The following is a 144,179-nucleotide window of genomic DNA, read 5'->3' as shown; positions in this document are numbered from 1 at the left end:
GATGATAATGGATATTAGAGGTGAGACTGTGTGTGTGTGCATGCATGTGTGTGTAAGATTAGTTGATTCATTGCAGCCAGCAGCCAACTGTACGGGGCTCCCTATCCATATAAATTATGTCAATAAAGTGACACTTCTGTTTAAAGTTGTGGAATGAGGACGAGTGACAGCTGATTTAGTCCTCTCAGGATGATGGCCTAATGATTACTGTTCGGTTGTTATGTCAACATTATCACCGGCTGCCATTATGGCTATCACTCAACGCAGCTTTCTGGGGGAAATTCAGCCAAAGACGAAAAAAAAAGGCCTTCACTGTTTCAAAAAAGAGGCTATAGACGTCATGACCTTCTGGATATACCATAACCTTTATCTTTATCATTATATATGCATGGATTATATATATATGTCATATGTCAAACACGTAAAACCGTCTGTGGAGAAGTCGTCTTTCTTTGCTACTCCTTTGTTGTTGCTTGGTATTCTCCTCGACGCCTGAAAACGCAGCGATCTGAGGAGCGGCGGGTCTGAAACATTTTGTGTAATTGTGCGTGTACAAGTCCCTCCGGCCCAACCCTGCAACCCTGTCCCAAAACTGACAAGTGGAATCTATTTCTGTGAGATTCTCAATTGGAGATAAGTCTCCTTTAGTGGCCGCAAAGTGCTGCTGAAGAAATGGCTTGTTTAATTGTGCATACAGGTCCCCGTCACTGTGCCACCCCACTCCGGCACTGCACTATCCCTGTCCCTAAAGGTGACAGCAGAAAGTATCTCTATCTGTTTTTACTCTCTGAATGGAAGATAAGTTTCCCCTGTTGGCTGCCTTTGAGTTGTTGCTGCTGCTGCTGCTGCTGCTGCTGCTGCTGCTGCTGCTGCTGCTGCTGCTGCTGCTGCTGCTGCTGCTGCTGCTGCTGCTGCGGGTGGGCTCATCCGCGCTCCTTTAGGGCTTCATTTAACTAACTTACAGTCTAAGCTGTGCAAATCCATCCAGCTGGAGGTGAATGGCAGTGCAAGCAGCTGTCAGCTGCAAACTGCCCTCCATCCTGCTGAATCCCCAAGCAGCAGTGCTGAGAGAGGGAGGGAGGGAGGGAGGGAGGGAGGATTGTCACTGAAAGGCATCTTCTTCTCTCTTCTCACGTGGTGTAAGCAGCAAAAGATACAGAGGTGAGGGGAGGAGAGGTAAGAATCTGAAGGTCTGAACACTCGAATCAGCTGGCAGACAGTTTACATGACATCACATACACCCAACAACTTGCAAACGTCCAACTTTTTAAGTTTAATTACTCACATAGTCTTATAACCAGACCTGGTGTTCAATATAAACAGCCATAACTTAGGATAAGACACAAACTAGGCATCTTTCAAGGTTCCCTCGCTACCGGATACACCATCTCAAGGCTTATTAACTATACAGTACATATCAGACCTGGCACGGCGCTCTCCATGAAGCTGCGATGATGCCTCACTGTTCAGATGTCAGACATCGTCTCACTTTTCCTCGGTATCTGAGCTGTTTACAATAAAAAATCTTTCAACTTGACTCATCACTGACTCCATAACAACATTAACGTGAACTGATGACTTTAAAAATGACAGAAACTAGAAAATATTCACATTTAAGAAGCTGAAAAATGTCAGAAACTAGAAAATATTCACATTTAAGAAGCTGAAAAAAGACAGAAACTAGAAAATATTCACATTTAAGAAGTTGAAAAAAAAGAAACTAGAAAATATTCACATTTAAGAAGCTGAAAAATGACAGAAACTAGAAAATATTCACATTTAAGAAGGTGAAAAATCACAGAAACTAGAAAATATTCCCATTCAAGAAGCTGAAAAATGACAGAAACTAGAAAATATTCACATTTAAGAAGCTGAAACAATCAGAAATCTTGTTTTAACTTATCTTAAAAGCCTCAAACCGATGAATCGATTATTAATAATCGAGTAATTGCGTAACTGTGCCATAACTACAACAGAACTACATACTGTAAGTACCAAGCAGCACATTAGAATAACAACATTTGACTGTACAAAGCACATGAAATCCACCCAAGCATGTTGTTGCTGTCCGCATCATGTCAGTGTGTACATGCAGCAGAGACGTTCCATGCTCATGAGTATCAACTGGTATATTTATAGGCTATATTTTCCACGGCATGCACAGATGTAAACAAAAGCTGAACTGAGAGTACAGCTACAGAACAGCCCGGTATTTCTTGTTAATCTCCTCGGAGAAAACAGCTGGTTTTCCCAAAGCATCGGATACGTCGAGAAAGTACTTCTCCGACAACATCGCTGCAGGGAGCAGCGGTGGTTCAAGACGGGATCTCGTGCAACGACAGTGTCCACTCGGGATGTTACGCCGGGCTTTGTCATCTATTTTCCTCTAAATTAAGATTAAGATTAAGATTTAACATTTGATAACATTAGGTCAGAATTAAACACATTTTCCCATAGACCTTCATTCAAAGTCTCTTCCTTGTGTACGAGAACTGCAACTTCCATCCAACTACTTGCCTCTATGGCCTTGTCCCTCATTAAACTTTCAACTGAAGTACAAGGAAGACAAATGAAGTCAAACATCAGGCTGAATAATGAACACAAATCCAGATTAACACTAAATATTCCACATTGTAATTCAGATTTACAGTCTCTTGTCCGTGCCAGGGATCGAAAGATTTCAAAGTGCATCACTACCGACCTCGGAGCTCACTGTGGGCACAAAAAACGCAATCCCATCACGTTTTCCTCTTTATTTGAATATCATCATTTAAACATAAATCACCACAGGAGAAATTAATATTCCCGCGTCCTTGATCTTTCTGTCAGAGCAGAGCTCGTCAAAAATGTGTTTGTCATTAACCCGTTATAAGCTCAAACATCATTCATCTACTGGACAGTGCAATACTTTTCCTCCTTCTCTGAATCGAGGCACCAGCGAGGGCGTCAGTCGTTATTATTCAGAAGAATATTATTCATCATTTTAAATCTTTAAAGCTTTTACAGATGAATATACATGAGGACGCCGCTGAACCGCAGCCAAATTGTGCCGGTCCTAACACACAGATGCGATAGATTGCAAAAAAAAAAATGTCAACAACTAATTAACTCGTACTTCACTCTGATTTAATTCTCTGATTCCACATGAGCTCTGCACATTTTAAAAGTCCTGAAAAGTCACAAAGTATCTGCTCATTTGTGAAAAATACAATGAAAAATGATGTTAAAAAAGGATCCTTTGGTTTCCAATAATGATTCTGGAAGGTCCTCTCCCTCTCTAGGGGTCGCCACAGCAGATTATACACATATTCCATTTGGCCAGCCCTCCACCTGGCAGGGAATTGAACCAGCAAACCAAGTTCTCTTTCCGCTCATCTATGGGCTGCCCAAAAGAAATATTTTAAGGTCAATTTTGTCCAAATTTTCCCTTAAATTAAGGGCAAAATTTAACATATATAAGAAAATAAATGAATGTTTAGAGAATAAAACATGGAAAAAATACAAGTGATGACAGAAACAGTCAATATCCTTCAAATATTTTACAACGTTGTGCATCTTTTCCTCCTGAGAGAATCCAACAGGCTCCATTACTGCAATCAGAGAAGTGGTGTGTATTAACCTGCTCTCAGGAGCCTAGTGAGTGAAATATGGATGTACTGTACATTCAATATTTAACATAAGCACATCAAAGCGTTGGCGCTTGGAAAAGGGAAGGACATACGAGGCAATTTCATCAAAAAAAAAAAAAAAGCCGTTTTTAGGGCTTCATATCGGGACATTTTTCTTGAAGGAACGCTTAAATAACAACAGCTGAGTCAAGCTCCAAGAACTGTCGCTGCAACAAACGCAAATATAATGAGGCGAGTGTGATTTCCGTGAGATATTTCATGTCGTCTTTGTACATTTTTAGTTTTCTGCTTCTAACTACGGGGCAGCAGAGGCTAAAACAAAGCTCATTTCCCCCTCTCCTCTCTGTCTTTGTCTTTCTCTTATCCTCAGCAGTTATATATCATTTTTTATATAAAATTCTATGATGAAAAGTAACAGAGAGTGCTTAGAGGCAACAATAGCGTGTACACGCACTTTTACGCTGCGTCTGTTGCACTCATAAAAGAATCCATGCCTCCTGACTTTAAAGCGGCAAAGCGGTTACTGGTGGCTAATTATTTTTATTCCTGTTACTAGAAATACGTTTTGTGGTATTTCTAATATTTTAAAAAAATAAACAGAATCTGAAAAGAGTCGAGGACAACCGATGCAGCAGCTGATGTTTTGACGTGTCGCTGCAGAAAAAGCACAGGTGTGACTAACGACATTAGGGACGATTTAGTTCAATTAAGCTTTGTCAGTGAACCAGGATGGCATTACTAACATTATTAGCTGCACCTGTGTTGAAAGTCAAAGTGTCCTCTGTGTGAAGAAAGAGAGAGAGAGAGAGAAAAGACAAAAAAAAAGAGGTCTAAAGCAAATTAAGAAATGTTCCCTTGTAAAATACTATGATGTGCATTTGAATAAAATGTCAGGGCCGGGAGTTAATGGACTTTTACATTTAAAAGTGTTGTTAGAATAATTCATGAACACGCCGCAGAGAACTGGACTTTATACCAGGTACCAATTGATTATAACAAAAGGAGGAATCTCCTGCTCACCCTCACTTTTCTCCCCCAAGTGCTCCTGGAAACTATGGTGGTCTACAAGTGCATGGAGTTTAAATGCATGCAAATGTCTGTGGGTGAAACCTGTATTTGAATTACATGGGAGCCAATGGGACATGGCACGTCCCCACTGACGTGTGTGCAGACGCTGTAAGCCAGCAGATTTTACGAGCGTCAATGAATGCATCACAGCCGAGCAGAAATATGGCTGCGAGTCACAGAGGAGAAGAGAGAGCGAGAGAGCGCAGGTGATGAGCTGCAACTAACGATTATTTTCATAATCGATTAATCTGTCGATTATTTTCTCCATTCATCAAGTTTCACTTTTAAGGATTTTATATGGATATAAAGAAATGAAGAAAATATTCCGATTTAAGAAGCGGAAATAATCGGAAATCTTGTTTTAATCATGAAAATAGCTTCAAACCGATGAATCGATGATCAAAATGGTCAACGATTCATTTAGTAATCGATTAATACCACTATTTTAATTATTATTATTTTATTAGTCTTCAAAGTAAAGAGTATAATTTGCATGAACGAGATAAACAGGCTGACAGAAACACGTCTGACTACATTTTGTCGTGTATTTATTTATCTCAGTCTTAGTTTGACGTCAGCTCTTAGAGACCCCCCCCCCCCCCACAAAGATCTAGATTATAATTCGAACCCTGGGTGAAAATACGCAGTATAAAGACGGACTTGGTGCTCTGTGATCACAGAGTGTCACACACACATGCACTGAGCTCTGTTCGTCCACCGGTGTGCGTAACATCTAATCCCATTAGCTCTGCAAACTTTGTTTACACTGAAACAAGATTATTTGCAGCTACACTATCTGTCCACAACGGAGTCGCCCGTGGCAGGCACCCCACGCTGTTTTGCGCCCAGCATATGGAATTAGCGCGACAGCCACGGAGAGCGCCACATATAGAAAAAACGATCAACCCCACGCTGCCACTGCATTACCACGCCAAAGATCAACTTAATCTCGTGTTTTAACAGCGGCGGAGACGCTGCATCCTCAAAGCTTATTCTGACAGGACACCTAATCCCACGAAAAAGTGAATTTCCTCCCAAAATAAAAAAGCGTGCTGCTCCACAGGGGGGCGGGGGCAAAACTGCGTGGCATGTCTTTGTCTGCCTCTTTACTTTGCATGTCTTTTATTCAGTGAAATATATGGACTTCTTCCCCCTGAATTTACATTTAGATTCCCACATCACAGGAGCCCCAAATCCGAGTCATGTCCGCCGCCTTTGTGCGAGCTCGCGGTGCCGTGGACGGCGGATAATCAAATCAAAGCCGGGTAATGATACAGCATTTTTTTCCCATTGTTCTGTAAGTCTTTGTCATTTTTTTCCCCCCCTCCAAGTATTTTTCCGTATAGTGCTTAACTTTCCTCAGCTCCAAAACTCCCGTTCTTCATATTCTTCTACCTATATTTCTATTTCTGCCTCAATAGCCGTTCATTACATGTCAACCACCACATGTAATTCCCTCTTTTCTGCCTCCTATTTTTCCCTGAAATGTTTTCAAACTTCCATTGTGCTTCTTTTCCATCCACATTCCATTTCTATTCAAACAGTAAAGCTTTCTGCCTTCTCATTACATCATCCCCCTCTCTATTTTTCAATGGTTTCTGCCGCCTTCATCACTTCCTCTCCATCTCTGCATTCACCTTACACCAAAAACGTGTCCTTTCCCTCCTGTGATTTCTTCTCCCTTTTTCTTTGGAAAGGCGGTCGTTTATCACGGCTGCGGCGCTTAACCACGTGGGCCAAAAGTATTGATGCAGCCATAAATCTGAAGCGCGTGGGGGGTACGACTCAGTCCGAGCGGGAGAGGGTCAGGAAACATTCAGCGCCGTGTATTTTGTGATGAGACTACAGATGGCAAACAGAGTTTGGCTAAAGTCCAGAGCTAATTAGGGAGGTGATTTTTTTTTTTTTACTGAAGCATAAGCAGAAAATCCGACCCGCGTCTGCTGCTCAGCATTAATGGTATATAAAAGCAAAGTGTTCCAAACTTAAATAGAATGTAATGTTTCAGTTCTTTATGTTTATTTGTGTTGGCTGAACCTTAAAATGACACCATAAAACATAGCAGTGTGCTGGCAAAGCAGTGTCACGACCAGGATCTTCCTTAGTGTCTGAAATCATGTCAGCCATTTACTTTCTTCCAATGTCCACTTATTTATCTTGTCTCTCAGTCATCAACACCTGAGTAAAAGTGACAGGTGATCTCAATTAACCCAGCATGACCCTGGGTCAGTGTCAGCATCAGGCAAAATATAAGAAATTAAATACAACCCCCCCTAGTGGTTGAGGGGGAAACTCACAAATAAAAAAATAAGACATGGCTCCTACAACAACTAACTGTGTATGTACGCACATAACACCCATTATCTACACTGTGTATCATCATCAAGGTCATCACCTGCACATCAAACAAACATCTCCTTTTTATTCCACCCTGTGTTGTGTTTTATTTGCATTTTTAGTTTATTTTAAAGTTAAAAACAGGGTTTTATCCTCTCGACCATAGCCTTTTCCTATTTTATTCCAGCCTGCGCTGTATTTTAATAGTTTTATTTGCATCTTTAATAGATTTTAAAGTTAAAAACAGGTTTTTAACCTCTCGACCCAAGCCTTTTCCTATTTTATTCCAGCCTGCGTTGTATTTTAACATTTTGTATTTTGCCTCTTTTGTTTTATTTCAAAGTTAAAACAGGGTTTTTGACTTTTTGTTATTCTAGTGCTTGGAATAAATATGATAAATAAGTGTATAAATAAGTTGCTCTGTGTTTAAAAAAAAGAAAGTCATTTTTTGTTAAAAATTGATTTAAAGAAATATGTACCATTCAAGAATCAGAATTGATCGAAATATCAAAACGTTTTAATCTAGAGGTCACCACAGGGTCAACATGTGTTAACCTGCATGTGTTTGAACAGTGGGAGGAGAAAAAACCTCTCAGACAAAAAAACCCACAGTTTTCCACAGTTCGCAGCGACTGTGGTCAAACGTGTAAAGACAACTGTGAACATCAGGGTCAGAGTCGAGATCATCATTCATCACATGACCCAGTGACACACACACACATCCATTCTGCTGATGTGTCCTTGAGTGTAACTTCGGAGTCCCTGCGACCTCTGACCTGCGCTGAGGTTGAACACAGACTGAGAACTCAATTGTAAACTACAGTGGAGTGAATAAGTTGAAACAGGGAATCTGTAATAGTTCCTCTTCAATCCCTCATATAAATGTGTGAAAGTGTTATAAAAGTTATTTACTGTGAATGTTGAACTTCAGCAGTGACTGGAGCACAAACAGAGGAATGTTCTTGTGCTTCTCAACTTCATATTTGGAACAGAGACCAACACCTGTTATTGAAATGGTCTTCAGGCTAAATGATCAAAGTATTGATTAGCCTAAAAACATCCTCACTGCTGCTCGTCGTACGAGAGAAATTAATAAAATAGATTTCCTGGAATGAAATTATTCATAAAACATGAACTTTTAATCCAAAACTCTCTCTGAATCTGTGTAAGAAAAGGAGGCAGCAACACACACACAAATATGGTTACACTACAAGAGGAATAAATGTTCTATGAAAATAATCTATGACAACTGCTCTTCACAGATGTACAGCTTCACTGTCTGATCTCCCAGAGCAGGGACATCATTATTTCAGGGGGTTTAGGACAAATGTCCTTATCTTAAAGGCCTCAAATAAAGAGTATTTACAATTTAAAGTGATCCATTTTAGATGCAAATACATAATACATAAATATATAAATAAATGTTGCGTCATTACAGTCTTGATGATAACGACTACTTCTCATTTGCAAACACTGACACAAATGACTACTGCAAATACTACTGCCTCTAATAATGGGATTATTTATATGTGCAAACTTATTTCAACTATTTTCAAACACTCTACAAAGTGCAGTCAGTTTCACTGTATCTTCTTTTCTTTTTTACAATATTTGGCACCACATCCTTAACTCTGCTTGTGAACACGCTTTTTCAATCCTTAGTAAGGGAACTGTAGAATACTCTACACCAGGGGTGTCAAATGTATGGCCCGTGGGCCAAAATCGGCCCACCAGTGGGTCAAATCCGGCCCCCAGGATGAATTTGTGAAAATTGCACATGATTAGAATCTAATTATAATGTGAAATACGACATTTTTCATGTTTTGTGCCTTTGTAGATCCACTGTGATCTGTAAGTTGTAATGTGGTAAATGTATGTATAATATTGTTGAAATTGTACTAAGTTCAGGTTGTTCATATATTTTGTAAAAAAAAAAACTTCATTAAATGTAAAACAAAGAGAAAAACTTGGAGTTGTCTTGTTTATAGCTTATTATGTCTGACACCACTGCTCTAGACCTTGTTGCTGCTTTCTCTCTCTCTACTACACGTCCCCTTACTGATGTGCCTCAGTTAATAACCCCATCCCGAGTAATAAAGCAAAAGTGAAAGCGCTCACTTTTAACCTCGGGAACAGCTGAATACGCACCACTGAATTTAAAATAATTGTATTAGAGCAGAGACGAGTATCTGGAGTGAGCGCTGATTATCATGAAACCATGCACACGGACTCACACCAACCTTTCCATGTGTTTTTGTGAGTCATACAAAAAAAAAGAGAGAAATGCACTTATTTGGTTGATGAAGAGTCAGCAAGTGTAATAAACTGGAGCAAGATTGTTGTGTTTGCAACGTGTATGTATGCACAATACAGAATTCCTGTTCTTACAAACACAGGCACATCAAATCTGAAGGGCTGTGTGTGTGTGTGTGTGTGTGTTTTAACACCTGCGAGCTATTGTTGTTGGTGTTCTTACCAGCCTTGGCCGTCGCACACAGCTGAGCAGTGAGGGGGCCGATGAGTTTGCAGAGGAAGCCATCCAATCATTATTGTCAGCTGGAAGTAGAAGAAGCAGAGCTTTCATGATTGTCTGTCCACACTAGGATTGTGTGAGTGACTGGAATCTTAAGAGAAAAAGGGAAAAGGATAGTTTTTACAGGCGATGGTCAACATATAACACATGCTGTTATTCACACACAATGAAAACCATCCAAAATGGTAATATTTACATTTGTAAAAAGGAAAAAAAAACGATAAAGTCGTAAATATACGAGAATAAAGTCTTAATATATGAGACAAAGTCGTAAATTTAAGAGAATAAATTCTTCATTTACAAGAATAAAGTTGTACATTTACAAGATTAAAGTAATAAATTTATGAGAATAAAGATTTAATTTTTAAGAAAAAAGTCGTAATTTTACGAGAATAAAGTCTTAATTTACAAGAATATAGTCGTACATTTACAAGAATATAGTCATAAATTTAAGAGATTAAAGTCGAACATTTGCAAGAATAAAGTTTTAAATTTACAAGAATAAAGTCATAAATTTACAAGAATAAAGTCTAAATTTACTAGAATAAAGTCTTACTTTACGAGAATAAAGTCTTAATTTACGAGAATAAAGTCCTTTATGACTTTAATCTCATAAATTAAGACTTTATTCTCGAGGTCTGTGAAAAAAATGTTTTCTCAATGTGGCCCTAATACTCCGTCGTACTATTTGGGTACACAATTTTCACAAGAATAAAGTCTAAATTTACTAGAATAAAGTCTTACTTTACGAAAATAAAGTCTTAATTTACGAGAATAAAGTCTTAATTTACGAGAATAAAGTCCTTTATGACTTTAATCTCGTAAATTAAGACTTTATTCTTGAGGTCTGTGAAAAAATTTTTTTCTCAATGTGGCCCTAATACTCCGTCATACTATTTGGGTACACAATTTTCACAATTTTTTTCAAATTTAAAGCTGCAATGCACACATTTTTGTTGCTGCTGGTTGAACAGGAAGAATCGAACATTACATCTGTGCTGCATCCTTCATGTGGAAACTGGCTTCACATCAAACTGCAGAGGATTTTTGAGCAGCACAAACTTGTCCATGTCCACTTGTTTGCAGCCATGTTGCTTTAATAACTTCCTGTGTGCAGATCTAAACAAGATACTGTACACTCTATTATTTTAATTTAAAGATTTTTGTCCAGAAAGCGGTGACAAACAACTGTGAATAAACTAAAGCAGAGTCGGAGTAAAGGTTGATGATTATTTTCACATTAAAGTAATCATATGATCTACTGTTTACTGTATTGATTCAAGGCGTGTTCAGGCAATTAAAGCAGTGCAGTTAAGATCAGGGAGGGGGAAATTGCGGTCATGTTATACAGGGGAAGCACGGCTGTGGCTCAGGAGGAGGGAGAGAGCATTGTACATTCAATGTTTCGATCTCCGGTTCCTCCTCTTGTCCACAGGTCAGGTCCCAGGAGAGAAGTTGCTCCCGGGGCCACATGTTATATGGCTTTATTAAAACTTTATACTTCACTTTATTTAAAATAAAAAAATACCACCACGACCACCACATGAAACTGACTTATAATGAGCATCCGGCTGCTGTCATAACAGCCGTCACCAGCTGAATAATGGATGGGAACAAGTAGGGAGAATTACTTAACAGCTTGTCAATTCAATTAGCCAACTGTTTTAATGTCTTAATCACAGTCACATCTCTATCCCCACCCCCCTCCTCATTTACCCTCCCTACAGCTCTCCCCACCTGCCTCTACACCCAGTTTCTCCCGTTTGATGAAGATGACAGGAGCAAGAGGGAGGGAGGAGAAGAAGGGGGAAACACAAAGCAGTGCCCAAGAGAAGTGGCAGGAAAAAGAAGAAAAAGGGACAACGGAAGATGGAAGAAGAAGAAGATGACGAAGGGAAGTCCACAGAGAGGGAGGAAGAAGAGAAACGAGGCCGAGGAGAAAGACGGGATAATAATAAAGGAAAAATGAACACAAGAGAGAGAATTGGAAACAAGACTGGGATAGAGAGATGGAGTACGGGCAACTAATGAGCGAAGATGATGAACATGCAACACGATGTGAGAGAATAGTGTGACAAAGGGACAACCTAGACCATAGAGTTGAGGGAGGGAAGAGACTTGAGGTCCTTCACAAAAGAAGAGAGAGAGGTTTCTATAAATAAAAGAGTGAAGATGGATGATAAAAAGATAAGAAATTAACAAAAGAAGCAAATACAATGGTTGGATAATGATACATAGAAAGAATGGATGGGAAAAAAAACGAATGACAGAAAGGTGTGTGAATGGGAGCAGCTGTCGGAAACGGCAGACAGCAGCGAGATGATGACAGAAAGACGACTGTCAACACCGGGCGAGTTGGATCTGCCTGGATGAGCCACTGAAGGGACACGTCTCTGTCTGTCTCTGTCTGTCTCTGTCTCTCTCTGTCTCTCTCTCTCTCTCTGCCTCCAGACACCAAAAAACACAGAGTACTCGCAGCGATGTGTCACGAGCACATGTATGATGCATGTTCTCACTGTCACGGTAAACCTCGCTCTACAGGACATTTGTCCAAACGCTGATTTCATTCCCGGTGCGTTTGACCAAACACGGTCATGCTGTGGTATGAGGCTGACGGTGAATGTTTGCAACTTGTGTCAAAATGACACAAAATGACCTCACATTGTTTATTAAATATGTTTAAAGAGTCATAAAAAGCAGGTTGCAGGTAAATATATAAGAAACAGCTTCATATGAGATGCGTCTACAGGTTATCGTTAAGATAATGAAAACAGAGCAGAGGCAGGTGATAGAGACCCGGTCCTGTACCGAAACCAGAGAGCAGGGTCTTCTCTTCAAACCATTACTGTCGCAAAGGAGCTGCAGATCTTTAACAATTAACTTGGCGACAGCGCTGTGACATAAGCCGCCTGCCAGCCGAGTGTGTCCAGACTTTTAAGCACTTTTATTTCTGCCGTGATGAGTGGAGAGTAAATAATGCATTAAACGTAACTGCCTGACACCAGCAGCTTTGTCATCATTAGGGGTTGGAAAATTCAACTCATTCATTCATCCATTCATTCATTCTTCTTCATTCATCCTTCACATGAGGGTCGCTGGTGCCAATCGCGGCCCGTGTATGGGGTGAGAGGTGGGGTACACCAGTCACCTGACCACTGAGAGACAACCACATTCACACATATGTCCCAGTTGGCAAATCCCCAAATCTGCATGTGTGTGCAGGTGACTGTGGGAGGAAACTGGAGAAAACCCACAAACACACACACACACACACAGACACACGCAAACTCCATGCAGAAAGGACAAGTTCAAATAAACATAAATATGACTAGTAGCACTATTTGTTCAGGCACTAGCCAAACTAGGTCACTTCACATTAAAACTGGACCCAATTTATTACTGTTTTTCAATAACCAGTCAGCTTTTTGTTTTTTTTGCTTTTCCATCAGTGATAGTACCAAACTGAAGAATACGGAGCTGCAGATCAGTTAAAAAGACTTAAAAACAACGAAAACATGTGTTAATCTCCAACATTTAGCAAAGACAGCGAGCCGCATCGCAACCCCTGCTGCTGAGTTCAGCTCTGTGAACAAATCTTCACAATTAACTGACTCTAATGATTCAGTTACACCGACAATAACTGACTTCACAAGTGCCTAGTTTGGTCCCACGTTGGGGAGGTACTATAGTAAAGGAAAACCATACCAAACTGTGTAGAGTCGAGCCGTGCCGTGCCGTGCCGTGCCGTGCCGGGACAGTAGAGTGTAAAAGCACCATTATTTTCTCCACGTTGTTCATCTCTTATACTGTGCTTGTACGTTATCTTAGTGAAACTATTTTTTCCAGATCAACAAAGGGATGAAAATGTCCTAAACTAATTATAATTATGAAAGCGTTACATTAATAGTACATTTTCCCAGTATTCACACACATACACATACACATACACATACACAGTGTAGAGTCACAGCTACAGCCTCTCACACAACTTTCTCTGCCCCAGCAGGGTTTGACAGCAGCAGACTGGAACATGGGAACATGCAGTTGCCTGGTGTTTCAAATACCACAGAGAGCTCACAGCACACACACACACACACACACAAACTCGTGCACACTTCATCTTCATCACGTACTGCCATAGCTTCTATATTTTCCCTCCCCCTCTCTCTCTTCCTCTCTCTCTCTAGCTCCAGCCATTTCTCATCCTCATGTTTCTCCACAGTTGCATCTTTGTACCCATTTGACAGTCGCTCCCAACTTCTCCCCTTTCCTTTTCCTCTCTTCTTCCATCCCTCTCTCTTCCAACTCTTGTTCTTCTCACGTTTATAATTTATCTGTCATCTTGCGTTTTACCCTACATCACTATACAGTACGTATGTAGATGCAGCCTAAGACTCTATCTGCCAGTATTGGTGCTAGCCAATATTACAGTTTTTGCCAATATTACACCCAATACTCATCAATTATTTACATTTCACTTGTCCTATTTTATCATGAGCTAGGATGTACTTACGTATTAATATTTCTATACGCTTCAATCTTGCAGTTGCTACCTCAAAGACCCAGAAGTTGACCAGAAACCAGAGTTTCTTCAAAAGTTTGTCCTCAACGTTCCTGTAGGTCAGTTTCCTGCACAGCCACAAACAAACTGACAAATGTGCTGCCATAATCACCATTAAAACATAACCAGTTATCCTAATGAGGCCATTAATTAAGGCGGAATCATTAGCAAATATGCGATAGCAGCGTGTATACCTTCACTTTTAACAACACCAGGGGGGGATGTTGAACATTGGGGCCAGTTATTGGTTGGGAGTTGGATACTCACTTTTACTGAGGTGACCTTCAGGGAGGCTCCACTTTGCTTGGCTCTGCACCAGCGAGAGTGGATTTACCTGCGCTTCACTGAGCGAGCCTGAATGTTGGACTGGGCTCAGCTTTCAAGTTTTGTTCTGTGGAGAATTTTACCCACTGATAATCTTTCTCTCCAGCTTTTTAACAGAATTGTCCCTGTCCTGTTTATTTGGGTTTGTGTAGGAGCGTCTCTACAAACTTTGCACAGCTGGATCGGTGGAGTTCATCCTAATTCCTTCGTTCAGATCCTTCCAGGCTCTGGCAGATTACACAGGAAGTGTCGGCAAACCGTCCGACACTCCATCATTGTCTCTTCACGTTTAAAAGCGAACTACAGCTCCTTTCATTAGATGCATTCAGCTGTTTATACCAGTTCAGAGTCAGAGTATAACAAATGAATCATTAAAACTGAATCGTTTTGATTTGTGGACAAAAACAAGACTTTTGAGAACGTCATCATTTCCAGGTTTGACAAACACTGATCAACATTTTATGACATTTTATGGACCAAACGACCAAAACACTTTTTAGGGCATCAGTGTGCAACAGTGTCCTGCTCTTTTCCTCCTCCCCAGCAGCTCCATCGTCAACATCCTTCGTCCAATATGATCACTGTCCCCGCTCTTCATGTACTAACATGTGCCAATAGGGGTGATTATCTAATATGAATTGGTAATCAGTTAAATTGAGTTCAAACTCCTCTTAAAAGACTTCTTTTGTTCACAACTCTGACAAACTTGCAATGCATCACAAAATGAGAGTTTTATTTTAATATCATATAACTGGAAAAGCTTGCTCACAGAATAGACACAGACAAACTGTGTCAATATTATTTTTAATTATCCATTTTCATCTCCTTTTGGCCATTAATAATTTTGCTTAAAATTGCTTAAAACATGTATTAGGCTTCTATTTTTTTCTAACTAACCAAAGTAAATACAGTGAAAGGTGAAATTATACCAGGATTTTATGGAGGATTATTATCAGAGTGAATTGTTCCACAATAAATGCACCTTCCCTGAATTGTCTTGCAGCCTATACACGTATTGATGCGTATCAAAACATCATCTAAGGAAAATAAGCACACAACCACTAACGATGAACTTTGACACTTTCTCAAAACACTATTTCAGCTACATTTCCCTTATATTTCAGCCACTAAGCAAGATCAAATTTGATTTCCCCTGGCGTTAAAATGCTGATCATATTTACAAAAAAAACAATATAAAACAAACCCACTCGCCACATGTGAGCTCCAGCTCCCCAACGCAGGAACACATGGCTGTTCTAATAAGCAATAAAACATTAATACCTTGATGTCACAGCCACTGTCTGAATGCTTTTATGCACTGCCATCGAGCTGCCTGCCTCTAATATAGCCGTCATCATGAATCTAATGACTGGCTCGGTTCCTGCACGTCCAAACGCCCCCCCCCCCCCCCCTCCCACTGTTGATTTTTTTTCCCCTCATTAGCATCTGTTGGTCACCAATTGCGAGGCACGCTGGCACTGAGATGTGATGACACCGCCGCAGCTGCAGTATTAAAGTGGAGAGAGACCCGAGGTAGTGAAACTCTCCGGGGCTTTACTGCGCTCTCAATATGACACCGACTTCTGTGGAGTGGATTTTTTTTTTTTTAAAGATTTCCCAGCGACCACAGCTGGCACCGTGGAGCTTTGCCAACAGTTTAATACATGGCCTGGTGTTATTCATCATTTCCTGTACAAACACAGACATTTAAACTATAGGGACCGAGGTGCAGCACCACAAACTCCAGTATCTACCCGTACAGATATTAGTCGCATACAGTCATTTTAGACCATTTATGAACGTATGAGTCATGTCAAAGACATAATTCTCCAACTGTGTAACAAATATTTTTTCTCCCAAAAAGAAATAAACAGCCTAAACATGACTCGACTAAATTTTTTATTTTATATTTTTGCAGTCTGTGCAAATTGAAGCACGAGATGTATAGGATTGTATCAGATTTGACATTTTTAACTGTCCGATATCTGATCCAGATCCTAATATTCTTGTCTAAAGGGGCTTGAAAACTTTTAAAGATTAGATTTAAGCCGTTGTCAAATGAGTTCACACAATGCTGATTCTAAATCTATCAGCGACACACAACTACTCTCTGTTTTTTTTTTAGATCTCATGTCTCCCGGTTACATTGCTGCACACAATAATGGCACTTTTCCACTACACACTCCCGACACGGCATGACTCGACGCGGTTTAGTTGGTTTTCCATTATTAAAGTACTTCCTCAACGTGGGCGGAGTCCGGCTGCCGTGACTTTGTTCCTTTTTACATGCGAAACAAACACACAAACTAGTAACCAGTGACTTGTAAAGCAGTTGTTTTCAGTGTAACTAAATCATTAGAATCAGTTCATTAAAAAGATTTGTTCAGTACTTCCTCAGGACTGAAAATACACCAGACTGCTCTGGTAAATATTGACATTTTAGACATTTCTTTTGCTAAATGTTGGAGATTAACGCACGTTTTCAGGATTTTTAAGTCTTTTTTAAGTGACCTACCGTTCGGCATTGTTCGGCTTGATTCTTGTGTCCGACATCACACGCACGCCTCTTCCTGTGACGACACTCTATGACCAATCAGTGGCCGGCAGTCTCGTCACGCTGTCATGCATAGTATCGCCTCAGCTCCCTTGGAAACTCGCCTGAGCAGGTACTAAATAAAGGAAAAAGAGTGCGGTGTCATGCACGAGTCGAGTCGAGCCGTGCTGGGACCGTGTAGTGGAAAAGCGGCAAGTTAAGCAAGATGGCTGCAAGCAGGTTGGAGTATATGACAGAAAACACAAAGAAACTCTGAAAACAATGTATCATGAGTGAATTCTACAGCTCAGAAATGTGATTATTCCGCATTTTAATAAGATAAACTCCCGCCCCTGCGCTGCCACTGTATACACACAAGCACCGTCCCTCTCTGAGTCTGACAGTATCGCTTGACAGAGCCCATTTTTCACTTTGGTCTTTAATTAGCCGCTGATTTAATGCACCACCCCGTGAGCACGCCGAGTGACATAAATCAAACATATTAACGGCGCCGCATGACCAACATGTGTGTGTATGCTGGGCCGCGTGGTTCAAGTGCTAATAAACCACAAGGTTGCCAGGTCTGTGTGACAAAACCTGCACTAAACTAAAACATAAATGTTTAGTGTGCCGGCATTAAAAGCGTTTTATTAAACTAGAATAAAACAAATAAGACACACTGCAGCTTTAATTTTGCTACTTTTGTTTCATACACTTCCTCTGAATTTGTCTATAAAAGTGTCTGATGTTTACTAATTGCATCATGTTATACAATTATGAGTACAACTGACTCTAGATAATCTGCTGTATCATCCTGCAGCAGACATTCCGCCCCTGAACAATCCCACTGTTCCACCCCGTGCTCTCTTCTTCTTCTTCTTCTTTCTTTTTTTTAAAGTCGTCTCTTTGCCGTTTATCCATCTCATGAGCATTCCCTTGACATTTTAGAGCATCTGCAGTGCTGGAGGGATAAAAGGTAAAGAGGAGAGCTGTGGGCAATGAGATTATTGGAAATCTACAGTTACTTTGCTGGCAGCAATTGGCAAGTGAGTTGCTGTAATACATTAAGTTTTACTCATAGATTTTACTCTATTGGTAATAATGCATTTTTGAATCATGACAAATAACAGTTTTTGAGTCAAGTTTCTTTTTTTAGCCTATGATTAAGTAAGATTAACACAGCCACAGTGAAGTGCTGAATGAATTGTTGGGTTTTTCCACTAAAAGGAGTCATTATCGTCTCATTACCTCTGGCAAAGCTTCTTCTCTTTTGCATTTTGATTTTAAAAGATAGAGGTTCACGGCAAAGAGTACGACGGAGTTTTAGGGCCAAACTGAAGAGGAAAAAATATTTCATCTTTCGAGTGTAAAGTCATGATATTATGAGAATAAAGTCGTAATGTTAAAAAAGTCATCACATAACGAGACAAAAAGTCATAATTTTAGGAGAATAAAGTCATAATGTTAAAAAAGTAATCACATAACGAGAATAAATTCATATTTTACTCAGGTAGGTTTTTGTTTTTATTACATCCCAGAGTTGAGATTGTTTTTTCAATTAAAAAGTGCAAATATGGGATGTTTAATTTGAAACTTCTCTAAATCTACAGAGTAAAAATGTCTGATTTGCAGTATATTAGTAGTCATAGATGTCCTGAACACAACATTGTCAGTCTTGTCCAGAATGTAAGAAAAATTGTGGGGGGGTTTACATCTCAAAGTTGAGATTTGTTTATCGATTAAAAACTGCAAATACGGGATTTTTAACTTGAAATTCATCTAAAACTGTACAGTAAAAATGTCTAATATCCAGAACACTAGTAGATATCAATGTGCTCAACACAACCTTTTTATTTTAATTCAGAACTTTTTAGAGAACTCTTTCTACAGTTGCTCAAAGTCCATTTATGAGGTCTCTAAAACATAGCGGTGAGGGTCTTTTATCCAATTCAAAAGAGACACTGTGCTCTCAGAGTTTTACTTTGAATGTTTGACGTTAATGTCCTCACGCGTTTTTACCGTAAAACCTTTGTAAGGAGGGCGCTAAAATTCAGCGTCAGGTATAACCCGTAGCCTATATTGTGAATAATGTGTGTTTACAATACACGAGATTAACGTTAGTAGATAATAAACCGTCACAAAGCTGCTGTGTTGTATATAAACTGTATAAACATCATACACAGGCTCCTCCAGCTGATTAACATATAACTCATTGTTGCGCACGGTGTCTCGCGCGCACGCGCACACACACACAAACACACACACAGAGACACTAAAATAATGTTACTAAGCAACGCAGTGATTTGAACTCACCTGCGAGTGTAGTTCACAGTGAAACTTCAGGTTAAACTTCGGGTTTTTCTCTGTGTCTGTGCGCAACAAACTTTCCACACAGGTTCAGCAGTTACAGCTTCAAACCCAACCGGAAGGTGGCGCACACACGTGCCTGACTCACTGACACGGGCGTAACTCCCGGCTGACGGGGACGGGGGTGTTGCGTGACCACCCCTTCAATAAAATTGTCTTCCCCCCCCCCCCCCCCCCCAACAAAAAACATTTATGGAGACAACTGGGGCGACATTGTAAACTTAAATTAATCATTTTAAATACTATAGTAAAGTATCTTGAAGCAAATTTGAGGTTTGTTTTACGATCAAATATAGGACTTTTAATTTGAAATTTCTCTTATACTGCAGAGTAAACATATGTGATTTACAGTATATTAATAGTTAGCGATGTCCCAAACACCCCCTATAGGGGTCGCCATTAAAAATCAATCAATCAATCAAATATTTCAGCTGATACTGTACATAACTCATACATAAACCATTTTAAAGCAGGATGGAGGAAGAAAAAGCAAACTTGAATGAGTGAATAGATCACTATGGCCACACAACTCTGTTTTATTTATGATAATACACTGTGTCTATAATTACAAGCGTTCTATTTTAATAAAACGCTTTTAATGCCGGCACACTAAACATTTATGTTTTTGTTTAGTGCTGGTTTTGTCACACAGACCTGGCAACCTTGTGGGGCTTTTATACATTCGCTCTTTAACCACCAGACCCAGCACACACACACACACGTGCGCATGTTGGTCACGCGGCGTCGTTAATATGTTTGATTTATGTCACTCGGCGTGCTCGCCGGGCGGTGCATTAAATCAATGGCTAATTAAAAGGTAGATGCTTATCCCAGGGTAACAATAAAGCAAGAGAAAATTACACAAAACATTTATTTAATTGTCACGAACAATAAAAACCGAGTCCTTCATCGAAATGAATCCAACTTCAACTTGAATGCAGCCTTTAATTGGATTAGTTGTGACTGATCTGAGAGGTTGAAAGTCCAAGAACACATGTTTGGAGTCCCATGAGGTCATTTCACCTGTTTCTACAGCAACATGCGCTTTGATACTCTGAGTATCTGAGCTGTTTTTGTGAAAATGACTCTTTCATCCGCTAATTAGATCAGATCTCCTGCAGAGCAGGCAACAATAGCTCCTGAACAGAAATGATCTCAGTGTAGACGGTCAAAACAAATAAAATGTCTTTATCTAATCGTGACTTATTACTCGGTTAAAAGAAACAGCTCAGAAAACCTGAGGCTTATTTGGATGAATAAACGTTAAAACTACTGCGTCTGAGTATCCTCTGGTGGAATCCGTCTTCCAGCTCCAATCCTCCGTGAAACAAAGGCGAGAAATAAAGCCAGAGCAGGAGACAGGGCTTCATTATACAGCACACACAGAGGAAGAGCCAATTGGCCACACTTTAGTTTCTCCAATAGAGCTGCCTAACCACTGCTTTGGGTGATTATAGATTTATCTATCTTTGCTTCCTCTTCACCTCTTCACACATCACAGACTCTTGCTAAATGTTTCCCTTTGGGGACGCGGCGAGGGAAGGTTGATAAATGGCGCTCATGTACGAGGGAGGCTTTTAACTGATCAGTGTAAATATCAGGCCACTGAGAGTCACTGGAGCATTCTCCTCTCATTATGTTTACGTCAATAATATTGTTTATTAGGTTCATTTCTTTTTTTTAACGTATGTATGTATGTACAGTCGTCTAAAGTGAAATGAATCTCGTCTTCAGCTGAGATGCGGTAAAAGGCCGAATCGATGACGGTAATAATAATAAAAGCTGCCACCGAGAACGGAAGCAATGCGCATAAATACTGCAATTAAACACGGCGGTAAAGGCTTCATTTTTGATTACATCAGTGGAACAAATAACAATAGAAGTAACATTCAAAACAAAACAACAACAAATACAGCTTTTAAATGTGTAGGAGCCAGTATTGAGTTAATTTACTTTAGACTTTGTTAGTTAAAAACCGTTGGCCTTAAGCCTTTGGGTAAATATTCTTATAAAGGAAAAGAATGTGGCTTTGTGGACCATTGATGTTTATTAAAAACTTCTTTTTTTTATCAGATTAAGGGGACAGACAGATAGGTAGATATGTACTGGAAAATATCTAGTCTCCCGAGGGGCATTTTGGGTTATTTACGGTTTCCGAAAGTGTGATTTCTAAGCTTTCCAACAACGTGGAAATCTGAAAATATTTGAAGAAGATGTGACCATTTGAATGTAAGCACTCCTCAAAGTGGTTTAGGGAGAATTTTCTCAAAGATTTACACCTTCTGGGGATATCATCACATTTACATAGCCCCACCCCCTCCTTGTCTAAGCTGTCAGTGACATCTGATACCTGTTAGCCCACAGGACAGAAACTATTGTAGTAGCTTGAACAATGGTATCAATAGCAGGTCTAGGGTTCTATGAATAGAGGTCCCAGGGGGTTCCCAGAGAAAAATAAAATGAAATAATACTCAGGTCAAGCCTGTGCCTACAGCTAACGACTTTGGGTGGCTTTGGAATTACACCTTGTTGAGATTTTGAAGAATAAATGATGGTTTATACACGGGATCTTTTTTTCAGAGAGCATGTGCTTATATAAACCACTCGGGCTTGTTGTGGTTCAAATAAGGAGAGACGACCGAACAAAGATAGCCATTAAATATTTGAAATCTCTCATGCAGTAATTAGAGGTAATCACTTTCATTCACACTCCAAAGCACTTATTAAATGAAGGCCGCTGTCGAGATTGCGTAATATTGAAAACCTTATTTTTTGAATTCAAACTCGTCATTTTTCTCTTTCGCCGTTTAATTGCTGTAGAAAGATTGGACCCTCCTCCTCCTCCTCCTCCTCCTCTATACCTTCCTCTCATCTCCCCCCCCCCTGCTCCATGCTTGTGCTTGTGTGACAGGCCTCTCATATTTCTCCCTGCTATATGGCTTCTGTCAGGTGATGAAATGGATTCCTTGACCAGAGCAGGGCCGGGCTGTTGTTTTAGTGTTTGGGTTTTAGCAGAGCGATAAAGCATCACTGGCTAACCCCGGCTGACAGGGAGCTATATCTAACAGGGCCTGTCCCTCTTGTGCCAAATCGGTTGCTCCATTTCAATTAAAGATTTTTCCAGGAGTATAAAAAACAGAGAGAGAGACAGAGAGAGAGAGAGAGAGAGAGAGAGAGAGAGGGCAGCGATATCACAAATCCTTTTAATGCATGAGTGCACAAACACAAGCAGCTGCACAGAGCTGCTGAAGAGAAGCAATAATGAGTTACATTTACTCACTGTTACTGTAACTCACTCGGTTTTTGTGTACTTGTACTTTTTAAAGTAAGTTTTAAAATTTGTAATTTTACTTTTGCTTGAGTATGTTTTTTTTTGGTGAATGATGAGGACAGGTGAATGATGAATGAATGATGAGAACAGGTGAATAATGATGAAGACAGGTGAATGAATGACGACAGGTGAGAATGAAGAGGACAGGTGAATGATGAGGACAGATGAATGAGTGATGAGGACAGGTGAATGATGATGAGGCCAGGTGAATGAATGATGAGGACAGGTGAATGATGATGAGGCCAGGTGTATGAATGATGAGGCCAGGTGAATGAGTGATGAGGACAGGTGAATGATGATGAGGCCAGGTGAATGAATGATGAGGACAGGTGAATGATGATGAGGCCAGGTGAATGATGATGAGGACAGGTGAATGATGAATGAATGTTGAGAACAGGTGAATGATGATGAGGACAGGTGAATGAATGACAACAGGTGAGAATGAAGAGGACAGGTGAATGATGATGAGGCCAGGTGAATGAATGATGAGGACAGGTGAATGATGACAGGTGAATTGGCGTTAAATAATGTCCCTGAGTGAGTGAGAAAGTTAAAGCGTGTGTGACCTTTGACCCACTTTGACTGATACAATGTGTGTTTACATATTTTATTTTGTTAGCACTTTCATTTGTAAAAGTTTGCCTTTAATTAAAAACAATTCATGTGAGATTTGTGTTCCCTTGTCCTTTTTGCGCGGCACTTTTTTTTTTACTTTATCTTACATTTTTAGACCAGTACTTTTACTTGTACTTAAGTAAAATAGTATCAAATAGTGGCACTTTTACTTGAGTAGAATATTTCAGCACTCTAAAACAAGATGCATGTGCAGTTGTCTGTTTGTCTGTTTAAATAAAGCTTTGGTTATTGACCAGACCGTCAGTGGTCATTAAATATGAGACTGACTTCAGTCCAAACATTAAATTCAACATAGCTTCTCGACTCTTTCAGATTTAGTATTAATGTTCCTCACTTTACTCTTTTACGATAACACGTTTTACACTTTTTACTTTTATGCTCACACCATAAATCACCCTTCACCACGTTTGGAAGAAAGAAGAAAAAGGTTTCACTTCTCTGACACGTTTGAACACTTTTCACTTTCCAAGGTGCACGAGAACAATTGTGGCAACTGAGCTTATATTTTTGTGCACAGTTTTTTTTAAAGGAGAGGAAAAAAATTGTCTATTTTAAGCTTTTCTTCTCTTTCTCCCTCTCTTCCCCGCGTCTCTTCTCTTCTCTCTGCCTCGCTTAACCTTTTTTTTTTCTCCCCCTCTTCTCATCCACAAAAGCTTTATCCTCTGTACCTTCTGCTCTATTGTGCAGTGACGGCGCCCTCATCAAAGTGAAGCAAAGGGCAAGAAAGGGGTTCAGCATCCAGTACAAAGAGCCGATGCAGCAACATTGAGAGTGTGTGTGTGTGTGTGTGTGTGTGTGTCTCCCTTTATTGTTCTTGTGCAGTTATTCTACAGAGCAAGTAAAGGAAAAAACATTCAGTTGAATTAATAAATAAGAACAAATAAACAGAGAAATGCACTACAGAGGGAAAAATATTCTTCTTTTCTCGTCGTATACGACGTGTAGATGTTAAAATAATCCAGAACATGGACGTTATGTGTCATGTGTCAGTGTAAGCGATGATATTTTAGGATATATGGAAGGAGAGAGAGACGTTTGTGATGACGTGAAGTGAAAAAGAGTCAAGAAGTAACTAAATGATGGGGCAGTTTTTCACAATGGATTTGACTATTTTGTGTTATAAAGGTGAAAAAAGGAAAATGTTTTTTTTTTTGGGGTTATCATTTGCCTAACAAAATAAACATAACATTGATAATATTGCCACTAATTTTCTTTCTGATCCGATACCAGGTAAAATTCAAGCTGGTATCGACGATACCGATACTTTGTATAAAAATCTAATATTTTAAATATAATAGCAAAACGACAAAATCGCAGCCGTGACACAAATCGTGGCGGAAGAAGAAGTAGTTCCTACCAACTCGGTATCTTTTAGACTAGATTCCGATTTCCACTGTGTTCCTGTTAATGATCAACTTCCATATTTTAATATGAGAATCGATCCCGGAACATAAATGTCTGGGATCAGAGGTATCGATTTTCACACCACTGCTGATGAACTCACGTCACGTGTCGCACACAAGGTCCCAGTCTTTGTAATAGAACGTGAGGTTCAATGACCAAAAAAAAAAACCTCACAAGACAAAAGAGACAAATCCTTTGTCCGGTGCATTTAAAATCTCATTTGTATCTTTGATTGGTGCAATCTATACGATGATGCAAGTAAACCACTCCTTTGTAGAAAGACACACAAACTGTATTGGCAGCCGCTTTCTCAAGAGAGAGAGAGAGAGAGAGGGAAAGGGTTAGATATGGGTCTATAGTTGGAAAACACACCTGAGCATCTCGGGCTTCTTAAGAGGTTTAATTAGAGCCACTTCCATTGACTGTGCTCCATCGCCTGTTTGTAAAGACAGATTGATCACATTCTAGTAAAGAAGTGTAACAGTTCCCTCAGTTTGGACGTGGTCTAAAAGACGGAGAAATCGTTATTGCTGAAGATCGATGGACGGAGGAAAGACAGATGTGAGGTTCATTCTGTGTTTGCAGATAAATCCGTGGCGTTTGAGAGCGGGAGGTGATGAATAAATGATGCCGTTAGAATCTCATGAAATCGTTTTCCTAATGAGAGCTGTAGTACGTACAGTACACGGTATCACACAGTCTTTTAGTGTTGCCGAGTCCCCAGAATTGGTGAGATCCATCTGTTCACTCGTTCATTTGTAACAACAAACAAACCAAACAGACACTGAGGAGCTGAGAGACTCAAACACAGGTGAGACAAACAAGACACAGGTGGACACACATTAGGGCGGGGCTGACAATCCACAGACAAGACAGGACAGGAAGCAAAACTAGGACAGGAAAATACACTTCAAAATAAAACAGGAAGAAACGGAAACCAAAAAGAAACAGAACTAAAAAACTAAAGAACAAGAAACCAAACATTTGTCGAGACAAATTAGATGTTTTCTGATCTGATTTTGGTGGGAAATGTAATCAGTTTATCTTCTTACAACTCAATCTGTTTCATTCTAGACTGAATAAATACAGATGCAGGTGTGGAGTGAAGATGGTCATGAATTAAAGATTCTCACCCCGACCTTCTGCTCATGTTACCTGACTTTATTCTTCATACTTACTACATTTTTTGGGGGAATTTTGGAAGGTTACACACCCTGTGAAACTTTTTCAGAATCAATAAAAGATCTTTTAAGTGTCTCAGCAAATGTTGAGCAGGAAGTTATCTCTCTGAAATAGCTGATATTGGCCGGACACAGTCTATTTTTGTTCCTTTATTTCAGGAGATCGCCTCGTCAAAAAAAAAATAGAAGTATATGAAAATGAGTCATGCAGGAAACCACAACGAGCCAGGTTCTTTACAAGAGGCACTCTAATTAAAACTTTGTTCTGACTAAGTTCACGTGCTCACATTACTCGAGCAGCACTGTCCCTGCTCTGCCACTGAACCGTCTTAGAAATACATTTTATCGTCCTCAGCGACGACTCGCTGTCAGAAAACTTGGATCGGTGGAATAAAAAAAAAGCCTCCTGGCAGAAATCTCTCCCATAGTCGGAGGATAAATGTACGAGAATGTTTCCTCCAAAGCCAAGAGATTCTGTGGAGAGTGAGCCAAATAATGCAAAGGAGACATTATGTTACCTGACACTGTGATACCAGATATTCTTCTTCTTATTCTTCTTTTTGTTGTTGTTGTTGTTCTCCTTCTCCTTCTTCTTATTCTTCTTTTTGTTGTTGTTGTTCTCCTTCTTCTTCTTCTTCTTTAACAGCAGCTTGCATCCATCATGTTCCACTACTGCCATCTTCTGAAGTTAGAAAACGCAACCCAGTCCAATACTCAGATACTAAATATTTGTATTGGCAATCTGATGACACCTGAGCAAAAGGTGTACTAAATTTCTACTGAATTTGTGAAATTTGAATTTGAAAAAATAAATAAATAATAATAATTAAAATAATAATAACAATAATAATAATAATAAATTAAATAGTAATAATAATCACATTCAGCAGCTGGGATTGGCACCAGCGCCCCCCGCAACCCTTGTGTGGAGGATAAAGAGGTAGAGGATGGATGGATGGAATTAGACTTACCTTTATCTCTCGCTCCATCTTGATCTAATGTCACTGTAACAGTGTGTGTGAGGAAGAGGAGGAGGAGGAGGAGGATGACGAGGGAGCAAATGATCTTACTGGGATTAAATCTGCATCCTGTGAAAAGTCCAGCAACAGCTGACTTGATAATAGTGTTTTACTTTGAGAGCTCAGTATTTTCTCAGGTGGTTTCCAGGGTAAAAAGTATGAGAGCAACTGGTTTATAGAATTCAAGAATAGAGTATTTTCCTGCTTATGGGCATTGAGTTTGAAACCCAACATAATACAAAGCCTGTTTCTGCAAAATTATCATTCGTTTTTTTACCTTTTGTATCGTGAACACTGTCAAAGCACATTGATTTTGATATATATATATATATACATATATATGTATATATATATACATATATATGTATATATACATATACATATATGTATCAAAATACAGTATGTATATATATATATGTTTGCACGGCGAGATTAAGCATTATTTTTGGATATAAATGCAGTGACTTTTTTCCACCTTCCTGCAGTAACCGTTTTAAACACTAAAGGTCGCTGTTACACCTACTTTTATATCACCTTGAACCACCTTTTTAGCTGTGTTGCTTAATGATTGTTCACACTATAGTTAGTTGTGGTTTGTGGAAACACACCAGAGGCAGGGCGACGACATCAAAGTAAACTATAGCTGCAGAGACGTATGAAGAGGAATGTACGGCGAGAAAGAAAGAGCTGAGACGTGCAATTTGAAGGACAGAGTTAAAAAGAAGAAAAAAAAGAAAAAAGGGATGGTGATGATGGAGGAGAGGCAAAACAGCCAGAGGGAGATTGATGAAGAATGTGGAAAAACAGAGGAGAAATGAGACAGAAACTAAATGCTCCAACACCAAAACCATCTGAGAGGAGAAAGAGTTTTGGGATCCAGGTTTGATGGATAGAATAATTCTCTCTATACAAATGACAGCCGTTCAGAATGCAAGGAGGAGGAAAATAGCACGAAAGTATATAGTGAGAGGATAAACATAATGAAGGGAAACCTTGAGACATCAGTGCTTTTAAGTGCAGGTCTGAGTTTGTTGCTGCAAGCGACACATGCACTTAAAATGTCGGCTTTGAAGACCAGGATATTTAAAACGTGTTTTTGCAGCTCTCTGGTTTCAGTGTCTTGTCTCATTTGTCAAGTCCGACCCTTTAGAGGAGCCATTAGCTGGAGCCTTGTGTGTGATAATCATGTCTGCATTCAACCACCAGGGAGCGCTAGGGTTAAATAAACTCTAAATAAGCAGCCACTGACTTTACCTGGACTTTAACATTAAAGAAGGGAAATCACAGGTTGATTCGTGTTAATATTGTGGCTACAAATAGATCCAGATATGGGCTTTGAGAAATAATGGGTGCGTTCACACTTGAACTTTTGCTTTTTGGATGTTAATACTTGACAAAAATCACCAATATTACACACGAGTGACATGAAAATGCAGTCCTTATGTTTTATTTTGAAGGGTCATCCCAGTCCCCAGTCATCCCAGGACGTCAGAATTTATAATTCTCTATTTTGCTTCTACCAGTATGTAGGTAAAGTTATTTCAGAGCCATTTTAAGAGTTTAAAGCAGTTACATTTCGGATACTATGGATTTCTCATGTTGTCCTACGTCTACTTTAGGTACAAAAAGCACCGGATTAAGCCAACAAAGATTAAATAAGAAAATAGTTTTAACACACGACAATGATGGACTTACACTATATTTCTCCCTAAATAAAAACACAAGGAGAAGAAAAGGTAAAGGATGCCAGCTGCCATTAAAACAGTAGGAAAAACAACACAGTGCTCATCCGCTACAGTGTTCACAGCACATGTAATGTAATGTAACCTTTACGACTGTAACCATGGTTGCGGTATATATATCGTTTTGTATTGATATCAATTCACGATGCCCTTTTTCAGTCGCACATAATTACACATTAAGTTTATCTTAAGTCTTCTTATAGGCTATTAAATGTGCAGTGCAGATTATGTAGCACATTTTAAACATCTAATATCTTCACTAGTAAACTGATATATATGTATGTGTATACATATTTATATTTATATATGTATATATATACTGTATATACAATATATACATATATATGTATATATGTATGTATGTATGTATACATACATACATATATATATTAATTATGTCAGTGTATGAACAGAATTCCGGGTTACACAACCAACAGTGCTGTTTGGTAATTATGAAGGAAGTTACTTGACTGTTACTGCCATTACCATGACAACCAAAGTCGTGTACTTTGTAATGACATTGATATATATATAATGTCTGTTTTCTCACTTATTGAGCACAGGAAACATACGACCTGAGATTACTATGATAATTTTACATTTTTCTTAGTTCGTAAAAAATCTATACAATGAAGAAAAAAAAGGCCAAATGACGAACAAATAAATAAAATTTGAATGAAAACTACAACCTCTGCCTCTCAAACACTGTTCATAGACGTGTTGCTGAGTATTACACTGTATTTGCACTTCATCCATGACAAAGTGTTTGTCATTATCTTGCCTCTGTCTGTCCACTGTGTGCACCACAACTCTTTTAATTGGCACCTGTGCGGAACCTAAACTGCTCTTTTCTGCGCTCATTTCTCTCTCTGTGACACGTCCCTGAGCCTCTTCCCCTTCTCAGACCATAACGATGATGATTCCCCCCCCCCCCATATTTCCTTCTGAGCCAAGCAGAAGATAAAGCACAACAACAAGCGCGCCTAAGTTTTGTCAACACACACAAAAAAGGAACACAAAACTCCCAGACTGTGGATATAATGTAGTGTTCCTGAGAGACTCTGGGGCCGTGAAGCTCACAGACAGGAAATTCATAAAGGAAGCCCCGGAAGAGGAAACCTGGGCAAGTTAATGAAGAAGAAAGCAACACTCTTGTATTTCTATTCAGGAGATCCATCAGCTCAAAGCTTAAATGAATCCCAGTGCAACCGGGAGACACAGAACTCCTTTACTTTCTTTTCAGTAAACAACAGCACTCTTCAGTCACCTGTTAGACCAGGTGTCACTTTGACACGGGAGCAAAACTCTCCTGAGAGTGACGTAGTATCGAGGGCAACAATGCACTTTAGCCCTCTGAGTGTTTGATACTTGGAAACTGCCTCTTTTATTCATGCACTGAGCAAAGACAGAGTGTTATAACATCCCATAATCTGTCTCATTCTGTCCATAAAAACAAAAACAAATCCTGAACACATGATGTAACAGCTTCTGTATTTAGCTGAAGGCGACTGGACTTGGTGTGCGTTTCACCTCTGACTAAGTCGTCGTCATTTCGCCTCTGAGGCTGAAACCTGTCGAGAGAGTTGAACAATGCGGATGGTTCACGCCTCTGATCCAGTTTCAGGTCATGCAGGAGTTGCACTTTTGGTGAATTATATCATAACCAACTGAGAAAACTCATCTATTTTGAGTCATCTAGCATTTTAGCTTTGTAAAAATACATTTAAACACTCAGTTAAGGGGTCACAAGCACAGAATTTAAACACCAGAGCTGTAATTACAGAGACTGCAATGAAATGTCTTAAATGTCATAAGAACCCCGTCCTTTAACGACGTCACTGGCTCCCCATCCGTTTCCTCACTGAATTCAAAATCCTTCTTTTAATATTCAAAGCTCCTCCATATCTCACTGACGTGCTCCACACTTACACACCTTCCTCCTCTCAACACCACCACCTTCCCATCTGTCCATCAACTCTGGAAAACACTCCCACATCACATCCGAACAATAACGTCACTGTCTACAAATCCTCACCGTAAATCTTACTCAGATTATTACGCAGGTTTAATCTTCTTATTTCATGTGTAAAGCGATCTTGAGTGTGAGAAAGGTGCTTATAAATAAAATGTGTCATTATCATTATTAGACATACACAGTGTGCGATTGGGATAAATATTCAATCAAATCAAAATGAGGTCATGATCCAGATTTTGTTTGACTATCTCACATTTATTTATATAATAATAATAATAATAATAATAATAATAATAATAATGATGTCCAGTATTTAGTGGATAAGTTTAATAAAAACACACACAAACAGCTGACAGTAATCCTTCTTTTAAGTGACCACAGTGCAGTAATGATGGCAGATCAGTTAAGTGTCAAGGACATCATGATGTGAGATGGTGGAAAATCTGAAAGTCAATACCCAGAATCGACATTAAAGCTTAAAAGCAGAGGATAAAAACATGCAAGAGAAAAAGCAAAAAAAAATTATGAGATTAGGATTTTAGGACCAGCCTGTTTAATGTGTAAAAAATAAAACACCTCCACGTCTCCCGTTGCTCGATGTATTGATGTCTATTTGTAAAAATACCTGCTGAATGAGGGTTATAAGGCCAATCTAATCCAGCCAGATGCTGAAAATAGAGAGTGAATCACAGGGAAGGCCATGCAGTCGATATCTGTCAGAAGTGACCTTGATTACAACCTTTGTCAAAAGCAATGTGATTTGTCAAAAGTGCACCCCTGCTGTGCAAATGTTCCCTTAAACTCTGCACAACAGTGCTAATGTGTCAGCCGGGCTTGCTCTGATTGCACCGTAAAAACCTGCTGCTTTTAAAGTGTGTTTAGTTCAGTTGTTTGATTCATTTTTATTATTATTTTTTCCTTCCTTACTGATGTGTGTTAGTGAAAAACACACAAGACATTTCTGCAATAATTAATTAAGGAAGGCAGAGGCTGTGGTTGTTTTGTTTGTGGCCATGAATCTGAAATGATGTGGAACCAGGGAAAATATTCGGTATTTAATTTAGTCGTTCAATGAGAGAGACATGGCGAGACTGTAATAATTAATTATCATACTATATAAGAATAATAATTAATTCAAGCTTATGTTAATGAAACATAATTCAGTTTTCTGGATGGATGGATAGACAGATAGACGGATAGATAGACAGATAGAGACAGATAGATAAATAGATAGATCTCGTTCTTAGATAGAACTTTTTACACTTTACACTTTTCCATCTGTTTTGTCCATCTCAACCATACCATAATCTCTCCAGAAAATCTATCTCAGTTGTCTGTACATTAACAATTCAGACTAAAAGAGGCAAATCTGAGTGATTAAAACTGTTTGGATTCCTCTTTATGAAGCAGTGGCAATTAAAAAATATTATATTTAGCCATGTGCTGCTTTTCCTTACTGTTCCTGTTACTCGATATGTGATAAAAACATTAAACTTGTTAGAGGACACAGCAGGAATGTGATTTCTGAAACGCACAGGTTTCACTTATTTGTGTGAGTATGCTGCCTCCTTGTGGCGAACTCGCTTATTTCATCTTTTAGGAGTTGAGTGGAACTTCCCTTTTGTACAGCAAGTCATTTCATCTCAGTAACAATATATTGTAATCATTAAACCACTCGAGCGGCAGCGTTTGCTCTTCATTGTTCTTGCTAAATATGTCTCGGATTTAAACACTGATAAAAGCTGCTTCTAATGCTCTGTGATTAGCTTTCAACAACAGTGAATCAGCTCAGTCACAGAGGGAACAGCACAATCAAAAGGAAATCAAAGTGAATATTTAGCGAGCAAAAGGTAAGATGGACATTTGCAAATGATGAGACGCGATAAAACGGCGTTCTTCGTACCCAATTTGTGCTTTATTGACAAAAAAGGAGATTGTACAGTTTCTAGTGTTGATTACAAGATCCATCACCTTGACACGGGACTCCTCCCACCCTTATTATACTCAGAACAGCACAGTGCAAATCATCGCATTAATCTATCCGTTTATTGTACACCTCGTTCTCAAAACAAGGCGATCAGGAGAACTTAACTGAAAGCATGAGATAACATCAGGCGAGTTTGGTGCAACAGAAGCCACACAGACAAACAGTTCACTGTCTTTGTACGATGAGAAAAGGGGGGGGGGAGCAAAGACTGAAAGACTTGTGTGAGCAAAAGGTAAAACAACTCACTTTTTCTTTTTTGCCACAATTAACAGGACACGTGGTCGACAGGGACTTCACCGAAGTCATAAAACAAAGAGGGGCCCAAGGATTTCTGCATAGCAAAATCTGGCCAGTAGACGTAGAAGAGGTACCATAATATAATATATAAGACGAGTTCAGTCTAAACTGAGGAAAGGGGGGAACATCTGCCAAGAAAAGCCTCTCCCATAGATTATTAGTATTATTGTTAGTAGTAGTACGTCGTAGAACCTGAATATACAGCATTTGTCTTCATTGAAAGACAAGTCACCTTCCTCGACCTAACGCTCAGTGAACAGCATCAATGAAAAGGCATTTTATGTCAAATTAAAAAATATAAAAGAAAATTTAAAGGTGACTTTAAAAAAAAAAAAGCATGAAATGTCCAAATATTTTTCTTACTTAAATACGATTTTGGGATGTATATTTATATACACGTACATGCATCTACCTTTTGTTTTTTGCCGCTCCACAACAACAGAATGCATGACCTGACCAATGTTTTGTGTGCAAATTCAGTGTAAGAGAAAGTAAGAGAAAACATTTATTATTTATCGTGTGTGTCTTAATGTGGCATTAAATTATATTAAAACAATATGCAAGAGAGGGTAAAAGGATAATATATATATATATATATATATATATATATATATATATATATATACATACATATACAAGACCCCCTAATGATTCAAAATATAAAATCCCAAGAGAAAATTAATTTACAAAACAAACAAATTGAGTATTTAAGATAAAATATAACAAATAGAGATGACAGATTGAAGAGCAAAGAACCCAAAGACGACACCTTTTCAGCATCAATTCACGACATGAATGCAACTGGTCAGGAAGAAAAAACCAACTGGCTCCGAGAAGGTCTGCTCACTGCTTTTCTGACTGTGGATCAAAAGATGTAGTCGCGGGTGATCTTGAGGGACGGCATGGCTTCGTTGACGTTCTGGTCCAGGCGGTGATACTCGACTGTGTTGCGGGAACACAGGCTGTCCTTCCAGCGCTGATTCTGAACCAGGAGGATGATCTGGAGAGGAGAGAGAGGAAAATGCAGTTAGATCTATCTATCTATCTATCTATCTATCTATCTATCTAGTTCTTTGGCTGTAAAACACAGTTTTATTTGGAGCTAACATTGTATGTGCACATTGTAGAACCTTCCTCTTCAGATTCTACAGGGAAGGAACGTGTGCCTCTTGAATGAAACACCTGCATGCTCTTCACCAGAATACTGACATTAGATAGTAAGGGGAGCTTCGTAGAGAGCAGAAAACTGCTGCCATTATGCCGAGGTTGGCATAATGGCAGCCATTACTGTAACATTTGGATGTTTTTGTTGCTGCATTTATTTGCTGTTCCGCAGTAACTCAGTAAGCACCAGACCTTATCTTTGCAATTTGAAGAAACAAATAATTCAAGAAAATATCAGAGATCGCAATCACTTGTCATCACGACAACTATCAAAACTACTATTAGATAGCTGTACTGTTCTAGTGGAGGAAACGGGACACACATAATCGTTGCCCTCTACGGCCTCAAGTCAACACTCACCCTTCTCTTGTTGTGATAAGTGATGTAGATAATGGCGACCAGGAAGACCAGGATGACTAGATGAATGAAGAAGTGGGAATCTTCCTCCTCGGTGTTGTAGACGTCCGCTCCCTTGTAAATGGGCACCTCCATCTTGCCCGTATTCCGGTTTGTGTTCAGATTCTGAACTTTGAAGTCATTAACTTCACCGTTATACTCGTTGTCAATACTGACGTTGTCGGTAAAGTTGTCCGCGTCGTCGCTCTCCCCATAAGCGCCGTCGTCGTCCTCCTCGTCGTCGTCTTTGACGTCCTCATCTGGATAATCCTGTAAATCAGGGAGTGGTTCAGACTCCAGGTCTGAATCAGTCTTAACTGCCTGTGTCTCTTCTGATAAAGGTGTCGTGTCAGTGGGTTCTGTTGTGGTGGTGGTGGAGGTAATAACTGCGGGAGTAGAAAGTCTAATGTTGTCCTCAACTGCAGGTTTATCTGGTTGAGCGGTATTGTCTTCCTTCTCCGTAACAGTTTTGGGGTCTTGACTGCTGACCATTATTTTCTCTTTCTCTTTCTCTTTCTCTTTCTCTTTCTCTTTCTCTTCATCTTCATCTTTCTCTTTCTCTTCATCTTTCTCTTTATCTTTATCTTCATCTGCAGAGGAAGCGATGACGGAGGGGATCTGATCAGACTCGCCTATGAGTTGCACGTCGTTGTCCTCCACATCTTTAGCCAGTTTTGTTTCAGTAGGACTCACGCTGTTGTTTTCAGGAGCTGCAATTGCAGTTGTTCCAGAGTTCTTGGGGTCTGTTGAATTTGCTGCACTCAGTTTGGGTGGTGAATTATTTGTGTCCTTGTCCTCACCGGTCACATTTTGAGACATACCTGCTCCTTCTGTTGGTGCTGTCGGGAAATGACAAACAAAAAAAACAGAATATTTATTTTCAATCTGCTGTACTTCACTAACTACTGACTAAACGTACTACCAAATTTAAATTCAGGCTCTTTCAACTTATTTCATCTAAAGTAACTGATAACTCACATTATGGTGAGAAAAAATAAGATTATTTATTATTTCAATAAGAAATAATAAGAAAAAAGTTGTCAAAAACTAAACTTTGTTAAGTTTCTTACAACAACAATGTGCAGACTTACATAAATAAGTAGTCAGTAATAACAACCTCACTCTGTGACCACACCAGCACCAATCAATGGCTGGGGAAATGAGCCTAAAAATGCCCTTGGGTGAAACCATTAACCTTCCAGATGCCACAGTAAAAATGCTGGAGTGGACATTTGTACTTAACAGCAGCCTATTTGTGTGTAACCGTGTGAAAACATGCATTCCCTCAAACCGTTGCCCTCCACCCATGACCACAGCCAACAATGACAGCTTTTCTGCTTCACGACACAATATGATGTGCTGTTACACACACTGCCAGGCCACAGTCCAGATCTTCACCCCACTGAAGAATCTCTGGGATGTGCTGGAGTCTTAACACAGATGTCCGACTCTCCCAACATAATTACTGGATCTCAAATAATAAAGTAAATGTTGTGTCATTGCATAAATATATAGAAACAAAGCCATGGCAAGCATGAAGCAAAGTGTGGTGCAACAAGATGTTCAGGTGTTCACTCTTTGGCCCTAAAGTGTATAATATCATGTTAAAAAGGAAGTAAGTTTGAGTTAAATTAAAAACACACGGCTATTGCTACACCATGGATTCTTGGGCGAGTCTGTAAAAGGGAGCTGAATTTATTTGCATGCATGTGGGCCAGCCCTCCTGAATCAATGACACCATTTAACCAACATGTGTCAACATTATTATATCCTGTGGGACGAGGAGGCGTTGCTTAGGATGGGAGGACAACACTGGGGACTTGAAGCACAGAACAAGACGAAACCCACGAGAACAAAGGGACTATTCATACACACGGGCCACAGGCAGCATAAATAATCATGGCTAAATAAGAGAACTCTGTGGCAGCAACAGTCATAAATGTCACGGCATCAAACTACACGCAGGGAATTCTGATGTTTCACACAGCCACTCAGTCACACTATTGATGGAAAATAACGCAACCATAAATCACACATCTCACCAACAAGCTGATGAAAAATCTTCCTACACTCTAAATGTGGCCTCTTTTGGCTCGTGGGTCAGTTTTATTCATGTGATACTTTAAAAAAATGCCAAAAATGATCAGAACTCAATTGTGTGGAATGAAGGTTACATCAGGGCGGTCACCCTATGATATTTACATTTCAAGCAAAATAAATATTTGGCAAGTTTAAAGGCTAATGAAGTTAGTGTCATCCTCCCTCAGTACAAATATTTTTTGTCCTCCATCCTGTTTGTGAGTGCCAAAACACACAAGGATGAAAATCCAGTGGAAAATCCACAGCATTATTATTCTAATTCCATAAACCTAAATTATACCAAACAACATAGTTTGTGTAACTGCCGTTTATTCAACTTTAAATGAACTAATAAATAAGTTCATGTTGTAAACAGATTCTGATAATCTGTCATTTCAGGCCACAACAAAAGATACGGTTAATGAGTTTTCTATCACACACATAAAAGGTATTTAATCCTCTTAGAAACACATATTCTAAAAGACAATACGACATACACAACAATACATCTACAAATCTGGAGTTATCTAATGTCATAGGGCGGCTGAAGTCAACAGGGAATTGTTTATCGCTCGGGGACACGAGATTGCAACATGACAACTGCCCAAACAGGCTGTAGAGTGATATGCATTCAATCAGGTGAAAAGAATACAGAACACAGGTAGGACCTGGATTTAATCACAATTGTTAGAGATCGTTGATTACGATATTTACTCTACTACTTCCGTTTGTGAGTTGCTGGTTTCTTTAATTTTCGTTCAGGAGCAAAAGTCGATCACCAATTATCAAAATCACTTTTTTATGACAAATATATAGGGCCATATCACTCCAACATAAACACACGGGAAGAAAATCAACGCTGCTGACCAAACCTGAACAGATTTCTATGAGCTTAAACTCAATAGACGTGGTCTACATACACCATACACGTCAAAGTCCAAGAGCAATTTTACAACTCTGACTGAGGCAGGGCAATAATTCAATAAAAATAAACACATACATTTCTTCACAATCTATAGAACAAAGGTTCAAGATACATACAACAAAGGACACTTGTTTAAGTTTCCTGTTTATTAAGAAATTTGTTAATTAAACGATCATTCAGCTGGACAGAGTTGAAAGCAAAAGGTGAAGAAATAAACACAGCTCGTCCTAAACTAAACACATTTCAATAAGCTTGACATCAATACACTCTGACTGCACAGTCAAAGTCCAGTGTCATTAAGAGTGATTTTACAGCTTTGACTGAGACCCTATTTCCTCGATGGTTAAACAACTAAGTGGTTTTCTATTAGGAGCAGCGGGGGTTACTGGACTGTCTTGGAGTTAATTAACAGTTGAGATATACGACAGCACATCTTGAACAAGTCAAAGACTGAATCTCAAATCATTGCAGCTCAACTCAGGCGTTGCCTTGGGAACTCACATATTTAGACCTCAGTTACACAGGTTCTTAAATTTAAGAGGGAAAAAATATTCACAGCACTGTGACGAATATGCTGCATGTTAACACATGATAACACACGATGTTTGATGTTTCATGCCTACTATCAACACTTTTAGCAAGATATAAGAATATTTAAGAAATCACACGTATTTACAGTGACCTATTCCACAAAGATAATCTCAAGCACAATCAAAGGTAAAGTTGAAAGAGACGAATATTACTTTACTATAGTCTACAGTCGAACGTTCTCGTGACGAAACAGGAGTCCTGACACTTCCGGGAAATACTTATTTGAACGCAGACCTTATTTCTCTTCCCGGATAATGACTTGGACACTATTTTAGGATGTGTTTCAGAATATCCACACCGTTAGTCATCGCCCTCCTCGTCTGACACCGTGGTGGCATGAAGCACTCGTCAACGAGTCAACTGCTCTGCTCCCAGGCTCTCTTTAGCCACTTGTGCTACCTCGGCTAACTAGCAGGTTCCGTTTGACCGTCAAAAACACCATTATCTCACAAAATGTAAAAGTCTACCACGTACCTGCCACTGAAATGGGAGCTGACAGGCAGCTGCCGGCTAACATGTAGAGGAAAACCAACGCAGAAAGGGCACAAATGTTTCTCCTGCTGCGCTCCATCGTTCTACACGTCGCCATGTTGATGCGCGAGTGAAGTGGGGAGGGGCGTGGTTTAGTGTAGATACACGCCACAAGGACAGCGGGTTGCCAAGTCTGACTGACGACTTCTAAGTATGTAAGTCAAAGTTTTGTTTTAACAGCACGCCGCAACAATGATAATTATGAGAAAGTATTTTATAATTATGGACTATCTCTTAAGTATGACTTATTATTCCACCACTCCGTTGTAAATAAATCATTCTCTAGGTCTTTTCTAATTTGTAAACTGGCAATACGTCTGATTCTGATAAAGAGATACTTTCTCATAATTATAATTCACTATCTCAAAAAAATTAAATACCTTCCCATAATTATGACTTACTAATACAGTATATACTGTATATGTGTAATGTTCAAGTGGCGAAAACAAACACAAAGTAATGCAGAGCATATAAAACAATAAATAATAAAATACACCAATCTGAATAGATCACTGAAAACAAATTAGAAAACGAATTAATTAAAATAAATAAATAACAAGATATTGGGTGAATGTTATGTGAAAGTGGTAAGGCTAGTATAGTAGCCTAACCGTAACTTTTACATTATCAAATCTCACGATTTATGTCCATCGGTCTGTTATTTTACACAACCTGTTGTTTTCCTGCTTGTTCAATTATTAATTTGAAATTAATTATTCATTGAAAAATGTGCCATGTTGTGCCTTTCATTTCTGAAAACCTTTAAAGTGTTGTTTAATCATCTCAATAACTTGGTCGCCACCGTCATGAAGCCGTGGACAAACAATAATAGTAAACCAAGGAATTTACAAGTAAAAGCGCCCAACCTGGCAACACGGAGTGAGAGTGACGGGGTGTGATACAGTTCCGTTATTACGTGTTTGAGGTCTGTCTGAGTCACTCTCTCATGATTAAAAGGTTGTTTTTAAACCCTACAGGTAAATAAGATTCACTTTAAGATGACATCTGCATTGGATTTCCAACCAGACAAAAACAAGGACCCGCCCTGAATTCCCAGTTTACTCTGTCCCGCTGAAGATAAGTATAATCTATGACTGTATGGATGAAGTTAAGACTTGTTTAGACACTTTAACATTAACATTTGTTGTAAAGTTTCATCTAACTTTGTTCTCATTGTGTAACTCAAATATAACATTAACATTTATTTGTGAAACGTGTATCTGGATTCATGAGCAGTTGTCATAAAATAGTACAATTTATGTAATAATAATTTAAGACATTCTTGACCATCATTTTGACACATCCAAACAAATCCCTAAAAACAATGTAACACGTTTAAAGGGTGGTCTAAGGATTGACAAATTACTTTAGTTAAAAGAAGAAGAAACTTTGAATATTGCTTTTTACTATTTTTACTATTAAACTAAACGGCAAATGATAACAAAGACAATCACAGATCATCGAGACATGTGCAAATAAACTCAGAAACTTGTTTAAGATGTTCTTAATTTATTTAAGGGAATGACAATATTGTCAAATACACCGAGCATGTTTCCCAAAACCATTTGAGGAAGACTACCGTTTCTTCTCCACTGTATCCTTTTTGCTCTCCTTCAAAAGAAGCACTTATCCAGAGAGACTTGACGTGAGTGCGTGATCGGTTTCTTTTCGTTTTGCTTGACCACAAATAATTGACAGGCCTGCGTAAGACTTCAAAGTTGAATTATTACTTTGCAAGACTGTCAATAAAATAACATTTTTTTTTCTTACTCTATGTAACAAAAGACATGATTCACACCAAATGCACAGACAAAAAGACACGACAAAAACACAGAATGTACACACGGGAGTGTAGTGACTCTTCAAGCTACTGACAGCGGCTTGTATCAGGGGCAATCGACTCTTCCCTTTGTATAATGTGTTCAAACAAACACTGGAACACTCCAGTGCAATAGTGACTCAAAGTTAATTCACCACTTTACATTTTAGGTGTGGGAGTGCTTACCAGTTCTATGCAACAGCACCATCTGATGGCGTAACTACTCACACTACAACCTTGTCAAGCCACACTTGCACTTTGGGCTGACCTAGTTTTCATCCTCCCTTTAAATCTGCATTGGAAAGCAAAGAGACGCACCAATTAAATAACGGTGTGAGAATGGTGACAAAGTTAAACAATTCCAAGATGAAACTTTCTGTTTTAACCACTGAAGTTTTGTGTTGAGCTGGGGTGTTTATTTTCCAAAATATAGTGTTCCCTTAAAGTGGTCCTGTAAAAGCGGTACATCGTCACAAGGACGATTTAACCTTAAAATAGTTTCAATTCCAGCTGAAGTAACGTCTAGAGGAAACACAGACTTTGTGACGGCTAACTAATCAGTAACGGGACTTCAAATTTTTTTTAGGGGGTGGGGGGGAGAGGTAGGGGAATGCACGTGTGCTGGGAGGACTGTAAGGGCTTTTCGTTTCATCCTCCTATGCCTGGAATTCGAGGCCGAGACCGAGCTTGTGACCACCGGCGTTGATGTTCTTGCCATCGAGGAGAGCAGAGAGCGTCAGCTTGATGCCTGCAGACAGACATATTTGGGTAAATCACGTATAAACAAGGAAATTGTGTCCAATTGTACAGTATATGCTGACAGCATTATTCCAGTCTTCACCGATCTAGGACCCCACTCTAACAATTTACAATTTCCCTTCCAGAATTGTGTTGCAAACTTGTCATCTGGGAAGCTGTCATTCTGAAATGTACCCTTCAATTCTATGATATTGCCATCCATTTTATAAGTGCATACTTGACGCAGATATGAAACTCACAATGAAAAAACACTGGTAAATGACACTGCTCAGAGTAGGACCTGATGTAAACTTTAAAGACCCTGGTTAAATGGTAATTTTGTTCATAATGCTGTTTCAAGAACTTGGCAAATGTTGATTTAAAATTGGAAAATCATTAAGCACATAACTTGTACAATACATTGTAGAGTTTAGACTCACCTGGCTTCAGAGTCTGAGTGTAGCCCAGGCCCACAAGGCTGGAGTTGTTCACCTTGGCCTGTGAAATATAAAGAAAAGCTCATATTAGTAATAGATACTGTATGTGAATATTGCGACATCTGGGTGATTTATTGCTAAAAAAAAAAAAAATGCCAACAAAAACTCAACTCTGATTCATTCTGAGCCCTGAAACCATGATTTAAAAGCAACTCCACTAAAAACCAGTCTCACATCAGAGTGTTCATATTGGCTATGTTACAGACAATAATAATGGATCATATTTATAATAATAATAGTTTTTATAAATGTAATTAAACTAACAAATAAAACATCCTCTTGCACTAACTGGCTCTGCTTCAAAAGGAAATTAAGGACCCCTGTGATTGACAAGAATAAATTAGCCTGGCCCTTTCTGTAACCGGCAGACTTCTCTACCAGAGGCCATTTTGGCTTGAATGAGGCTATTTTTAGTGTAATATGTTCACGTGGACTTGCAGCCATCATTCCAAGTTGGTCAATAAGGCAAGACATGCCAATGACTGCATACACGGATGTTTTTAAAGGGCTTGAGCTCTGATTGGCATCAGTGCGAACCCATAAACCAGGTGACCATTTTCATGTGGTCTATTTTTGCCGCTACAATGCACAAACCTCTTCTGGTCATTAGAAAAGCCGTTAATGTTTGCAGCGATCTTTACTTGTTGGAAAATCATATAAATAAATATCTTTTATTTCATAAATTGGATCCCTTTAAAAGATAGATCAGTCCGTGACGTCACAATTCATGCCCAGGCGATGTGCATGATGCAGGGGTGGAAAAAAAAACAACACTGGCAATGGGATTAGTGTTAATCACATTTCACAGGTTTAAAAATCCCAGGTACTCCTGCTAATTTTAGTGTAAAATAGGCATTCATTTATCGCAGTGACACCTAGAATGTCTCCTTCTTAAAGGGGACATATTACGCAAAATCAACTTTTTAACCATTTTAATACTTATATTTGGGACTCTGGGGGCCCTACCAGTCACCAAAGTGTGGAAAAAGAATACTCCGTCATGTTTTCGTGGTTCCCCTTAGTGTAAGTATAGGCGATAAAACACTCGATGTTGAATTCCCTGCGCTTATGACGTCATAATGCGCATTTCACCGCGAATGTTACCGCCCCACCACTAAGTTTACTTCGAGAGCTCCACCTTAGCTCCACCTTGTCCCTGCGAGAGTGCAGGCGAGGGAGGAAGAGCGGTATTATGTCAACGCGGAGGGACAAGTGTGCTGTTGGTGGCTGCACAGTGGAGCACAGTGTTTTACACAAACTTCCACAGAGGATTTTATATATGAAGCTAATGTGCCGGATAAAGTCAGCAAACGTGTGTTCGTGTGTTCGCACTAGACTTCGGCCAGCGGTCGCCGTATTTAGTCAGGGGACGTATTTCACCGACGTACAAACACACACACGTTGTTAAGAAAAGGTCACATAGATCTCATAACTGACCATTCTGACACGTCCTAATTAAAAATATTTGTTCAGTACGTCCTCCATGACCGGAGCACAGACTCAGTCTGATACAATCACATATACAGCGGCCGCTCGCCACTGGCGATCAGCGGTGCTGCACTCTCTGTGCAGAGGTGCTGCACTCTCTGTGAAAATCAGCTGATCGCCACCGCTGATCGCCAGCGGCGAGCCGCCTAAACGGCCGCTGTATGCGACTGATCGCCAGCTCCGGTGCAGACCGGTGACTATGCTCCGGAGACCTCGCCACCGCGGCACCGCTGATCGCCACCGCGGCACCGCTGATCGCCAGCGGCGAGCCGCCTAAACGGCCGCTGTATGCGGCCGTTTAGGCAGCTCGCCGCTCGCCGCTGGCGATCAGCGGTGCCGCGGTGAAGAGGTCTCCGGAGCATAGTCACCGGTCTGATACAGTAACATACAGCGCCAGCTTATGCAGCTCGCCGCGCGCCGCTGGCGATCAGTGGTGCTGTTCCTAAGTGTTTTTAACTGATTAACAGTTCGGCACTGTTCGGCTCGATCCTTATGTAGAACGTCTCTTCCTGTGACGGCACTCTGGCTGTTTTCTGCGCACGCTGCCATGTTGATATTGTCGGAGAACTAGTGGAGGGAGGGGGAGAATAGAGCTGTAAAGCGCTGTAACGAGGACAAATCAGAAACCCCCTGGAAGAAGTGGGTGTGTGTTTGCCTGTGTCTCATTTGCATGTAAAGGGACCATGCACGAAAACCGAGCGTTCTGAAAGGGGCGGGCTTAGCAGGGTTATTGAACTGCTATGATGCTTCATCCTTATGGTATTTTGACCAAGGCATGTCACTGACATGTTCATTAGGACACCAGGGAACTATTTTAATGGGGGAAATAGGGTATAATATGTCCACTTTAAGTAAGACGAGAAACTGGGTTCACCGACTCCCAGTTTTAGGAGCAGGTTTTAAAATCAAACTACTGTAAACATCAGGATCAAAAACACGACTCACCGAGAAAGCTGCATCAGAGTCAATCTGATACTTGGCAGCAATGCCAAAGCGGGTGTTGCTGTTTCCAGCAGTCCAGGCCAGGTTGACGGCCGTCTCGAGCTGGTCGTTCACCTTCTGGTAGATGGAGCCACCAAACTCAGTACCATCATTTCTGAGGAAAAAGAGCAGATTTCTGTTAAATATTCCCACATGACTATGACTATGACTATGACTAACACCTGGGTGATGCTTTCTTCTCAAAGGGATTAACAAAGGTAGTGTGTTCCCACACTTAAGACACCATCAGATGAGTGCACTAATACTGATCCAACATTACACTACATGTGACCTCACATCAGCACTGCAGATGAAGAGTGAAGCAGACAGGCTCGGTCAAGGACACAGCAGGACACACGACTAACGCTGTGCCATCTCCCTCCCTCTCCCTCCCTCTCTCCCTCTCTCCCTCTCTGGCACTCACTGCCTGGGTATTATCTCACTCTGCTATTTCACTAAGGCCCTTGACTGCTGCCAAACATTCACTCTATCTCGCGTGTAACGTAGGAAATCCCATCACCTGGTTGCAAAAATATATCTGCTCGGCACCAGGGTGAAGGGCTAGAGTAGAGCTTATCAGGGTTTATTGTTGATTAATTAAAATGGGGTCATTTTACACCGCATTTACAAAATAGATCAGTATAATTTAAAAACTCAAGTGTGTGGCAGCGTTACGTTTGTCTTACACATTCGTATGGAGCTGGAACTCATCAGTCTTGTATCCAACTGCAAAGTTGCTCTGGGTGATCCTGTTCCTGCCGGCCTCGAAGGTCATCTGGTAGCCCGCCAGCCAGCCCTCGTAGCCCACCACTGCTGCGCCGTGGATGGCAGTGCCGTTGATGTCGTAGTTGACGTCACAGCCGACATTAACGTGGTCGCACTTGTAGGCGGTCTTGATTTTGCCTCCTTTCTTGCTGTAAAGGTCAATGTCACTGTTAAAACCTTCATTCCATTTAACTCCGCACTGAAATTAACTACATTTTCCAACTGTTATTCAGCTGTTCTTACCCAGTGTTTGGTGAGAAAGAGGAATCAAATGTCAGCTTCAGCCCCTTAGTCAACTGCATGAAAAAAAAACAAAAACATGATATTGGATGACTAAAATCTGACAATGCAAATTAAATGAAATCTTTTTAATAAAAAGATATTTTTCAATTCATGCCATCACTGACCTGGTCTTCAACGGTGATTTCAGTCCCAAGGGTGTTGTCTGTGTTCCACTTCTCTGTAAAGGTCAGTCCATGCTCCGCCCACTTGTACTTGGTCTCCAGAGATCCAGTCACTTTGCTGGTCTCAGTGTTGGCAGAACCTGTGCTGGTGAACTCCTGCAGATCATAGAATAGTGTCATACAGACAGGTACATCATGATATTATTGTTTTTACACAGTGACACAGATTGACGGCTCAAACTCGACTCTTTCTTCTTAACTGATAATAGATAAATAAAAAACACAAGGATAAATGTGTTTTAACTAGAAACAAAGCAGCTTCAGTCAAACAATTTCAATCTACAACATACAGGAGATCAGATAACCTGTCTATTCACTGCCAGCCAAGAGCCTCTTAAGCTATGATAGAGTGGCTGCAGTCTGGGAGGGCAACCTTGATAATCTGCTAAAGACAGATGACAACTTACCAATCCATTCTCAGACTTTGTTTTCAAGTCCAGCTTGATGAGCCCGAAGCCTGCAACAGAGAGTTTTAAATAAATAAAAACCGCTCAAAACGACATCTGGTGGACAATAAAAACATTATCTATCCCATGATATGCATGCTGAAACATGTCTTCATTAAAGTGCAGAAAGATACTCAATCATGAGTCATAATTTGCATCAGTAAAATACGTATTTATTTATTGATACGTTCATTCATACCAGCTTCGCCTTCACTACATCCCTATATTATTTACCCATGATTGCCCAGATTCATCCAAAGCCATTGTAAAACCCATAGTTATGAATTACAGCCACTGCTAAACTCCCTGAGATTAAACCTGTGGGGCATACATAAATCTGGTTGCTGCAAGAACTAGAAATTCACCTTATTATTAAGGACAGTGCAGCATTCAGTAACCTTTGAAGCCACAAAGATTTGTGTATACACAAAACAAACTGAGGACGTGTGAGACTAACTGCAGGTTTTATGCTCCACCTCAACATGTGTTCAGCTAGTGGGAGGATATTATAGACATTTACAGATATTTCTGTAGCTAAACCTAGCACTAAATGGGGCTAAGATTAATAAGAGTATTAACAGTTTACTAAAGTAAACAATTTTTCGCAATTGATTCATCCGTTTTAGTGGATTTAAATAAATAAAAACAAGTTCTGCCATTTCAGCTTCTTAATTGTTAATATCTTTTGGTTTCTTTGCTCCTTTATGACAGTTAAGTCATAAAGTAAAGACTACTCGAAATAAAGCCACTTGTGTACATAGCACATGCTGCATTTTGTTTGAGCAATAACAAGAATGTACAAGTTGGTGTTTTTCCAATCTGATCTCTAAGTATGTGAAAGTGTTTCCAAATGATTTTACTATGAATCCATGACGGACATTTGAACTAGTGGTATTTTACACCTCTCCTGGTGACACAAGCTATTCACTAACTCAGAGTCACCTTTATGAGAGGATGGGCAAAGGTCCGACAATGACAATAGTTCATTTAATGAGATTTACGTGCTTTTCCTTTACTGCTGTAAGAACATATTACTGCCCGCTTGGTGCTTACCGTAACCCTTGGTAAAAACATCCTTGGCAGACTTTCCAAGGTCAACGTAGGTGGGAGGTACAGCCATTATCTGCAAAAAAAAGAGGAAAATTACTATTAAAGCTTTGACAAATAATGAGGCAAAGCAAGGAAGTGTCACAGTTTCACACGATAGCCAGAGCCCTCAGTCTAACAGCAGAGGGAAAGATGACGCACTGTAACACGGGAACCAAATCAGATGGGACGTGTTGAGGCAGAGAGCAGCGCCGTGGAGAGGGGACGGCATAAAGGCAATTGGGTTTTATTGATGGAAACTAGTAAAAGGTACAACTCTAGCGATGTTATTGTCTTTTATAAGCTACACCCAGGAACACTGCGACTCACACCTTTGATTGTGCAAATTACTTTAAATCTGCTTTCCATATGGTTCAGAAGCCACATGTCATTTGAATCTTTTTAATTTATTTTTAATTTATTTATACATGTGATCTCATTGAGACCCAAGGTCTCATTCACAAGAGAGACCTGTTTTGGTTCAAGTTTTTAATGACATAAGAATACAATCAGTGCTCATTCTAGTTTTACTAAGATTTTTGTTTTTTAAAAAAAACAATAGCCAATTTGGAAATTAAAATTATTTACTACATTCAGTTTTGGGAGAGGTCGAATTAAAATCATTTAGGGTCTAAGACGTTGACAACTTTTGTGCCTTTTTGTCCTCCTATATCCGATTGTGCAAGAAGTATATTTCATAATTTAAGCTCAATTTTTCAATGGCACAACTACTATCATGGTACAGTTGTTACGCAGGCTTACTGATAGCTTTCAGGTGCCTATTGACAAAAGATAGGGCAGGAATATGAGCAGTTATCAAGCTGAATAGTAACATTTGGTGTGCAATGCTGTAAAATTTCTTAAATCCCAGTATTGCAGCACACATTTTAGTGCAATTGAATGTGGTTTATTACAACAACAGAACAATGAAGCAATAACTATCCATATAAGTATATTCTATGAAAATAGCTAAGCTCCAGATGCCGAGCTATGGGAAGCTCTTCATCAATGAATATGCACCAATATAACCTGAGCTAAATCAACTTTAGCACAACAAATATGTCCTTTTCTACCTGCAGTAGCTTGCACTTGCCAGGACCCAGCCATCATGGGTATACGGTGGTAACAAGAAGGATCTTGTTATAGACACCATGTGGACAAATGTCATGTTTCTACAGGGCCTCTTAAGACACATAAATAGGCACATACATACTGAGCCACATACAGTCTGCTCATACACCCCCCCATGTGTGGGTAGTTTTGGTTTTCACATAGGAACACAGGCACAAATGTCAGAAGGCCAACAGGGCTTGGGAACAGAGGAACACTGTTCATATGATAGCCTTTTAAGTGTTGTCATTATGGACTAAGGTAAAATTAGAATCATTAACTCGGGCTGCAAGCACAACGGAGCGTGGGACAACCACGATGGCCACCAATAATTTATGTCAGAGTATCCCACACCCAGATGTATTCGCGTTACTGTAATTGAGTAGTTTTTTTGTGTACTTCAAATTACGTAAATGTTTTTGGAAGGACTGCACTTTGCTAAACTATAAATCACATCCACTACAGAGTAAAAAAATTAGAAAAATACACATACTGGAAACTTGGTCAGGGAATGGCGAGGACCTTTGACCCATGTTGACTGATATATTGTGTATACATATTTTATTTTGTCAGCACTTGAATTTGTAAAGCTTTGCCTTATTTTTAAGTAACTAAGAAACTTTTACTCTGTGTACATATCAAAATAGTAGAATATTTCAATACTCTTTCCTCCTCCGCCCACACCCTGGAAGCTTCATTAATATGAAACGATGTATGTTACTGAAGTCTGGCCCCGACAACCACACAACAAATTAAATGTCCCTTTCATTCTGATGCTGGCTTTGAACCTCAGCAGCACTCCCATCCTACAAACACTGAGTGGATGCCATGTGATTAGCTGATATTAGCGTAAAGAAGCAGGTGTAACTTAAAAAAGAAGCAAATAAATGCACTACAAATAAATAGATTTCTCTTAATATGGGCTGTGATACTGAGTTTGAGAGACAGACCCATTTGAAAAGTCAAATAAACGAGTGTACTCATTAGTGGAGAGGTGACTTTAACAAAGAGGTCATGAAGACAGCATCTCCGTGCCCTCGCCTGCTGCTAGCGGATTAGCATTCGCCAGCTATCAAGGTGGACAGCTGGTTAAAGTGAGAAACGCTCTGACATGGCGACAGGCAACGTGACAGGGGTGTAAAACAGGGTGCTGACTAAGCTTCTTAGTTTTTTTAATGGACGAATAACTTATGTTCACGGGCAAATGACCGCAGCGTAAGACCTTAGCCACAAAGCTAACAGCAGCTGGTAAGTGGAGACTCCTGGCCTAGCATCTATGCTATCGATGGATGAGACCGTGCGCGAGACGGAGGAAAGCTCCGCAGGGACCGGTTCGCAGAGACCGAGCAGAGCCGTGCTAATGCCGACTGAGATGTGTTATATTGCGGTACAAAGATCCACTACGTACCTCTGTGCGTGTCCCAGACCGGGTCAAGAAGGAACCAGCTTGTCAAGCTCACAAAGGAGGAGGAGAGAAGGAGAATTGGTGGTGGTGCGGCGTCACGTAGCTACAAGTTACGCAAGCGGCGGCCGCGGCAGCGGCGCGCTGCTGCGTCATCGCCAAAGATACAACATTCAGCCAAACAGCAAGAGTGAGACACGAGTACATCCTTTGTGGATTTTGTTTAGAACTGATTTAAAAATGCAGTGGTTGTGAATGTAAAAGTGCAAACCTGTGAAAATGTAGTTGTGTCCAGATACTCCCTTTACCTGTGTGTGGTGACCAGTGGTGTGCACAGAGGGGGGCATGGTGCCCTAATTGACAAATAAAAGGCACCCTAAAGTGCCCTAGAGTGCGAAAAACATGTGAAATGCACCACTGGCGTCCATTGATGTGTTGCCTATACATTAAAACAAATTGATTGTTTCTAAAGGAGTGCCTTTAGTGGAGAAAATGACACTCCCGCTTTGCAATAACTCTTTGACATTTCTTGTTTCATTGGTATTTTACCTTGACAGCCGCACAGGAACAGCTCAAACCCACAGCAACAGAGGACAAAAGTATTTCGCTACCAGCTGACGAGAGATCAGCGTTCTACATCTTTAGGACCACTCGGAGATGTACAGAGTTTTGATTATGATTTAAGTCAAGATAACTATGTAACAAACAAATTCAAGGACATACCCTTTTTGGGGAACATTTATTGTCCAAATGCAGATTTTGCAGCCACATATACTTGGCTGACAGATTATTAAGCATTATGTTATTATGTTACATCATATATATGCAGAACAGAAGTAGAAGGTGTTGACCTCTGTTACTTTTAAATAGCGTTTCCTCCATCACACACAACATTAAAATGCCAGTGCGACTGACAACAGTGACATTGCGTGAACGGTCATTTTGATGCTCTTACATTTTAAGCAGACCGTCTGGATAAAACTGGCTTGCGGGCCGCATCTGGCCCCAGGGCCTTATGTTGCCCATGTGTGATATACACATGGGCTTACATCGCTGCTAACATGGGTGCCTCAGAAACAAGAAAAGTTACCTCTGAATCAAGAGTTAAAAACATGACAGAAGTTAAAATCTTACATGGTGAGACATGTGAAGAGACAACACTCAAGTTTCTGCAAGTACAGACCAAACCCTAGTTTCAAACCTTCACATTTATAGCATTTAACTAGTAAAACACACTCTGACTTTTTTTTTAAATAGTCACAGGAAAGGAAATGTATCATTGAGATTACGTGTCACATTTTGTACGTATTTTTACAGCAAATTTATTCTTAAAATGTAAATGTTACACATATTATTGTTGCATTAAAAACTTGTAGTTGTCGCCCTTTGCTTCCTTCATTTATTTCAGTGTGGCCCTTATATACATATCAACTTTTATTTAATATATGTTTAAATCTTGTAATAGATTGTAGGATGTACATACATCATGTCGGTTCCCGTCAGACTTTTATATCACCACTCAAACTTATGTTTACCACAATGTCTACTTTAACCGGCAGATCTGGCGTTCACTCACTGTCACTACAGCATTTTGCAGAAACAGAGCGAGTGTGGTTGAGTTCAGGAAAGTTGCCAAAACCTTAAGGTGCTTTCCTTTGCAAGAGGCAAGCTGGCGGCAGAAAAAAAAAAAAAAAAGCTCACAATGATCATACCCAACTACTTTCACTCATAAATAATTCCATTTTCACCAGAATGATAATGACGTGAAATGAAACTCTGCAGGCAGATGTCAAAATGGGTCACTGAAATCCCCCGAAGTTAAAGACTGTGATCAGTAGATCACAAATTATACAAATTATAATCAACTACCAAGGATCCTGTGGCGTATTCACCTTCTTTTTGGGTGAAAAACATTAACAAAGGCTGCAGAAACTGAACTTCTTCTTTTTCATATATATATATATAGATGATACAGTATATATAATTGTATGGGGAAGTATATAATGTGAGAGTGATGAGGCTGATTGTGGTTACAGCCAGCAGGTGTCAGTGTTGTTAACAATCTGAATAAAGTAATGTTGGGTATTTCAGAGACATCAATGACAAGGGAATGTTTCTGGAACATTATGTAAATGTGAAATATTACATTCTGCTCAATCTTATGATTATTTTTATTTGTTTGATCAGCTGGAAAATGATCCTTTACATGTCATCGTTAGATATCAGATTTCATCAGTTTTAGGGCTGTAACTAACTTTTTTTCACTTATTTTCATAATCAGTCAAGTAAGCGTTTGGTTCATAAAATGTCAGGAAATGTAGAAAAATGTTGATCAGTGTTTGTCAAATTCCTGGAAATGATGACGTTCTCAAATGTCTTGTTTTTGTCCACAAACCAAAATTCATCAGTTTGAATGATTTGTTTGTCATATGGAGCAAAGGAACCAGAAAAAATTCACATTTAAGAAGCTGTAAAACCACACCAACCAAAAAAACCTCAATCACAAAACCAGTCGATGAATTTAGTAATCGATTAAGTCATTTCTTAAATTTATGATTTGACTTTAAGCAAATATTCTGCTTAAATAAAACAAAAACAAAAAAAACAGGCTTATTTACTTTCATAATTCTCTATGGGAAAGGATTAACATACTAAAACATTTGGGTTTGCAAGATAAACTTAGCCAGAGAGAGAGAAAAGTCATAGCAAATACATTTCATCACACGCCAGGAGGTCTTCATACAGAATTTTTTTGCATTTCTGTGCAAAATATCGACTCTTTTAAGCTTTTCCGAGCTTTTAAAACCTCGGTGAATGTTACTGGCTCAAACTTTTTTGCTTGTTTCGACTACGGCTGCAGCTTTTGACACGTTTTGATGCATGCACTGTCAAACACTGTGATAAATGTAATGTTTTCAAGATCCAGTGAAGGCATGGGAACGAGTGATTACAACGGTAATTAATGTCACCAGTGCAAACAAAATGGCACACGAATAAAAGGGAGCTGCTTTTGTGTCATGAGAAATGACAGTTCCTCCCTCAACGTCCACAGCTTGTTGTCATTAAACATATTTATTTCCTGATGTGTGTGTTTTTTTTAGATGTTTCCATCAAAGAATCTCAAGTAACATTGAATCAACAGCTAGTAACATGTTTGTCGCCTGTGGGTCACCTTCAGAGGCGGCCAAAGAAATTAATTTCCAGATTATTACAGTCTCTGAGCGCTTTCATCTCCGACGTTTCAAAGCCAGCCGTCGACCAAATGACAATCAAACCCTGCTCCAGTAGACAACAAATAACCACAGAAAAAGTCAATCAAGCCAGGCCAAGCAGCACCAAATTAAATAAAACTAAAATTGCAAACAGATGTCATCATAATTTCCAACATATGGACAAATAAGGCACCATGTCATACTCTTTTAATCCTCTGGTTCACACAGGGTCCAAACTCCTTCCTTCCATTTCGGGTCTAACCCAGCCTTCCATCCATCTCTCTTATGTCAGTGATTTCACTCCATGCTGCTGCTTTTTCCAGCTTAAGAGTGGAAGTCTATACCCAGCGTCCTGTTAATACACGAGTATAAATCACCAAATCACCTTCCTGGTGCTCTTGTGTTCAAACACTAACCTTTTTACCCCCGTTCCCCCCCGTCCCCGAAGGATCAAACCTAACATTGAGCAGGCTTCGGGGGTTTCATGTTGAGGATTTAGTGGTGCAAAGTTTCCACGTCTTCAACTTTGGAGGGAGCTCTGCCATATAATGAAATGCTGCGGGAGATGACAGGTCCAGCACGGATAAATAAAAAGCCCTTCACTCAGTCACTGGGGCGAAATCCAGAAGTATCAACATGAAAACTACTGATGCGGAGCAAATTTGGCTCGTGTGTCCATGGACCGATGTCTTTCATTTGTGAGACGCATGAAATATTGCAACACACGAGATGTGAGTCTTGAGCGTAAATCACATAAAAAAAAAATATATATATGCTCAGATAAATAAAAACAAGAGTCAGTGTTGATCCAGCTTTGTGGCAAAACCTCACACCAATGATGTCATAGCAAACACAAACAATGTGAATCTGTTTTTGCTCTGTTTTGGTTCTCCTCCTCGCGTTGTTGTTGGGAGTCGTATCAATCTGTGTCACGTGAATTCCTCTGGGGGAAAAAACCGCCGGACTGTTAAGTTGTGTAAACATCGCCTGAGTTAATGTTTGGAAAATCAAAAAAGGTGGTCGTTCTGTTTGGTTCTAAAAGTTCAGGAAAGAAGTTTGGTTTTTGTTGTGGTTTTTGTTTGTAATAAAAGCTACTTAGGGAGAAATATTTATTTGTTTGCCTTGACTGGTTTGAAGGATAGGAAAACTGCAGATATACGTCCTTCCTGTGTGAACTTTGGAGGTATGAGAAAATGTCGAGGCCCAACTGTGGTCAGAGTGCTGCAGTATTCTCACTCTCCGCATGTGTGTGTGTGTTTATGTGGCATGCAGCAAATGTACTGATCGCTATCTCTCATTCATGGCGTCCACATGTGTCGTGTGTTAACAGTTTCTCAACATTTTCTCGGTATCCGCCTGGCAGAGATGTGCTGATAGTCACCGCGGCGTTCGCTCGTGCTTCCCCCTGCTACACCTTCCTCTGTGGAAACTGAAGCCATCCTTGCACCATTGCTCAATAACACACCGAGCAGAACGCTACTCACTTAATTGACTCTCTTTGAAAAGTACTAAGAGAGCAGTGTCATCCACTAAAAAATAACATATAATCTTTGTTTCTGTTAATCAGCATGTTTCATCTCATTATCATACCTGAAAATGTACATGAGCACCAGAACTGACAACAAGGTCAGGTGTTTTCTATCTGTTAAAATATGTATCAGTCAAAATGGGTCAAAGGTCACAAATGCCACTCATTCACCTGTCCTCATCACTCACCTTTCCTCATCATTCACCTCTCCTCATCACTCACCTGTCCTCATCATTCACCTCTCCTCATCACTCACCTATCCTCATCATTCACCTGTCCTCATCATTCACCTGTCCTCATCACTCACCTGTCCCCATCATTCATTCACCTGTCCTCATCACTCACCTGTCCTCATCATTCACCTGTCCCCATCATTCATTCACCTGTCCTCATCACTCACCTGTCCCCATCACTCACCTGTCCTCATCATTCACCTGTCCTTATATTCACCTGTCCTCATCATTCACCTGTCTTCATCATTCATCTGTCCTTGTCATTAACCTGTCCTCATCTTGTCCTCATCATTCACCTGTCCTCATCTTGTCCTTATCATTCACCTGTCCTCATTATTCACCTGTCCTGTACAGTACTTCCAAAAAACCATACTAAAGTAAAAGTAAAATGGCAAATTACACAAAAAACCTAAATGTAATTCATTACTTTCCACCTCTGGTATTTACCACTGCTAGTTGCCCTTTGTGATACCATACCACAAAACGGTCATGTGATACAAGCTTGACCAATTAGAGAAGAGAACATTTTTGTAATTACTCCCAAAAGTCCAAACTTCAATGCAATCCCAGACCCCCAGACCCCCCCAAAACTAATCCAGCAGTGTTTCATGGATCTTTCGTTTTCCTGGGATTGAAAACTCCAGAGCAGGAAGGATGACATGTGGATGTCCTCAGGTGGCAACAGTGACAGCACTCTATTGTGCAAGCAGGGCCGGGCGACCACGGCTGGATGTTTGGGACGCGCTGGATAAGAAGCGTTCGTCAGCTCGACATTCAATACTCCACATCAGTCCAAGTCGAGCCTATAGCTGCAAGCCACACTGATCAGGAAAAGTTTATATTGTTATTCACATCTGCCACTGTTAATCACAACTGGAAACCACAAGCTTGGCAGCGAGAGCAGAGAGAGAGAGAGCTGTGGCCCTTCCAGCACATTCACCACAAACTATCACAGTGCCACGCTGAGCCTCCTGCTATAGAAGCACCAAGCATCGATGTGCGTACTGAATATGCGATCATGTAATCAAAAAAATGTCTCCATACACACCCCTCAAGGTGCCTTCGCCGACATCAAAGCAGGTAAAGGAGTGGTGTGGTATCTGTGTGTGTGTGTGTGTGTGTGCCTGCACCTTCTATACTGTACGAAACAGCCCCGAGACGCAGGGGCACAGAGAAGCAGCCGAGCAAATTCAATTTCACGACTACCATGTTGCTTATCTGGCAGGTAGGGCTGTGGTTCACATGTTTGGGTAGGTGTTGCCTGCAAGCTGATCACGGCAAACAGATATGAGAGTGTGTCGACGTGCCAGAGATCTCTCCAACTCAGCTCAATCAATAAAACCCTTCAAAACTCACTCAGTCAAGTGAAGGAAAGTGAGTATTTTTTTAATATTCCCCTCAACTTTTTTGTTTTTTTGAAGACAAAAACCACCGACTTCCTCCAGCATTCACACACACACACACACACACTCTTGTTAATTACTACAGTTTATTTCTCCTCAAATAGAAGCACAATGTTCTCTTTGTGTTTGTTTTCTCTCACTCCAAAGTACGAGATTATAGCAATTTAAGCCACTTTGACTTGGCACAGTGCTCATTTTCATGCGTCCTGAAAACCTTTCAGAGTAGAAATAGATCGTGGAAAACTAATGATTTGACAGATACCTCAGTTGTAATTCAATTTAAGTCTAAATGTGGGTTTTTCTGTGAATTGTCTTTTGTTAAACTTTGTTAAATGACCTGGTTTAACTCTTTGTGAAGTTAATTACTGGAGAAAACTAAAAATCCTTGTAACCTTAACATGCTCTTTTTTTCATCCTGAATTTCACATCAGAAAAAACAATCTTATCATTGTAGCCAGATACTGAAAAAGGCACATGAAAGCTTTATTTATATATATATATATATATAAAGCTGAAACATCTGTCTCTACAGCGGCAGATGTTGCCTGTGAGCTGCAGATTTTTAAGGTGCCGTAATTGGTCAAGCAATTTACGCAAATAAACTAATCACTAACCTCAACCACTTTTAACAAACAAGCCGCTTCCACCGCATCTGTCATTTCAATGCTGAGGGGTTCTTGTCTCTATTATTCCCTGTATATATCTACACTATGTTGTTTATGATATAAGAGGTTTTGTGGGCTTTCTTTTCTTTCTTTTTGAACCAGAAAAGAAAGACTAGATGTATAAGATTGCACTTTAAAATGTGGACATAAAGAGCAGATTCATACACCTTGTCTTTCTTTCAGGTTTCAGTTTGATTTATTGATGGGACTAAGTTAGATTTACTGCATTTTGTGTATTAAGTGTGAAAGAAACTCCGCAATTCTCTTATATACAGTAATAAACAATGCATACATCTCTACAAGACAATCTGCTTTAAATGTTTTCAATCTTAATTGCTGCTTTGATCTGAGCATAAAACCTTGATGCACCTGCATGGGGGGGGGGGGGGAGTTGTTGTGTGTGTTGAAATTGGACTGAATTCACAGAACGAAATCGACCCAGAAAGAGGTGAAAGACTGTTTTTTGTCTCACGCTGGAAAGATAAGACGTTTTCCAGTGGAGGCTTTCAGCTCAAACCTAAGATGTTCCAGTGATTGTGTAATAATTCTGTGTATCTTTAAGAAACATGCTTCTCTCTGTGTGCTTCTCTGAAGCTGAGGGAGATGTGAGGAGATCAGACAGCAACGGTTGTCAGATGCTGTTTGTCGAGATGCTAACGGTTAAAATCTAAATGCCAGGCCCACCTCACGCACACACACATACACAGGGCCCACCTCACACACACACACACACACATACACACACACACAGGGCCCACCTCAAGGTAACACACACAAAGGCAGAAACTGACTTTCATTCTCTTGACTGAGGATGAACTTTGTTTCTCAGAGATTTGATGATGATGATAACATGAATTTTTTTTTTTTTAACAATTACAGTTACAGTTCATTTTCTCAGAGTTCTTATTGTCTAGTGGTTGTCTTCTTGGCTTTAATAATAAGTCCACTTTTCTCTTGTAATTTCAGTTTATGTGTCAATTTCATTCAGTACAAATATCTCATCCACAATGCACAGCCAAAGCCCTTTAGTCGGAGGTTCTGTTCTATACCATAATCTCGCAATTGACTTTTTGCTTGCAGAAAAAGTGAAAATTCTGAGTTCCGAGAAAAAAATCTGAATTATGAGATTAAAGTCAGAATTATGAGTTAAAAAAATCAGAATTATGAGATTAAAGTCAGAATTATGAAAGAAAAAAATCAGAATTATGAGAGAAAAAAACAGAATTATGAGCCAAAAAACTCAGAATTCGAAGATTGAAGTCAGAATTATGAGATTAAAGTCAGAATTAAGAGGGAAAAAAAAGTCAGAATATTGAGATTAAAGTCAGAATACTGAGAGGTTCTATTCTATTCCAAAATCTTGTACTTGCTTTTTTGCTTGCTCTTAGTATTACTTTAAGAAGACACTTCTTTTTGTTTTAGATATCTCTTATCTTCATATTTTTTTCATATCTTATCCCAGTATCCTGTAAAGTTTTGGCAAGACCAATATATATATATATATATATATGCATGTGGTACACATCCATGTGTCCACAAGATGGTTGGTTGGATGCTAACTCCTTCCCAATCTTTGGAGTTATATAAAAAATCACATGTTTCCAATTGAATTCTCTCCAAATCCTGGAGCTAGTGGCATTTTACAAATATAAAACCATTCTTCCTCAGTTATTTATTCCTTTAGTTTCCCAATTTTTTCTTTAATATACAGAGAGGAGAAGTCTTTCTGCATGACATGACATCAAACCTTTATAAAAAAGGTTCGCTGGAATACCTCAACAATTCCGTCAGTTGTATTAGTTTTTATCGCCTTCTCATTTCTATTTGTAGGTACCGATATCGTTCATGTCCATCTCATCCAGATTCCCCCTTTAATTTGCCCATTGCCTTAACCTTTTATCATGAGTATCAGGTAAAATCTCTGGATCGAGGGCAAACCAACTCAAAATCTGTGTGTCTTTCTCCATTTTTAGATAACATAGATTTTAAATTCATTCATTCACTTTTGGTTCCCCCTTTGTTTAAGCCAGAGACTCTGTTTTGGAAAAGTCAGTTTCGGGGCGTAAAAATGTCATCATTCACTCGAGTTAAAGGGGGAATGGATTTGTGTTTTTTTTTTTAAAGATTTAGTCATTGTAATGTGGATGTGGTCGGAAGCGAGCGTATAAATCTATCTTGGTGTGATTTATTTATGCAAAAAAAGCCAATAAGTAACAACAAACCAGTTTATTTTATCATTATAAAAGAATTCTGTGAAGCTGTTGCATGAATGGAGCCCTGATACAGACGGACATCTGTGTAAACACTGGACACTGGTTGTTTTTACAGCGCTCGACGCGCTGTAGCTTGTGGCGAGCGTATCTGGGACTCATGATATGTTGTTGTTTCTATATGTTCTACTGTATACGCTCTGTTCCCGAGCCACAGAGCAGCCAAACTTAATGAAATCATTTAAGAAGGGTCATATTTATCTTTGCTCGCAAACATCTTAACTGCATCCAGAGAAGAAAGCATCATTTAAAACTCATGTCGGTCAAAAGGAATTAAATAAATGATTAAAATAGTTTACTCCTTCTGATGTTTTTTTTTCCTTCCGGCACAAAAGCAAACAAGTTATTGTTTTTTAAATCCACATGTATATCTCAGTGAAATTCTCACTTTAATTGCATGTTGTGCGTGATGTAACTCATGTGCCGTCAAAGTCAACGTCAGTCAGGCGCTGTTAGTCGTGATGTGATACTTTATTATCTCTCAAGTCACTCTCGGTTCCCTGCACGTACGGCGACGCAACCTCAAACCTCACTTACTGTACGTTTACCCCATTCAAATGTCAGTTACAAAACAAAGGTTCCCTCAACAGCAACATAGTCGTACTTCCCGAAAAATCAGTGCCGTATCAGCCCAATCTCACCAGAAGCCACGAATCAAAGAAGAAAAGCGTCAGATTGTTTAATCTGTAAAACAAGAGACGGAGCCGATGTGAAGATTACGTGCGGTGGTGACATATTTTGTCGCCCAATCTCGACAACGCGGCCCTCTAATCTTCCCCCCAATCAGGGAAACCCAGAACAAATTAGGTTGTGCAGCGCTTCCAGTCCACCATCGCCATCAATCATCGTCACCATCGTGACCCCGCGAACATGTACGAGTACACTGTACAACAACAGGGGCCGAGCTGCGGGAATAATGTTTGTTCCCAAGACTGTTCCACACAGGCAGCGGCATGATATACTGTGAGAAGAATCCCCGTTCACTTGTACTTCTCACACACTCTCATTGTATGGTGGAGGGAAACTATAGGTTCCAGAATCGGCCCAGGGTTTTAGGGTTTGGCCCTCATCCTGGTTCATTACAGGGTTTTTGCTGGTGGTTGAACAAGCATTAGGCGAGTCAGCGTGATTGATAACTGTCACTGTGAGAAAAACAAAAGACGGAACTGGATGCCCGACATTTAAAAAATCACTCGGATGACAAATTAAATGAAGGCACAGCAGTTTTCGAGCGGGCAAAATTGCAATTTACTCACGACTTACAACCATTCTCTGCAAAAATGTATGGTTATTATGCTCCTCATGTTATAAATATGCAGTTAGATGTCATAATTCTGCCTCTGTTTGGTCTTTATGAACAGAAACCATGTAAAATGATATGACTGAGGGAGCGCGTGTGTGTGTACGGCGTGCGACAGCACAGCGACGGGCGGTGACAAGAAAATGCGCTAGAATTCACTTCTCTCACCTATTTCGTGAGTGTGTTTCTCTGTGTTTTCAGTCATTCTCACTTGATACATAAAACAAATCACTTCCTGTGTGCAGCATGGGAAACACGACACAAGATCAAAATGTAAAAGGTCGTTTGTTTATATTTAAAACTTGTTTTCATCATTTGTTTTCATGACGACACGGGTAAATAACTTAGCATCGAGTGATAAAAACTGGCATTTAATGGGTTAAATTGGTCAAAAGTAATTGAATGTTTGGTCGTTTTGAGCATGGCCGAAGCCGTTGAAGTTGATTTATGCAGAAAGAAATATTAATCTGTCATGTTTTTGTCACAGTTCTTTTGGACATTTTTGTCCTCCAACAACTTAAGTGTAAAGTACAGAGATGTGAATTTTGAACTTTCAAAATAAAAGCATTTTTTGATGTGGAATGATGTTTACTTTACCAAATTTAAAATCATAAAGGTCATGTTTTCATTATAACAGTGGGGGGCCGCATGTAATCGATTGGCGTGCCGTATTTGGCCCACAGTCTTCATTATGGACATTTTTGTCCATTTCTCAAGGATACATTATAGACCAGCATAGCCCAGGAATTGAACCCACAGCCTTTCAGTTGAAAGACAACTCACCCTAACACTGAGCCACCATGGCACAATCCTAATTCTTCATTTTCTTTAATACTTTTACTTCTAAAACTTTACTTAAGTACATTTTTATATCAAAAAGTTGACTTTTGATACTTAAGTACATTAAATGTCATATAATTAAATACTTTTTACTTAAGTAATATTATAAACAAAAAGTGACTTCAACTTCTACCAAAGGAATTTTCTGGTAAGATACTTGTACTTTTACTCAAGTAATATACAAAATTGTGTTTAGGGAAGATTTAGGAGATTAAAGACTTTTCATCCCGATTAGAAGCCAGTCATCTGTCCAGTCGGTTTCAAATAACTCATTTTATATTATTGTTTAATGTTTTTACATGAGTAGCTCAGCAGTGATAAGAAAATAACTTAAGTTTCACCTTTGTTTTCTTCTTGAAAAGTAAATCTTTGAAAAGAGAAGAAGCAAAAAAACAAGAGCTGAAAAGTGAAAGTGAAAAGGGTAAAAAAGGGGGAGAAGTGAGCCAAAAAAAGAGAGCGAAAATAAGACACAGAGGAAGAGGAAAGAGAGAGAAAAACACTTCGAGAGGAGAGGAGACAGAGAGACAGAGAGACAGAGAGAGAGGGAGAGGCAGAGAGAAGCAGTTCAGCTTTTCGTTGGATATCCAATCTGTGTTTTTAGTCTCCGAGTCGAGGAAAAACCATCAAAGCTTGAGGTTTGGGGACTCAAAAGTCGGCTCGATCTCCAACCATTTACCCCGCAGCCTTTCAAGGGCTGCCAAACGTTTATTTGTTTTGGATTAATGTAATTAACCCTCCCCCTCCCCCCTCCTTTTCCTGGTGTCACACACACACACACACAGTGAACAGATTAGCAGGACCAGCCCGGGCCTCGTGGATCACACGTTCACATCACATTCATATTATACTTTTCATTTCATTTGACGTGTAAATTGCTCTGTAACAGACAAATGATCCATGCAGTAAAAAGGTTTTCTGTTTTGTTTTGTAAGACTTTTAATCGTTTGTCCTCTTTCTTTTTTTTACAGCTTGAAATAAGTTCAATTAAAACTAGAGCTGAAACAATTAGTTGATTATTAATCGATCACTAGCTTTTTTTTCATGATTAAAACCAGATTTATGATTGTTTTTCGGCTTCTTAAATGTGACTATTTTCTTTGCTCCTATATAACAGAGAAATCATTAAAAGTGAATCATTTTGGTTAATGTGGACAAAAACAAGATCATTTCCAGGTTTGACAAACACTTCATCAACATTTCATGGACCGAACGATTAGTCAATTAATCGATTATGAAAAAAACCCTTTCCCCTTTGGCAAAATAATATTTTAAATAATACATTTCTTCATTTTGCTATTGTGAGTCAATTTAATTGAATCAAGCAAAGCAGTCACACAGTCTTTTAATGTGATTTTATTAAATATCTGAACATTAAAGTAATAGGGTTAGGGTTATAGGTGACAAATGTCATTCACCATAATCTCTGCAGTGGTTCTTTATAGACGTTTAGATAATAAAACTTATTTTATTCCACTTCTTTTAAAGCACTAACAGGTTTTTTACAAACCCACTCTTTGGCGTTTTCTCAGTAACTCACAGTCAGAAGTGTTCTGGCATCAATCTTCTGTCTCTCTTTTCTTCTGTGACAAATGTCACAGTGAAAATTATGTGTGAGTATGTCATACATTAGCGTTCCCTCCGTATTAAAATGCCTCGTAAATCCTATCAGAGAGAGTTTTTTCTCTGTTTTAATACACGGGGCGTTTTTGTTTCTAAAGTATTCTAAAAGTTTGCGTCAGTCAGTCAGTCAGACCCAGATGGTGTGGTAACGATGAGTAATACGCTCTCTGATTCAGTTTAAGTCAGTGATGAGAGGGTGAGGGCTCTTTCTCCATTCACTCTTCATCGCTCCACAGAGTGAGTGAGTGATGGCGACCCCTGCGTCACCACTTCATGTGTTCACGTTAGCCGGAGCGTTGTCACCGACTCTTCCATCTTCATTTTTTAAGAGGAGAGACTTTTGAATGCAGGATGTTGAATAAAGAGCAACTTTAAAGTTACCTTCACTCAGATTAAGTTCCATTTTGTGCCTCTAGAGGTCAGTGTAGCTCCCTGTGCCAGCACTGGCTGACCAGCAGAGCTGATGACCAACAACAAGATACTGTTTATGTAAAGATTATTCATCTTCTTCACTCAGTCGCACACTCAGGACTAAAGGACTCAGACAACGACAGTCTGACACTAAAATCTGGAAAACAGGATTTAAATGTAGACTTTTTGCTCCCAGGTGTATCTTAATTAAGACGTTCATTCAAAATTGGACCTTAATGATGCCAGGATCAGTGTCTAAAAATGATAAAAACGAAAGAGAACACACTCGTCTTAGTGAATAGTTCCTTCCTGACTCTAATGTTTCTCAGAGCGTTTGCCCCAGAAGTTACACGAGGGTAAAGTAAAGCTGAGGATGGATTTAAGAGGTGACCAAAAATAAACAAAACGGTTACCGCGAGGAGAATTACAGATTGCTATGAGTTTTCAAGAGTGTTAAAATAAAGTTTGTGCGAATGAAAGTTCACTGCACAAAATATATAACATTAGTCTCAACCTTCGTCGTCTTCTTCTTCTTCTTCTTCTTCCTTAAAGTCTGTGATTTTCAGCGTCTGCTGCCACTGCCATTAAAAACAGTGTTTGGTTAAATGTTAGAAAATTAAACGTATATGACATACAAGTAAAAAAAAGACAAAACTAAATTAATTTCAGAGATCGAGTGGAAACTGAACTCTTAAATGTAAATCTGGAGTGGCAACCCGGAGGAGAAGTCTTCCGTTTTGAATCTTTCCATCCTGTTTCCATGGCTGCTGCCAGTTTAAGTAAAAAAAAAGGGGGGGGGGGGAATTATCAGGATGTTTCTTTTTCCTGCACGATTCCTCCTTACATGTATGTGACCTTGGCTTCTGATCAGCCTGTTTCTGGACTTTCTGTGATCTAACGGGAATTTCCCACCAATTCACAAATAGCTTCTGGATGAGCTGTCCTTTCATGTAGAAGAAGAAGAAGAAGTATTAAATTAATGTAACAGTGTAGGTTTCTTGGTTTAAAACATGTGTCATTTTTACTTTTACTTAAGTATGTTTTTTTTTTTTGGAAGTTACTGCACTTCACTATATTTTAAATCACATCCGTTACTGGCAGTGAACGATGAGGACAGGTGACTTGGTGCGAATTAACCCTGAGAACCGGCTGCTTTCTTCCATAACTATGTTAAAACATACAGTATATACAGACTCTGTATATATACTGTATGTTTTAACAGAGACTATACGGATGTGCAACATAGAGTGTCTTACATCCTTTATTTCAGAACAACCTAGACAATAATTTTCACCGAATATATAAACACACCTGAGCAAAAAAGTACTCAAAATGTTTAAAATATAGTGACTACTTTATATATTTGTTTCTATATATTTTTACATTATATATTATATAGTTAATACATAGTTAAAAGTTTGCAAAACAAAAAACAGAGAAAAATTGTCTAATTTTGTGACTTTGGCACAATTATCGCTACTTTATATCACAACTAAGATAAAAAAAACATGCATTTTTTAAAAGCCTGAATGTGTGACCTATAAACACACACACACACCATATAAGTAGTTGTGTATTATTCCAATGGCGATTTACCATGGGTACACCGTGCTGCATGAGCACTAAGGGTTAAGGTCCCTGAGTGACATTTGTGACCTTTGACCCATGTTGACTGAGATTTGTGTCCCCTTGTGAGACAAGAAGGTGATAAAAACCTAACTAAGTAACTTTTACTCTGAGTACACTTTTAGAACAGTACTTTTACTTGTACTTAAGTAAAAAGTAAAATATTTCAGGACTCTTTCCACCTCATGTCTAACACTGAAGCCTCAGTCCTGAGGTGACGGGGGTCGGGGGGGTTAAACACACACATACAGACAGTTTGCACTTTTAAGTTTATTCTGTAAATTAAAAACACCGCTCTCCAAAAACCCCAAAACTAAGACCATTCCTTTTTTCTTTCTTTTTTTAATAACTTACAAAACTGTCTTTTGTAAGTGATTCAAGGCGGGTTTTTGGATGTTTTCATCGAACCTTTCTAAATCCATAAAGAAACATTTACTCCATGCCTGTGTGTGTGCGTGAAAGTGTAGTGTGAACACCATTAGTACATATGTTTACTGCCTCCATGCAGATGTTTGCCTGCACACTTGCATGCACGTACATTGTCGGACAAATCCCCGACTCCTTCATCTGCGACTGCATGGACAACAAGCATGGAAACACTCACACAAACACACACACACACACACACACACACACACACACACACACACAGACTCACACACACCCTCTCCTCTAACCTAAACAATGATCCATCATACGAATCCACATCCTCCTCTGGGCCACATCAATCCCTTTGCTGCGGAAAAACTGATCCCAGAATCGGCTGCTAACTGTCAAACGCAGGACTGTGGAGCCGCCCACTCACCACTAGAAAGAAACCACTGTGGACGCACACATTTAATAGGCCTGCCATTAGTTTGAGAGCACTCTGATCTCTCTCTGGATTTGTGACTCTCCTCTTTTTCTTTTTCTTTTCTTTTTTGTTTTTTTTCCCTTTTCAAAAACCCCAAAGGGGAGAAAACACAATGGAGAAGCTGTTGAGGCTGTAATTGTGATTTTAGTTTTGCTCTTTGTCATTGGAGGTGAATTGTCTCGCGTTTGTGTGTGTGGTGTCGTGAACACATGTCGGCCTCTGCATTTTAAATGAATGAATGAGTGAATGAATGAATGAATGAATGAATGAATGAAACATGCACGTGACAAACTTAAATGTGACCGAGTGTTTCTGTCATATTTATGTTACACTATTACAGTTTCAGGTGTTCAAGTTTCGGATGGATGGATGGATAGATAAAATAGCCTCTTCTTTTGATAGAAAGTGTCTTCTCTTGATAGGAAGTGTCATCTTTTGATAGGAAGTGTCTTCAAATAGTGTCTTCTTTTGATAGATAGCGTCTTCAAATAGTGAAATAGTGCCTTCTTTTGATAGAAAGTGTCTTCTTTTGATAGATAGTGTCTTCAAATAGTGTCTTCTTTTGATAGATAGTGTCTTCAAATAGTGTCTTCTTTTGATAGATAGCGTCTTCAAATCGTGAAATAGTGCCTTCTTTTGATAGAAAGTGTCTTCTTTTGATAGGAAGTGTCTTCAAATAGTGTCATCTTTTGATAAATAGTGTCTTCTTTTGATAGAAAATGTCCTCTTTTGATAGAAAGTGTCTTCTTTTGATAGATAGACGTTATTGGAAATCTTTCTTTGACACGTGTGCAACAATAAACTACCGTACATTCACGACACTCTTAAAACAAAACAATAAAATGCAACACATAATGAGGCAAACGTGAGTTCTACTTCAACAACATGTTGACAGTTTATCACAGATTTCTGCTCTGAAGCTGTAATATAACGTTCTCAGACGTGACCACCCACAGTGTCTACCTTTATTATGTCTATATCAAACTCGACATAGTGAACATGTGACGTCTCTGCATGGCAGATTTATTAGAAAAACCACAAGCTCCTCTATGTGTGCCAAAGCTTTTTGTTTTTTTTACTGTATCTCACCTTTTCCAAACCTCTTGTCGGCCGAGTAGACCAATTTGTAAATGTCAGTAAATGTTGACATTTAGTTTGGATGACTATTTAAAAATAAGAGAGGCTATGAACACAGAATAGTGCAGCCTGTCAGTGAGTGTATTTTAAATCTGCTGTAATATCACAGCATATCTGAGGTTAAATGGAAAAGAGGGAATTGGCCCCTGCAGCCAAAAGTCGTTATTTTTCCACAATCTAGAAGTCTTTATTCTGCAAATGTTTCTCCTTCAGGAGAGGAGGCAAAGCAAACATTTGCTTTGTGTTACAGCTAAACGGGACAAGTGTGTCAGAATGATACTGCGAAACTCGACGACGGCCATCAAAGTTTCTGTAAATGTCAATGTGGTCTTACCATTGGAAGCAGATGACTGTGTGTTTGGCCTCTCTCCTCGCACACACACTCGCCTGGAGACAAAACCAACGAGGCAGGAATCAACGCAAGACACAAGAGAAGCAAAAGTTGGAAAACATATCGAATTAGAAACCGAGCACGACTCCGACATCAAACGGCAAATAAAGCAAACAGGACGAGGGGAACGAGGCTCTGATTATTAACGTCCAGTTTCATGGAGTGCGTATGTGTCCTGCGACGTTTAGGGCTCTGGGCTGAGTCTTAATCAGGGACATAGTCAGGCCTCTCTGCCTGTGGTGAACACACAAACCACTAATATCAGGTTGGTGCAGCAGAGGAGAACAACAGCACGGCCACACTAACCAGACAGCTGCAGTGTCCTGCATCACAATATGTGCTGGAGCAGGGATCAGCCGCTCAGCTGGCACAACAACAACAACAACAACAACAACAACAACAATTAAAGTAACTGATGACAAATAATCATGATAATTCCATGAGGATCACGACACACTGATCCTGCAACAACTGTTACCCTGGACTCACCAGCTACTTTATGAGCTGCACCTGTTTGACTGCTTGTTATGCAAACGATCAATCAGCCAATCACGTGCAGCACATCGGCCGTTTACCTCCTTCTGTCCAGACCTGTGTTATCTTTGACTCTGCCATGTCCTCTGAGCAACACTCTAATAAAAAAAAAGTTAATAATCACTGTAATATTTGTGTCTAAGGCTGAATTGGAGATGATAATTCACACGTCTGGATTATTGTAACAGGCATTAGAAGGCATTTGACCTCGTTCAGGTCGTCCAGAACTCCCTCCATTAAAATGTTGACCCTAACTTTTAGAGCGTTGCACGGACAAACTCCTGCACACATCTCTGACGTGCTACAGCTTCACACCCCCTGGCCCGCAATGATTTTGATCATTTGAGTTTGATATGAATTATTTGGGGGAAGGTGCAGGTGACGCAGACCGTGCGTTCAGTTTTGAGAGTCCTGCTCTGATTATTACTATTATTACTATTATTACTATGACAGCAACAATACTGCTACTACTTCTTTTAAGTCGTGGAAGTTGCAGTTGTGTTTTCTTCGAAATGACAGTGGTGGTGATAAAGTGTGTGTGTGTGTTGTTTCCATTGCTGCCAAGTTGCATCAGTGTGTGAGTGTGTTCAGTGGGGGGGTGTGGGGGTGGGTGGGGGGGTGAGTCAAATCTAATAGATTGGGCTTTAAATAGCAGACCACAACTCAGGCAGACGGCGCTCGTTTTAGCATTTTCGTTTTTGCAAAAGTGTGCATTTAAGGCAGCGATGTGGTATGAAAACATTGAGATTGTGTATGTGTGTGTGTCTGTGTGTGTGTGAGAGAGAGAGAGAAGTGGGGAGTAAATGGCTTGGCTCCACATCAAAGGCCTCTGCGAGTCTCTGCATTAACAAGGCCCTTTGTTTCCTGCCTCCAACACTTCTCTCCCTGTGCCCTGTGTGTGTGTGTGTGTGTGTGTGTGTGTGCGTGGAGGGCGCAGTGACCTGCAGACCAACGGCCGAGGTCTGATGATCCTCTTCCTCCTCCTCCTCCTCTTCTCTGTGTCATGGTTCTAACCCTGAACTGTTTAATAAAAATAAATAAATGAACGTAAAACTCTATTTAGAGCAAAAACTGAGTTCTTGATTCAAAAAATCTCGACAGCTCGATTACATCGATGGCAGAAAGAAAACCCCTCCTGATCAGTCAGTTAGCTCTAAATCTTAGAGAGCCTGCATTTCAGCAGGACAGTCCCCAGGTGGCGATATAGTAACCTGTGCACCTGGAATGAATGCATCCTTTTCCTGCTTTTATGCAGGAAGCTCAGTGAAGATAAATAAATAGATTTCTTCTCTGAATTAGAGGCAGTAACTATTCCTCTCAAAGAAGTTTGGGACTCTGAACAGGTTTGGACGTGGTAAAAAAAAACATAAAGATACTGTGCTCTGTTTGAGTTCATGAATGAAGACATGAGGATTTTTATGCTAAATGACTGGCACTGATCCACCTCAATAAACATCCTGACAAACTCATCCGTCCTGTTCAAACAGGCTCTGTGAAAGCATCTTAGAAGGTTGTTACGTCTAATATTCAGCCACAGATTCTTTAAACCCATCTTTGAACTCTAGTGGAATCTTACTCTCTCGATGCCAAAAAGGCATTCGATGGACTTCATCACCGGCTTTATTTTGGAACACTGAAAGACCAAAGATTAAACTTACAAATCTTCAACCTTCTTCTTCTTCTCCTCGGCCTGTGACGCAGTCAGAGCGGCCGTTTTCTCTGTTTTTCTGGCCCCGTGAATTATTCTATTTCATTTTTTCAATGTATTTTTACTGATTTATTTATTTATTTTTACTTTACTTTTTAGTTTTAGTTTTGTTTGGTTTTTTCTTGCCGTTCTATTTCAGAAAGACTAGCGTATCATCATAGGCTACAAGATTTAATCTATGCATCTGCTAATTTATCCCTTTTTCCCTCTTAAAATAAGATGTATACGTATGTACGTGTATAAATATTCAAGGATACACAGTGGCACAAGAACAGTATGACAAGTTAAAGTATATATAGACGTGTTTTAGGCGCAGGATAATACAGTATATGATGCAGCAGATTTTATAGATTTGCATGTGTCATCTTACGTCACTGAGTTTTACTTCAAGATGATCAAGTTCATCAGAGTGTTTGTGTGCAGAAGCCACTTTGCTGTTATTTCCAGTCACATAAGGATTTGGTGTTAAATCACGTCTTTAAAACAAAGTTCGTTTGAATCCTGTGCCTCTAATTCATTCATTGTATTTATTTATTTATTTATTTATTTGCCGGGTCATTTAGGTTATAGCTCTGAAGTGTTTTGATGTAACTTGTTGCTCAGGATAAAGATAAAAATGTGCATTAATAATTACATTTCAGATCTTGTGCGAGAAACAAAGTCATAAATAAACGTGTTTGCAGCTCCGTCCACTGACTGACTCTCCCCCAAAGACCAGCGATGCGCTTTCAAAGCTCTTTCCCCCTCCACTGTTGATGTTTGTTGATTTCACCCCCAAAAGCCCTGCACACAGCTCTGATATCAGCTCATTAAAGTTTGATAAGGAGCCAGTGAAGAGGTAAAGGGACTGCGTTCTGCAGAATCAAAAGAGAGAGACACATTCAAATCAAGCAAACTCGTCTCATTATCTGGCACAAGGCGCCGAGTTCTTACCCTCGTTATGAGATTGAAACCAGTCTCTTTTTTCTTTTTTCACGATTTAGCCGTCGAGTCATTTCACTCGAGAAGGACGCCCATAAAAGTAAAAGTGTCTCAACAGCAGATGCTGGATGAAAGGAATGGAAATGAATTATTGTGTTAATCTGAACACTCTTAACACACCCAGGGTTAGGGTTAGATAATGTGATACGGTGTGGAATGACTATAGCGTGAACCGTTGTTGCCTCCTCTGTTGTTGTACGACGTTGTTGTTTTGTCGAGACAAAAGGTAACAGGCAAGGACGTTTACAAAGGACTTTGGGGGCCACCAGGAAAAAGGGATGTGGGGGAACCCGACATTGAATGAAACTGAAAAAGCTGGTAAAGCCCTGGGTCAGGCTTGCGTTTTCTTGCTTTCTCCACCTCTGCACTGCGTCTTATTAACAACTGTGTGACAACGTGATTGAATCAAGTGTACCTAATATAGTGGCTGGCGAATTATTATTATTAATTCGCCATTAATTATTGTTATTTCAAACACACTGACTCCCTCAGATAAAGAAAGTCCTCGTTTCGACTGCTCACAACATCACTTTGCATGTGTCCCACATATGGACCGGCGGTTATTTCGGTCCTCTTAATATTCAAAAAACAACTGAACATATGTCATCATCTTTAATCTGGCTGAAAAACCACATCACTGTTGGTGAATATTTCTGGTGTTTCAGACTCTTGTTGGAGTAGGTCACTGTCTCGTATAGCTCGTATGAGCCTTACACGACATTAAAAACTGCTGAAAAGATTTGTCGGAGTTCCACACACACACACACACACACACTCACTGCTGGTTGGACGCTGCCTCCAAAGACATGGTTTTGATTGTAGGAAAACTACCAATAAAAAAGCACACAAGTGGTTCCAGTTAAGAGCTGTTTGCTTGGATGTGGCTTAACCCCAATGAAAGGACATGATTTAATTGCTCTGCAGCTTTAATGCGCCTGATGTTTCTTTAGAAAGCACAGTATATAATCTTTTCTGGAACCCGACTATGATTCATCTCAGAAACCTGTTAAAGAAAAAACACTTCCCCCCCAACTAATGATTGAGCAATGGAAAGGGACTAATTAAAATTATCTTTATATATTACAAACTTTGAGATGTGTGCGTAACATCGTTTCCATTTACCAACTAATCTGATCTACTGTTTTTTTTTTTTTACTTTATTTGACTTTTATAGACTTATCGGTATCTGTAAATTCAGAAGAAACAGAGGTTTTTAAAGGAGTAATAAAGTAAAACAGAATGTGTTCAGATTTATCCTGTAAATTTTAACAAGGGTGACACTTATCACTTTGGCTGAGGAGGTTACGTATGTTTTCAGCCACAGTTGTCGATCTTGTGAGATAGCGGGAGCGAGTGCTTTCTCTAGTATTTTTGCCTGTTTTTTCATGAGTGTTCATTAACTTAAACCGTTTTGCATTTAGCTTTGTATTACTAGAATAGGGGTAGTATTTTTTTGAAAAAATAACTTTTTTACGTGCCCACCAGTTACACTTGGTCCTGTTAGCAAAGATGGCGGACACTGTTTCCACTGTTCTGGGAATGAGGTCCCGTCCCCCTACGAGTGGGTCTAAAAAGCGCGAAATTAGCGTTGCAGTTTCAAGGCTCGGACCAAGTGTCCAGTGTTGTAATGTAACAAAGTACAAATACTTAACTTAAGTAGAATTTTCACAAATGTGTACTTTACTTCTTACAACTTTTACTTTTACTCCATTGCATTTCCCTTTTACCGTCTTCGTTACTCGTTGCTACAAAATAAAAGTTGAGTTGGGGACATAATGCCTGTTTGTTGTCGCTAGTTGTTTTTAACGGCACTAGCTGTTAGCCACTCAGCTGTTAGCTGCAGATTTCGGCTCCAAGTGGACTTAAAACAAACCAGCGGCTCGTTGTTTACCGTGTTCGACACCGAGGCTCTGGTCTCCTGTCTCCGGATTTCTGTTATACACTCCAGATGCCAGGTTTCAGCTATCAGTTATTTCAGCTCTCAGTTGAGCGGCCAACCGGTGATCTAGCGAGCTAACGCAGATAAATCGCAGATTTTGTCTCCATGTGGAATTAAAACACAGTTTGTCTAGAAGCTCCACAGACTCCAAAAGCTCCTCAAACTCAGGGAGGCACAGGGAGGTTGAGAGAGAGACTTTGTCACCATTCAGTAACTGAAGTAATATTCTAAAAGGTGACTTTAACTTCTACCAAAGTCATTTTCTGGTAAGATACTTGTATTTTTGCTCAAGTATCGCTGTTCGCAAAGATGGTGGACACTATTTACATTCTGGGAATGAGGTCCCGTCCCCGGAATTAGCGTTGAAGTTTCGAGAATGAAAATATTTCTCGACTCAGGGGACTCTGGGTTGGGAAGCACAATTTTTTTAAAAATACTACCCCTATTCTAGTAATACAGAGCTAAATGCAAATCGGTGAAGTATTCCTTTAAAGAAAAACCACATTTCCTTTGTCAGAAGCAACTCATATATGAGTCTTCATGTGAAAAGCTTGTCTCGTGAGGTCACAGAGCAGCAGCAGCAGCAGCAGCGGCACATCCTCGTCTGTTTTCTGTGTGGGCCGCTTATCTCTTCGTCTATCTGCTCGTGTTTGCTTATTTGGCTTTTCCTGCCAACAGATGATGTCTGACTTTTGACGCAAGGAAAATTTTTTTTTGCAGGTCCTCACAACTTCAGAGTGGCATTTTTTTAAGGTTTTCTTTAAGGACTTTAAAGATTAGGTGTAGGTTAATCTTGGGCATGTGTTTAAACATAAAATAGAGTTTATAGGTCAGAACACCCTGGAGTATTTCAAGAGGATGTGTTCATTTCTGTACCTGTGTTGCACACGTGAATATCACCCATGGCCTCAGGTGAACCTCTGAACTCCAGTGATCGGCAGCAGCGTCTAAATATCTGTGCAGAAACTGTTAAAGATCTGCGTGCGGTGATCTCCCCCCACGAAGGAGAGGTGCTATCACTCTCTCTCTAGAAAAAAAAAACCAGCTGTCTATATTTAATCAAGGCGAATAAACAAGGGGTTTAAACAACTCATTTATAATTTAGATTAGCATACATTAAGACTGCTCATTTTAATCTTTTTATTAATATGCATTGACGACATTGTATAAATATGCAGTTTTATGCAAATGTCGGGGCCCCCGTTTCTGTTTGTATTTAATTCTGTTCCTCAGCTGTGGATCATCATTTTCATTCCAGTCCTACCCGACTCAGATTAAGTCAAATATTAAGACACTGCTCGGGAGTGTGTATAAATATTTCTCAATTAAAGACTCCGAGGAGCAGCGAGGCTACTGTAACGGCATTAAAAATGCATCGGCAGTGCGAGAGGGGAAGTTTGATAACACATCACAACTTTAAGTCTACAACTTTAAACTATGTTGTTTTCTTCTCTTTTTTTTGGGGAGGTTGTTACAAAATCTGGGGGATGTAAGGACCAGCCAAAAACATGCTGTGCCTTCGTTATTGATGAGCATGCTGTGCCTTCTGATGTTTTTAGCAGAATGTCCTACTTTTCTCTCTCTCTCTCTCTCTTCTTTTGCTGTTTCTTGCCTCAGCTGCCACGTCTCTGTCGATGCAAATGAGGAGTTTTGTTCCAAAATGTGAAAAACTACAGAGTGAACAGTGTGACAGCGACGACTACAAAAGATCTGCTGCACGAGTAGAAGGAAAAGCAGAGCCTGCATAATAACCAGAGGTTTCTACTAACTTGATTTTAATAGAGCGATACAGTATTGTTTCAGTGGATTCATTGTATTATGGTGAGGTTTCAGGAAAACAGGACTTTGTGTCAAACTTTATCTTCAAAAATCCCTCAAAATATTAAATCAGCTAAAATGTTAGTCAAGAAAACAAAGGCTGTCACATTTGTCATTTGGTTGGACAACTCAGTTTCTAATTAATTGCATGACATAAAAGAAAATAAAGAGCAGATTCTGCACAAACTTCGATTTATGGTTAAACTAATAAAATTATCACTTCAACAGTGTAAACAAACGGCACAAATCTGAAATCTATCTGTGAGAAATTATCTGTTTTACTCCTTCTTTATTTGAAATGTTACTTATCATAATAATAATCTTTAGATAATTATTAGATGAAGAAAAATGGTCACACCTGTGACTGTTTTAGAATTAGTGCTTATGCTTTTTAATGCATACAAAGAATTTCCCCATGATAACTTGATTGATTGACAGCTACTTCAAAAACAACACTCTGCAACCACTGACATTACCATTTTAGACATTTCCTTTGCTAAATGTTGGAGATTAACTGATCTACAGTTCGCCACTGTTCTCTTTGACTCTTGTGTCGAACGTCGCGCTCATGACTCATGAGCAGTCTGACGATGTCAGGCATGGTATTGACTCAGCTCGCTTGGAACCATGCAGAACAGGTACTAAAAAAGTACCAGGTACTGTCGCCAATGGAAAAGTAAAATAACCGTGCTGTGTCATGACAGTCTGTCTATCTGTCTGTCTGTCTAGAAGTACGATTTTGGAACTTTTTATTAATATGTATTGACGACATTGTATAAATATGCAGTTCTATGCAAATGGCGGGGCCCCCGTAGATTTTGGAACTATAAGTAGATTTTGGAACTAAAGTAGATTTTGGAACTAAAGTAGAATTTTGTAACTATAGGTAGACGTTGGAATTATAAGTACATTTTCAAGTATAAGTAGGATTTTGGAACTATAAGTAGATTTTGGAACTGTAAGTACATTTTGGAATTATAAGTAGATTTTGGAACTATAAGTAGAATTTGAAACTATAAGTAGACTTTGGAATTATAGGTAGATTTCAGGACTAGAAGTAGATTTTGGAGGGATAAATTGGATTTTGGAATTATAAGTACTTTTTGGAACTATAAATAGATTTTGGAACTATAAGTAGAATTTGAAACTATAAGTATATTTTGGAATTATAAGTAGATTTTGGAACTATAAATAGATTTTGGAACTGTAAATACATTTTGGAATTATAAGTATATTTTGGAATTATAAGTAGATTTTGGAACTATAAGTAGAATTTGAAACTATAAGTAGACTTTGGAATTATAGGTAGATTTCAGGACTATAAGTAGATTTTCAAGTATAAGTAGTATTTTGTAACTATAAGTAGATATTGGAACTTTATAAGTATATTTTGAAACTATAAGTAGGATTTTAAGTCTTTTTTACTGATCTACAGTTCGGCATTGTTTGGTTTGATTCATCATGGTCATGACTCTCCCAATGATGTCACTCTCTGACCAATCAGTGGCCAGCAGTCTGTTGATGTCACATTTTAAGTATCGGCCCAGCTTGTTTGGAACCTCGCCAGAGCAGGTACTAAAAAAAAAACCCACACCAGGTACTAGGTAACTATCACTAATGGAAAAGCGAAACAGCCATGCTGAGACGAGTCGAGTCGTGCTGGGACCACGTAGTTGAAAAAAAGCAGCATTAGTATTGGCTCAGCTCGCTGTAGTAGAGTCGTGCTAGAAAGTGTAAAAGCAGCATAAGTCTACATCTATCTGCCCTGTTGTCCCTCAGAGAACAGTTGTTTGTCTTGAGAGAAGTTTCCAATGGTTAAATGCAGCAGCAGACTCTCACAGCCCTGGGACTGTGGATTATGTGCACACGCCCCTGGAAGTCATGAATAATGCCCGTTGAGCTGAGCTCGGGAGGTGATGTCTCTTTAAGAGCTTCGGCTCTCAGCCGAAACAATCGTACAACCCCCCAACAAGTCATCGGACCTGTCAATCATCCGATCGGCGCCTTTGATGTCGGGACTCCTCGCCATGTCTTGGGCTCAAATGAGCTGTTTGCTGTAGCGGGGAAACATTAGTCCTCTACCGAGCAAGCGGAGCCGGCGGGGACGCCACATCTCAACTTTTTCTGCTCTGCATGTGGAGGGGCTTTCTGCGCCCAGACTGAGGACTTTCAACACAAAAGTCCCTGCGTTATTTTTTCTTTATTTATACTTTTTCCTTCCTCTCCCTTTTTAGTTATTTTTTTCTCCTTTTTTTTTTTTTTAAACCTTTTTTCCCCCCCTTTAACAAAGTGTGAGACATCGCCAGGGAGGGGGAAGTAGACATGCCTCAGCTCAGCAGCGGCGGCGGGGACGACCTGGGAGCCAATGATGAGATGATAGCGTTCAAAGACGAAGGGGAACAGGAGGAGAAAATCCAAGAAAACGCGTTCACGGAGCGAGACCTGGCCGACCTCAAGTCCTCTCTGGTGAACGAGTCGGAAATAAATCAAAGTCCGAGCGCAGCGGTAGGTGGCACGGCGTGTGTGTGTGTGTCTTTGATATAAGATTGTGTGTGTGTGTGTGTGTCTTTGATATAAGATTGTGTGTGGACATTGAGTGCGTGTAAGTGGACACACAGTGTGTGTGACTGGACATGCAGTGTTTGTGTGTGGACATTCAGTGTGTGTGGGTGAGTCGAAACACAGTGTGTGTGTGTGAGTGGTCACACTGGGTCCGCGTGGACATACAGTGTGTCTGTGAGGACATACAGAGTGTGTGAGTGGACATACAGAGTGTGTGAGTGGACATACATAGTGTGTGAGGGGACACACAGTGTGTCTGTGAGGACATACAGAGTGTGTGAGGGGACACACAGTGTGTGTAAGTGGACATACAGAGTGTGTGAGTGGACATACAGTGTGTGTAAGTGGACATACTGAGTGTGTGAGGGGACACACTGGGTCTTGTGGACACACAGAGTGAATAGTACATGTGAGTGGATTTAAAGTGTGTATGAGTGGACACACTCTGTGTGTGTGAGTGGACACAGTGTGCCTGAGAGGACATACAGTAAATATAAATATAAAGCTTGTTTTATTTTTCATGCTGTAAACAAACAAACAAACAAACAAGTGTTGACTTAAATCAACAAAACGACTCTCGGGATCACAGCAGTAAAAACTCCCAGAAAGGGAAACTATAACTCATCATGAAGCACCTTCGTCTGACTCTTCTGACCCTTGTTTTATTATCATTTACTGTAGTTTTGTCTCCTTTTTTGTGGACCTCATCTATATTTTGTTGTCCCTTCTATAGGCGATCAGGCGGGGACAGCAGGGTGAGCAGAGGAGCTACGCAGAGAAACATCGGGAGCATCTCGATGGCGGTAAGAACAGGAAAACTTGAAAGATTTTAAAATTAAAAAGGGGGAAAAAAAGGAATTTCACTCACTCACGTGGTCTGAGTGGCCACCACTATTTCAGAAAACAGCTGAGGAGATTAGAACCCCCCCCCCTACTGTGTTTAAGTGAGGACTATTACGGTCAGCTGCATTAAAACTAAACATCAAAGAGTTGTTTTCAGGTGTAGGCTACACTGTAAAGAAGTCATCCTTCAGGTTCTCAGCTCTTTACTTCATCACGTCATCAGTTATGATGACCTCTGTCTCTGTTTATGGTCTCAAGTAGAAGTTCTATTAGTCCTTTTTATTTCAGGGCTAAACAAACCCCCGGGACGGGGACGAGTACTGGGCCTGGAACCAGGCTGTGAAACCCACAGAAAGTTGGGAATTTATAGTAATTTAAAATGTACCAAACCAAAAATACCCCACTGTAATAATTGATTTAGTTATTGAAGCATGGACTCTCACTAAGATAAATTAAAGTCTATGAATTGTTGGCAGATGTGATACAGATTTTCTAATCCTCCCTTTTTGTTTTTACATTTGTAAATTGAGAGTATATGTTTGTTTTTTCCCCGCTCTTCTTCAGGGTGGCCACCCAAAAAGAACAGCAATTCCACTTTCCCCTCCCTCCCCTTTTTTTTAGTGAATGTATACATGGCACAGTCTTAATTAAAGGCGTCACCGTAGGCCGCAGGCAGAAGCAACGAGGAAAAAAAAACAACTTAATTCAGTCATTTTCATTTCTGAAATGATAAATGTTTCCTCGCGTCGTGTTTCTTTAAGTATAGTCCTCCATCAAAGGTGGATTTGTGGTTACAAATGTGCCTATTTGGGGGGTCTTGGAAGAAGAAAAAAAAATGTAAATTACCACACTGAACGATACTGATTACATACGGCATGTCACTGCATTTGATATCCTGTCGCTTTAGGGCGAAGTAAAGCGTTTTCGGCAGCTTCAGAGAAACTTTGGCGAGCGGTGTGTCGTCACAATACAGTATGAGTAGTTTTACTCTGTGTGTGTGTGAGTACTTTTAGGTGTAACCTACAGTTGCAGTGGGTCCACTGAGAGGCTGCTGATGCTTAATGTGGGTGGCGGTGAGAGATAAATTAACACGTAGGCTACAGGAGTTGACGCCTCTCAGACGAGGTGAAGGTTGTAACGCTTTTGTCTGCCAGTATTGTGTCGCCTGAGCTCATACAAGGATATAACATGTAGGGACTAACACACTTGTAAAACAGCCGACCTACTTTGTATGCACATGTAGTTTGTGTGTGTGTCAGGGTCTGACAGATACATCTTTTTCTTTCTTTTTTTGTTTTAACATTGTGGGAGTAAGTAAATCACATTTTGCTTCATTCAAAACTATATAACCGTATTGTGCAAAAGCAGCTTTTTGGAATTAGTTTAAACAAAACCAACAAATAAGAAATGTAGTGTAATAAAACATTATTTTTTTTTTGATTGTTTTAATTGTGTTTTTTTCCCCCCTCGTCTGACGTCAGTGTCCAAGCAGCAGGATGGAGGCATGTACAAGACGCCGGCATATCCTGGGTACCCGTTCCTGATGCTGCCTGACCCTTACCCCAGCTCAGTTTCTACATCTGTAAGTCAACTTTCTGCTTTAACTCTCCCGCTGGTTTGGGTTTATTTTGTGTGGTTTTTAGATTCAGAGGTTCCTTATCTGGCTCTGTGTGTATATATTGTGCTACTTTGTGTACTTGAGGCGAGTGTACTGTGGTTTTTTTTTGAGTATAAACACTGAGCACATGGTTTTGTGCTAATGACATTCAGTGTTGGTGGTGATGCTCTTGCCATAGAAGCTCAGTGGTGCAAACAGTAAGGGATGGAAATGTGATATTTCTACTCTTTTTTTTTTTTGGTATTTCTGCTCCTTATAGTTTTCATATCAATCAAATAACATCTAAAAAAAGTAGCATTAAAAGGCTATTTCCTGACATAAAAATGTCAGAAAAGCAAATAAAAGTGGATTCATCTCAGTCACCGCCCACGTTTTTTAAATAATGTTGTATTTAGGTTTCTGTGGTTGTTTTTGTACAGTGTATAGGAATCTAAACACCTATCTTCTGCCAGTCAAAAGAGAATGAGGCTCGATGTCAGTGTGAGATCATGTCTTCTCAACTGTCACACAACACTACAAACACATGGTCTTATTTAGCGTTTTCACCCAAAAGTGTGATGTCTTCCCGTAACAGCCGTATAAACTGAAGCGAAGCTGTAAAAACGCCGCAGCCTCGTGAAGGGGAAAAAGAGGGGGTCCTGTTTTTGTTTACACCTCTGCCGAAGGTGAAATATGACAGATGGCTTCACTGCAAAGACATTTTTCATACGAACGCACACCTGTGTGGGTTTGTCGCAGTGTTAGTTTAAACTGTTAAATTTGCTTAATTGAGTCGACAAGCTGATTTAGTACGAGGAATATTGCTCTATTGAAAAAGAAAATTTGACTTTCTAATGACACCTTGAAGTGTTTTGGGCCGCCACATCTTCTTCTTCTTCTTCTTCTTCTTCGGTGTCTGGATTAAATCCCAGAGGTTACACATGGGATTTTTGAAAGGAGGTCATTGGAGGGTCAAAAAGAAAAGAAGCTCCTATTTTTTTAAATTTCTATCTCATTGTTATGCAGTTAAAAAAAAAGATTAGACTGAAAAAGTATTGAATATTAATATTTTTCTCCCTCTGGTTTAACTTTAAACTTTTAAAATTGAACTTTTTTATTGTAAACAAACACGTAAGCACCTTGTTTTTACTCCCAAATCACATTCTCCTTAATTGAATTGTGTTATTCACAAACCTACACTGTGATTTAGGAACAACAATTCAATGCTTGAGTGTCCAAAAAGTGCTATATAAGTACGATGTAGTATTATTATTATTATTAATGCACTGCTTGTGTACGAGGGGAGGGAGAGAGAGTGAGCTGATATTTCCTTAAACATGCTTATACTCATCGCTGCTTAACACGCTACATCCGGCGTAATGGTAGACAAACACGGTGAGCAAGTGTGAGGGTATTTGCCGCTCGTTAATTTCCCTTCTCTTCTCTTCTCTTCTCTTCTCTTCTCTTCTCCAACGCTGGAGTGTCAACCGCAGGAGCCTCTTGGAGATTGTGTTTGTTGAGAGCACAGTGGAGGGGGGAGGAAGGGAGGTGGGGGGGGGTTAAAAAAGATAAAGAGCACTTTCTTTCCCTGTGTGTCTTCGAGACTCCACACAATGCTCACTTGTTGCCGCTTCCCTTGTAATTAGCCCGCGAGTTGTGAGGCGGTAGAGGCGCATCAGTCCCGTCTACCTGCCACTTGAAAGCGCTGAGAGTAGTGGTTTAAGGGGTTTTTGAGGTGGGGGGGGGGGGGGGGGGGGGTTGATGATGATTATGGATGGAAGACTAAAGGAATGGGGACTAAAGGTCTGGGTAAAGATGGACAGAATGAAAGAGGGGGCTGTTTGGTGTTTTCCTGGAGTTGCGACACATGTTACATCCGCCTGCGTGTGTGTCACTGCTGTAAAGGTTTCTTGTCGTGTTTGTAATTCTATAGGACTGAAATATTAGCATGTAGAAATGTCAGACAATTAGTGATCATCATCAAAGAACACACAATGAGTCAAAAACAAGGCAAAAAGAAGGAGGGACTTCAATGTTCCATGCTAAGCTAAGATACATTTACTTTTTCACAGCAGTAAAGACAAAGATAATACACAATAATAAACATTTATTTCCAAGAAAGTACACTATAGAATGATATTAACACTAAGACTATAAAAAGTTAAAAATAGGATGTAGGATGATTACAGACAGTTTCCAGAATATATACAGTGTGTGCTTGATATTTACGGTAGAAACAAAGATATGTATATTGCACTTATGTCAAATTACAGTGTATTGCACATGGGGTAAATATCTAGTAGCTAATATCTAGTTATAGCTGAAATAATTAGTCAGGAAATCTCTAAATCTATCAACTGTAAAAAAAAACAGATAATAAATTTTGAGTTTTCTTGTAGTTTTCTTGCAGTTTTCTCACGCTGCCTTTTTACGAGTCAAAAACAAGACAAAAGCAACAAATAAGTCATTGTTTGTAGTTGATTTATTGTTTTATTCCATTGAATGTGAAGACCTGGTGTAATGAAGTGTTAGCTGGACATAACATTGAGGCAGATTGTCATCATTTACCAGCCAGTTTCTGACAAAAACAAGCGCTGCTGTTTTCCCATAAACTACTGCTGAACTCATTATGAGGTCATCACACGAGTGACTGGAAGACAGATATCAATTGTAATATTTGTGTGTGTGTTTTCCCTCCCGCCTTCCCCCGTGTAAATCATGTGGGCTTATCGTTTACTGTACAAGTAAAAAGGTTTTTTTTCTCCCTCTCTCTCTCTCTCTCTCTGTATTTATTTATGCTGTTTGAATAAATGTTGTGTAGCCGACGAGGCTCTGGCCTCCCTCAAAGCTCAGAGCTCGGATGAGATTCTGTTTGAAGATTTACATCCATCGCTGGGGTCAGATTGCGTTTGTACACCCAAAAATCTGTTGTTGCTCTGAAAAAAAGATTAACATGTTGTCCCAAAGCAGATTTTTTGTGTGAAATAGACACAAAGAATGAAGAACCCTGGTTCTCTGGTATTAATGTTTTGTCAGCATCTCGTGTAGAAACAAAGCGTCTAATCTCTGTCTCTGTAGAGACGGAGGATTCTTCTCTGAGTCAGTGGTAATTCTGGTATTACAGCATTTCATGGCATATTGCAGTGTTGTTATATTAATGGAGATATCAGCTCTCCTCTTGGAGGAAGTCGCCCCCCCCCCCCCCCCAAAAAAAACGAGATTTGTGGGATTCAGAGATACGACTGAACTCCTCCCGCTTGTTGTCTTTGGATAAAAGCTTTATCCGCACTGAGTGTGAGATGGCGATGGTGTTTGTGTGCGGCGCACGGTGGCTGCTTAAGTTCATTACACTAAGTAATTTGTATGTATTTAAGGGTTTTGGCACGCTCCGTCTGCGATGGAAGAATGTCTTCATCTGCATGTTTTCTCCCCCAAGATTGTTGCCTTAAGGTCGTGTTTGTTTGTCTCCAGTGTTCAAATGTTGTGTGTGTGTGTAGCCAGACTGTGTGAGTGTAATGCAGTGGATTACCAAAGACAGTGGGTTTGTCATTGTCGTCGCAAGAAGTCAAACACCAGCTGAGGAGAGACTGTCAGTAAAAACATGAGTGTTCTTCTCGTAACTCCATTTACTTTTTGCCACTTCTCCACCTTTGCGCCCACAAAGCTCCAGAGTTTGCAAGTTTATTTGAATCATAATTCAAGTTCAAGATCGTTCAGGCGTAGTGCTGCTGCGTAGCTGAGCGAATTTATGCTTCAACTTGTTGATCTGTGACGTTATATAGTTTTGTTCAGTGCTCAAGCATTAAAATATTTTAAGGAGAATAAAAAGTCAATTGGCTGCAACCTCACATGCTTGTAAGGGCATTGTTTCCCTTAAAATCTTGCTTTAAAATCTTACTTTAAGTTAAAATATGACTTGTTTTGAGTCACGTGTGTATATGTACTGTATGTATATGTACCATCTTTTCTTTTTATGTTTGAGAACTTCAATTAACACTGAATGTGGAAAAAAAAAATCTATGTTTAATTGAAAGTGTCGAGGAGGAGAAATTAGAGTTTAATTAACCAAACTTCAATTGAAACTGACTGTTTTATAGAAAGAAAAATGGGGCGAAACATGGCAGAGTGCAGGAATTAAAAGATGTAAAAGAAGTCACATTACATCAGGGATGTCCAAAGTCCGGCCCGCGGGCCAATCGTAGCCCTCTGTCGGATTCTGTAGGGCCCGTACAATCATACCTGACTCTAGATGTGACAGAAAGGCAGAATTTCTTTAATTTTTTCACTCCTGCATGGCTTAGATTTGGTTACATTGCTGTTTAAAAATTATAATTGTGACAATAGAAATAAAATTATTATAAAACAGTGTATTAGTATGTTACTTTAGTGTTTAAAATAAGAGTTATTAGTGGTTTGTGATCATATTCTAATGTTAAGACTATATATTCTAATCAGTAACCTTTTTCATTTAATGTCATTTTATGTTTTGTTAAAAAAAGAAGAACCTTTTCGTTTGCATTTCAAGCAGCTTTGACTTAAAACTTAATAAAGCTCTCATTGAGAGACAGAGTAGAAAACTGATAATCAAATAAACAACTGATATTCGGCTGCCTGTCGATTATTTGCCGGCAGAGAAGCTGTGAAACTCCCTGTGATGTGGAAGCTGTGGTCACACGAAAGACATCAACAAGCGCGGATGACGACACACACACCTCTCTCTCTAAAACACTTTCCCACTCAATCACTCACTCACTCACTCGCTCATTCCTGGTCACTGACATGTGTCGTGTGCTCAGTGTACATTTTGGACAACAAACCCGTACCAGGTTTGTTTGCGATGCTTCTTCTTGGCAGCGTGCAGACCTTAGTCACTGGGAATTTTTTTTTAAGAGTAAGAGCAGCAACTTCTGTCTTGTTTTGGGGAATTTCCTGATAAGGCGTCTAATTTCACTTCACTGATTGAAAGAGATACAAAGAAGAAACCCGGCTGAGAGATGAGATTGGGGGATTATTGGTGAAAAACGTGATATCGTCGTGTGGTTTTTTTTGTTTGTTTTTTTAAAACACTTTCACAAACAAAGAGCAGAAAAGACACAGAAATGAGACAAGCCAGGTAAGATATAAAAGTAAGAACAGTGCATACATAGAGTTTATCCATATGGCAGTATAGCTGTAACTAACGATTATTTTCATAATCTTAATTTTAATCTGTCGATTATTTTTCGCGATTAATCGATTGGTCCGTAAAATATCAGAAAGACTTAAAACATGTTGATCGTGTTCATCAAACCTGTAAATGATGATGTTTCTCAAATGTCTTGTTTAGTGATTCACTTTGAATGATTTCTTTGTTACTCAGAGCAAAGAAATGAAGAAAATACTCCCATTTAAGAAGCTATGATAATTGATTAATCAATTCATTGTTTCATTCATGCAAAGAAATAACTACTTCACTTATTGTTTTTGTGTAACTATGCAGGTGAAATTATAGTCTTAGCACATAAACGTTTACGATCCTTTACATCCTTTAAAAAAACAACAAAATCAGCCGCTGATGCCATCCAGCCCCCCCCCACACACACACAGACACACACACACCCTCCCTGTTCCCGTTTCCACCCAAATAATACCAGGTCCATCCTCAAAGATCAAGGGAACGGCATGTGTGTGTGCAAGTCTCTCGGATTTTGCCACTTCCTTGTTTCCTATTGTACTGTGGTGTTGACAGGGGGTGGGTGGGTGGGGGGTTCAGCCAGCCAGCCAGCCCATAGTCCCTGGGTAAACAATGGCACCAGCACAGGCTGAGGCCTCCTTAATCCCCCCCCTCCCTTCATACAGACCCAGGGGCTGGGATGATCAGCAACAGGGGCCTCCCTGCCTCTGACTGGCTATGATAAGGACTATGCCGCTCTAAGATCTAAGGGGGTGAAAAGAAAAGCAGCTTTCACTCTGTGGAAGCAAACGTCGGGGTCAGTCGGAAGCGCGGCATCTCCAAATGTTCTATATGTTTGTTAACGGGGTATAGAGAGACAAATTCTTTACTTTCCAGTTGGTGAGGGGAGCTACGGGGACCAAGAGTTCTAACTTGCCTTTTGTAGCCGTGTTTGTAAGTGTGAGATTACGGTTGTTCTAAAGTCTGAGATTAGCGAGTGAAATGAAAGCAAATCTCCATTTGGCAAAGGTCCAAAAAAATCCTTGGTCTTCTTCTTGTTCCTCCTTCACATTACATCTTATCACATACAGTGTTTCATGTTGTTGTTGTCTCATTATTGCTGTATTTATTCTATATTATTCGCAAGAGATTAGATCCCCGTAGGTCTCTAAACCTTGAAAAAAACAAGTTTGCACAAGGTCAATCCTATTACATTCTCCTTTAGTAATTCTGAGATTTATTAAGACTGCAGATTCGGAAAGCAAACTCTGGCTACATGAACTATCTGCATCCAGACATGCCTTTTAGCTCTGTATCAGAGTTAATTATGTAGCAACAGCAGAATAATGCATATCAAATGACCATTTACATTCTCAGGACATGTGCGTGCTGGTGTCAAGAGGAAGCATGTTTCAGCCCCCCCCACCCCCACACACACCTCTAAAGTCGCCTCAGTTGAATATTACAAACGAGAAACGACGATGTAGATAAAGTACGAGCAGAGATTTCTTTTATTAGGTGACACTTTGTTTACCGAGGGAAGTCGAGAAGCTAATTTTGGTCATGATTTTGTCTCAGTTTCTTAAATGTGCTTGTAACTTTAATGTAGCAGTGTATGTAGCCTAAGTTTTTCCAAAAATATCTATATTTTTTGAAGTTGCGCTGTAATGTAACACCAAAACACAGAAGAAACGACGTCGTAAACATTAGTTTACAGACTTGTGCCGTTTCTGTGTGCATATTTAGCGACTTTACACACCCCCAGTGACTGTTTTAAAATAAAAAAATTAAATAAATTAAAAATAAATACACCCCACATGTTAAATCTCTAAAGACAGGACGTGTTTTAGGGATATCTAAAGTAACTTTAGTTACTTTTCATTGACAGTAGTCGGTAACACTGTGTCCAAACACAAGAAAATGAATGACAGCGAGAGAGAGAGAGAGAGAGAGCTGGGGAATCTGACGTCGTCGTTTCCCCAAAGTAGCGTTGGTTCTCTGTCTATGTGCAAACACGAGTGGACGGCGTGTATGTACGCGCACTTGTTTGTCACTGGTTGGTGTAAAAGCGAGTGGGAGTGGGAGAGGGAACGCGAGCGAAAGATCAAAATAAGTTTGGATGTGAAGAGATAAACAGGGTGAGCGTAACAGAGGGAGGAGTTGAAAAAGCAAATAAGATAATAAAACCACCTCTGCAGTTCTTTGAAGGCACCAAATAAGAAACAGTTCAGACGACAATTTCACGAGGCGGAAAAGTTTAAAAGAATATCAGAAGAGGGGGAGGGGGGAAAAAAACCCCTCTGGATGGCCCCGAGGTGTTAATACCTGTAATTATTCATCCACTTATTTCTTTCCGGCACGTAGGGAATATGGGATGATGTGGAGGAAGGGTGGGGAGGGGGGGGGGGAAGTGGTGGAGCAGTAAAAGACAGGTGTTGGCAAAGGAAGTGTGGGTTTGTGCGATGGATATTATTAAGTCTGTGATTCTCATAAAAGCGAAAATCTGATGTGTTGACTCTGTGTTTACACGAGTTGTCCTCCCCTGAGTTGGAAGGAACCAAGCGGCACTTCGTCGTGACATCACAGACACACACACACACACACACACACACAGTCTGAACTCAGTGTTTTGGAACCGTTGGACAGCTGTCACTCACACTTGTTTCCAGTCATACGTGCCATACTTAATCATCTATATTCCAGTGGACCTGAAACTTACGATTAAGAAAAACAACTCCTCAGGAAAAAAAAAAAAATTAAAAATCTACTGACGTTTATAAATCAAGGGGGAACTAAGGACTAATTTTCCCATAGACTTCCTTCCAAAGGAGGTTCTCTTTGCACCCAGTTTTTCCACTTTTTTGTCGGCCTTAGAACAGAGAGGGGCGACTTCAGTGATTCTCTTTTTACTGGTACAACATGAAATGAATAGTAGAGGTTTGTGAGCTTTAAGTATCACGGTGTCACGGTGTCGGGAAAGCAGTGACAAGTTAAACTGCGCATCATTCTGTCATCTGTTGTGACTTGACCAGATCAATGTTTTGAGTGTGCGAGTTGCACTCAGGTGAGTCACTGGGCCAGTGGAGTGAAATCATGCAGAATTTCCCCTCTGAGTTGTTGTTTACAGCGTGAGCTGTTCACATAATCTTTGTGTTCTCAAGCTTTCAGTCGATCAGTGACAGCGTTTGTCCCTCTCTCTCTCTCCCACACCAGCAGATATTACTGTACCTGTAACTCATCCATGCTCATCCATTCATTTCAGGTCTTGTGAGGTTCTAGATTGGAAGTAATGGAGTTTATAAAGCTTGTGATGTGATGCGGGAGGAATGAAGACCTCAATGTTACAGTCTAAATTGTAGTGACCCCTGTAAAATGAACCAGCTTGAACTCTCAGACAGGAGAAAATGTGCTCTTTTCTCTACGCTTTGTCTTCAATAAAGCAATCTTACAAACGATGTCTTCCATTATGAAGCACTTCCTAAATCTGCTTTTCTCAACTCATACGGCTCACGTTAGTTCCCTTTTTTCCTTACTGAAACAATAAGATAAAGATTTAAAGCGCAGATCAATAGTATCCAGCTGGGAGTCTCAATCTGCTGTAAGTTTCTCTTACATGATAAAAGGCTTCCTCATGTGGAACCTCCTGTTATTGTTTCTCCAGCAGCTCCAACACAATCGTCCTGGTGCTTAGGTGTTGAGCTGTTCACTCACAAAGTCACTCGTCATAAGGATTTCTGTGAGATATGATGTGGAATTACTCTCGTTAGTTATTCATAAAGCTTAAATATGTGCAATAGCATTTACAGTGGGGGAAATTTGCCTCCTGGGGGGGAAAAAAACGTTCAGTAAAGACAATAACATCAAGCTGTTGTCGTCCCATAACTGTGCCTGTGTCCACTTTGCCTAAACCGATTTGCGTGCCTTTTCTTTATCACTCACAAAACATTGACAACAACTTATTGAATCAACTTCAAACTTTTATTCTCTTTTATTTAATCCAATTCAGAGGCGTATCATCGCAAAGCTGCAGCATCGATTTTATTTTCCATTCGTGAACCAACAGCAAATTGAATTTCCTGACTGGGTTTTTTTTGGGTGAGATTTTAAAGTTGTGTGCATTGCTGTTTTTTGTTTTTTGTTTTTTGTTTTTTTTTCATGTCACATGGCCTCTGGGAATTAGTCATGTTTCGTTTCCTTTTCATCACTATCAATAATCGGCCTGTTAAACAGTTTCACACAGGAGTCACTCTCACACTCTCTCTCCCGCTCTCGTTAGAGACAGTTTCAATTTCCATATATAGCAGCATGTGTTCACAGAGGTAATAATAACCCTTCACATATTAGAAGAAGACAGATAGAAGACATGTCCGGTGCTTTCTCTCACCAGGTATTTGTGTGTCGGATCGTTTGATATTAAGAGACGTCATTAAGTGATGACTCTAGGATCAGATTTGGCTTCACGTGCTGTCAAAAGCAAACAGTTGTGACACAAAGCCGCAGTTTGGACAAGAACTGAGGACAGAAAAATGTAAAATATCCAACCCAAAAACCAGCAGACATGTTTAACACAACCCTAAATGCACATTAACGTCACTTGATCTGCTCCAATGAAGAGCAATAGAAATGAAATGGGCATCAGTGAGTGACGTTTCCGAGGCCTGCAGTCTCTCAGTCACACATGAAGTGTTCGTCTCTGTGCCAGCGACTGTTTGCAAACACACGTCAGTGTGTGATGCCGACACGGGGTCGCACATCTGATCTTCCTCTTTCACCCGGGTCTGTAGGGAACATTTAGAACTTGTTTCCAAAACTCCTGTTTGTGTGTGTGGGGGTGCATGCTTGTTGTATCATAAATATGAGAGCCTGTGATACATTTATACTCATTTTTTAATATCTATCTTAACTATTTTGATCGTCGATTGATCGGTTTGAGGGTTTTTTTAATGATTAAAAAAGGATTTCTGATCGTTTTAGCTTCTTAGATGTGGATATTTTCTTTGTTCCTTTGCTCCATGTAAACAAATAAATCATTAAAAGTGAATCATTTTCATTTGTGGACAAAAACAAGACGTTTGACAAACACTGATCAATATTTTTCTACATTTTCTGACATTTTGTGGACCAAACGAGAACGTACTCATCAGATGAATCGCTTATGAATATATCGTTATCGTTATATCGTTAGCTGCAGCTCTAAACCGTATCTTTATGGGGCTAATAATAATGTAATCGATCCATTGTTTGGGTTGTTTAGTGTAATCTGAATTCCAAAAGACACGCTATGATTAGCATTTGCACTCAAGGAATTGACATATTATCTGTAAAGAAATTACTGATACTAATATGTCTCGACATATCACCACCATCATCATTATCATAACCAGTAATTGATATTTGTCCTTCTCTCCTCCCTCAACCTCGCCCCGCAAAACCCTCCGTAATCTTCTCGACCTTCGCGTCGTCATATTTTAACATGCAATTTATTAAAAAAAAAAAACGCCGTCCATAAAAATAAAGTCGACTAAATTAAATCCAAACCCCATCTTCCTCCTCCTCCTCCTCCTCCTCCCCGTGCCCGTGGCTCTGCCCAGACCAGCTGGAGCCTCCACAGCCGCATGAAGCAGCCCAGCAACACATGGCTGTGATCTCGAGCACACGCACACACAGAAGCCAAATCATAATCCTCCCTCATATGATTCTCATCAGCGGAGGGAAAGGAAGCACTATTTTAATATATGTATGTGTGTATATATATATATATATATATATATGATACTGCACTACTGTAGAAAGGTTACAGTGTCATGTGAGCTACCTTTTGATTTAAATAACACGACCCTGGCTTTCTTAAAACTGCATTTATGTTATGTTATATTTAAAATCCCTGCGTTTGTTACCGACTGTGTCACGATGAGAAATATCAGCGGTGAAAAAAAAGGTGTATTCCAATCCAAAACACCCGTAATCACAGAATTTGACCGACATAAAAGACAACAAAGCTGAGACTTGAGACGCTCTCTCATAGTTTGCTGTACTATTGTACATCTCGACTTCCTTCTTCCTGTGCGTACACACGCTGACACACTAACATATATCACGCACACACACACACACACACAACATGGTGACAATTAAAAGCACAGTGAGCATTGTTTTTGGCAACAACTCCCCACCAGGCACCAGGGATCATGAGAAATAATGCTTTTATTCCCTCTTTCCTGGTTTAGACTTTAATTTTTAATCATTTATTGTGCAGGTATAATCCAGATTAGGGGAAAATAAAGACGTTGCATACATACATTGCTGCACAGCTCTCAGAGCAACAGTAAATGGGATGATGACGGACTGTCTCACAGCAGAAGAAGTGTCCACCTTGGCTGCTGCTGCGTCAGCTCCTCAGCTGCTGCTGGTTCAGAGTTTGCCACATTTTTGCCGCAAAGAACTGTGCACCGTTTGCTTCTTTCGAGCAATGTCTGTCCAATTAAAAGTAGCTTAATCTGTCGATGAATTAATTAAGTAACCGAGTCATCGTTTGGTCCATGAGGTGTCGGAAAATGCTGAGAAATGTCGATCAGTGTTTGTTTTTGTCCACAAACGAACATGATTCACCTTTCAATGATTCCTTTGTTATGTAGAGCAGAGAAACGAAGAAAATATTCACATTTAAGAAGCTGCAACGATCCAAAATCTTGTTCTAATCATGAAAAAAACCTCAAAACTTTGTGTGATAAATGATGGAACGCAGGGTAAACACATTTGTACACATGAAGTGTGGACATTAATCTGTGTTTGGTAAGACAAGGCACAATGAGAGTCAAAGAGAGACTTCGTTGGCTTAAAACCTCACCCATGAGAAACAACCCCAAAAAGATGGACATGGGTGAAAAGATAACCTCCAGCAGTCCTGGGCGGAGGTCTATAAATACAGCTGCATGTCTGAGGGTGAAATGACCGGTTCTGACATGTGTTTATGGGTTTATGCAAAATTATATGAATCCAAAAACTACAATATAGTCTTTTATAATCTTAAACATATTTAACTATATCGTCAGAACGCAACGTGACCTTATATTGTTTCAGCCGTCTCGTGTGGTACCATCTGCAGTCCAGTGGGAATCACATCACATGTTCTACTAGACTACTGTGCTTCCATGTGCTGTAAAAACAGGTTTTTCACAAGGTCTGGCACGGACGCCGCGTCACTGATGGAGCTGGATTTGAAGTATTTACATCAGCAATGTTTAAAAAAAACAAACAAACAAAAAAACCACCCATGTTGTTCTGCTCAGAGGGGAAAACGCGTCGCAGCCGCCACTGTTTTCGGACTTTGCCTGCGTAAACTCGTATGTTTTGGCACGGCGTTCCATGTGTTGATGATATCTATAAGGTGGGGGGGGGGGGAGGAATTCCCTCTTCAACGGGTTTCCTCAAAAGAGGCTCCAGCCATGCGTCAAATTTATTTCCTACCTTTGTTTCACCCGGTTTTTGTGTAGAAAAAGGGAAGACACCCATCCTCACATTCTGTGGTCATGGGAACCTTGAGGCTTTCGCCAGTTACGGAACGCTTACGCACAAACACAGACAGACGAGACACGCGACCGGGGCGCTTGTGTCCTATCGGCCTCTTCTTTTTTTTTAATTTATTTTTTTACTGTAATATTTGTGTCAGGATTTGAGAATGATCTGAAAACACAGGGGCGGAGCGAGATGTGGCCTTGAGGAAACAAGGAGGGAGGAGTAAAGCTTTAAGGATGAAAGAAAAGTACATGCAGAAAACAAAGTAATTGTGACTGCACTTAATAATATGCACAGTTCCAGGAAGTAGTGGTAGCTCATAAAGCCTTATTGTGTGTGTGTGTGTGTGTAGGTCCTGTGGTAAATCGGCTTGTGTGAGCATTTTTTTAAGGCCAAACAAAAACTAGAGCAGCTGTGATGTATGCTGCAGTGTGTGGTGTGTGGTGACTATGTGTGTGTGTGTGTGTGTGTGTGTCTGTGAGAGGCTGCATAGGAGTGTGTGACGGTGTAGGTGTTGCAAGTTGTACAGGACATGTATGTGGGAAACACTGTATGTGCACACAGGGACAGATGAAAGGGAAGAGGTGGGTGGGCAGGAAGTGAAGAACAAAAAGAACGTGCATCATCTGATTTATCAGATGGCTACAGATTAGTCTGATCAGACGCAGGAAAGAGATGCTGGAGAAAATGCAGGGGGGGGCGGGGAGTGGACGCATGAGCGTCTGAGACAAACTGCGCGCGAGAAAAGAAAAGAACGATGAAGGAAGAAGAGAAGGTAACTGCAGCAAGCGGAAGGGAGGCAGCAGTAAACATGTGAGTGAGACGGGTAACCACGTTTGTGCACCTGGTACATGAGAAACCACAAGAATTGAAACACACCCTCGACACCTTAAGAACACCTTTAACCATTTCACCGCTGTACTCAAGGAAAAGCAGTACCAAATCCTGGGCCCCCAGTTTTGAATATCGAAACTTCACTTTCTACCCTCCAATGATAGGAAGTGGAATTTGTTTGAAGAAACCAAAGTGGGCAGTTGAGCTGCCACAGGCCTCCACAAACACTCCACACTTGAAACAGTTTCTGTTGACTGAGAGGGAGACTCTTTTATATTATTTTATATAATATATATATATATATACATTAATTATACATTAAATATATATATTAAAAGTGTATATATATATATATATATATATATATATATATACTTTTAATCAACATCAGAAAGCAAACTGGGTCAATAACAGTGCAGAAGGGGGACGAGGAGGGCTTTTTTCTACTGGTACATCACATTTTATAACCTTGTTTCCTCTGAATTCAGTCTTCCCTTGCAGATATTAGTGAATATCTATAAATATAAGATTTTAGTGGTCTTATAGCATTGTTAAAAAGTATATTCTGAGCAACAAGACATGATTTAAGCTTGTTTTCTTAGTCTATTGTGATATAATAATCAGAATAGTTAATGACATTGGTGTTAATTCTCACTGAAACCGTCCCAAACACCATTATTGATTATTATAATAACAATAATAATAATAATAATTTAGGTTCTTTTTGCATCCAGGTGTTATTGATTAGGCTCTTTTTTTTCCTTTCATTTCTTGGGACTGGAAGAAGACGTGGCTCTCTTCTGACAGACAGACAGACAGACAGACAGACAGACAGACTCCATTGATGACGTTTTTATAGTCTTGTTGCCGACTCTCCCTCTCTCTCCTCCAGAGAGATTCACAGATTTACAGTCACATCGCTAGGACCCTCAGAGGATCCGTTCAGTAGTGTGGCAGTCACTTCACTTCACTCCTCCTCCTCCTCTCTTTCTCTTTCTCATAGTCGTTCCTTCCTTCCTCCCTTCCTTCACCTCATCGCTCACTCTAATTCCTCCTCTGTTTCTCTTTAAAAAAAAAAGACAGCACCCAGGGTCTTAATTCTGCCAATTAAAGGCTGCCATAACTCTGACACTGTCACAAACAAGCGGCGCAGTGCGAGTACCATCCAGGCTCCGGTTGATCTCCCCGCAGAGGCGGCGTTAATCCCGGGGCTGTTTGAGGGAGGGGAGAACTGGTTTCAATTAAGCGTCCATTAGCTTAACACTAAGTCACTGGTATGCTATTTTGATGAGAGAAAAGCATGGAAGAAGACTGTGGATGTATTTTTCTCCCTCTCTCTTCTTCGTCAGTTTCACCACAGGGAGAAAACGTCCACAAATGTTCCCAGAGGCTGCCGCTGCCTCCGAGTTTGTGTGGACGTTAGAAGAATCAGATTTCAAGATGAGGCGTTCTCATTCAAGAAAAAAAAAAAAGAGAGAGAGAGAGAGCTATAATCGATGCATGAGAAGGGGAAAAAATGCGCAAGATAATGAACAAGAATCCACTTTTTTGTGCCCTTTCCCTGCAGAAAATAAACTTAAACTTCACTCAAAGTTTTCCACACAGAGAAACTGTCCCGACAATCATATCTTTCCTTAATTGTATCATTTCCAGAATAAAACCACATCATAAAACTGTTTTGTTTTGAATTAAAAACAACATAAAAACCACATATTTGCATCAGCGGTGAAACCGATTATATTTTACCTTTTTCTCTGCAAGATTCAATATATATCCTGTTTTCCATCCACAGAAACACATAATCCCACCACTCTTAACTCACCTTATCTACCAACCACGGCCTCCCCTACCTACGAGCAACACGGTTACACAAACTCTTAATTAATAGCAAATCATATTCACGTGAAACATACAGGTGGTTAGAGGTGTTGTGATTAGTTATGATTATAAATTTGCATCCCATTACTGCTAATATCTTTTCTTTTTCCAAACCTCAGCAAACATAATTGTCCTAATCTCTCAGATGCCTGAAACCAGGGCCAGGTGAACGTGAGACGCAGTTCCATGTGAAAATACTATCTGAATATTCCAGGTTTTTTTTGCTTCTGGCGAGAGAGACAGATTATTAACACCTACAGTAAAGCTGATGGAGTGTGTATGTAAATGTTATTTGAAGCTCGGTGAAAAGAGCAAAGACTTAAATTGTTTATTTGATATACAGAAATGTACCGAGGGTATTCTCTCTCTCTCTCTCTCTCTCTCTCTCTCTCTCTCTCTCTCTCTCTCTCCCCCTCCCTCTCTGTGTGTGTGTGCGCGTGCGCGCCTGTGTTCGTTGTGTACAGTTATACGAGGTTAAGCCTGTTGTGGTTTACCATGGAAAATAAAGGCCTCGAGTCTTATTGTCACCTGAAGAGCACACATACGTACACACACACACACACACACACACTGCTCCTCCCTGTGTGTGGCTTTTGTGTTGCCGGTGGAAAATTCTAAAGGTTCACTCGCTCAACTGCATCTCCTCTTTTTTCTTTTTTTTTTCCTTTTGCTGCTTTAAATAAGGAGAAGTTGGTGTTTGAGAAGAAAAACCAAACACATCTGCCCCACAATGGAAAATCATTCTTAACAGCAAGAGATAAACAGATTGTGTTGAAGTAAGTTTGATTAATCTGAATTTAAGTGGTGACATGTGAGGTCAAAGCACGACTAATTGTGAACGGGAGAGGTTATTTAACCCCTGAGATGTTGCTGGATGATTGAAATTTCAGTTTTAAATGGAGCTGCATCTCATGTTTATTTTTAGAATCGAGTAATCTGGAGATTATGTTCTCCATTCATCCTTTGTCCATAAAATGTAGGAAAATGTTGAAAAATGCCGATCAGTGTTTACCAAACCTGGAAATCACCTTCAGAGATTAGAAAACGTTGACATTTGGAGATGGGAAAACATTGACATTCAGAGATTAGAAAATATCCAGATATTAGAAAAAGTTCACATTCTGAGATTAGAAAATGATGACATTCAGAGAATACAAAATATTCACATTCAGCGATTTGAAAACGTTGACATTCAGATATTAGAAAATGTTCACATTGAGATATTACAACCTATTCGGAGATTAGAAATGTTCACATAGAGAGATTAGAAAACATTCATATTCCGAGATTATAAAAATATTCACATTCTGAGATTATTCTGAGATGATGTTTCAGAATCTGGAAAATCAGAAAGCTTGTATTAATTGTAAAAAAATACCAACCTCTAAAACCGATTAATTAAGTAATCAATTTATCGAATAATCGCAACACTGGTTTTAAAGTATCGTTTTTGTTTCTTGTGGATGTGTCGGATGATTAACAAACAAAAATAAAGATATTTTCTAATCACACTTTTCTTTCACCGCCTGTCATCATGGAGGAGAGAAAGAGGGAGAAAAGCAAAAGTTTAGCACATTCACAAACCATGTTGCTGCATGACCTCAAATATGTTTTCTGACATGCTGGCAGTGGATGAGGTGTTTTGTCATTAAGTAGTAATGGAAAAAAAAAAAGAATCACAGAGTTTGATCAGTGATGTCATGGTTTTAAAAAGGCCTGTTCGTGCTTTACTGCGGCATCTCACGCAGTAGCTGCAGGGAGGGAAGGAGGGAGAAGGAGTCCAGGATGGGAGCGAGCAGCGATCTCTGGTTTTGGCCTTAGTTGAGCTGTTTGGTTTTCTGGTTCCACACGATGTTTCTTTTGGACGGAGATTAAAAGGATGATGGAAAGAGGGAGAGAGAGAGAGAGAGGGAGGAAGATAGCAAGGGACTTTTAGATAGAGAGAGAGAGATGTGGAAAAAGCTGGTTTTATCTTTGACTTTTTAGATGGATTTTTAATGCACGATGGGATTGCTTTCCAAATGGTAATTGACTTTAAAGAGCAAATTCCTGCTTCCTGCCTTCAAACCGCGTAATTCACCCGCTAATGAGAACACCAGCTTTCGCCAAGTAACGCGCTAAATAACAACACTCAAGGAAACGATCTCATCCCGACACCCATCGAGCCACAGGTGTTCAGTCTTGTCACAGGATTCTATCGTTCAGTTTTCTGATTCAACATGAATGAATGAATCATTCCTGAAAGAGATAAAGAGAAAGAAGTGACGTTAGGGCTTCAGCTCACGATTATTTTTCACAATCCAGCACTCGTTTGGTCCATAAAATGTCAGGAAATGTTGATTAGTGTTTCTCAAACCTGGAAAGGATGTCTTGTTTTGTCCAAAAACCAAACATGATTGAGTTTTAATGATTTCTTTGTCACATGGTGCAAAGAAACCAGAAAATATTCACATTTAAGAAGCTAAAAACAATCAGAAAACTTGTTTTAATTCCTTAAAAACACTCAAAATAGTTGAATATTATGATACCTGGGAGAACTTTGTAGACTGAAGATCATGTGACCTGGTTCGTTTGCTAATTGAACCCGAGATGAACTCTGAAATGTCTCGTTTCATGTTGCGCAGCTGCGTCACAAATCAATCAGCCAAATCTCTAATGAATTCATTACTCGTTATAAATCAAACCCCTTCTTGTGCGGCGGTGGCTTAGATTTTTACAGCTTTTCTTGGTGTCGCACGAAAGAAGAGTCGTCGATAACAAATAATCATTGTGCGCGGAGACATTTTAACTCACTCGCTGGTGGGAAACAAAGCACCACGGTTGCTGGAGGCCGGGCTACGTCACCTTGAATCTCTCTCTCTCTCTCGGCTCCATACATGATTAAATCATTTAAAAATAGAACGCCTTTTGTTTTCTCATGCCATCTTCACTGTGCATTGTGCGGGGACTATCGGGCGGCCTCATCGCCGGGCAGTTTGGAGCCCAGAGGGCTAAGCGAGCCATACGGACTGCGGATGGTTAGCCACTTGGCTAAGAGAGAGAGAGAGAGAGAGGGAGAGAGGGAGAGAGGGAGAGAGAAGAGGCCCGGGAACAATTATGGCTTAGTAGGAGACGGAGCCGAGCCAGGCAGCTGCTGGTTGTTCTCTGAATATGCAACATGTTTGTGTGTGTGTGACTAAGTGTGTTTGTGTGTCTGTTGACGGGGGCGTCCAGAGGGAGCCGTGCGCATTCATACGCGGCCACATATTTACATTACAAATCAATTGACTAAACAATTCAGCCCCCGAACGCATGATGCAAACATCAGGCGCCTTTATAGACTGTCGGGGACGAGTGACAGTGATGGAGGGACGTGTGGAAGAATGCAGAGTGCATGGAAAGAGGAAAGGGACGGATGGATGAGGAAGGAGAGTGGTTTAAAAGGAATATTTTTGTTTTGAGTGCTTTTTTGTACTTGATTGTACTCTGGGAATTCGTTTTCTTTGGCAAAGGTGCAAAAGAAGAATCCACAGCGTGACAAAAGACACGTGATTCACAGAATAAGAAATGGTGAATAACTGCACGACCTAAAATTGTTCTCTAAATGAAAAAGAATCATGAAAAATCCACATTAATCTCAGCCTAAAGGTACTTTTAAATACTTTAAGACATCATCATCACCGGTGTCGTTACAGATTCATTTGCCACTTTTGTTCCCACCGCAGCGTCGGAGGAAACTCGACAAAGTCTGTGACACAGAAAAAGAAGCCGTCTACGGGGCCGCGTTCCCACATGACACCCACAGGGAAACATTAGTCTGTGGATTTAAACCCTTTTACAGAGTGAAGTGAACTCGAGAGCACAAGGGAGGAGAGAGAGGAAGAGCAGCGAAGCAGTTGACAAAAGCGCCGCACTTTAAAAGCAGAGGTCCCTGGGTAGAGCTCGCCACTTTATTTTGGGGTGATAATTACACACTGTAGGCAACTCACCATGTTATTAGTTCAGATGATCGATAGCAGAATATCAACCCCCCCCTCCCCCCCCGTCCGTTAGCCAACTGAGCGGCTTTGGCAGGCACTGTGTAAACCACAGGCCTGCCATGCTCTCTGGAGAACTCGATCACACACACACACACATGTAGACACAAACACACGAGGAAACAACGCTGCTGAATGTTGCCCCGGATCAAAGCTGTACATATGTCTAAATAGATACAAAGAAATACAGTACATGGGCAACACACACACGTGCAGTGTGACACACACACACACAGAGACAGAGACAGAGAGAGAGAACACTGAGCCCCAGTGATGGCGAGCGGTGAGAGGCGGTCTCTCTGATGCTGCTGCGCGAGGAGGCCCCCTGGGCCTGTGCATGCAGCACTGTGGCGGAGCACACCATCGTTAGCTCTCGCAACGGCTTTGGCCAAACTCCACATGTGGTCAGCTGGATGGTAGCGCCCTCGCTTCACTCGCCCAAAGTATACACATGACTCCGGTGGAATTGTGCCATGTCGAAATCCTCGGCGCAAGTTTATTGCCCCAGAATGAGAACCAGGACCTTTCTTTCTTTCTTTCTTTCTTTCTTTCTTTCTTTCTTTCTTTCTTTCCTCTTTCCTTTTTTCCACACAGTACAGGCGTACTTCTTTTTAGATCTGATTCAAAGAGACAAATGCTGCAAGGTGTCGCATTTGTTTGTGTCACAGACGAGTGTGACACTAATCAAAGTCTAAATTTATAAGTCTAAAGACTGTTATTTGTAGACCTTTTGTAGCCTGCAGTCAAAAAAAACAATAAACATCTTTAACCCCTGACCGTTTCATTACATCAATTCAATGTCAGATATGTTGTGCAGCTCAAGTTAAACAGTGTCCAAAGGACTTTTCCTCAGGCCCTGAAAACACAAAATAGAATCTGCAAGGTTAAACCTGGAAGCAAAGGCATTGCCTCTCCACAAACACCCCCCCCCCCCCCCCTCCTTTGAGTGTGTGGAGATAAAAGCAGCTGGCGCAACATCAAATCGATAGGTCCATCAATGGGAACACATCCCAAAGATTAAAGAGAATTTCACTCAGAGAAAGGGAAAGGAAGGAAGGGAGGAAGGGAGGAAGGTAGGGTGCTAATAAAGCAAAACAAGATCTGGAAAGAGATATAATTGATGAGTAGAGGAGATGGATGAAAAGGTGAGGAGTGACTATGTTGTAATGGGATTTGTGTGTGTTTGTTTCTATTCAGTGCAAACTCTTCTTTTTATTCCTCTATTAGCGGGACTTCATTTGTGGAAACATTTATTATCTTATTGTCTTCTCTAATCTCCAAATTGAGTTTGGCAAATTCAGCATTTGATGCATAAATGGTGGGGTCTCAACGTGTGACCCCCCATGAGGACATGAGAGCGCCACAGACCTTTTGTTCAGATCAGTTTTTCACATGCAACTGTAGCTGAAGATGTCACTCATTTTAATGGTTTTTTGTCTCGACATTTCAAATGTAGTTATTAAATGTAATAGTTTTTGAGCTCTCATTGATAATTAGGAGGGAAAATGACCAGCCAGTTCCTTTTCAGACATCAAATATCTGAATGGGGAAGCGACGCGGTCACTCACTGACTTTGATCTCGGGGGCTATTGTTGTTGATGTCCGGCAGGCTGAGTATTTTCTTTACTCACAGCCATCGTTTCTCTTTCATCAGAACACAGCCATTGAGCCATATAGTCACAATGTATCTCGATTTGTGCGTTATTTATTTATTTATTTACTGCGACCGCGGTGAGAGACAGTCAGTGTTTTTACTGTTAAAGGTTGAAGTTTGTTCTTTACTTAACTTGTGTTTAAGCCCGAGAAATAGATGAATAGGAGATGAGACAGTATTTCACATTAGAGCTGCAACTAACGATTATTTTCCTAATCGAATAATCTGTCGATTATTTTCTTGATTAACCGTTTGGGTCATAAAATATCAGAAAACCTTTAAAAAGTGTTGATCCGTGTTCGTCAAACCTGGAAATGATGATGTTCCCAAATGTCTTGTTTTGTCCACAAAACAAAATGATTCACTTTTAAAGAATTATTTGTTATCCAGAGCAAAGAAATGAAGAAAATATTGACATTTAACTTGAAGTCTGGTTTTAATCATGAAAAAAGCTTCAAACCGATTCATCGATTATCAAAATAGTTTGTATAAATAGTTCTAATTTGTCGTTTCAGCTCTATTGCACATAAATGAATGATATTTCCCAGTGTGCAATCTGCTCACCAGCCTGGACGGCTCTGAAGTAGATTAGTTACCCTTTCTTCCTATAGTAGCATCTGTCCCGGAGTGAAAACTGACAAAACGCTTTGTGAATCGCTTTAAGGACAACTTGTCACAACCACCGGCATACATCACAGTACCCCCCCCCCCCCCCCATAAAAACCCCATCTAAATGAGAGCAGCATGTTTTTTTTGGGGGGGGTATTATAGTTAGGGAATGTAGAAGGCATTCAGAAATCTTCTGTCATAGCAGGGAGACCACAGGATGGGGATTACGCTGAGCTGCTCGGTGTGGTTGGTTGTGGGCCGGGGTTTTTTCGACGCTCCTCTATCTGAAGCCACATCAGAGCCCTGAGTCCTGTGTAATGTGATCTGGACGGGCAGAGGAGAGGAGAGGAGAGGAGGCTTCCCCCTTTGGATTCAGAGAGAACCACCGAGTGAGGTGCGGCGCAGTGCAGCGTGGGGACAGGACGGGTGGTCAGTGATGTAAGGCAGAGAGAGGCCTGGTTGTGGGTGGAGGGGACAGACAGTTTTCTGGTGCGTGTGGGTCCCAGTGTGTTTTTTCCTCATTTTATCTTTTCCCTCTTCCTGTATGTTGGGAGCACACAATGGCTGGACTGTGGACATCCAGTAATGAGCCTCGAAACCATTATAAAGCATTTATTTTTATTTTTATACATGCATACAGGCACTGCCTTCTTCTTCTGTTGTCTCTTGGGATTCTCCATCCTTCCTCTTCCTTAATCTGCGTCGTCATCCAGCCTCTCTCTCCTTCTCTTCCCCTCTTTCTGTCTTATTCATCCTCCTCTATCTCCCTCCGCACACTCAATCCCAATTCATCTCTCTCTCTCTCTCTCTCTCTCTCTTCTCGATGCTCCTGCGTTTCTCTCTCTCTGCTTACTCCCAAGTCTTGTACAAACAAACAAGCAGCGGGTGGCTCGCCTCTCCTATCTATAATTCAAGCCAGTCAAGCTACAAGCGAGGATGTTTGCCAAACACATGAAGTGCATCTCGCAGCATCGTTGCAAACAGAGGGAGAAGAAGAAGAAGAAGAAGAAACCAGGGAATGTGTTTCACCATCATGGCTTGGACTCAATTCACAGAGATTATCCCAGTATGAACTGAGAGATTAGAATGATTTTAATGGCTTTGTTTTCATTGGAAACACACCCGGGCATGGTAGGGATCAAATTTGTGAGGCCACTGAGGTTTTGTCATTAACCTGGATGCTCTGGAGAGGAAAGTTATTTTTTCACTTCAGAGCTTCTGTGTTTAACTCAAGGCTACAGCTGTGCGCGAGCAACTGACTGCAGGCGTTATCCATCGCACAGAAGTGCATTATATCCCCCCTGAGACCGAGCCAAACCACTTGTGGTAACAACAACTTATAACGAAAAAAAGAAGTTGTTTTTCCAGGTGTTTGGACAAAAACTCAAAGAGTGTAGTTTTTTTTCAAAGTCCGTGTGAAAGGAGTCGTGTAATATTCATCTCAGTGTCTGACCTCTTAAAATTCACCATGAAATCAGTTTAAAATTATCTTTGTCAGTCCTTAAGGGTCCGATTTATTAAAGAGCAGCAGCAGCAGCAGAAGTACCACACATTACACTAACAGCAAACCACACAATCATAAATGACATTCATTCATTAATTCAGCAGAACAACAGAAGCAGGTGGAAGTTATGGCTAGAAAAAATAAGAAAGAATAACTGTGGCTTTCTGCAGGTACAGAGCTTTGTACTGTACTGAACTTTTATTACACACCACCATGTGCAATGTAGAGCCGCAACTAACCATTATTTTCACGGCCCATTAATCTGACGATTGTTTGCTCCATAAAATGTCAGAAAATGTTGATCAGTGTTTGTCAAACCTGTTCTCGAAATGTCTTGTTTTTGTCCACTTGAACCAAAATGAATGAGTTTTAATGATTTCTTTGTTGTATTTGAGCAAAGAAAGGAAGAAAATATTCACAATTAAGAAGCTGAGACAAACAGAGATCTTGTTTTCATCGTGAAAAAAGCTTCAAACCGATGAATCGAGTTATTGTTTTAACTCTAGTGCAACGTTTCCCTTGGTAATTGGACGCTAATCACAGAGAGCCGCACAGAATCAGAGTCAATTTAACACCAATTCTGATTAGGACGAGATACAATCAGGATTTGTGTTAAATTTCACTCATTTAACGTCAACATAAATAGGTAAATTAACTCTTTTAGTATCAATTTAACACTGCTAGACTGCTTCACTTTGTAAATATGCGCCTGTATTTCCCATATAATAAATGTAAAGGATGTCTTGGTGTTCCACATCACCAAACCTGGCTTTTAGTTTCAACATCCAACTGCAGGATGCCCACGCACGCTCATTCCTGGAACAGCGCGACCCCGCAGCCGCGTAACTGTCGCCGTGCCACGACTTGGAAAGAACCGGATTCAACTGCTGCGTTTGCTTCTTTAAAAGTGGAAGTACATGTTTGAACTTTCCTTTTTTCATTGTTTGTTTTTCCGTCCATGCAAATTAAAATTTGAAGAAAAAAAAAAGAAAGTGGAGGGACAGATCTTTGATCAGAAACCAGGACTTTTTTCTTCTTCTTTTTTTTTGCATTGCGTCCTGCGGCTGAGGCTCTATCGTGGTTGCCATGGCTACGGCACGCTCCGCTCTGTCTCCTCACTGCTGCATGGCATGTAGCGAGGGCACCGGCCCAGCAGGTGGGCTGAGAGAGAGGTAGAAGAAGAAGAGAGCCACAACAGAAAAAGGAGAGAGAGAGTGAGATGGCGAGAGAGAGAGAGAGAGACAGAGAGCAGGAGCTGCTGGGAGGTGGAGCTCGTCGCACATCCAAAGGAATCACTCCAGCCGCTGGGGTAAAAAGGAATTAATCAGACAGAATAAATTAGAACATGAAAGGAGACAGAGGGAGAAAGAGCACTTCTGCCTCCACTCTTCATCTATCATCCATCTATCCATCATTCTTATCTTTTCCCCCTCTATGTTTATTTATCCCAGATTAACTTTATTGTTGCCCTTAGTTGGATTCCGGAGAGGCTCCAGGATTTCTAACAGTCTGATAATAATGAACAAACAAGACTCCATGATAGCGGCGTATTAATCGTCTCCTGCTCTTCTTTTGTCTCCCCTTTTGTTCTTCTCTCTTAAAAATTAGTAGCGATTACGTGATGAGATGAACAGAAAAACTTTTGATGATGATAATTTCTTCATCATAGGATTTAGAATTGTCATCCGTGGCCCCGTTTGGTCCATAAATTGTTTCACTGAAGTCGTATTGTTATTCAAGTCAATCTATTTACTATATTTATCATTATTAAATCCTATAAACCATCATCATGTGTCATATTTTATGGCCGACGATGATGGAAAGTGTCTTGAAGTAGTGCCCCGCAAAGATGCTGCAGATTCATAAAGCAAATTATAAACTTAATGGTGGGAAAAGAAGTCACACTTACCTTTCATATTCCTCTAAAGCGCCATAGACCATTTGTGTTTGTGCAAACAGGAAAAAAAAAGGAAAAAAAACAAAGTACAGAGAGAAAATATTCCCATTTGAATTCAGAGATGTTAAGGCCATTCATCACTGTTGCCCCCGAGGTCTTTTCTTTTGCATGACACCCAGGGACGAGATTATTTTGATACAAACATCAAAGCGGCACATCACACAGAAAGAGCACCGTGCATGTGAGGTGAACCGGTGGCCCGCGAGGCAAAGAGCATGTAAGCTGATTGAGATGTCTGCTTCCACAAAACTTCACTCGGCGACAGTCGGGCCTACGTTTAGAGTCGCACTCGTGGCGACGCACGTGGACGCACATGCCGAAAGTCGTGTCTGTGAGTCTGCGCTCCGGTCATGCAGGAAGTACTGAACAATTCTACTTAAGTGTACAGTCACCTGATTGTATTAAATAAATAAATTAAATAAATTCTACACACTTTACCTTTGCATGTCTTTAGACCATAGAACAGAGCAAAATAAAGGTTTTCCATGAGTAATAAAACTTTGGAAAATCTAGAAGTAATGTCTTCAAATGTGTCCAAGATACGTGACATTTTAACATACAAGAGCTTGAGCAAGAAATATTAAACAGAATTGATACGTTTTACTTATAAATCCACAACGTCTTACCACAGGGTTGGTTTTTTTCGATTTTTACAGTACAATGTTTAGGATTTGGTTAAAGTTAAAAGACAAAAGTTTGTCCCAGTGGCCTCCATAGAGAGAAACTTGCTCCTTATTTAAATAAAATGTTATAATGAAAAAAAAATCCATACATGCAGGTGATTATACACTAAAAACACCAATGAACTTCTCTCAAATGGAAGTAATAGACTTTAAACTCACGCACGTCTTATCTGTACTTTGCAAGTGGGAGTTTTGATCTTTTGAAATTGAAATTTTTACTTGGAAATAATGTGATTTTAGATAATGAACGAAGTCAGTCCTGGGATTTATTTAAATTATATTGAAACCAGTCAGCGATCAGATGATAAGTGTAAATGTAACTTTCTCAGCACTCAAAGGGGAAGAAAAGCAACTTGACCCGATTTCCATCTGGGGTTAAATTATCAGCGCACATCTCTGCCACTTCACTATGACCCACATCATATCTTTTAATGTGGTGTTTGGTGGCCATATTTATGTAATAAATAGAAACGGGCTCACAGGAAACTTGTCACTGCAGGGTTTTTTCTTTTTTGTGTCATGTGTGGTGGCATTTCCCATTTGGGCACATGGGCTGGTATTTAGGCTGAGCTGCTGAGTGAAGGCTGTCCTCAGCAGCCGTGGAGGAAAGGTTTCACGATGACTGAGCAATAGATGCTCAGTCATCTCAGCAGGGGATGCAACCACAGAAGTTGCGGACCGGGGATCTTTGAGAAGAGGGAAAAAAAGCAAAAAAACAAGGCCTGGTGTTTCCTTCGCCTCATACAGTAGGTAGGAGTAGGAGTAGGAGGAGGAGATGCACCAAAAGGTCACTTTTATTTATCTATGCGTCGTCTTTCTTCACAATGATTGGGCGAAACGTCTAATCCCAGACCGCAAAGGACACGTAAATCAAGTCATATAAACACACCGAGTTGACATTTCACGCCGAAAACAACCCCTGCCAGCTCGCCTGAGAATAAACGCTGTCGTGTGTGGTGAGCCTCTTTGGTGCCGATTCGACAATGCGCGTTATCAAACCGCTCATTTTTTGGCTCTCGCTAACCGGCTCCCACAAGACGGGCAAATATGGATGTGGCCTGAAGTCGTCCCTAGTATCTATTGTTTGAGCTGAACCAAACCCAGGAAGAAGTGCGCCTCGGGGAGGATTTATGTCGCCTGTGGTCCAACTCTGCTTCCTCTTTCTCTGCGTCAATATTTTGGTTGCAGTTGATGTCACAAACAAGCTGTTAATTGTGGAAACGCTGATAGAGATAAACAAGTTACACCATTAATTAGCTCTCTTTAGGACCCGATCATTAGAGGTCATCTGTGCAGAGACGAGCGCTCACCGCAGCCGAGGAGAAGAGAAAGTTGCCAGCTTGTCTGTCTCTGTCCACTCATTAAGAGAGTGATAACTCATTTCTAAATGCCCTGGTTGGATTTTTATTTTGCACCCAGTCATATCCTCGGCCCTGGAGCCAGCGGTGGCACAGTGTCATGTTTTATAAAAGAGCTCCGAGGGTTTTCTCAGAGTCTGAGCTGGAGCACACAAATACTTCTCTCGCTCTGTTCCTCTCAAGGTGTCAGACGAACACCTCCTCTTGTATTACTCGTACGACGGCTCTTTCATCGGCTGCTGCTGTGGCTCAGCTAGTTGTGTTTGGAAAATGTGAGATATTCACACATTCATACAAAAGGCAAGAGAGGAACGGGCGCTTCTCAGTTTTAAGGAACAAAAACAAATGATAACAATGATTTTATTGCACAACACGGCGAAGGAAAGTTTGGTAAAAATGTGGTAGTTTGGTTTCAAGTAACCTTCTAACCTTGTGTCACTGAACTAAGAGTCTTCAAGGTTAGACGATTCCTCACCAAGGTCACAAAAATAAACTCAATATCAAGGTTTGCAGTTGAGCTGTGGTGGAGAAAACAAATGATGACTGTTGTTTACAAATGAGAAATGAACAGCAGTTGCGAACTACACGTCATGTAATCACTACATCATATCGTTACAGGTCGTCTAACAATAAGAATACGACTATAGGTCATAATGATCAGTGATAGGTGAGTAAAAACAGGTTAAAGACTGAAAAATAATGGAAATAGAGTAGCTGTAAAATCTAAGTTATTGGCTGTATTTAAAAAAAACTTAACGAAAACTTGACCCACAAGGCACAAAAACTACTTGGTTAGGTTTAGTAAAAATCTAAAGGTTAGTTTAGGTTAAAGTAACCTTCTAACCTTGCGTTTTCAAGGTTAGAAGATTTATCAAGGTTTGCAGAGCTGACGTATAATCGTTACATTGTATCATAACAGGTCGTCTAACAATAGGAATACTACTAAAGGATCTCCATAATAATCAGCGATAAGGTGAAAAATAATGGAAATAGAGTAACTGTAAGTCATTGGCTGCATAAATTGTTTAATACTGATCTTCCCGAAAACTTGTTATTATGAACTGATGAAATGAAGCGTAAACATTGCGGCTGGAGAGCAGAGAGATTTAAATGCACGTATCCCTGCTGTGATCCAAATAAAAATGAATCTTCAGTTCTTACCAAAGCTTAATAAAAAGTACAAAATCTTCTTAAAAAACGAAAAACTTTGTGTGTGTGTTACATTTGTGCGTCGGGAGCTTGGCGGTTGCACGTACTGTATGTGCAGCGCAGAGTTTCGTTACAAGCGGCGGTTACTGATTCATCATGGCCACGGCCCAGATGTTCCAGCGGTGTGTGGCAGCAGTGGACGGCAGTGTGTGTGTGTGTGTGTGTGTCCACTGGGCGTGTCTTGTGTTCATGCAGACATCTGAGCATTTTGTGTGTGTGTGTGTGTGTTGGTAATTGGGGGGAGTGGGCGGGTGTGTTGGGGGTGGTGGGTGTGGGGGGTGTTTGGCCCTTTTTTTAAACATAGCTGCGTTGTTATAGTTGCCTGCGCTTTGATGTTGCCCAAACCTCCAACTAAGAGGCTCTCATTTCGGGCTCCTGACGCTGGAGCAGGCAATGACTTCCAGATTGGGAGACCTATACACCACCACCACCACCACCACCACCAGTCAAGGCTGGCTGCTGTGGCGGGATGGGCAGTGGGGGGTCACGGCAGACAGTCAGCACAGGTCAACCTGGAACAAACCTGGTATAAATGTACGGACCATGAGATGAGATGCTGACACTGATTTTGATACTGTTGTTCATCGTTGTTTACAAAGAAAATCATAAAACATACCTTTATATCCTCCATATATCCCCCCCCCCCCATTTATTTCAGTTGAGTCTTCTAAATAGAGCTGAAACAATTATTAAAACAGGATTTCTGATCGTTTTCGAGTCTTAAATTTGAATATGTTCTGGTTTTCTTTGCACTGCATATCAAAGAAATCATTAAAAAAGTGAATCATTTTGGTTTGTGGACAAAAACGAGACATTGGAGGACATCGTCATTTCCAGGTTTGGCAATAGTCGCTTAAAAAGGACAGGAGAAAGTCGAAATGACAGCGAGAGAATAATAGGACATTTGTCGCGGCTGTTCATTTACAGTGTGGTCGTTTTATTGGATTAAACACTTTTTTATAAATTGTTGTTTTCGTTGTGTCTTTGAAGAACGCCGCTGTCCCCAATTCATTTGATGTCACACTCTGATCTCTTTGTGAAACACTTTTGATTGTCGCCACTTAAAGGAACTCCATAGAGCCAGAGGTGAAAGCACCATTAATTCTCAGAGAATGTCAGTTTTCTTTTGTTTTTCTCTGCCACACCAGGGCAAGGACAACTGAAAGAAAGCGTGTGTTGGCTATTTCTTTTTTTTGTGCCCTCCTTGTGAAATCTGAGATTAAAGACGTTAGACTCAAAGGCGCTTTGGGGGGGGGTGAACAAAAGAGAGAGTGCTTTAATTTCCGCTTCAAATATGAAAAGAGATGGATCTACTTAGCGTGTCATCTTAAACTAAAGAATACATTAGGAGTTGTTTTATTATCAGCTTAAGGCTTTTAAATGAAGATGTGTGTTTTTCTCTGCGTGCACACGTGTATGTATATATATACAAGTGTGTGTGTGTCAGGGTCAAGGTGGAGGGCGTCATTACAAACAAGTGATGTCTGGGATCCCATTAACTCTCGCATTCAGCGGCAGAGTTCTGTTCAAATAGAGTGGAGATAAAAGGCAGCAACAATATGCTGATGAATCAAAGAGCCTGTTTTAAGTGAAATGAGACTACAGAGGGACGGAGGGCCACATGTATGATTTCCTGACACGCTTTATAAAAAAAAAAGGTGTTTATCTAATTGGAATTTCTAAAAAGTAATTGCATCTTTGAAGTAATTATATCTTTGATGCAATCAACAAACGGAGGGGGGAGGGATTCATTATTCAGCCGCTGCATTTGGCATTTGGCAGTGATGTGATTTTATATATATATATAGCGTATGTACCGTGAAGCTGGTGCACAAAAGTGATCTAAATAAGTGTTTTGTTTAAACTAAAAACACTTATTTAATCTCTCGATGCATATAAAAGATACATAAATGTGTTTTAAATCGGGTGTTTCCTCTTGTTTACTTTGTGCGTCTGTCGCGCGGGACACCTCAGCTGACTCGTTACGTTGTTGGCCTTTAAAGGAAGAATGTAGAAACATTATTACAGTCTTAACACATCAAAATGACCTTGAAGTTGTGTCACATGTGAAGCACACACATTTAACACATTTAAACGCTACCAGCTGCATCGAGATGTCTGCAGCTGCTGCACCTGTGCTTGTGTCGTGTAGTGTGTGGACGTCGAACAACGCAAAAAAAAAAACACAACACGGCTACCCGATGTTCATTGTCATCATAGTGTGATGAACTTTCAGACCCAGATCATTGGCACTGGGTCACAGCTGAGTGCATGGCAGTTAAAAAGCCTTTATTTACTCATTTATTTGTTATTCACTGATGATTTTTGTCAGTGTGGGAAAGTGTGGGCCTCAAACTCAGAACGACCTGGGGGCCAGTGAACTTCTAGGCTGGTCAGGAGGGGCCGGGTCAAGTGAAATGAGTCCAACAATTGGGGAAAAATTAACCGTTTTGGGTGACATTGCACACCATTTCAAAGTAAAAGTGTTTGTATGACGCAAAATGAATCTGCAAATAACAAAAAAAACAGACAGATATAAAACAGAATTCAAACATTAAATCAAAATATACATAATAATTTTAATCCTAATTGTAATTAAAACATTAGACAGGCTTATACATAATAACATGTTTAATTCTATAAAATTAAAGGTCTGGTGTGTCTGTATGACACCAGTTTACCTGAATATTTTCACGTTTTCAAGTATGTATTTGCATGAAAAATAGGGCTTTGTAATGGTTGGCAGTGTCGTTCAAGCTACTTTTTCCTGGTAAACACTGACCTTTTCACGACCAATAGTAGACCTAATTTCTGAGAAACCAGCGAAGGGTAGAAGGTAAGATGTGACATGTGGTTAGGGTAAGGGTTAAGGCATGGAACTGGTTATAGTTAAGGTGAGAGATAAGGTTTTGGTGAGGCTGTCCACATGAATGGAACTTAATGCCCAGTCCTAACAAGGGTAGCTGCACACAACTCTGTGTGTGTGTTTGTGTGTGTGGTGGGGGGTGGGGTAAATACAGAGGGGTTGATAATTATGGGTTAAATGAGTGCTCACAGTCAGCCTCCCTGAGTGTGTGTAAAAAAAGGAAGGCGCAGCGAAAGCCACTTCAAGGCCGACTAATTACCCCGAGGAAGAGAGGAAACATAAATGGACGATTTTGTGGCTATAACGTTACAGCAAAATGGCTACATCAACCTCAGCACGTGAAACGGAGCCGCAGCTACTTTTGAAGACTCAGAGTGGCGCTGCACAGATGTGTGTGTGTGTGTGTATGTGTGTGTGTGTGTGTGTGTGTGTGTGTGTGTGCATCCATATGTGCAGAATGTATTTGTTATCTCTTTTATGACTTTTTCTGGCATAAACACTGGGCCTAATGAGTCAGGACCTCATTGATTAAGATTAGTTTAAGGTTTTTTAAATAATTTAATGACAATTACTCTGCAGAATGTGTGGAAAGTGGGGGAATATGCTGAGGCACATTGTTCATATCTGCTCTGTTATTTTGTGTTTTTGCAGCTGTACTTCATCCTTTTATTCCTTCATTCTCAAGAAAAAAACTTTTTTGACATTTGCATCAACTCCAGCTTTGACTCTGACACTTTCAGTGCTCAATCAGATTCTAATGTCATGTAACCTTTGCGATGGTGACTTCTGGTGTCACCGACCCAGGTTTGGGATTTTCCCAGCCAAATGTCAGTGCTACTGTTGAAAATGTTTAATTACATTAGGCAGATCTGTGCGACTCCATGTGTCAGATGTTTTAAGTTCCCCCCCCCCCTCGCTCTGACCTCCTAAAAACCTTTTAGAAAAACAAACCTCTGCTCCTTAAAAATACATATTTAATTACAGTATTACTTGACAAGTAAGTCTTTGAATTTAATGCTCAGTATTTTCACATTCTAGTAGATAAATCTTTCTCCCGACTGTTTATAAATGTATCAGCGAAAGTCTCGTTCCCTCAGCTTGACGACGTTAACGTTAAAAGCAAGAATGTTGTTCGTGTGTCGGGGGGAAACCTCGGTCCTGACCCGCTGAATCCATCTGAATTAGCTGACGCTCCAAATACCTATAATTAGCTGCACCTGGATTTTCCTCTGTTCACTGCTCACTGCTGGTGCTGCTGTAATGAAATGGAAAAGCACTGATTCCTTTATTATGTGTGATTTTAAGACTCAAGTTAAGACTCGAATCTCTAAAGACAGGACGTGTTCTTGTGATATCTAGTGTCTATTCACGCTGACTTTAGTTGCTTTAGTTGGAAACACTGTCAAACAATGAATGACAGTGCAAGAGAGAGCTGGGGAATATGACGTCATCGACGTTTTCCTAAAGTAGTAGTATTATTCGCCGTCGACACGGAAAACGCGACGCCGGCGCTTTGAGATTCTCCCACTCTGGGAGGTTTCCGTGTGGACTCTTGTGCCTAAAACAGCAACAAGATAAAAACACATCTTAGGTTTGTTGAAAGGAAACATCATTAGTCATTTGTCAACACGAGCTGTTTGCTGAATAAAGCAGCAGGGAGATTTTCTCAGTGTATTGGTGAAGCACGCAGGAGGCAGGGACACTCGCTTACTCACTCGCTCGCTTTTGAATTTGTTCCCACATGCACTCACTTAGATGTTTTCAGGAAATATGACCATGTGGGCACACGGTGAGGAGTTCATGTTTTAAGTCGAGAGTCACACAGGTAGAAAAGTGGCAGGAGAACAATTACTAGACAGCAGGAGCATTTTAGAATTGATTTTAAACTTTTAATGTTTGTTTTTAAAGCCCTTAACGGCCTATTTAACAGAACTTTTAACTGTTTTCAAGCATGGCAGAGATTTCCGGTCGTGTGCCCAGAATCTGGAATAAGCTCCTCCCCCCCTGAGATTCACGTTATCACTGACCTGGACCTTTTTAAATCTTAAACTTAAAACATATTTATTCAAAATGGCTTTTAATACCCAGTAGTGTGGTGACACTTTTTTTTATTCTTTTGTATTCTTGTAGGTTTTTAATTGGTATTTTCATGCTTTGATTTATTTATGATTTGTGTCTGTAATGCTTTTATTTTGAAAAGCACTTGTGTGGTCACCTGTGGTTTATAGAAATAAAGTATCTCACAGATGAGATTTCTATTCCTGGTTAAATAAAGGATATAATATTATAACTATAACTGTTTATTAGTATGTGGCGTGTCATTATTCAGCCTAAAAATATGATTTATTTTTGGGGTCTATGTCACCAAATCCTACGGTATTTCCTGAAGGGCCTCTTCTTCTGATTATACTGAGTGCAGATAAGGCCGTCTCAGCCTCAGCACCTCCTCTCTCCCGCCCTTCAGTACAGAGGCAGTGCATTTTTGTTTTCATGTGCCTCAACATTAAAAGCGGTTAAGAGGTTTGATCTTAGTTACACAGTTGGACGTGAATCATACACATGAGAGAGTGTGTGTGTGTGTGTGTGTGTGTGTTTGGCCAGTGAGAGAGTTTTTAAGATGTTGATGGACGGGGTAGATGTGGAGTGTGTGTGAGTGTGTGTGTGCGGAAGCTCTGTCTTTAAGTGATAAGGTATTCACTTTGTAACTCAGCGGGAGGCCTCAGCAGATCTGCCCTCTCTCTCTCTCTCTCTCTCTCTGCTGATGTTACACTCTCACACACACACACACACAGGTTTGTCTATCTCGGTGTACAACATAGAATCGTTTAAAATTTAATATCGTATTTTTCAGCATTATTCATAAACAAGACTAGATTTTGAAGTCTTAAAAATGTGCGCACAGGTTTCCCTCTTAAGACGCTGCACACACACACACACACACACACACAAACGAGCATTAGCGAGAACTCGATGTATTTATTTTTTACGTAAAGTGATTGAGAGCCATTTGTAAACAGAAACATGAAAGCAAACACGGCTGCATGCTGCTGCCTTACTTGATCATCAAAGGTTTTATCGATCAAATGGTTCTCCTCCTCCTCCCATCCTCCTCCTCCCTGTCCTCCTCTCATCCTGCTTCCTGCTACACTGGAAAACCAATGAGAGCGAAAACACCATGTTTTAAAACGTCCAGCTTTCTTTATTCTCCTTTCTGTAATGTTGTGTCTTCAAACCTCAGCGATTCAGTTTATTTAACATGCGTACCTTATTCCCGTAACTCCTACACCAGAAAATGTAAAAAAAAAAAGCACTGGTGACCCTCATGTGGAGGATAAAGAGGTCAAAGATGGATACCAGGAAGCAGAGAAATAGAGCTTTGCACACATATACTTGTCATTACGGTAGCCTCTCAGGACTTCTGCAGAAGTGATGTCAGCTTCTCAGTACCGTAATTCCTAAACGGTTGAATAACTACCAGATATGGAAAGTGAAAGTTATCTTGGCAGAAAAGGGCAGACGCAATCACTCATTGAAACTCCTTTTGTGACAATTCTACAGCCATAAAAATCAAAATAACAATAAGTCGACTACTCGTAACGTTTCATACAACATAGTGACCTCTGCGAGCCTGCGGCCTGAACTGTAAAGTTAAAGTCTTAAAGATGCACAGTGTGATCCTTCGTCGTCTGTAGTTTCATATCAATGAATTTTATCTTTTTTTGTGTCAACAGTCCAACAAAGTTTCGGTGGTGCAGCAGTCTCACGGGATGCACCCTCTGTCGTCTCTACTACCCTACGGCAACGACCACTTCAGCCCAAGTCCTCCACACCTGCCCACAGACATGAGCCAGAAGACAGGTGAGCGCTCACACACACACACACACACACACACACACAAGACAGGTTTATCTACACAGTAAATGGAGACACAGACTCTGTGTTTAAGCCTCTTTCACACTCTAATTTGTGAGTGTAGTAGTAAAGACTTTTGAACCCGGGTGAAGCTGCTAAAAGAGTCAATGAGAGTTTTATTTAACTTTTTGTTTGTGTGTGAAATGTGATGTTATAAATACTCAGGAAACAAAAACAATGAAGTCAACAACACAACGTTACGTTACATTCCTGATATCAGAATGATTTAAGGTGCTAATAAAATACAGTAAGTCAAATCTATTGAGGGCAGATCCCTTGGCACAAAAAGAAAGATAAAAACATAGTAGGGCTAAGGGCTGCTACGATTATTAATCGATGACTAAATTAATTGTCAACTATTTTGATAATTGATTTATTGTTTTAGATGGGTTTTTTTAACATTTCTTACAAGCTTTCTGATTTTTCAGCTTCTCAAGTGGGAATATTTTCTGGTTTCTAAAATGATAAAAAATCATTAAAACTGAAAAGACATTGGAGAACATCATGATTTTACATTTTTCAGCATTTTCCTACATTTTATGGACAAAAGAATACCCAATTAATCGAGAAAATAATCAACAGATTATTATAGAGATCTAATTTTTCTTTCACACACATTCTCGTCATTCTATTCAGCATAAGACTTCCATTCAGTTGGACAGCCTACCAAAGGCCTTATCCCTAACCTTAACCATAACTCGTTAATGACCAGTTAATACCTAACCTCAACCTTCACCTCACCAGAATTCAAATGACGACGACTCAGAACCTCAGAAATGAAGGAAATCCATGTGTTTTTGCCAGAAAAGATCTTTAATAGATACACACATCTATTCTGCTACACACACACACACACACGCTTAGACACGCACATTGTGAGTGAAGTGGCAGCAGCGTCTCTGTCGGCCTGTGTCCCACGGCTGCTCTGAAGTGGCCTGCTCCTCTGAAGGAACTGCCAGCCACACACACACACACACATGCGGAAACAATTAGCGTGACAATCGCACAAGCCATCACAGCGGCAGCAGCACACAAGGTTCTTCTTAGCAAACACTGTGCATACAAACACACACACACACAATGCTCTGTTTTTGAAGTCACAAACAAACACAGGCATCCAGGCGCTGCAGGATATTTGTCCCGCCAGAGGCGGAGCTTACAGGGTGGCAGTGGGAGCCTGTTTGTCTCCGCGTTCCTGATCCTCTGAGGTCGACTCGCAGCGTCGCGACCTCATGTTTGGCGTCGGGGAGAGCCGTAATCAGTGTCAGCGTTAGTGAGAGAATCTACAAAATGTGAAGTAGCATATTCTTCCCGGAAAATCCAAAAACACGCCGTGAGGATGAGTAATTATAGTACGTGTCATGAGGGAGGTGGATGTGTTAAGTTCAGCCTGTCTGACAATGTTTGTTGCTCAGAAGGATCACACTTGCTGCCGCTGTGACGTCACAGGCGCGTTCATGGTGAGCGCGGTTCGGCGTCCGTCGCACGTCCTCTCAACGACGGTCGGACACCGCACTTGTGCTGCAGCAATGGAAGTCGTGTGTTTTTTGTCTCCGTGAACGGTGGGGTCATCGCGCGTTGATGACGAAGGCAAGACGCCCCCCCTTTTATTCATAAGAGGAGGTCGGGAGCCAAAGAAGCAGAGCCGAAGAAAAACAGAAACAGGAGATGAACAAAAGTCTTTCCCTCGGCGGCTTTGATTTAGATATTCGAGTTCAACCTCAGGCAAACTCCTGCGTCTGCTCGGTCTGGAAATCACCCTTCTCTCCACACACACACACACACACTCTTTGTCTGGTCTGCATCGCGTACACCGTGTGTGTGCGTGCATGTGTGTCCATGGCTGACATGACTCAGCCTCTAATGACAGACTGAGCCACCTGCTTCTAACCCCACACACACACACACACACACACATACACACACACCTGGCCCTTTGCACACAAGCGTTCTCACCTGAATCCTGATTACGTCTCCACTTTTCCACTCAAGACACACAAACACTCCTCCTATCATTCATCGGCTCGTGGCCCAGGTAGCACAGGCAGGGCCTTACCTCATCAGTGATGTCATTATTTTAGACAACAACAATCCACATGTCTTTCTGCAGACGGGAATCTCCTTCATCGCCGAGGTTAACGTCATGGTCTTTGGGAAGCGATGACAGAAATTCAAAGGATTAAAGTCGAAGTGGAAGTACTGATGTCATTTAAAGATGATAAAGTAACTTAACTTTATTTTAACTTAACTAAAGTGTGACGTCGACAGACTGTGTCGGCCACTGGTTGGTCAGAGAGTGTCGTCACAAATGATGCCAAACTGTAGATCAGTTAAAAAAAGGACTTAAAAATCATGCGTTAATCTCCAAAAATGTATTAAAGGAAATGTCTGAAATAAAGCTGCCGGTGACTCCTCCCTCTGGCACATCACAGCCAATCAGAGACCAGGACGGGGTTAAACAACAATGATTCATTAGATAAATAGAAGGAAGGAGGGGGACAAGGAAAACCTTTAAAAAGACGATAGAGATCACAGACAGCACCGTGTTGCTCCTGGTTTCACCTTCATCATTTACTTCTCACATCACACTGTATATGTTTTTACAAGCACATTAGTTTCCACGGTGAGAAATAATAGTTGGCAGCTCCACCTGGTGACTGACTGTCTAGTGTGTGACCACCTCATGTAGTGTGGACTCAGCGTGAAGGATCCTCCGACTTTGAAGGTCGTGTAGTGTGATCACACTACACTGTCTACCTCACCAGTGACAAACAGGAAACTCCATGACAGCGAGAAAGATGTTCCTGAAAACGACTTACTATTTAAGTCATCTGTTTTGTTAGTTCAGAGGGAAAGTTGACTTCCGTCGTTGTTTCCATGAGTGTCCCCTCGCTTCCTAAAATAAGTTATTATAGGACCTTAAACAGTAATTGAACTCCTAAAACACCCCAACTTTCCCTTTGATTGCTATTATTTTAAAGAAACCTTGCAAGCTATCCACCCCAGCTTTCCTCGTCTTTCTGCACCATAATAATGATAATAATAATAATATGAATTTTTATTATTATTCAGTGGAAAAAAATCAAAGTCACTTTTGCAGATCTCACCTGTAAATTTAACTACAGTGACAGTAGAGTCACAGACTAAGCTGCATTTTCGCCTCACAGATAGAGTAAGAGGCTCAAAATAAAGAGACTTATACAGTGACAATGGCAGGGATTCTGTGGACGTGCTCGTTTCTATGGTAACAAGGGAGGTTGTTCATTTCTTTTTTTCTATAACTCTTATTCTGTCTGTTTTTGTGTCCTCACGCAGACAGAGAGAGGATGAAGAGGTGTATGCGTATTAGTATTATTATTTTTATTATTATTATTATTATTATTGTTGTTTCTATGACACATTATTTCTCGTTTATCGCTCGTCCGCCATGACACCCCAGTCGGGTCACGTGATTGATGCACATGAGTCGCGCTGCTCTCAGACAACATTGCATTACAAATTTGACTGTTTCCCAGATATGACTGTCTGTGAGCCGGGGACTATAAAGCATAAAAAAAAAAGCAGAAGTGAAACACGTCTGCTCACTGTCACACCTCACAGCGCCATGTGCTGGATTAACACTTTCTGTTTAGTCTCATATGGCGCTATGACATCACACATGGGAGGGGGGAAAAAGACTGTAGCTAAGTGCAAATTGTATATAACGCCGCAAAACTAATGTTTGTAATGTTAATTTACGACTATGAGCTGCCGTAAAAAAGAGCCGTTAAATTAAAGGCAGCTATGACTTAAAAATCGCATCATAAAATATTGGAAATGTGTCTTGTGTAGAGCTGCAACTAACGATTATTTTCATAATCGATTAATCGATGAATCGTTTGCTCCATTAAAACCTGGAACCTGGAAATGATGATGTTCTCAAATGACTTGTTTTGTCCACAAACCAAAATGATTCACTTTTAATGATTTATTTGTTCTCCAGAGCAAAGAAATGAAGAAAATATTCACATTTAAGAAGCTTAAACAATCGGAAATCTTGTTTTAATCATGAGAAAAGCTTTGAACCGATTAATCGATTATCAAAATAGTTGTCGATTAATTTAGTAAACGATTAACAATCGATTAATCGATGAAATGTTTCAGCTCTAGTCTTGTGTTCCATTTTAAAGATGAGTGGAGCGTGAATGGAGTGTGAGTCACTCTGCTTAAAACCCATGAGAAAAACTGTATCGAAAACGAAGTGTGATCGATAATAAGACCGAAATTTAGAGCGATCTTAGTCACGGGCTTTCGCTACACTGACTTTTACTCTTCTCGGGACGTTTGATGTTTGCTGTCCCTGTCAAAAAAAAAAAGTGTCTTCTTACTGTCCTTACTGTAACAAATAACTACAGCGTCTCTTTTATGTGTTGGCCGTCAAGTCATTCAAAGCGCTCAGGTGCTGCGTCGCTTTCACTCTCAGTGGTTATAACCACGACAGCACATTATCAGGCAGGAATACTATTTTCAGCTCTTCCTGCACTCTTGGTTTTAACACGCAACACGTCCTGATGGCAAGCTCACGCTGAGCCGGTTTGACTCAAATCTTTTCCCTTTGAAGTGTTTTTTTTTCTTTCTTTTTTTTCACCGAGACAGTGCTAGCATTGAGACGGTGAGATAGTCGCTGGAGCTGTTATTAGATGGCTGCCTTAAAAGGGGCATTCCAAAGAAAGCTGCCCCATTACTTGCTGCTCACCCTCCCCGTGCTGCATTTCCCAACAACAAATAGCGCTGATCGCGAAGAACGCGACTTACAGAAAACAGTGTCATGTTTCCATCGCACTAATGACTGATACATTAACCCTTGTTCATCTGAGGGGACAAGGATGCTTTTGAACACACATAAAAAAAGTGTTAAAAGTATTCAAATTGACTGTAACAAGTGCTTTTTTATCAGAACTCATAGCATGTTTTTTGTTTTTCTACTCACTGTTGTTTGTTGTAATGTTTACACTTAGATCTTTATGTATATACATATATGTGTGTATATATTTACATATTAGTACAAACTTGGAACCTTTTAAATGAAACTTAAAATGAGAAAAATAATGGGACAAAAAGAAATCGAGGGACATTTAGAATAGATAAAAATGTGCAATTAAAAGTGCTATGACATTAATGCGATTAATTGCGATTAAATATTTTAATGGTTTGACAGCACTAATATATATGCATAGATAGATACTTATAGTCTGTACATATAAGAGTATTCAATATAGGTTCCTTATTGCTTTATATTCTCGTATGTTGACTGTATGAGAGCAACTCATGGTTACATATCACTGGGTTATATGAGTGTAACGAGGCATGTGACTAATAAAACTCTTGAACTTAGTGATTAATATCTAAAAGTTTCTGCAGTGCAATCAATTTGAGTTTGTTTAATTGTAATTGTTTACTTTTAAATGATGTGTTAGGTGCAATGTACAGGACACTGGTGAGAAGATGAGTTCAGTTTTTAAGCAGATTTTATTCCTTTAGGCTGTGTAGTGTTAACAGTTGCGTTAGTTGTTATCACTTGTTATTCCCCTTTCTGTCTTCAGATTAAAGCATTACCACTTAAGTTTTATGCTTCTAGAAAAATCTCAATGATTTGGGTCCCCCATTTTTCCTTTCACCACAACCCGCCGAGGCAGATGGCACATGGTTCTTCTTTCTGTTAAAAGGGAGTTTTCTTTCTCTCCACGGGCAGCTGAATTTATACAAATGTTTATTAACTTAAGATGTAGTGTGCGGGAGATTTTTATTTTATAAATGTTTCATTTTTGGGGGGGGGGGGATTTTTCTCACAAAAATGCACCTTAGGACTATTTTTTGACACAGACTTTTTTACCTTTTAACTTCAGCTGAGTTACATAGTATTTCCTGACTCAGTCAAGTCATTTATCACAGTCATTTATTTATAGATGTCACCAATGACAGGACAGTCAGGTAATATGGGAGTTGAGACATTTTGGGGAAGAAAGAGAAAGATCTGAGGTCTGTGATGAAGCTGCGAGAACAGCACAGGTACAAGTGCAGGATGAAGGGAAAACAGAGGTTAAAGGTAAGAAGGGGGTGAGAATGAGGGAGGAGAGGGGAAGAGAAGAGAGGGGAGGGGAGGAAGGGTGTGGTGGGACAGACTGAGGGAGGCGAGGGAGGATCGGAGGGGTGAGGTAGGTCCTCTGACTCACTTGCATTCCTGTCGCCAGATTTATAGCGGCTCGGGGTCCTGAAACAGGCCCGGAGCCATGGCCAAATTACAGTCATCTACAGCATTCCTCTGCAGCAAACACAGGTTAGCAGTCAGGCCACGCTAAGTGCTAGGTGCTGCCTGTTGACAAATGACTTCCTTTGAAGGGCACAAAGACGGGAGACTGTGTATTTACTGTGTGAGGGCACCAGAGTCGAGCTGTCTGTGTTTCTTTTGTCGGACAACATTTTTGCTAAAAGTAGCCCGATGAAGACTGTTTGTTTGTGTGCGTGTCTGCGCCGCCCCCCCGTAGTTGCTTGTGTTACTGAAATGTGGCTTTTACCGCAGCCCCCGGGTCGTGTTTAATAAACCAGTGGAACCAACTGGCGACACTGAACTTACAGTGAAGGGTCCTAGTATCCACATGAGGGCATAGTGAGTATGTTGATGTGTCGTTTTTGACTTAAAAAGTGCACATAAACATCCAAAACTTGCTTGAACATGCTTCCACAGTTTCACCCCTCAGGCTTTGACCCGGAAATAATACAGTGAATAAATGTTAGTAGAAGCTGGTACATGGAAGAAAAAGTAAGAAAAACATGGTAAAGATGCAGACCGACGAGGAGACGGAGTGTTTATGGAGGGTAAAAAATTCATAGAACGGCGCTAAATATGCTAACAACAAAAGTTATTATGGTCTGTAACTGGAAATGTACGCTGACGAGCTAAAACGGATGCATATCGCCACCTAGCGTAGTGAAGGCGGACATGGATTTACAGAAACGTACACACTGTAACACACACACACACACATTAGTGACACGGTGGGAACGGGGAGTGTGTATGTGACCTGCGTAAAGACCGTCTTTGTGTTTTTAATACTAGGTTCCCAGACAACTAATGGTACTAATGGCCGAGTGGACTCAGGGCTAGAGGTCGCTGACCTGACCTTGTGTGTGTGTGTTTGTCTCCTCTAGGCGTTCACAGGCATCAGTCCCAGGACCTTTCAGGGTACTACTCCCTCCCTCCAGGCGGTGTTGGTCAGATCACTCCCTCCATGGGCTGGTGAGTGTCTCTCTCACACACACACAGACACACACACACACAGCTGTACAGGCTGTGACTCACACAGTCCTTTTGTGTTCTCATCATGACCTTCACGCCTGAACATTAAAGGAACACACTAAAACTGTGCACTCGTCATTTTTTTCAGCACTTTACCGTGACGCCGCACACTCGTGTTAACGGCACGTTAAAAAAAAAGCACATAAAAAAAGGTTATAAAACCATATAAAATGATGGTAATAAGATAATAACATTAACCCTTAGAACACAGAGCATTTTGGCTACTTTGTTCCATTACTGTGTTAAAATAGCAGTAGTTCACCAACTATATAAACACACCTCAGTACAAAAGGTACTCAAACTGTTTAAAATCACAGTTCAAAGGTCACTTGGCTCATTTTTTTGTGACTTCTGCACAATTTTACATCACTACTAATAATGTGATCTAAAATGAATCATAACTTTGACAACAACACACAAGAAGACGAATAAAATGTGTGTTTTATAGCCTGAGTATGTGACCTATAAACACACCCACCCCTAGGATGTCCGTATAAGGAGTTGTGTATTATTCCCACGACAATTTTGCCATGGGTGCACCTGCGGCACAGATCCGTGCCCCCTCTCCAAACCCTCACATATTCACTTCAGTCCTGGACACTGTAATTTTCTCTAATCTCCCACACTCTGACCTTGGCTAGTGGCACATACATCACTGTCTCACCTAGTGAGTGTCTCACCTGGTGAGTGTCTCACCTAACCCCAAGGCCCTGCGTTGTCATGGAAACCACCTCCACCTTTGAAACCTCTTGTGTTTTCAACTCTTCAACCTTGTGGCCTCTGCTCCGAACAAAAGGAATGTGAACAATTGGCATAAAGACGTAAAAACAGAAAAAGACACTCAACTTAAAGTAAGTGTATGGCGACGCCTTCACGACCAAAACTGAGAACTGCATTCAGCCCGTGTAGTCAGTAGCAGAGACATTTAAAAATGACTGTTTTCACTCACACACGCATGTCCCACTGTTCATATAATGCATCATATGTGTTGTATGGATGCTGATTTCTCCTGATACGGAGCTAAAAATGCTCATCTGGACGCAGGTTTTGTGATTTTTAAGACGAATATTGTTCCAATGAATGACCTCATGGAGGAGGAAAACAGTGATCGCACGACATATAAATATCCTGCAACTCGCTGAGTCCCTCATGATGTGGTGCACTCTGGGGAACGTTGGCAGGCTCCAGGTCAGATGTTGGGTTTTCCCAAAAACCTTAAAAAACTATATATTAAAATGTGTGTGTGATTTGGTTTGGTTTGTCGCTGCAGAGCTCCTCTCAGACTCCGTGCTTTGTTTTCACAACGGTCACATTGGGACAGTTGAGTAGCAGCAGCAGCAGCAGTGGCGGTGCAGGGAAACTCTGCAGAGTGTGGGACAGCTAACATCTGCTCCAGATTCAGTCCTTTCATTTATGGTTTCCCCCTTCATTTCGAGTCGATTGTGAGCTCCCGGTGTCACGCTGGTCGATTGTGAAGTTTCTAATGTCAGACTTCCTCTGATTTATGGATCAACACAAGTCCATTTATTACAAAACCAACAGTATCTGTGCCCGCAGGAGCAGTTTAAGGCTTACATCAAATGTCACACAGATTTAGAATGGCTTCAAACTCGTGTGTTTGTGTTTCTGTGTGCGACGAACAATCAGCTCCCTGGACAATTTGCAAAGTCTTGTGATTTTACATTCACTATTTTATCTTTTTCAGACAAGAACACTTCACTGTGGAGTGTTATTACAGCTAATCTCCCTTTAATCCAGATTATCTTGCGTGTTTTGAGCCCTTGCACTTCTTTGTTGCCGGGAAAAAAAGGAGGAAAATGTCAAACTGTTGTTTGTTTTGATGATGATTAGCCTGGTTTTACATGCTGTCCCTCAGTGAAACCACATCTGGTCAGTGTGTCGATCCGTAGTCTCAGGCGAGTAGAAACGCTTGTGGTGGAAGTATGAGTCTCTACGAGTCTATGGAATATGTGACATTATCAGATGTAAAGTTCGAGGGAGTATTAGCGCCACATTGAGAAAAAAAGATGACAGACTTCGAGAATAAAGTCTTAATTTACGAGATTAAAGTCGTAAATTAAGGAAAATAAAGTCTTAATTTACAAGAATAAACTCTTAATTTACGAGAATACCGTGGTAATATTCTAACCTGTTGTTTTGGAAGAGGAGAGTTGTTAAAATGAGGGCCGTGGAGCATTTCGTGGAATTGTTACTTTAGAATAGGTCTCACAAACAAGGAAATACTTAATCTTTTGGCTCATCCGCATCACATTGTCATAAATTATCAGGACTTAAAAAAAGAATACGCAAGAAAATGCATCTTTTCCTCCAGAAAGAACCAGGCGGACTTGGAGGAAATCGCTGGTTTTGTGGAGGGGGAAATAGCAGGATTATCAGTGGATGCATCAGCGGGCCATTAAGAGGGGTTCTGTGGTTTCTCAGGAAACAATCTGACTGATAATTAAGATTCTGGATCCAGGAAGGTGTAAAGAGGAATGTCATTTCTCTTTTGTTGATAGCTGAGATGTTTGGCTCAACGTTGGTGACACAGGTAGTAAGGAATGGGGAAAAAAGAACTCTTAACAACACCTGAACCCTAGCCTTTTTTTTGTTCTCCTGCACTTCACTGACCAGTCACGGCACGTCAGATTATCAGTCACAGACAGTGAGTCAAACTGCTGTATGAATCCTTTATCGCTTTATCCTCCACATGAGGAGTTAAGTATTTAAAGTTATTAAAGCTTAATGAACAAAAGATAGTCAGTTTCAGGGTCAGAGAAAAAAAGGCGCAGAGCGGGGACAACAGAGAGAGCGCTTTGCTTGACTTTTCATGACATTCCCAGCATACCTCTGTGCAGCCATGCCTCTCACATGGGAGGTATTTTCCTGCTCGACTGTGGGCATCACCACAACAGTGTTTTGATGTGTGCACGATGGTGAAAAAGGGCTTCTCTTTTTTGCCGATATTGACCAAAACGGAGCGAGTCACGTTGACGGACAGCTTCGTGGTTTTGCCTAAGCAGACCTAGTTCTGTGCTGAACAACACTTGACCCGCGTTGCCGTCGTGACCTCGTGTTAGAACAGGATTACATCTAAGTGCCGATCCCCGTGTTGTGCCTCTGATGCTGGGCTTTAAGGTGTCACACGCTGTGGTTACGAAGAGGAAGTGCGTGATGATGATGATGATGATGAGAAAGATGATAATGAGAGCTGGAAGGGGGTTTATTTAAATGTGCGATGTGGATTAGACTGCATGTGTGTGTGCATACGTTGAAACATAAGGATTAATGGGGGGGGGGGGGGGTGGTTTTAATGGCTCTCAGTAGGTAGAAGTGTGGTTTTCTACATATCAAAGGGCCTTTGCTTACATCCCATCTCCACCCTCGACCCCCCATGGTGTGTGTGTGTGTCTGTCAGCAGTGCTGATTCAGACTCTCCGTGAGGGATCACAGAGCGACTCCACAGCACAGAAGTGGCTACACAGGAATGGAATAAACATAAAAAAAGAAACATGAGAATTCACTCCATGTGAGAATTTGCACATTCACTGGTTTTGAAGTTTTGTGTGTTTATTTATTTATTTATTTATTTATCATTTATTATTTATTTCAGCGCCGCAAAAAGACGGACACATACATTAAACACGTACAGTAGCTTGGAACTCAAAGAGAGCTCAAACAGAAACTTTGTTATTTTAATAATAAAGAGAATATGTGTCCAACAGCATTTACATCATATTTAAGCTTTCATTTTCACAATATCTAATCCACAGATTTTGGCCAGTATTGTAATGATACCGATACCAAGTATCGTCAACTCGTCTCCAAAAGAACTTTGAACTTTGAAGTACACTCAATTTGTCTTCTATTTCTACCTAATTTAGTGAAGTAAAAACTGACCCAAACATCCATATATGAGGATCAAGCCACTTTCATGTCTGTAAAAGCTAAAAAGGCATCAACTGTTGCCGTCTCTTCCCTCTTCTTGCTGTGATGTGGCAGGCAGAGAGAGCCCGTCTATCCTGGCCTGTCCCCCTGTGGATTCAGGCCGTCCTACTCCTCCAACCTCCCCGGCGCCTCCTCCTACCCCAGGTACTGTAACCGGCAGGGTTGGACCAAACCAAGCCAAGAGAGAGAGAGAAGGAACGACAATAAATCAATAAATAAATGAATAAAAGAAGAGGCCAAATGACGCTCGCGCTGCGTCGTCCTCGCTCCTGTTTATAGCACAAAATAATGCCTGAGCTGGAGTTTTCCATTCACCGTGGCAAACTCACGCAATCGGCTTTCTGTGTCACTTTTCATTGGACAACTACTGTAAAAGTGTGCTGTAAACAGGACCAGCTCAAACTATCCGCTGCTGCAGAAAACACGAAACGCCGAGACGCACAAACGCCGTCTTTTCCACGTTCAGTGTCGTCTGGATATTTCCTTGCTTCTGCTTCTTTGTATCTCTGTAGCCCGTTTTATGTCATTAGATGATGATGCTGAGGTCTTTTTTCAGCATCAGTGTATTCATATTAAAAAGCCAAGTATGTTAAAATACACACACATTGGATCGAAGTGCACTTGTTGCCGTGGTGATTTATTTACCTTGTTTGTCCAGTTGTCTGCTGTGTTTCAATAATTCACTTGTGTGTGTGCCACATTAGCTGCAGCATGTTGGACAACACATAATGTGAAAACACTGACTGTATTCAGTCTTCACAAGACGATGAAGAAGATGTCAGGGACCATCCTCGTCTCCCAGCGCCTCACTCAGTGAGGCCAGGTCGCCCTCTAGTGTTGGAAAAGTCTTACAGTTCAAAGTTCAACATGAACAGAGGCACAAAATAAATAAATAAAGGGGATAAAGTATTAAAAAATCACACAATAAAATAATGTAGCATCCACTAACCCAACCAGAATCACAACCTGTCACGGCTGGATTCAAATTAACACTATTTTTTTATTACTTTTTATTTATTTTTTTTACTTTATTTCTGTGACTCTCGGACAGCCAGTTTGAAACAAACGTTGCCGGTGGATGTTTAATTATTCACTTTTGTGATTATTGTATTATTATATATTGATGTAAAATCACTGATGTCTGGCTCACAACAGGCTTTTCTGCTTTCAGACTCACGGTAAGTGTTTTGCACTGTGTCTACTCTCGTGAGGTGCTTTGTACGTGTACGCCGCTGCAGCGACCTCTTTCTACCTGTTTATGCGTTGAAGAACGGTCTTTGGCCAAAAGCTTGCATTTAAAACGTGTTTTTTTTCGAGTGCACAGATGCTTTTTGAAGCTTATCGCTTTGAAATCTCTCGCTCCTGCCTGCCGAGTCACCTCCTGCCCCCTCAACTCAACATTGACTGTCAATCTCTGCCTCCCCCCCTCCCTCCTTCTTTCTCTTTTCTTTTCCTGTACTAGGTTCCCTCACTCTCTGATGCTCGGCCCATCAAGCATGCATCCGACAGGGATCCCCCACCCAGCCATAGTGCCCCCTACAGGCAAACAGGAGCACGACCAGTATGACAGGGGCATGTATGTGTAAGTATTTCCAATTTTCACTCTCTCTTTCTACAGATTATGTGTATAATGAGATAATAAGACAACAGAGCAGGTGCTAGAGCACCAGCAGGGATCTATCCTTTAACCTATGATTAAAAGCCACTATTAGTGAGAATGTAGTCACTATATTTATGATGATAATAGTCAGAATATTCTAAGAAAAGTTGTTTCAGTATAGCTATGATAAATAAATGCTTGCAAGAAGTAACATTAGCACATTTGGGGGGATGATACAAGTGTGATTCCTTGCATATGCAAATCACAATAAAGAAAAACTAATTTTAAAGCCTCTCCTCCTCTCCTCCTCTCCTCCTCTCCTCCTCTCCCCCATCAGGAAGCAGCAGGTGGAGCCCAAGCGGGAGAAAGAGCCCAAGAAACCGGTCATCAAGAAACCACTGAACGCCTTCATGCTCTACATGAAGGAGATGAGGGCAAAGGTCATCGCGGAGTGCACGTTAAAGGAGAGCGCCGCCATCAACCAGATTCTGGGCAGGAGGGTGAGCAGAGCACGCACACACACACACACACACACACACACACACACACACTGACACAGAGACGAGACTGTTTCCAGGTCAGTCCATAATTTCACACATGAAGAACATGTGAGGACTGTGGTCATGTGAATGATCCTCCCTTCACACACTGATGCTGCTGAGATGATACAACCCAACTCCTGTTGTTCAGCAGTTTGATTTGATACACGCGTCTTGTCTCCGCCCACATCTTTACTTCCGTGTACGTGTTTATTTTCCGTGCCATTTCCGTGTGAATATTTCGCGACTTTACAGACCCACGGCCCCTTTGTTTTTTCTTTTTTTAAAAAGCGACTAGTGACAGATCTATAGGACTTTCTGCCCTAAACTTAAAGTACTTTCTGAGAATGAAATGCACAATTCTAACCCTAACCCATTCTGCCGCACGAGTGAGATCCATGTAACTGTATTTACTGTGGGCGTAGAGTCTGACATAAACAGAGTCACAAAGAAGAAGAAGCTGTGTATGTTCAGTGCAGCTGACTGTGTGTGGAACAACCACTGATCTGTTTTGTTTATTCTCCTCTCTTTATTTTACAATTTAACATATTTTTGTGAAAATGTGTGAAATCTCTAAAGACAGGACATGTTCAAGTGATATATCGCGTTACTTTTCATTGACAGTAGTTGGAAACACTGACCTTTTGTTCCCTAAGACCAAATAGAGACAGAATAACATTGTCAATAAAAAAAAAAGTTGCACACTGCAGCTGTAATTTGTGACGATTAAATGTTATACATTAAGCTTTTCTCTCACTCTTTGTTTGTTTGTGTGTCCAGTGGCATGCACTGACCCGGGAGGAACAGGCCAAGTACTACGAGTTGGCCAGGAAAGAGAGACAACTCCACATGCAGCTCTACCCGACCTGGTCCGCCAGAGACAACTACGTAAGGACTCCCGTCTTCTTCTTGTCACGATTTTACCGCATTATTATTATTTCTCCTCTTTCCGCCAACAATGGCTCAATGGCGTGAATCCACGACGAATGTCAGTTTTGCTGAACTTGTTATGCATGAAGATGTAAATTTGTTTTTGGGTGGAGGAACGCCCTGGAAAAAAGTTGTGTGAATTTTTTATACTTTGGTTGCTGCGGTGATTAGAAATAATCCACGAAACACAATAAATGTATGGAGATTGACATTGCAGTGTAATTGAAAAGCACTGTGTGCACTCACCACAACATGGTGATAAAAAACAACGTAAAAATCATCATTTTTAATTTGTCTCATTACCCCACAGTTGTTACTTTAATGGCGACACACTCATTCAGCCACTGAATGCAAATGTTAAACCTTTTAAATGAGAGCAAAACATTTGATGGAATAAACATCAGGGACAGCTCCAACCCTTCACCTTTTTCTTTCATGATATTTGTTGTGAAACATGCACACAAACACTTATATATATATATATATATATACTTCATCTACAGACGTTATCTACACACGGAATACAGGGGTGAATTAAACTGTGTTAGTGCATGCATGTTAGTCTAATGTTGTGGGGATGTGCTGTATCTGGGCTGCTGTGTGCCTCTCATTTGTCAGTTTGCTGTTGAACTCTTGCAGGAGGCGGGCCTTAGCGGGGTCGCGGGGGAAAAGAATAAAGCCGATTGGGTAGGGACACATCTTATGGTGGATTTATGCCTCTGTGGTGGAAAGAGCAAATGAGAATGTGAAGGGCTGCATGAACGAGGTTGTGGGTATCTTCCCCCCCCCCCATCTCCCACCCCCCACCCCGTGCAAAGTTTTGCATGCACTCTCCAAACACTAGCCTCGCAAAGCACACATGAGTGACAGCAGCGGCAGAACCAAATTGATTGGTTAGTGAGCGGTGCAAGCTGGGTTAATGAAAAGGTGGACGGTTAATCTGCTAGTTAATGAATCACACAGAGGTATAAATCAACCCGTTTTGCTCCACTAACAGAGGACAGGGCCGCATGGCTGGCCTCACTGCCTCCCCGCCTCCCCCCCCCCCACACCCCCCGCCTTTGGTTTTCTATTTATTTATTTGTGTTTTTATTTTTGTGGGCATCCCTTTTTTAAATATACAGCACAATCATTGTATCAGGATAGACAACAGTGACAAGTGCTAAAGGTCCAGTGTGTGTGATGTAAGAGGCACAATTTGAATAGATAGATCGATGTTTACATAAAAAAGCCTTTTTATATGTACTTCAGGCAAGAGCCAGATACTTGGATACTACAATGTGATGTCGACAGACTGCCGGCCACTGATTGGTCAGAGAGTGTCGTCACAGGAAGAGTCACGAGTGCGACGCTTGACACGGGGATCAAGCCAAACGATGCCGAACTGTAGCTCAGTTAAAAAGGCTTAAAAAATTCACTGAAAACATGCGGGAATCTCCCAACATTTAGCAAAGGAAATATCTAAAATATCAATATTTAACAGTGGAGACTGGTTCAGTGCAGGTAATGCAGAACTCATCTTTTTAATTAACTGATACTAATGATTCAGTTACACTGAAATCACTCGTCTGTGTCGCGTATAGAAGGACGTCAGGGCAGTTTCCCGCCCGTGTTGGTGCCTGGTACACAAACCGAGTAGAGTAGAGTGATGCGAGAACTGTGTAGTGGGAAAAAAAGTGCCATTAGTGGGCAGTCTCACCATTAGATGTCACTAATTCTAACACTCTGGACCTTTAACTGAACCCTGTAGAGAAGGTGTCATATAATCAGCTTTGATTCTAACACAGGCTGCTTCCTAATCACATCAGTAATATGTGGCATGGTGGAAACCTGTGGCAACGCTTTCCTCTGCTGTGCTGTCTTGTTTCTCTGTAGCCGACTCTTCACGGGCAGGCATGGTTACACTTAATCATCCGAATGAGTGCAACATGGCCACTTTGATCTCCTTTTTTTTTTTTATGCCAAAGCAGCCCAGAGCAGATATTTTTTCAAAATAAAAGTCCCGACCCTGTCCGTGGAGAGTTTTTCCTAAGATTGCTGTTCGAAGACGTCTTGGTTTATCGTACGTTATAAACCAGAGCTCGAGTAAAAGTGATCATAGACGAACGAGCTACTGCTGTGTGTGCATGCAGCTTTGAGCGCAGCATTAACCCTGTTCCAAATGTCATGTGACTTACTGGGAAGTTGAGTGTTTTTGCTTCCCCCCCCCCCGTGTTAAACTTTGAGGGACTGTGAGGGACTGCACACAGACGAGACAGATGCTGAAGACACCTACAGTACAGTAGAGGTGCCCACGAAAACCCCGTCATTCAGCAGTTTTGACAGGATGCTTCTGCACTGGTGGTGTATACACACAGATGCTCCCTTCGCCGGGTGTAATAGCACTGCTTGAAAGAGAATAATAACACACTGCAGCTTTAATGACAGGAATACATCACTCTGCAATGGTTCAGCAGCAGCCAAAGTGAACACAAATGCACTTTTTTTCACAATTCCTTTTAAAATGCTCCTTTTAGTCTTTGCCGGGAGCAAAGAGAGTGTGAGATCATGACACACACACGTCCTCCTGTGCTTAAAATATCCTCTGCTGTGTTTCACGAAACCTCCAAAAGAGAGAGAGAGAGAGAGAGAGAACAATTACTGGACCGAAAAACAAAACCTCCAAAACCCCTACATATAGTGTATATACCCCCACACACACACACAAAGCATCGGAAAGCCGTTGCCGTTGCCATTGCACAGAGGAGTTGTTGTTGTAACCACATAGACGCGGCGCTGACAGCGAGCTTGAGGAGGGCAGACACTGACGCAGAGGCAGTAAAGACGTCTGTACCCACATCCTCCCCGCGTCTCACCCCAAAAAAAAACAAATACGATGCCTCGTTCACTTCAAGCAACACTTTGCCATGTTTATCTCTGTAACGAAGGAATCGGCCTGGAGACGAATCAAACACGACGACACGAGAACAACAACAAACCCCTCCCCCTCCACCCCGCGGGTCATTTTTTGCATGAATTGTTTGGGGTTTTTTTACGGTGGGCATTTTTACTGCAGAGTATGTTTGTATTTCTTCATCTTTCTTGCTTCCCCCCCCCCTGCTTTGGTGAAACACTTGAGATTTGATTGCCTGTTTGTTTGTTTTCTGCCCACTTTTTTGCACTTTTGCACCCGAGATGAGAACCAGCAGCTTTTATCACACACACACATACAGTGCAGCGTCTTGTGTTTGACCGGTGACCTTTAGCGTCGCTCTGAAAAGAAAGATTTCCCCGACAGTTGGAAAGCTTGTAACAAAAACGACTACTAAGAAATCTTTCATTGAGGTCAAAGCAGAGGATTATGGAGCTACATTTATACACTTTGCTAACATTTTCTAGCCCTGATGATGGTGAATGTGCAACCATGAAGTGTAACTAACGAGCCAGACTCATGTCTCTGTTGTGTTTCTTTTCTTTTTTTTACGACAGGGCAAGAAGAAGAGGAGAAAAAGGGAGAAGCAGCAGGACTCCAACACAGGTAAACACGAAAATAACATCTCATATGTTTCATTATGAGGAAACACACAGCCGGTGTCAGTCAGACTCTGCAGCCTTTGACAGAATTCAGTTGAGAAATGGAGGCAGGATGCGTCTCTAACGTCAAAAACCACCCACCCACTCTTACTTTCCACGTAACCTGAATTATAAACAATTGAATCCCTGGTTGCACAAACGTTTGTCCTTATCTTCGCTGGTACGAGTTCTGAAATGTCAATTATCACGGAACTTTCCCCCTTTATCTTCTACCTTGTGGAAATATTCCAACATAGTTTTGCACCTGTTGTTTTTTGTCAATTTAGAGATCAAAACACACATTTTAAGTGATAAACTAACCATAACAACTTTCACTGTAACTCAGGGGCCATACACGACAACTGTGGTGTTTCACTTTACAATAACACTTTTATTATAAATGGTTTATGATTAGGTTATTAACATTTTAAATAAGACTCTGTTATGAAGGATTTATATGAATGATTTGTAATTAGGTCAATCTTTCATTGCCAAATAGTGAGCTTGCATATTTTACATGTCACACTTTTTTTTCGTTTGCCAAAAAGTGAGCTCACATATTTAATGCGTTACAATAAGGCCTCTTTTTTTTCATCTGCCAAAAAGTGAGCTTACATGTTTTACATGTTACAATAAGGCCTCTTTTTTTCATTTGCCAAATAGTGAGCTCACATTTTTTACACTTTACAATAAGGCCTCTTTTTTATTTAAAAATAGAGATGCATCTGTAATATTAATGGGAATCCAGTCGTAACAGTATCTTGCCAAATAGTGAGACCCTAATAATGTGTCATTATTTGTCTGTAATTATTTACTTTCATGATATAATTTCCTCATGTGTGACCTCATTCTGAACCATTTATAAATAAGAATAGTCTTATTGTAAAGAGCTACAGAGTGATGGATAATCAAAGGTGTTTGTTAAAGGTGAGCTGGAAGCCACGCAGGTGATTGTGATTTAATTACTCAGACTAAACTAACACTGTGGTAGAAATAAATAAATAAATAGTAGCTGTGACTCTGATTTAAACTCCCATCGACAGACAGAATTTTGTTATGAGATAAACCAGTTTGACTGTTTTAAATCACCTGCACTAACAGAGCACCACAGCATGGCTGAGTTCTATCTGTGTGTCTTTGTGCGTCTGTGTTTGAAGAACGACAACATGATGGTTATTGTGGTGGTTGTTGATGTGTTTTGCCGTGCACTAACCAGCTACTAACTAACCGTTACACCGTTTCAGTGGACTTTCAGACTTTTCTCTTCTGCTTCTGCTCTCTAACATTTTCTTCTGCTTCTTCTCTTTATTTATTCTCCTCCTCCTCCTCCTCCTCCTCTTCTTTGTTTTTGTGCATGCTTTGCATTGTGCTCAGACCCCGGTTCTCCTAAGAAATGCCGGGCTCGCTTTGGCCTCAACCAACAAACGGACTGGTGCGGTCCTTGCAGGTGTGTACCAAACATCCGAAAACATCATAGCCACCGCACTGCCGCCATCCGACAAACTCCACCTCCATCATTTAAATAAACCATTTCCATCATGAAGACATCAGAACGTGTGTTTGGGAAGGCAGAGTTGCTCCGAGGGCAGCGACAGTTACCGTCCACGATGGTCAAAGATCATAAAAACAGCCTTTTTCAAGCTCCGCCCACCAAGACAACGAGAACACGTCTGCCTTAAGAGCAGCTCGACCTCCAAACAACGTTTGAGCTCTGCATGCCTCTCTGTGACTAACAATGTAGTGACATTACAGCCACACATAAAAATGAATTATTACACCTTTGCGTTACCGTAAATTATGCATTTTGTGCTGTCGGGCGCTGAGACGTTGCACGTGCGGTTATAATGGTAAATTCACTCGCACCGTCGCAGGAAGCCGGCGAATTGGCGCCTTTGTCGCCAGACAGGAAAGAGTTTTTGGACATAGAGACAAAAACCCAATCAAATGTTATTTTAAATGTTTTCTACTCTTCAAATCTTAAATTTAACAATCAAAATCTGTTTTTTCCTCGATAAAACTTAGTAAATTGCCAGATATTGAAAGTTATTCTGGAACAATGGGCAAAAGCGGGCCCTTTTATGGTTAAAATAAGTGAATAATATTAAATATTCTGACATTACAAATAGATTTATTCAACTGTAATGTGAAATGTGATTCCTAATCTACTGCAGGAGTCTCAACACTTTGTTTTTTTATTCATTTCCCTGTCCTTGACTTCAAATCCTAACAATCCTGGTGGTCTCACAGAGCAATAAAGCAAACAACAATACGAGACATAAATGATGGGATGAGGCGACTGCTCCGTTTTAGTCGCAGACACAGAATTTACAGTAGACAACAAGTCAACAGCTTCACTGCAGGAATCAGGAATCCGTGTGGTTCTGCAGAAGAAGAACTCTCACCACAACAACAGCACTGTAGCAAACCCTGCTGCCGTCTTCCCCACCGTCACGTCATGGAAATGTGTGTGTGTTTCGGTTTGAGAGAACAAAGGGGGGGTGAATGTGGTTAAAGCAAATCCTTATCACCGCAGCTCAACGCACAGACACACTGCGCCCTGCAGCTCTGCAACCCTGACAGCCGTTCTCATGCCCATCTGCTTTCAACTTTCTCCATTCATGCGATGTGGTCACCGGCGCCGTTTGATGGTGAACTCTAACATTTAGAAATCACTTTCTGCTGCACTCTCTCTCTCTCTCTCTTCCCCCCTCTCTAAATATGGCCCAGCGCCTTTCCTTGTGGTTAAACCTGGTGACTCATATCATATTCTGGTAATGATCATGGGATCCTGTTAACTGCTTTGATGCCGCGCTCACTCAGGGTTGCACACGTAAAAAAAAATCACCTCACTGAGCACACACACACACACACACACACACAGGCATGACGTCACTGCTGCAGAGCAGGAGAGGGAACATGGGCGTGATGAAAATGTGTGAAACAGTCATTTTTCATGAGTTTGTTATTTAAAACTTAAAAAAAATTAATCATTAATTATACGGCTGAGTGATAATCCTTGTAGTCTGGAACTAAACTCCTCAGAAAATGTTTCGAAACCTTATTCCAGTCAATTATTTCTCCTCTTTATTATACTTTGTTGGAAAGCCTGATTAGTCACCTTTACAACGAGGTAGGACTTGTAAGGATCGTGTTTCTGTGGAAGGAGCAACTCAGCTAAACGTGTGGGTAGTGTGGATTGGATGATTGCACTCTCCCACAGTAATAAAGGAAAAAAACAACACATATTATATTTTTACACTTTTACTCAGTCCTCATGCTGGTCAGCAGCCTGGTCACATGTTGTTGTTGGTGGTCAGTCGAGCACGTGCAGCACGTCCAACCTGATCCGACATGTGTTTCTGGAGATATGACAATCCCCACTGGCTCCAGAGTCTCATGTGCTGTCAATTTGGTGCCAATCAGGGGCCAGTGGTACACACACACCTGTGACTGACACACACCTGGCAGCACTTGACGCTCACAACGAGGAGAATAGGAGGAATTTTTACCGTCGTTGTAAAGGCGACTAATCGGGTTCCCCTGCTCCAACACACCTGATTCAGATGAACAGCTCGTCAACAAGCTCTGCAGAAGCCTGGTAACGAGCTGTTCATTTAAAATATGCAGGACAGTGTTCCCTGAGGACCAGGGTTGGGAAACACTGATATAAAGTACTTTACCAGTTGGTTTTATTAAAGAGGATAAATGATTGACTGAAATAGCGGTTTCCTAACTTTTCTTGAGGAGTTCAATCACTCATCTTCTGACGCTTTATCCTCCACATGAGGGTCACGTGGGGGGTCGATGGTGCCAATCCCAGCTGGATTTTTCATTAGTTTTGACTTTTGGTTTTTAAAATAACTTTAATTTTCTATTCGTTTTTTGTAAATGTTTAGTTTTTGTTGGTTTTTGTTATTTTATTGTTAGTTTTTCTTAGTTTTAGTGTTAGTTTTTTGTAAATGCTTAGTTACAGTGTTAGTTTTTTGTAAATGCTTAGTTTTATTGTTAGTTTTTCTTAGTTTTAGTGTTAGTTTTTTGTAAATGCTTAGTTACAGTGTTAGTTTTTTGTAAATGCTTAGTTTTATTGTTAGTTTTTCTTAGTTTTATTGTTAGTTTTTCTTAGTTTTAGTGTTAGGTTTTTTGTAAATGCTTAGTTACAGTGTTAGTTTTTCTTAGTTTTAGTGTTATTTTTTTGTTATACAGAGTATTTGCCAGGTGCAAGATTCAAAAAGGGTCATAATAATACAGTAATAATAATAAAAATTAGGTATTGTCATAAAAACCCAACAAAATATGCCGCAGGTGCACCCATAGTAAAATGGAGCAGTAATAATACACAACTCCTTATATTATAAAAAAAACACACTATATGAACTCAAAAGGTTTATTTATGTATGAAATCAATTTATAAAGATAAAAACTAAGCACAATTTCGCAACTATTTGAGTTACTTTTATAAAAACACGCAATTCAGTTTCAGTGAGTTATCGTTTCATTTTCTAACTCTATATTTATTATTTTTATATCAGTTAAAGAAATGTTTTTTAGTTTTGGTTATTTCGTTTCCTTCCTGCTCAGACGAGCGTTCACCACGACAGTGTAGTAAATGTTAGTATTTGAGTACACACTCGGGTACTGCACGTAGACTGACACTCTGTTGTGTGTTTGTGTTGTTCCTCATTGACCATGTTCCTCATTGACCTCACAGTGAGTGAAGCATCTCCATTGACTCCTGCTGACATTTACCATCCACACTCTATTCACAGATAACTCTCTCTGACTGTTCCTAGGAGGAAAAAGAAGTGCATTCGCTACCTTCAAGGAGGAGGCTGCCCCAGCCCAACTTCTTCAGATTTAAGTGCTATAGACTCTCCCCCGTCCTCCTCCCCGTCCCGCCTCCCTCTCTACCACCAGCGGCAGCGGCAGTCCTCCCCGGGCTGCTCGCCGACCACGCCCACCTCCCCGTCAACGCGCCTGCCGCTGTCTCCGCCGCCGCCGTCGCTCACACGCTCACACTCACACTCACACTCGTCCCTCCAACAGTCGGCTGCCCGACACGGCCACGTCCGGCAGCCCGCGTCCAAACACACACACCTGGAACTGTGCGGCAGACGCGGCTCGCCTGCGGCGCTGTCTGCCGCCAAGGCCGCAGGACTTTCCCTCAAAGTGCTAACAGAGACTCAGTGATCACTCCACGGCATTCCACGACTTGTCACATGTTTCGTTCTCCACCCCCCCGCCCCCCCACAGTGAGCGGCAGGTCAGCTTTTCTCACTCTTAAAAAGTCTGGGTTTTATCCAGAGTGTGTGTTTCACGGGTCAACGAGGCTGACTCTTTTCTCAAAGCCTCCTTTTATGTGGTCACTTCTTTAAAGAATACTTAAAACACATAATAAACCAGATCAGTCATATTCACCAAAGTCAGCGCAGGAGGTTACTGTTACAAGCCTTTAGTTAATCACAGTGTTACAGGTCCAGTGTGTAACATTTTGGAGGGAAATTAAACCCATTAGTATGTTTGTTTATAAGTGTATAATCACTTAACAATAAAAATGGTTTGGTTTTCTTAAATCTTTAGAGGTCGTATCTTATCTTGACTCCGCCCACGTCGAGGAGGTACTACTGTATACTCATGGAAAACCAACCAAACCATGTAGAGTTGAGCCGAGGCGGGACCATGTAGTGGAAAAGCGCCATTATATGTCCTTTAGGCAAGGGTCCGGCTTTAGAGAGACCACCATCTTGTTTCTACGGCAGCCCCGAATGGACAAACCAGCCAGAACGACCACGTACTACACAATTGAAGAACAACAACATGTTCTCCGGTATCACGTGAAGGCCACAGTAGTTCCACAACCTTTGTGACAGTCTGCAGTCTCACCATTAGATGTCACTCATTCTTACACACTGGACCTTTTTATTTATGTTTTAAGACGCACAAACAAATACAGATCGGCAGAACGACACTTTTAACAGTGCGCTGTCATGCGTTCACCAAAATGAGAATGATTTCAGATTGTTTCGTTCAGACTCTGAGGGAATCCCACCTGCTCCAGACCACACTATCAGATCCACTTCTACAGGGGCAGAAATCATCTGGTTCCCTGGTTTCATCTCCTGCTCTTTGAACTTTGTGAACGTTTAAAAAAAAAAAAAAAAAAACACTCACTTTTGGTTGCTTGTGCCGCTGAGCCTGTGCTTTGACCTCCATGACAATCATGAAAATGCAGTAAATGAGCTCTTAATCCAACCAACCATCAACACAGGCTCGGGCCCACGGAGCGACAAACTCATCATTATCTCGTCATGTTGAAGAACATGAAAATAAAATTCATGTTATGAATTCATGTTACGTCAAACCTGGTTCCTTCACCTGCAGAGACACGTCGAGTAATTACAGCTCATTTGGCGTCGACGTGCTGTCGCATGTTTTCCGCCGCCCCCCTTCTTCTGATGTGTGTAATTAGCCGTCACATTTTTTATTACCCTTCATCATCACAGTTACTGAGACCAAACCACGGAATCGAGAGCAACACGCAGCCTGACCAGCACAGCTTCCACTTCCATCGCTGCCTTTTTCTTAAAAAAAATTACTTCTATTTCCAAATATTTCAGCTCCTTTGACTCCGAATAAAAACTCAGCAGTCGGTCAAAGTGGCTCAGAATGACACCAGCAATCTCCATGATCCTTTTTTTAGGCACTTTCATTCTCCCCCTTCTGCTCTGTTTCCTCCCAGTTTGAGGGCAACTTTGTGCAAATCAAAAAGAAAAAGACAGACTTTTATTATTATTATTTTTGGCATATTATTTGTGTAGATAAATAATAATAATTATTTTTTCCTTTTACACATTTTCACAGCTCCATAAACTAAATCAGAGAGAGACCAAATGGGTACTATTATATTGCATTGTGTTGTAAAGTTTTTTAAATGTTTGGATTCCCTATTATAATTAAACTTTTATATGTTTTTATGTAAAAAAAAATAAAAGAAAAAAGGTTTAATAACTTTAAAGAAAAAGAAAAAAACATTTCTTAAAGCAATACATTTTGTTTGTCTTGTGCAGTTTTTACTTTTCGGTCATGTTACTGCGGCAGAATTCACATTTTTTGTGCATGTTCCAAATTCAGTGTAACAAAGAAAGGCTTTTATTTTGTGTTCCGCTCACAGCTCCTGACTCAGGACGAGCTGTTCCATTTCCCCTCCAGCAGAGAGCGCTCTTGTGCTAGAAATAGCTTGTTTATTTTGACGTCAAACATGTCTTTTTTTGTATTTTTTATGCCTCAAACGCCTCTGATGTATTACTTGTTTCTTTTTTGTTTGTTTGATGTAATAAAAGTGTTTTGAATATCTTGTCCACGTGTTCTGTATGTACAGCCAGAACGACGACAGTGAGACCTATCAAAAAACAAGAGATGACACACGGGCCTTTTCATGATTTATTTACTCCTGAAGTATATTGTCAACCTTTCCCTTCCTCCCCCAAAAAAATAATAAAGCTTTACCAAATTCAATTCCCCGTTCAATACAACGTGAAATAGGACACAAATACTTCAAAGTCCAAGAGTCTTAATGCAAAAAAACCCTTTAAAATGAATTCACAGGGCAAAAAATAACATTCACCCTTTAATTTCCATTGTCAAAAAAAGCCTTTTTATTTAGTAAATGATCCTAAAAGAAAATGCATGTCCAGTAAAAAAAAAAAGACAACCAGCAAGTAACAAGAAAAAAATAAAATGAAAGGACTGCCTTCTAAGCCGATGAACCAGGACTATTTTGTTTTTTTATGGGGATGGACGTGTGTAGAAACAAAAAGCTTCTTTTTTCTTTTTTAAATTAACACCACACAAGCGAATTAAAAAAAATGTTCATGCTATTGGAAACAGAGGAGGGGAAACAAAGGAGGGGGGGGGTACAGGGGACCATGTGGGGTTTAAATATACTAAATGTAAATATTAACAAGTATGAACAACGCCAGTGCAACCAGTTAGCAGAGACAATCCTTTTCAGTGTGGTAGTGTTGGCCGGAACTCCCCCCTCCCCCTTTACTTCTCTTCACACCACTGGTTCTCTTTGCGTACCTGTGGATGAGACGAGACGAGAGGACAGCGTTAGAAAAAGGGTTAGGTCACCAGAAATGTAACCAATAATGAACATAACGCTGCGTTTTCCAGACACGACGGGTGATCAATGGAACGGAACCGGTACCTGAGCTTCCTCTTCCTCTGTGAAATCGTTTTTGATGTTGAAAGTCTTCCTGATCTCCTCGGGGGTTTTGCCCTTAATCATGTTGGCGACCGTCTTGCAGGTGACGTCTAGCAGACCCTTGATGTCCAAATAGTTGGCGGCCTGATGCAGAGAAGACGACAGTGAGACAGATGACGGTGACAGCGGCAGAAAAACATAACATTTCCAGGCTCGTGCAGACGTTCTGCTTTGGATTCACGCCATTCAAGCTCATGAATGATTCAAGTGTCTGTAGCGTATCTTTTCCACAATTCTTCATTCATATGTTCTCAGCCACTCATTTTCTAATTTGCTTTATGCAAAATTATAATCAGCTGCAGCACGTCTAGAGCTTAATTAGCCCTGTGCACAGCAGCCATTTTCACAGGTGTTAATAGTTAAATTGATAGACTGTGGGTGTGGGCATGTTTGGTTCTGTGGTGAATGGTGACCTGTCCAGTCCATATCTCAGGTGGGATTTGCTCCAGCTTCCTGTGACCCTCATGTGGAGGATACCGCTGCAGACAGTGAGTGAGTTTCAGGGTGCTCCCTGGTTTAATGTCACACGAACTGAACAGAGCTATTGTGAACGTAATAACCGACAGCTGAAACATGTCATAATGGCTGCCGTGCAGAGCACTGACATGTATGTTTACTGAAAAACAAAATGTGGCTGAGCCAGTGACAGAATGTGCAGGGGTGCGAGTGGTGGGTGCAGGTTAAGTAAATTCAAGCGACCGGACTTGAGTTTCACTTCCTGGAAGTCAAGAGCTGTGCGAACACCTACAGCATTTGTGTTTAGGTTTAGGTTTCACGCTGCTGTTGTTGTTGCCTGGTTCACATGTATATGTTGTTAACAGTAAAACTACCAAGCCCAAGATTATACTCCAAATAAACTATTGTTACTTCTATAGCGGACACCCAAAGCACCCAGCTCAGCAAATCTTTATATCTGTCAACTAAACACAGCAGTGAATGATTCTAAGAGGCCACAGGAAAGAGGGGAAGGCTGCAAAATGTGGGTTAAATATCTCACTTCCCTTATCTACACATTAACTACTCCATAATCTGATGCAAGGTTGAGAATTTGAACTTTGCATTTGAACTGCTGAGCTTTAAAAGAAAGTATACAAATAACAAAACGTAGGCAACAAATTTATATCACACCGATCATTTCCTGACTCTACATTTAACACACCATCACTACAAAACAGCACGAATGAGTAAGTCTGGGAATTTCGTATTCTGCTGTTACAACCCCAAATAAATGCATAATATAAAATCTACTACTAAAAAAAATCTAACTGACGGACAGAAGAGCAAACTGAGAGGCGACTGTCACACTACACACTAATGTTACTGTGTAAATTAAAGAGTTATTGTCCACTTGGAGGAGGTTTGCATCAGCTCTTTATGGGGACTGAATTAAGGTCAACGCCATGTAAATGTGGTAAAATGTCAACTGCACTGACCAGGATGAGTTCAAACAATGTGCCCTGGTCGACTTTGAGGAACTCCTGGTCCCACACAGGAATGTCATCCGTCCTCTTCTCCTTGTTCTCATCATCCTCAGGAGGGGGAGGGTCATCTTTGTGATGAGTGCACCACTGAATCACCTGAGGGGAAACACATCGGAAACCAAATATGTATAAAATGCACTCGCGACTTTAGACACACAAGCTGCTGCTCTGAGAGTAGAACCATTGTACACCAGCATGTAACCTTCATTCTCTGTCTGCAGGAAGTTTGTATAACTTTGAAATTTATAATTAAAATATGCTCAAGATTTATATCTCCATGTCCCTCTGCTACTTTAAATGACATGTTGACTCTTCCTCTGACAATTTGGAAACATAAAACAGCAAACCTATCGACACCTAATAATTTCCACAAACAAACCTGCCTGCCATGTCATGTTTGCGAGCACAGCACGACTGTTTGTTTAGTACCTTCTTCAGGATGGCAGCGTTCACATTAGGCAGAGGAACCGGGTCATCGTCTCCTTCATCGTCCATCCCTAAATCTACAAAACAAAATCACACAAAGAAATCATCATCATCACCATCTTTTAATAATCATTTCCAGCAGACTCCTTAATCACAGGTCCATAAAGTGAGAGTGAATGTTTGTTTTGTGTCCCTGTGATAGACTGACAACATGATGAACCCCCGCCTTTTGCCAGCTGGGATTGGCACCAGCGACCCCGCGCGACCCCCATGTGGAGGATGAAGTGGTAGAAGATGGATGGAACAGGTGAGATCAGACATGCACAAACACTTTTCCCCTTAGGTGTTTTTACAAGGGGGGGGGGCCGTAATGACTGACAAACACAGCAAAGCTAGTGGTGCCCTAACACTTGTGCACAATACTGTATTATCCTAAGATATAGCACTTTATTACATACAAGTTGTTGAGTATTAGTAGATAAAGTATTAGTGCGACAAGGATGAATGTGAACACCGTCTCCCAAACCCAGAGGATGGTAGAGAAAGATGAAACACTTGTGGATGTATGGCAACAGTATGATAAGATTGCTTCTCCTGCAAGATGTAGGACAACTGAATCTCCTCCCAGATCATCTCGTCTGTGCTTCCTCAGGATTATTAAAACATTGAAAATCGGTTGCAAAGCGCGTTGCATGTGTCAGTTTTGATGTCCTCTAGTGTGTGGGGGCAGCCTTTTATGAGAATTAAAATGGGGGGAAATAAAGTTGGTTGATTCTTAAAGTGATACCTTCTAACATGGTCTTGATGGTGACAGACTGCTTGGCTATCTCAACATCCACCTCAAAGATCTCCCCATCGGAGCTCTGTAGTTTTATTGTGGGCATTGTCTGTGGAACAAAACAGAATGTTTATTAAACACATTAAATAACATTATCATTAACATGAATGTGTTGTGACACATTTTACCTCAGGTAATTGCTAATGCTGCAGCTAGCTAACAAATAACATACGTTATACAATGAAGGATAATTAATGATTGTGTTAATAACCAGACTGCAGTGATACACTGGTTATAAGTGGTAATAAATGTTAGGATAAACAGTGTTACCGCTAAACGCTAACATACCCACCAAAGCTATGTATCGGCACAGGCTAACTGCAATGCGTAACTAGCTAACTGGGTCATAATTATCCCGAATAACAGCGCGTAAAATGCTTGCATTAATGCACGAACACTCTTCTTCTACAGTGTTTGTCTTTTCTACAACCAAATACAACCACTTTATGGTGATTATTAAACGACAAGTGAGCTAACCGGACAGCTAGCATTACCGTGCACAAAACTAGCATCTTAGCCTAACATTGGCAACTGGCGCCTCGCGACGTCAACGAGGCCGCGCTCTCCGCCAAAACAGCTCGTTAAAAACACAGACGCAAACAAACGGCTAAATAATCATTATGGGATTCCATATTTTATGGAACGATGCGTTTGTTTTTTTGAGAGGCTACGTACCGTGTGCGTTTAAAGTCAGATCCAGAGGATAAACTCTTTGAAGTCAACAATGCGGGCCTGACGGAGGAGGCGACACCGAGCAGCGGCTGAAAGTGTGTGTTTCGACCTGGAGGGGGTGGTAAAGCTGAGGCTGATGAAGCTCAGGCTGGAGCTGATGATGTTGCTGCCGCTGACGATCGCTCTGTCACACGCTGCGTGGAAAAGGAGGGGTTGTCTGTCTGCGTGAAGCCTGCTTTTCCTGTTTATGTCTAAACCCAGTGTTTCCAAAAAACGTTGTATAATGATCATATAATGTCAAACTATCGCTAGAGTAAATGTGTGCAAAAGATAACAGTACCACATTTAATTAACACCAAATATTATGTTTGATAGGTAAGGCAACCCTGCAGAAGAGGGTTAGGGCCACATGAGATTTATTGTTTTTGGAAACAAATTTTAATAATATTAAAAAAAATAATAATAATAATAATTAATCGAGTAATCGTTTGGTCCATAAAATGTCAGAAAACTTAACAAAAAAATGTTGATCAATGTTTGTCAAACACCAAAATGATTCACTTTTTAATG

The 144,179-nt window shown here is 40.5% G+C and overlaps 4 protein-coding genes across 12 annotated transcripts; 1 reads left to right on the top strand and 3 right to left on the bottom strand.

Moving 5' to 3' along the window:
• Positions 1 to 33,539: 33,539 nt before the first annotated feature.
• On the bottom strand, positions 33,540 to 38,685 carry c4h5orf15 (chromosome 4 C5orf15 homolog). Its single transcript, XM_058628387.1, has 3 exons — positions 38,554 to 38,685; positions 34,449 to 35,323; positions 33,540 to 33,924 (listed from the first exon to the last, which is right to left on the bottom strand). Exons 1-3 carry the CDS (start codon positions 38,666 to 38,668, stop codon positions 33,790 to 33,792), a joined length of 1,125 nt encoding a protein of 374 aa, XP_058484370.1. The 5' UTR covers positions 38,669 to 38,685; the 3' UTR covers positions 33,540 to 33,789.
• Positions 38,686 to 40,099: 1,414 nt separating this feature from the next.
• vdac1 (voltage-dependent anion channel 1) lies at positions 40,100 to 49,544 on the bottom strand. The gene is made up of 9 exons (XM_058628112.1): positions 49,413 to 49,544; positions 46,862 to 46,931; positions 45,770 to 45,819; positions 45,306 to 45,458; positions 45,142 to 45,194; positions 44,820 to 45,047; positions 44,098 to 44,248; positions 41,608 to 41,665; positions 40,100 to 41,177 (listed from the first exon to the last, which is right to left on the bottom strand). The coding sequence occupies exons 2-9, from the start codon at positions 46,926 to 46,928 to the stop codon at positions 41,086 to 41,088; spliced, it is 852 nt and encodes a 283-aa protein (XP_058484095.1). The 5' UTR covers positions 46,929 to 46,931; positions 49,413 to 49,544; the 3' UTR covers positions 40,100 to 41,085.
• A 26,264-nt stretch (positions 49,545 to 75,808) lies between these two features.
• Positions 75,809 to 139,277, top strand: tcf7 (transcription factor 7). Of its 9 annotated transcripts, none has more exons than XM_058627012.1 (13): positions 75,809 to 76,380; positions 77,171 to 77,240; positions 78,762 to 78,862; positions 113,844 to 113,970; positions 121,213 to 121,300; positions 125,363 to 125,452; positions 126,771 to 126,890; positions 127,246 to 127,408; positions 128,228 to 128,335; positions 129,017 to 129,064; positions 131,846 to 131,894; positions 133,304 to 133,376; positions 136,720 to 139,277. In XM_058627012.1, the coding sequence occupies exons 1-13, from the start codon at positions 76,198 to 76,200 to the stop codon at positions 137,114 to 137,116; spliced, it is 1,617 nt and encodes a 538-aa protein (XP_058482995.1). In that variant the 5' UTR covers positions 75,809 to 76,197; the 3' UTR covers positions 137,117 to 139,277. The 9 variants fall into 9 exon arrangements, with proteins under 9 accessions (XP_058482995.1, XP_058482996.1, XP_058483000.1 ...); XM_058627017.1 differs by having other exon boundaries at positions 75,816 to 76,380; positions 136,696 to 136,860; XM_058627013.1 differs by lacking the exon at positions 129,017 to 129,064 and having other exon boundaries at positions 75,812 to 76,380.
• Positions 139,278 to 139,353: 76 nt separating this feature from the next.
• On the bottom strand, positions 139,354 to 143,786 carry skp1 (S-phase kinase-associated protein 1). Its single transcript, XM_058627022.1, has 6 exons — positions 143,613 to 143,786; positions 142,887 to 142,986; positions 142,103 to 142,176; positions 141,626 to 141,769; positions 140,136 to 140,276; positions 139,354 to 140,008 (listed from the first exon to the last, which is right to left on the bottom strand). The coding sequence occupies exons 2-6, from the start codon at positions 142,981 to 142,983 to the stop codon at positions 139,973 to 139,975; spliced, it is 492 nt and encodes a 163-aa protein (XP_058483005.1). The 5' UTR covers positions 142,984 to 142,986; positions 143,613 to 143,786; the 3' UTR covers positions 139,354 to 139,972.
• Between the last annotated feature and the right edge of the window lie 393 nt (positions 143,787 to 144,179).

This window comes from Solea solea, chromosome 4 (genome assembly GCF_958295425.1).
Source record: "Solea solea chromosome 4, fSolSol10.1, whole genome shotgun sequence".
In the NCBI taxonomy this organism is placed as follows: Eukaryota; Metazoa; Chordata; class Actinopteri; order Pleuronectiformes; family Soleidae; genus Solea; species Solea solea.
The sequence above is the reverse complement of the archived record's forward strand: the minus strand, read 5'-3'. Positions and strand labels throughout refer to the sequence as shown.

What these genes read in the sequence shown, in the direction of transcription:
- vdac1 (XM_058628112.1), bottom strand. Translation starts at nt 46,928, where the DNA reads ATGGCTGTACCTCCCACCTACGTTGACCTTGGAAAGTCTGCCAAGGAT. An exon ending in TTCCAGCTCCATACGAATGT is followed by an intron (nt 44,249 to 44,819) that starts GTAAGACAAACG and finishes CTTTTTCCTCAG; the next exon opens with AAATGATGGTACTGAGTTTG. An exon ending in CACTCAGACTCTGAAGCCAG is followed by an intron (nt 41,178 to 41,607) that starts GTGAGTCTAAAC and finishes GTCTGTCTGCAG; the next exon opens with GCATCAAGCTGACGCTCTCT.
- skp1 (XM_058627022.1), bottom strand. Translation starts at nt 142,983, where the DNA reads ATGCCCACAATAAAACTACAGAGCTCCGATGGGGAGATCTTTGAGGTG. An exon ending in CATCAAGACCATGTTAGAAG is followed by an intron (nt 142,177 to 142,886) that starts GTATCACTTTAA and finishes TTTGTTTTGTAG; the next exon opens with ATTTAGGGATGGACGATGAA. An exon ending in CAGAGGAAGAGGAAGCTCAG is followed by an intron (nt 140,009 to 140,135) that starts GTACCGGTTCCG and finishes TCTCATCCACAG; the next exon opens with GTACGCAAAGAGAACCAGTG.
- tcf7 (XM_058627012.1), top strand. Translation starts at nt 76,198, where the DNA reads ATGCCTCAGCTCAGCAGCGGCGGCGGGGACGACCTGGGAGCCAATGAT. An exon ending in AGACATGAGCCAGAAGACAG is followed by an intron (nt 113,971 to 121,212) that starts GTGAGCGCTCAC and finishes TGTCTCCTCTAG; the next exon opens with GCGTTCACAGGCATCAGTCC. An exon ending in TATGACAGGGGCATGTATGT is followed by an intron (nt 126,891 to 127,245) that starts GTAAGTATTTCC and finishes CTCCCCCATCAG; the next exon opens with GAAGCAGCAGGTGGAGCCCA.
- c4h5orf15 (XM_058628387.1), bottom strand. Translation starts at nt 38,668, where the DNA reads ATGGCGACGTGTAGAACGATGGAGCGCAGCAGGAGAAACATTTGTGCC. An exon ending in AGCTCCCATTTCAGTGGCAG is followed by an intron (nt 35,324 to 38,553) that starts GTACGTGGTAGA and finishes ATTTCCCGACAG; the next exon opens with CACCAACAGAAGGAGCAGGT. An exon ending in CTTATCACAACAAGAGAAGG is followed by an intron (nt 33,925 to 34,448) that starts GTGAGTGTTGAC and finishes TCTCCTCTCCAG; the next exon opens with ATCATCCTCCTGGTTCAGAA.